The sequence below is a fragment of the Oryzias latipes genome, chromosome 9, assembly GCF_053564925.1.
Source record: "Oryzias latipes strain Hd-rR chromosome 9, Olatipes_Hd-rR_3.1".
NCBI lineage: Eukaryota > Metazoa > Chordata > Actinopteri > Beloniformes > Adrianichthyidae > Oryzias > Oryzias latipes.
In genome coordinates, this window is record NC_136245.1 from 17,899,714 (window position 1) to 18,026,547 (window position 126,834).

The window sequence follows — 126,834 nt, forward strand, 5'->3', positions numbered from 1 at the left end:
AGCTATCCAGCCGTAGAGCTTTGACCCAGATCCCAGCTCAGATGAGGAAAAAGGAAGATGTACATAGATCTACTTGTTTACAAGAGGATCCATCAGAATGAAGCAGAGCAGGGAACTTGTGGCTTGTAGCACCTACGTCACTGCTACAAGCTTTTTCCAACTGAATTTTTTTGTCTGCTCTTGATTCACAATGATTGAAATAAAGAAGTACTCCAATGCAATTTAAAGTTTAAATTCCATTTAAAAAGGATCTCCATCATGGGAAAATGCTACAAGATCATGTTAACATCACCAAAAACACTATATTCATTGGAGTGGGTCTTTAAATAGGGTTCAAATAAATAAAGTCATCTTTAATTTGGATTCCAGAAACTTGTTTTTTGTTTTAAACTATCAAGACTGTTTGCAGTTTGTCAGATCTGTTGGTTTTGAACTCTTCCTAAAAGGAATAGCATCTTATATTTAGGAAACAGCAACACTGAAGAAATAAATCTTTAATGGGGAAAAAGTTACTTTTAGGAATTACTCACTTCTTGCTGGTTATATAATGACTATTTAGCGTTGCTTGGTGAGTTCTAAGTAAGGACTGATATGTTTTTGTGTTTCAAAACTGCACTAAAGTTTTGCAATACCAGTCTTTAGAAGACTAAATGAAATAAGTAAGATAAACAAATAAAAAACAAAGGAAGGGGATTTTATTGCTGCCATTCATTGAAAAGATTTAAGTCCCAAATAATTCTGCTCTTGCTCACGATAAGCAATGAACTAAAAAGTGACACAAATCTTTTGTGCTTCTTCAGCATCAAATGTACCATGTGGATTGGATCACTTCTTGCCGCTTAGGCAACTGAATTTATTATACAAATTCCCTCTAATTAATGTAGGTTTGAATACATTAACTGTTAAATGCATTTCTTGTGTCATCAGGGGGATGTTGAGAAGCCGCTCTTTTTCTCTCAGAGAAACAAATATGATCTGCAGCACTAAACTACAGCTGTCAGTGTTTCTTAACTATAATAACTCTCCTGACATTTGGAGTAAAAATAAACACATCTGAGGAAGCTGAGTGGCAAAACCCAGCTGTTTTGGCAGGATATCTCCAAGATTTGAAGGGGGAAGAAAGTGCAGTGTTTTTGGGAGCACAGATTTTGGCATTTGATTCGAGTACTGATGGATTTAAGTAGGTGGTTTTGGAAGAGTGGTCTCCCACTTGGCATCCTGCTCAATGAATGTTGAATTATAACCCACTTGCCAGTTGTGAGAAACAGGATTTCCTAAGTCAAATAAGACGGACAAATCAAGGTCAAAGTAACACCGACAGACATAGACGTAATACCCGTTTGAAAAAGCTGTAGATTTTCAGAGTAACTTTATGCTGGTGTGAATCGCTTTGGCTGTTTTGTTTGTGGATTTGGATGCTTTGACTGCTAAGTAGAGGAGACAAACAAAGCAAACATAGGACGACTTGATCAATGACTTCCAACAGTTCACAGAGAGGCCACATAGAGGTTTACCAGGCCCGGCTTAACCACCAAAGGAAGAAGAGAAACTCCATTAACTACTCCTGCCTGGCCCGCTGATGAGACACCAAACTTGGGTCAATGAAACCACCAACAAAAGATTGATCATCAGAACATCAAAGGCATTCATGTAAATCCAGCCCATTTCAGACATCTGGGTATTGATACAAACCAATCCCAGTGGAGAGCTGCTGGTTAGAAACCAATATTCCTCAGGAGGGGTATGAGCCTGACCCACCTGCTACAAAGCAGCTGTAAAGTCAGAGAAGTATCTCTTCACGAAGGGGTTGAAAAGTTAGCGCACACACCATCCTCTGCAGATCTGCCAGGTGAGGCACTTCAGCGCCTCTCTGAGTTCAAAACGGGTTCACTGTCCTGAAGATACACAGCAGATATTTGTTCAGAAAAATCAAACCAGAACCTGAAAGCAGCTCATTGTTTCCAGTTGAAGTGAGAGTGGTCAACGGAAATATGATAAACAATTACACAACAAATTCCCTTCACTCACAGCATGACATGACCCCACAGCCCCACCCCCTGTCTTGTCACTCTTGAGTATTTTGGTTCCAATTCCACTGTAGCATCCGGCATGTTGCGGTCTCGGTTTCACCTCCCACTTCCTTTTTTGGCCCTGACGTGTTTCCTCCCCTGAATTAGAACCAACTCTTTCCACACCGAGCTGTGATATCAGGCCGTCTTCCTTCTCTTGTCGACAGTGTTCGGAAACTATTAAGAAATCCCCGCTGAAGTCGAAATCTATCTCCCAAATCCTTGGTTCCAGACCACGTGACAGAGATATGGGGCAACATCAAAACCAAAAAGTTAGTGCAACTCAAAGACAAAATATCTCTTAAACCTGGTGATAAGATAGAAGCACAGAAGGCCGATTTGTGCAGGCTTTGAAGATTTTTGCTGTTTATTGCAGAGAACAAAAAGGGAAAACAATAAAAGTAGAACAATCTTTTATTTTCAATTATTACACATAGATTTTTGTGTCTTTTTTTTCTATCCATTTGAAGAATCTCACTATCCTTCAGTCTTTGAAGTTTTGAGTGAGAAACTGCAGAGCGGCCACAGGCTCCCCCAGATTAAACCTTGTGATGAATGCCGGAAAATCCCATTTACCTGAGGGAGCGGGAAAGACACACCAGTTTTTAAAAACACAGAAGGAAGAAGAAACTCAAGTGTGTTACAAAACACCAAAATACTACACGAGTGTGAATGCACTCTGGAACACTGCGAGTGCATTTCTTCTGACCGCTTGCTCTGTGTTTAAGGGATCTGAGGCCTAACTGAGCAGCACATGGCTCTGCGATGTGAGTCACTGAGAACAGCACTGCTGAAAATAAAACATGTTGCTGTAATGATGGAGGTGGGAATGCAAGGACGTATTGGCAAGAAGATATGATTCAATGGCTTGGACTGTTTTTTTCTTCCCTCCCCTTTTAAACAAACACCAGACGGCCATCCGGCTGGCATGACAATATCACTTAGATTTTGACAACCGCTGATTCCCTGCAGCTTACCCTCCTTTTACAAAAGACATTTTCACAATTATCCTTCCAAGGGAGAAAAAAAAACTGCATGCTTTAAACTTGCAAACTTTAACAGATTCTAGAAGGAAAGTGTTTGTATGCATATTCATATGTTTATGCATGCAAGAAGAAGGCTCGGCTGCTATGAAATGTAATTTGGGGAATCAGTGACATTCTGGTATGTCCATGATGCAGAGTAATTGCTGTAACAGCTGCTCAAAGGGGAAAAAAACTTCAGAAAGGTAATCTTACAAGAAGAAAGCCAACAATTGAAAAGGTCCAACTCTTTGGAGAGAATAGCCTCACAGTTAGGGGTCAAACTCAACAAGGCCTGGATAGAAAATTACTGACTTTGACCTCTTGCTGCAGCTGCATTACAGGCTGATTCTTGGCCTGTTTTTGTCATCAGAGAGCTTTATGTTGTATCCAGAAGACGGAGACGTTGCCAGGTACACCCAAGTCCACGCAGAATCATTCAAGCAGAAAAATATTTGTTAAAGACTTTCATTTTTCAGGTTTCACGCATTTATAAATTCTACTTTAAAGTTTTGTGAAACAACAGCATGAGAAAACTATCAAAACATAACAGCATTTTTTTCTTTGGCAACTCAAGACAGTGTCACATCCTATTGTTTCGGATTTGCCACTAGCTCAGGTCATGCTTTGAGCTCAGCTGGGAAAGATGATGAATAAATAACTTGGAGATGAAGAGATGAGTACCTGAATCTCACAGGGTCACCCCTGTGAATGAGGATTGCCTGCAAAGAGGCCACCAATAATCAAGGCAGGGCAATGGAGTCAAGTGACCTATCTGAATGATGAGGGCATGGCCCCAGCGGCCCTTTTGGCCTGTGCTTCATTCGCAGATGATGCACTGCCTCTGCTCATCTCCTATCCCTGAGAGGTGATGCTTTAAAGAAAGCTGAAGGGTTACTCCACACTATGTTCTTGGACACAGCTGACAACTCATGTGGCAGATTTGACTCTTATGAGAATCACACATCAAGACTTGCACTTTTTTTCCCCTTTTATGTGGTGAGAACGTGCTTTACAGAGAAGCGTTAGGCAACACTTCCTCCAATAAGTATCAAACAGAGTCAAAATCAGGCAAGACTACACTTAATCCTAACTAAAACTGTGTAATTACTGGGCACAATCCAATATGAGACAAATTCATAATATCTATTGCTATCTCACTGGCTGGTACCCTAGCCTTACCAGTGACCTTAAAATAGGCTGCGCCTGTTTGTAGTGCGGAGACATGTTTCCGCTTCTCCAATCTGCATGCTCATGGAAAGGACAGATAATGTGAGACCTGAGGGCGATGTTAAACTCTTCCTGCCTCTCCTTTTGTTTCCACCTTGCTTCTCTGTCTGGGTATGGCAGGAAGATCAGGACTACTGTGAGGTGACACAGAACTGCTACATTTAGTGGTGTGGGTGGTGTCCCTGTTAAACCTCTTACAGTGTTTCAGAGATACTGAATCCCAGTAAACTTTCTTCTTGCAGGAGAGTCAGAGGTGTCATAAAAAATCAAGATCTTCATTGATCTTGATTGGATCAGTTAGGTGGTATCAGTAATGTAAAATATAAACAACATTTAAATAGGCAGAAACTTTTCAGGCCTCTTATGCTTTCCTGGACGTACATTTAGCCCACCGTGTTCACACCAGAAGAGCAGGGGGGGGGTCGTCATTTTCTTTATCCTTTTCTACGGTTTACTAGCGTTTGCCCTCCATCTATAGGTGGAAGAGGCTTTTTCTGTCACAGCTCCATTCCACTAAATGAAAGGCTTAGTGTCATATGATTCCAGTCGGGCACAAACCGCACTTATTAAGTTCTCCTGCATGATCAATTTTCAAACACTTGGCACCTCTGTGAGGACATGTCTCTATCATTACAGTTATGTATTGATTGTTTTCTCATGCAGTTATTTTACAAAACTTTAAAGCCCGACTCTGATCATCTTTTGATTTATTGTAAAAGCGTTCCCAGTGGTCTTTTAATTATGGTTATGATGTTTTTACCCAAACTAAAAAAAAAAACTGTGCCTTATTCTAGGACACAGATTCTTCACAGCAGCAGGAGTTCTTTAGGAATTTGCCTCTGAGTTGTTGTGGCAAGGAGAAAGCCTGACCTCATTCCCTATCATCCCCTTGTTTACACTCTCTCCTGCTAGCTTACAGCCTCTTACAAACCCACCCTAACATTGGCGGTGCAACAAAAATGGCGAGCAATATTAGAGCTGTCCAGCCAAACAGTTTTGAGCCAGATCCCAGCTCAGACGAGGAAACTGAAGATGTACATGAATCTATTTGTCTGCAAATGGATGCATCACAATTGAGCGGAGCAGGAAGTTGGTGGCCTTGTAGTTTGTACGTAACTACAATCTGCTCCTTATTCACCATAATTTGAATAATGAAACACTCAGAAACTGTTTTAACCTTAATTTTCTTTATATATGCCCTCTATCATGAGAAAAATGCTACAAGAACATGTTAAAAACACTATTTTCATTGGAGTGGATCTTTAAAGTAGAATTTATAAATGCATGCAGCCTGCATGCATGATTCTGAGTAGACTTAGGTGTAGCTGGCAAAGGTCAAAGCTAAACTGGCTTCCACCAGTCAAGCATTTTGTACATAGAGCCTGTAAACAGTTGCAGAAGCTTGAGTAGTTATGTGTGGATGTGATAATTTTTAACGTGGAAGCCCAAACATGCATGTATGCGCCTTTACATAGACTTTTCACTGGAAGTCGTTGCTTGAACACACGTTGGTGTGAACGTTGCTTTAGACGCAGGCTTCAGTCAACAACCAAGAGCTTCTGTAGTGAAAATTCGTCTCAGTCATGCCCAGTTGGGCAAGTACCAATTTTAATGGGATCAGATTGGTTTATATGATGGTTTATAGCTCATTGTGAACCAATGTTGGAGCAAATTCCATCAAAGCATCATGTGTCATGAGGGTCATACTGTTTAGAATAAAGTTTAATATTTAAAAAAAAAAAGTAGAACAAAAAACCATTAAATAAGACTTTTATAATATGACAGTCCGGGAAAAGTGAGGTACAATTAAAAAAAGGCCACAATGATTATTTTTTACAGGGAAAACATTTGCCAAGAGTGGGCTTTTCAATTTTGCCAAAGGATATGCTTGCATCACAATAAAAAGGTGTAAAAGAATAATAAAGCAAGACAAAAATTCTCAACAATGTTTAAAACATGTATGTATAACACAATAACATAGCAAAAGTAACTTAATTAAACTTAGTTAAACATTAACTGCATTTTAGAAATGTGGCTTTAGGCAAGGTGAAATTACAAACAACTCTAAACAGTCATTTGCAATGGTACGGAATTTCTGTCAAAAACATTTGTACATATAAATTAAGTATCATGTTTAACAAAAACTAAAAATCTTAGCTGATGTTTACATGGGGGGGGGCTAAAAAGGTGCTTTCAGGATATTTGTAAATTAAAACATAGTGAATATATTGCAAATTGTATGCATCATAGACAAATGGCAGATTGATGCAAAATAGATTTCATTAAAAATTCAACATGTTCTTTTAACACATTTACTGATGTTAAATTTGTTTGCACATGTTTTATAGGTGTTGAGTGACACAATTTCTGTCCTCCTGTCTGTTGATCTTTTAAATATTTAATCTTTTATTCGACTTTAAAGTTATATTTTGTTATGAATCACTCAGTAATTTTTTTTATATTTAAAAGGGAAATCCCCTTCACTGCTTGTCTTTATTAGTTAGTTTCTAATAAAAAAAAACTTTCTTTAATGGTGTTAGGTAATTTCCTTTTTATCGGCACTGCAAAATTGCACATACAGTGAAGAAGTTCCATGAAAAACTAAGAAACTTTTCCTCCAAACTGCTAAAGACCCAACAGAGTAAATAAATAAAAAAGACACAAGCAGCCAAAATTCAGAACATCAACATGTTCCTTTAAGGCAACTGACTACTGGCTGAAAGTCAGGCTTACTGCAGCAACCAAATCCTGTTCTCTTGACTCCACGCAGCTCTGATTAATGGTAGAGGCTGTGGGTGGGTGGTAGACATGGATCTGCCCATTACCACACTGCAACATCGCAAATGGCTTCAATTACTGTGGAGTGTGCTGAGCTGGCAGTAGGGGCTCTAAGAGGCAAGATGAGCAACGGGCGCGATCCAGCAGCTAACTCCACTGTGATCTATTCATTTGTACTATCTGGTCACCATGCACTTTGTCCTGCTTGTAGTTTTTTTCTTTTTCTTTTCATAAAATGGCCCAAAATGCTTATTTCTTTTTCAGTTTTGTTGTCACTTTCAGCTGACAAAATTTGCTTTTCTTGTGCTAATAAGCCTTTGCTTCCCAACAGTCTGTGGATGGTGTTGAGGTTTGGGTCAGGAGATGGAGAGTTGCATGTGAGAGGAGTGTATGTGCAAACTATTGCATAGACTGGAACAACACTAAACAGCCTCTCTCAAGACCTTGAGGCTTCCCTCCCGGCATTGTAGCACTGTTTTCCTTGACAAACTGACTTGTCGGCACCAAACAGTAGCAGGACATATTAAGGGCTTGCCAAGTGGCTGACAAGTATCATGAGGGCCTGAGCGCCCACGCCTGCACCCCCTCTCCACTCTGGCACAGGGGTAGCCTCCAGTCAGGGACAGCCTTCCTGAGCCAGTGCAATAGGGATTCCCTATGATAACGCCCCTGTGCCTAATGCCAAGAGCGCAGCTCCCCTGCAGCTCCTGGTGTAACAAACCAGCTGTCTCCATCGGTTCACTGACCCACATTCCCAACCTTAACCCAGGAGGCACAGCAGACACCAGCGGTTCCACAAGACAGCCCTGCTCCACCTCTAATTGTTCAGCCCTGGTACTACTTAAGCGACGGGCTGAGATGAAAAGAAAAAAAGACAATGAATTTGAGATGAAATTGAGTCAACAACTGCCCTACTGGAAGTGGAAAACGATCATTAGGAGTCTTCCACCCACGTCTGAATGCACTCCCTTCACAAATCTCATCAATTAATGTCATGGGCTATGAAAAATGCTCTCTGTGTCATACCACATGGAGGGAGGACAGACGCTAATAAGTGAACATACTTAACGGAGGAGGTGGGGAGGCATGGGATTCCCTTCATTCTCCTTGTCGGGGAGCGAATGCTGTGATCAACATCAAGGCCATGAGAATGCAGCAGGTGCCCGTCAGTCAAATATAAATGAATAAACAATTGAATAATTAATAATAAGAAGAGATTGTGAGAGAATCCACACCATTTCTTTCCATCATACGTCTTCACGAGGTTTTCTTTCCAGAATCCACTCATCAAGGGCAACATTTGATTATCCAAGATTGAAATTTTTAATTGAATTTTTCCCTTAAATAAAGAGAACAGTTGGCAGAGGAGAGGAAGTGCTACTGCAGGACTTGAACTCATCCAGGAGATTAAGGATGGACCTCTTTAATCAATTGCTTTATAATGTGGGGGCAAGTCGTGCTGTGGAGCAACAGACACAAAGATGCTTTCTTTTATTTTTCATGCTAAGTTAACATACGGTATGCCATTCCTTCTTCAGCTTAACCAGCTGTGACACCGTGGATCACCGACACTGTCATAAGTGTTCATCTCAATCTCCCTGAATGTGAGAAAAAACCGTAAAACACTCAAAAGCACACCTCTTTTGACACTTCTTTTTCTAAAAGTTGGAACATCAAACAGACTTCAGCCTAATGTGCCCGGATTGTTTGCTAACAAAGCTGTCAAAACTTCAAAAAGCAGAGATTGGCAGCTCTGGTTTTTCACGGCCGCTGAGCTTGAAGTCTCAAACCACCCTGATCTCCCCTCAAATCACTGGCTGTGACCTGAGTAGAACTGACAGACAGACACGCCTCCTGTGAGGTGCTGCGCTCTGCATCCAAGTGCTGTTTCCCACCTTCCCACAGACTTCAGAGGATGGATAAGTGGGGAAAAAACACAATTCAAACATAATAAGAACTCTGTAAGACAAACAAGGTTGACTTCTGAGAGAAATAAACAATGAAATGGTAATTATATCAAAAATGATCAAGGCTAAGACTAAATTGGATGTTCATGTGTTCTGACACGGCGGATTGGGGATTTCAGATTTGGCAGAGGTTAACAGCACATGGTCAAGCAGACTGGTGCAGGTGTGCGTGGGAGCAAGTAATACTTGTCGTGACCCTGAAGGCATTAACGCACAAACAGACTCACTCACTAACCTCATTAACATTTCTCTTGTTAAGTTCAAGCTCTCGGAGACGAAGCTCTACGTAAAGTAACTCCAAATTCTCATGGTATGAAGATACAAACAAACATCCTCAACCATCTCTGACTTCTGTATTCTGTCATCTTTAGACCTGTCAGAGAGAATGCGTTGGAAAAAAAAAAGTTCTGTTGGTCCTTTAAGCCACATGACTGTCAAAAGTTGTGAATACAATGTATTTATCTAAAAACAAAATATTTCATTTTCTCATAAACAACTTTTGGGGAATTATATTGTTGTTCCAAAATTGTGAGATTTTTGTTAAAAGAAATGTGAAAAGAGTGATAAAAGGTTGTGCGGCTAGTTTTAAATTAATCTAAATACATTTTTTCTTAAATAATAGCTGTTGGCCAAGTTACCTGCTGTGGGGTCAGGAATATATCAACTTAAGCTAAAGACAGTTTTCTTTTTGCCCCAGAAAAATGTGCAGGTTTAAATTTGTTTGTTTTAAGGCTTCAACAAGTCAATTTGTTTAATCAAAGTTTAAAACTTTGAGAAAACATGAACTAAAAGAAAAAAGAACCTACAAAAGTCTGTTTAGTGTGAGTGGAGAGATTACCGCGGGAAGACTTCTCCTCATCAGAGAGCGACACTGGGGTCTGTGGAAGCTGCTCAAACAACATGAACTGGTAGCGGTGGAAACCAGACTTCTGTGGTGGGGTGGGGGGCTGATACTCTAGAGAGGAAAACGACATATATTCATCTTATAACTGTCAAAGAGGAAACAGAAGTCATAAGCAGACTATCAAAGCTTTGGAAAAAATAATCAAAGTGCTTGATACATTTCTGCTTTTGAACAGACATATATAGCTCTAAACAAAAGCTTACATATTTTAGATGACTTTAAACATTTACCATGGAAAATAAAAACACAATGGCAAATCATCCATTAGATAAAGATATTTCAATGAAAATCTTTCTTACCAGTGAGAATTTTCCCTTTTATTTTGCCTTTTTTCAGTTCCCTTCCCTAGAAATTGAAACACAAAGTCACCCTGAGAAGTCATAATAAAGAGTCCGTTTAGTTTTCATCAATACAAAAAATGTCCATAAATACCCAAACAAGATTTCAAAGAAACTGCTGTAGGCAATTATGTTACTTCCTAAAGTGCTGTCCCGTTTCCGGCTCCCACGGACGGATCATCCTTCACACAACTCACTTCTCAAACCCCAAGAACTTGAAAACACAACCCACTTCTTGGTAAATTGTGCTTCAACCCTCTTCTGCTTTAAGGTAGTCTCTGTCACATAATCATCCTAAAATTTAAACAAATCAAAAAAGTTATGCAACATAACAACTCACACACACAGACTGACAGCTGTTGCCAGTTAGTTAAAGATCTTACTCTTAAAAAAATTAGCACAGGCTTGTGCTTCAGATATTCTGATTTTACAGCAAGTAAAAGTCAATAACTTTGTCAAAGGAAGGAAAATCCCAGGCATAATACAGTTCCCAAGCAAATAAAGGCACAAAGAAGATTTCCAATTTCCCATATTATTAATTGTATATTAAATTTCTGTTGCCTAGAAACAGAGATAATGTAACATATTGGAAAGCTCAGGTACTTATAAGCCGTTCCTTTGTATATTTATCAGGTTCAACTCCCTCTTCCTCAGGAAGCACACAGTCAGACACTTTACACTGCAAATTGCTTGCAGGCATATTTGTTTAATATACATGCTCGTTTGGAACAAAACTGCTGCATCCCTGAGTGGGAAGAAAAAGGACTAAATATGTCGTTTGAGAAATGACCCCAAACCCACTTGAGGTAAGGATGGAAGTCCCCCCATTACAGACAGGGAGAATGTGGTCTCAGCACCTTTCTGTGCGCATTGTTCTCCGTGCACAGGCTCCCCCTACAGGACGGCATAGGTACTACGTTCATAGACGAAAACACTGGGACAAAAGACATGCAGGATAAATGTTTGTTTTTTTATTTATTCCTGGTTTTCGATCTTTAAGTAAGAAATTGAGTTTGCCCATATGACACAGACACACACACATCTTAAGAGACACACACTCAACCAACTTAAAACATAATGCAAACAGCATACATGTTGTTTTTGGAAGAAAGTAGTCACCATTTGCACTTATTGTGGCAAGTGTTGAAGAGAGGCAGGGAGACAAAAATATATCTATGATTAAGGATCCTTTAGTTCAGCTTCTTATAAATGACCACATTTGCTGTTAACCAAACAAATTAACTGATTTATAATCAAATGTCTCATTGAAGACCATCAAAACAAGTCACAGGTTTAATAGTTGGAATTAAAAAAACAAATGATACAGAGGAAGAGTTCAAAGTATACCTACGAGAGGATGCCTAGATTGGCATCAATACATTTCAAGTGTTTTGGCAGAATTACAACCTGCCTCATTAATTGTAAACCTAAATATTTTTTAACCTGCAACTGTTTTGTAAGATGTTTTGCCACAAGTGTTGCCTGGTAGTTGCATAAAGTGGTGCTTGCACTGACTAATACAATTCAGAGGACTGTTTCAATTGTGCGTATCTTCATCCAAAGATCAGTGTGAAAAATAGCTTTATTTAGAAATATCAAGAGTCCTGCAGCCTGCAGGATCCAAACTCATTGCCATAGCAACAGGTAGTCAACATTTGTGCATGCAACATTTTTTCACATCTTAATGCTTGGTTCTCGCTCATTCTCCAAGGCGCCCCTTGCCCTTTTAATTTTAATATAATACACTGAGTTTCAACAGCAGTAATTTAATGCAATGCTGAAATGTAACCAAGTACGTAAAAAAAGAATGAATTATGAACTAACATATCACTTTATTAATATTTATAAGGAATCAAAATCACAGTAACTTCAGAGTGCGTCCAGTGTGTGATTAATGCGTATAGCTGATATCACAGCAGTTGTGAGGAGCAGACAGTGTTGACTTTTTTTTTTACTGTGAAGTGCTGAACTCACTCAAAGAATAAACTACCAGGAGATCTTCACACGGTGGGAAATCTTTCTCAGGGACTTTGTTATGGGGGTGTTACTAATATGGAGTTAATTCAGTCTCAATAATCAGAAATGCACACAACCTGTTTTACAAATGCACACGCTCCGATTCACAAATGTCATTTTATGCAAACGTGAAAAATAAATTCGGAAATACACACCCTGTGTTTCACAAACACACAGATTGTGTTTCACACATGCACACTAAATGTTTTACAAATGCACAATAAGTGTTTCTCACAAATGTGCACACTGTTTTTCACAAAAACATTTTAGAAATTCACAATAAATGTATCAGAAATGCACAGTAAGTGCTTCACAAACGTGATTTTTAGGTACACATGTGATGTGAACTCACAGATCATTCGAACTGCAGACTGTGCATTCAAAATCCCGTTCTCGTTTGTGAATCTCCCCGTGTGTGTGAGAGATTTTTCTACGGTGAATATTGAGACTCATCTGACGGAGCGGGTCAACTAATGTCACCATTGGCTAGTGAATCTGTCAATCAAACTCATCGGGAAAGCAGGCGGGTTCGCTTTTAGCCAATCGTATGGCCCCTTACACTTTCTCTACGCTTTCTGCGGGTGGCAAAAGCCCCGCCCATATTTGATTCTGTACCAGTCGGTCGTTAGCGTGTTAGCCTTAGCATGGCTTGTCGGTTTATTGCCTTCGGTTGTCAAAAATTACTGGCTTGTGCAACTTTTCAGTGGACCTGGAAGCAAGGCAACATTGGTTGAATGCAGTTGACATTGAATCCATCGAACTCTGTACTGGTCATGAGATTTAAAATGAACGTTTCACTCGGGATTGTTTGTACGTTATTCTCTTAGCTTTCATGCTAGCGTCATTTCAACACTCAGACACGGTTTTGATCATATGAAGGTGGAGGAGAAAAATCTTCAACTTCCACAGGTTTTGTGGAGAAACTGGCATCACTTTGCTCCGTACCACGCAGTGGGACTACATTACCTCAAGTTCATCTCACTGTCAATCACAGACGCCCAATATACACCTCCCCTGCTCAGCCCGAAGTCACTTTGCTTGACCTTAATTTTATTTTTTTAATAACTCAAATGTCAGTGATTTTATATTGTAACCATATACATATACACATCTTGGCCAGGTCACCCTTGCAAAAAAGATCCTCATCTCTCTGGGTTTTATAGCTGGTTAAATACTACACAACAAAAGATGGTCATAGAACAACAAAGTGCAAACATTCACCCTTTATTGCAGAGTAAAATTCAGTGAAAACATGGACAGATTAAAACATCAAAATTTAAGCAAATGTGGGATCTCTACTGATTTGAATTTTATTTAAACTGGAACTAATTTTCATAACATCCTTACATACAATGAAGTCCCTTGAACAATACAGCAGTATTGATTTGAACTCTGTCTTACTCCCCTCAGTCTCTCTTCTTCTGTATGTAATTATGTCACCTAAATTAAGTTCTAAACACACTGGACAGTAAAGATGTAGGTCAACTCCCAAACGGTCTGAATTCCACAATGGATTGATGTCGTCTTGCAGTTCCAACATTTGTGGACCCAAAAGGGGACTGTCCCATACCAGGACATTGATCCCAGGATGAGGTTCAGCCATGGATCCACTCTCCTCCCATTCAATCTCTGGAACCAGCATACCCTGACAAAAAAAAAAGATACTGTTTATGAACAGCACTGTTTTTTTTGTGTTTTAGATTATGTAGGAACAGTGACCGACTAATAATAACTTATATTGTTGCTTGCAGGCAGACCTCATATCTCCATAACTGTTTAGAATTTGCAAATAAGTGAACCTTAACAAAGTAGTGACATTAGTACATCTGATGGCTCATAAGGCCATGCATTGTGATGCATTTTGAACTTGCAGATGTGCTATTCTTCCTACAAACAAACAATTTAGGGAAATTGTTTGCACCACACAACAATAATCCTTTTCATTCATTTTCGATGAATATTCACTGTAGTCATTATGATTTCATGATACTCTTCTTGATACTTTCCACTTTAGTCAAACTGCACACAAATCAGTTGTCCAGTACAGTGAGATTAAATAAAGCATTTACCCGGGGATCAGAAACAGGGTTCTGGGTCAAGCCCAACTGCCACAGCTGATTTGGTGTCATGCTTTGCTCCGTCCTGATTGGATGGGTGTCCCACGCGTCACTAAAGACATCCAAACTGGCCTGAATGCGTGGTAGAAAAATGTAATGGCAGCAGAATACGTGATGTGACTGATATTGAGCAAGTCTCGGTCCTCAAGAGAGTGCAGGATGTTGTAATATAAACCAGTAACACTCACGAAGACATCACACCAGAGGAGCTCAATCCTGTATTTGGAAAAAAGCAAAAAGAAATATTATATTGTCAGATTTATTTTTAATACATCATTCACTTTTATGTATCAGGGCTCCAGACTAACTTTTTTCACTAGGAGCACAGTGGCCCCTAACTGAAAATTTTAGGGGCACAACCAGAAAATTTAGGGGCGCATACCGTAAATCAACATTCTAACCAAATCTACTAATTTCCACTGTATTACTAATAAATACTTTAATAATAGATGCAGAAATTACAATGTGCTGTTTCTAATTCAGTGTCATATTTTATTCTGCACTTTTGAAGATGCAACAAGAAGGTAAACTGACATCACCATCGCTGTCACGACAGTACAACTAAGTAAAAATAGTAAAAAAAATACCATACATTTAGAATAAAAAAAAGTTTTTAGTAACAAGTGATTACCGTAGTAACCTTTCGTAATTTCACAGTTTCAAACAATACTTAAATGTATGTAAATATTAGAGGATTGAAATTCATGTTGGTGACACCAAATAGGTTCAGCCAAGATGCACAATAAGCGTGTTTGAGATCACCCAGATGGACGCAACACTGCACAGATCACCTGGGGCCTGTTTCAGAAAGGAGGTTCAACCAACTCTGAGGTTGAACTTGAACTCTGAGTTGGTCAATCGGGAGATTAACAACTCTGAGTTTTCTGTTTCAGAGAAGCTGATCGGAGTTAGGTCAATCAACTCTGAGTGGACTGATTCGGAGTTTAGCGTGCGCACCGCGACTATAAGAAGCCATTATCAATGGAGCGCAGATATCACGAGTCACCATGGCAACCGTGAAAAAAAGAGGTCTGCCTATTTTTTGCCAGCTGAACTTGACGTGCTGCTGCAGAGTTACAGTGAATATGAGCACAAATTCCAGAAGAAAAGCAACACCGCTGCATCTGCAAAACAGAGACAGTTAGCGTGGGAAAACGTAGCTGCTCAAGTTAATGCGTAAGTTTGCATTTAAATCATTGTTATAAAATATTGGCTGTAATAACTTTTTAAATAGCGTAAGGTGTGAAATAAAAAATGGTGATATTTAGGTGTACTTTTGAAGTCTCATTCCTGGTGTAAATGCATGAAATGCTGCATAGTGTACAGAACCAATCTGGGGGAAAATGCATTTAACGTCGGTAATGTTTAGAGGACTTTTTTGTTAACCTTCCCCTCTTGCAAACGTTTGTCAGTTTAATATTAATACATGCAATTGTGTTTTTAAAAGTGAACTTTTGTCTACTGTTAAACCTTTCGCTGCGCGAAGACTTCTCCTTTCTTTTCTCTCGTCTTTCCGACCGTGGTCAGAAGCGCAGGGGAGATTTCCTCCAGGGCCGAAGGGAATTCTCCTTCGGGGTTCACTTCCCGTCGGAAACCCTCAACCTCCAGAGCGGATTAAGAATGACTCCAAAACAGTTATTCTGGGAATGACACCTTCTCTTTATTTAACTAAGTGCTCCATCCTCCGAACACACAATATATACCACGCACACACCTTCGCTCCGTGCTCACCCCCCCCCCCATCTGCACCTGCAATCGCACCCCGCTCAGCACACACACACTGCAACACTACCCTTGTATTGATCAAGTGGTATAGGTTTATATGGGATTAAGAAAGTAAGCAGTACTACTAGCAAATTGTGTTTCCAAAAAGTAATTGTTACATTAATTTAATTCAATGTCCCTGATTTCATTTTCATGTAGATGCAATCCTGCAGGAATTAAAAGAACATGGCAGCAGCTAAAAATGAAGTATAAAAACATAATTCAATCAGGTCAAATTTGAGTATGTCATGGATGTAAGCTTTGTTGACAATATTTGACATATGAAACATCTACATAGCAATACCTAATGTTGTTTTCATTGTATATATGTAATTGACTGCAACGAAAAACGGTAACGCTCAAACAAAAACGTATGGAGCAATGACAAAAAATTGAGTCTTCTCAAAATCCTCACACGACGTAAATGTAATTCTCTAGGAATTAATGCAACCTCCTCGTCTATTGGGTCCTCCAAAAAAGGACAAGCCATTCTTGTCACTTGTCTCTGTGTGACGGAAATTTGGGCAATGAAGGTTAAAGCAAAAAATACCGCTTCGTCTTTAAAAAGGGGAGGGGACCGGCAGAAACCTTGAGTTTAGAGGATAAAACCTGCTCCCGACCAGGTTAGGTTCACAGAGTAAGTAACCATGGACACTGACTCCGAGTATAAGTTACCTCTCTTTCAGAAACGGGTTTGAACAAACCTCCCATTCTGAAACGGAAAACCCAGGGTTTCCCTGATTCCAGGGTTAACGCACTGAGAGTTTACACTTAACCTCCTTTCTGAAACAGGCCCCTGGTGTGTGACGTATATTTTTGTTTTTGCTCCAACATCACCTGTCAATCAAAACAAAAATATCACGAGAAAGGGGTGAGAGCAAGACACCAATCAGAGCGAACGCAGCTGGAAATTTAGTATTGAACTGACTAAAAGCTGCCCTACAGACTACAAAACAATGCATTATGGGACATGCGTCCTGATGGGTTTTTTGTAGTTCACTGATCAATTAAAATAATTTAAAATACCAACTGATTAAAAAAAGGCTACATCCATTACAAAACATTAAAATAATTATAAAAGATGTAATATCACAGATCATACTTAGGGGGAGAGGCATATTAAAACGAAATTGAATGTTAAGGACAACTCCTAATTCCTGGTCTCTTTCAGTCTCGCTGCAGTTTCGATTTCATGCGAGTTTGAGACCCCTGCTGTACACTCTGTCACTGGTACACTAGCTGCAGGTCGGAAGAACGAATCAATAGTTCGCTTGCTCATAGCTCAGACGCACATATCAGGTTGTGATGATATTTGTCTCCGTTTCCTTCCCACAGATGTTTACGCGCGCTCGATTATCTCTAGGCCACGCCCCTCCACATATTTTAGCCACTTGCAGTGACTTTCCCTATTCTTCTCAGACGCATTGGCCGCCTCAGGCATCACTCAATGAAACGCGAGTGTGTGCTCGCGTGTGCTCCAGTCTCATGAGTATTCGCGCGAGTGTGTGTGTGTCTGCCTGCGTGCGTGTGCGCTCGCGTCTCATTGATGATTTCATCTCTCATTTCATCGATCATTGACGTGCTCCTTTCATGTTTAATGTATAAAAAATACGGAGGGTGGAGGAGGCAAATTTACTGGTAGCACATGTGCGACTGGGTGTAAAATTCAGTCGCACACTCTCAAATTTTGGTCGCAAAATGCGACCAAATGGACGCAGTCTGGAGCCCTGTGTATATATTAAAGCTTCTAAAACTAGGTTCAACTCACCGTTGATTGTGTGTACACTTTTCCTGCAATGAAGCTGTTTGTGTCAGTTCTACGTACTGTGAGCATTTACTCGGCTATGCCCACATTTTCTCATCCATGATCTCCTCTCACCCTGACAATAACATGAAAATCATGTCTCAAACACATAATTACAAATGCATCGCCAATACGGTACACATCAGTTTAAAATGTAATGTTCTTATGTACGTTGCCAATAAGTAGAATTTCTAGGTTAAAAAATTTGCAGGAGTGGGTTACATGTATCACTGGGGAAAAAATTGAGGCGAGAGACTGAGGGGGGGGGTAAAATGTTATTCATGAGGGGAAAGAGTTTTAGAGTTGCCTTTTTTTTCAGAGGAGTCTAAAAAAAGTTATTTTATTTTTGTACAAATAACCAAGTACTTATACTGCCTGATATGTGAATAAAAGATTTCTTTATGAATGACATGAATACCTCAGAGGAAAGCCATAAACGTTCACAGCGTCACTGAAGAAGGCCAAGTGGGTGTCTGCACAGTTGTTGTCTGCTATCTTCAGGTACAGGATACATGGAATACAAGTACAAATACTTTCAACTGTCAGATATTTACAGGGGCAAAAATGCTAAATTCCCAATTGACAGGTAAAACAGTAATACAATAGGATGATAAAATATGAAATAGAATAGAATAGAATAGAAGGGTATTTAATAATCCCTGAGGAAATTTTTTAAAAATGGCCATCTTAAAAAAAACACATAAACACACATGCATTACAAATAGAAATATCACAAAATAAAAAGATTGATAAAAAAGGTAAATAATTGGAAAATCAGTGGGTAAAATTAAAAGAAATTACTTGTAAGATGCCCTGCCAGAGAGTTGTATTGCCTGATGGCACGAGGAACAAAAGATTGTCACGCTGTCACATTCAGTAATTCTTAGAGAATAAATAAAAACACAACAAACATGGATTAGATCATTTAGCTGTCTGATCTTAAATTACATAATTTTCAAATATATGAAAGGGGAATTTTTTTAAAACACTCTTGCTATGATAACTTGAGCTTGTAGTAAAGAACACCTTTAAAAAAAAATCAGAGACAAGACACTGATCACAGGAAGCCTGTGAGTAATACTTACAGTAACTTCTACTCTAATCACTGTTGACAGCTGATTTCTCCCATCCGCCCTTTCTGTGACTACTTATCGACTACAAAACAGCCTAAAAACATAATGTTTGGGATTCTTGTCATTACGTCATTGGAAGTAAAGATACGGGGAATTTAGTGGCTGTCACTCTGACACAATCTCACAAGGCTGGTCATCACAATGAATACGGGTTCTAACGTTAGAAACTTAATGAGGCTTCTTTCATTCAACAGTGGATTCATGTATGTTATATTTAAAAAATGCCGTTTTCATGAATGTCATATGAATTAACTTTGTTGCACAGTCCACCCCGTCTTAAAGTCTGGGTTGTGAAAATGCTGTGTCTAACTTTAACCCGGATCGCGTTTACATAAAGGCAGCACACGGAACAACTAGCTAGTTAGCATAGCATAGCATCAGTGTTTAAACAAATCGCCGTCTCCAAATCAATACTTTTTATTAAACTTTCTTTGCTGCTGTAAATCCGGCATGCTTTTCCCCTTAGTTCTATCTGAATCATGTTAAGAACCTACAGATCATTGGCTATAGACGCTAGCTTGAACCGACACCGGCTTGAACTTCACTCACACTCAAAGGCAGACACAACTTGCACAGGCTAAGCAAAACAAAGCTGAGCTAATTTGCGGTGGGGGTACTCTGCAAACGACTCGGCTGCAGTGTTCATAAAGCATTCACACATGTCACTTGGCAAAGGAGAACGCTTCAACTTAGTATTCAATAACATTACAGGACGTACGACGAGGGAATGATCAAATGCATTACTTACGGGCTGAGACTGATCCCGTTCAGAAGACCTCTCCGCCATGTTTGCCGCCCGCGTCCTTTCAACTGCTGTGCTGAACAGCTCCCTCCCTCGTCACTTTGAAAGTGAGGAGTGTAAGGGGCCATTCGATTGGCTAAAAGCGAACCCGCCTGCTTTGCCGATGAGTTTGATTGACAGATTCACTAGCCAATGGTGACATTAGTTGACCCGCTCCGTCAGATGAGTCTCAATATTCACCGTAGAAAAATCTCTCACACACACGGGGAGATTCACAAACGAGAACGGGATTTTGAATGCACAGTCTGCAGTTCGAATGATCTGTGAGTTCACATCACATGTGTACCTAAAAATCATGTTTGTGAAGCACTTACTGTGCATTTCTGATACATTTATTGTGAATTTCTAAAATGTTTTTGTGAAAAACAGTGTGCACATTTGTGAGAAACACTTATTGTGCATTTGTAAAACATTTAGTGTGCATGTGTGAAACACAATCTGTGTGTTTGTGAAACACAGGGTGTGTATTTCCGAATTTATTTTTCACGTTTGCATAAAATGACATTTGTGAATCGGAGCGTGTGCATTTGTAAAACAGATTGTGTGCATTTCTGATTATTGAGACTGAATTAACTCCATATACCAAGGTTTTATCAAATATGAGAATCACAAGGATTTACAACATGGAGAACTACAGAAAGATGAACCCTAATGAGTTCCTGGCAGGCTAGAAACCAGTACAACAGTTAAGCTTCCCATGCAAAACCTGCGTTTGCAGTAAAATGTTACTGCAAGGCTAAATGAAGGCAGCACAACATTTATTAACATCAACAGGTGAACGTTGAAAAAGCCTGGAATTGGTTTCGAACTGTTTTTAAAGAAGGCATCTCAGTCTTCATGCAAATGTTTTCTCCTCTGGCAGTCATATTTCACATTATATAAATTCTATTTTATTCATGTATAGTTACTCCAACACACTAAACGTTCAATGAAACAAAGCTACCGTATTAAAAAAAAGCAGGACAATGGAAGTAAAACATCTTTAGGAAAAATACTAATTATAAAAAAATATTTGTAGAAAAGATTTATTAAAAACTTGTTTTATTTAGGTTTAAGAAAAAAACTTTACCTGCACATTTAATAACAAACTGATTATACATTCCATCACCTCACAACACCACACATAAATTCATTTTACTCAAAAAAATGCTGTTGGCATACTAATGTACATAAAACATTGATTTTCTGGAGAGAATTAAATCAATTGTAACTGAGGAGTTATCTAATCAGAGCAAATGTGACTCGGCCTTAAATACTCATACTTTAGGAATGCTGCTTCCACCAGCAATTACAGTAATGACACAGGGCAGCAAAGAAGAGGCTGACACTGACAGACAGATCAAAACAAAATGTGCCAGTGCAACTTTACTTTTGTAGCTCCACACTTGAAACCCTCCAGGTAAGGGCACACAAAATGAGCATCAATAAGGAAATTAAAACTACAAAAAATGAGGGAAGAAGGAAGTGTGACCTAGGGTACTCAGTAAGGTATTCACTCCACACACACACACACACCCCTCCCCCAAACTGTGCCCACAAAGTTGGAAGCAGGGAATTGTCCAAAATCTCTAGGTATGCTGAAGCATCCAGAGTTCCTTTTACTGAAACTATGGGGGCCAAGCTCCTGAAAAACAACTCAACATCAAAATAACCCCTCCACCAAACTTCACACTGGTACAGTACAGCCAAACAAATACTGTTTTTCCTGGCAATGCCAATCCCTCACTTGTTAATCAGATTGCCAGATGGAAATGTGTGATTTGTCGCTCCAGATATTGCTTCTTCGCTGCTCTGGAGTACAGTGTCAGCATGCTTTACCCCACTGCATTTGACACTCTACTCTTCATTTGGGTATGCATGGCACTGAAGCAGCTTTTTAACCATAGATACACATTTCATGAAGTTTTATGCAAACTGTCCTTAGGCTAATCAGAATATCACAAGAATTTTGGCAGACTGCAGTGATTGAAGCCAGGAAGTTGGTGGCATCTGCTCAGTAAGTGCATCATCTGATGACCCTACTCCGTCAGTTTCCATGACCCATCACTTAGTGGTGAAGTAACTGATATTCCATTATGTTTTAATTTTACAGACAGTGGAGCTTTCTCAAAGTGGAAATTTTACAACTGAGCTTTTCAGGGAGGTTCTTTTATTTCATAAATGTTTGTAGAAGTTGTCTACATGCCTGAAAGAGACACATGTGGCCATAGAAGTGACTGGAACTCCTGTTATTTAATTCTTTGGATGGACGAGCAAATACTTCTGGTGTTATAGTATGTGTTCATTGTCTTTTCTTTTTAAAGCTAACTGTTAATATGAATCTATTCAAAGGAAAACCTGAAAGAGCTTTTTTAGAGAATTTTGTGAGCCTATATAAAGAAAACACCTTAAAAGGTAAAAAAAGGAGCTTTAAAATTCCTAATATAACACATTTTCCTAAAACAATAGGGTCATATAGATAGTAGGTAAACCAAATTGATGGTATACTATAAAAGTTTAATAACCTACAAAAGTGCTATTTTGGAGCAGAAGTAAGATCCTAAGAAAGGGATGGCAACTCCATCAATTCTAATGTAAAACTGATGCAACATTCAGTTTTATAAAGTTTCCAAAATATCCTTTTCTCCTAAGATTTCTCCACTCTTTCCTCCCTGATGTTAAGTGTAGGTGCATGTTACGTCTTCATACCACATTGAGCTGACGTGTCTCCAGCTGTGCCCTTCTCTGCGTTCGATCCCACGTCTGTCGGTTGCTTATTGTAGCATTGGTTGCTGTTGTGTGTTACTGACTAGTTTACACTCTGACTCAAACAAAGGTGAAAGATCCTACACACTTTACACAGTTTGACCAATGAATAATACTTATGAAAGTAATGGAGGCTTTTTCTGTCCTTCTGAAGACATTTTTCTTACAGCACAAACCACAGTGTGACCCTGACCTGATTTTTGCTTGTTTTGATTTTCATTTGTTAGTTACTTTGGATAAATCTGCAATTTAACTAAATCTAAAAAAAACATGTAATGACACACACACACCCATCAAACAACATTAACTTTATAAACCTGGTTCTCAGCTTTGTAGATCAATTCCTTAACTGATCAGAAAACTCAAGATATATTTCTTAATTAAATTAATGAGAATTCGTACATAAAAGTATTAATACTATCAGAAAATGTTTAAAAAGGAATAATTGGGACATCAAAGTACTATCCACTGGTTGATCTGGAATTATTGATGACTTAAGACGTCATTTAAGATAAAATTGCTCATAGCTTAATATTACATGAACTGTAAACTCCTCTTCCTCTGAGGGCAGAGGATGAGCAGTGTCCCTGCCTGAAGTGCCTACATAACTCCTGTAAGGAATCCTCTGACAAGAGCCAATAGGAGCCCACAAAAGAGAAGTGGGTGGGTGCAGGGGTGCTATTTCAACAGGAATACCCACTTGCCCAACAACCCATCTCCATCTCTGTGTGGGTGAGTGCTTCCCTTTGTCAGCAAGAGTTACTCATGCACCTCCTTGTATGCCCCCCCCCCCCCCCCTGCACACCCTGTAAACCCACACCTACGACAATCAGCACCCACGTTCTTCTATTACTCTTCTGAGAGCATCATTCTCCCTTTTACTTGCAGTCAGGCTAACAGACGGGGAGAGAGAGCATGACAGATGGTGTTCACAGCTCTATTTCTGAGCTGTACTGCCACAGCCACCCCCCACCTCCCACCCCCTCCTTCGTTTATTCTACTCAAGCCAAGTACTTATGACTACCTCTTCATCTTCCCCACGATAATCGGCCCATTCATTTGCAGCGATATTGTGAATTAAAAGTCTGTATTGCGCAAGGAACCTCAGAGTTTACAGGTTAAACACACATGCAGCTACAGAGAGAGATTGTGTGACTTGGTTATCTTCATTAAGGAAAAAACACAGTTTCAGCAGCTTTAATAGCACAGCAGGTCATACTTTGCAAACAGAAGATTCATCAACTTGTGTACTCGGTAAGAACACTCGGTGACCTGTGATTCCATGTTATTTTCTCTCATTTCCTAACATGACAAATCCCTCTAAAGGCACGCAGCAGGCATTCCCTTCCAGGTGGCCCTTGGTTGAGCCAGGGCGTAATTTTGAGGTCTACACACCTATGTAATTTTGAAACTGCATCTAGCACAGTTGCGACCTTTTCCTGCTGGCAATTTTTGTTTACAAAGACAGACATGCATGGAAGCACAAACCACAAAAAAACGAACAGAAGTAGTTTTCTCCCTTTTGTCAGCACACATAGTATTAAAGCAAAATCAGTTGCTCACACTACAGACAGTAAATCAGTCAGAGGCCAATATCTTTTAGCATGTAGCTGATCTTAACAGTGTGAAATGCAGTATGATATTCCTGGCAGCTTTGCACAAGTTCATTATGGCACAAGTTTGATTTTGTGCAGTGTGTCAGTTGTTTTGAACTTGTGAGGCAGTGCCATCGTCTTTTCGTGTGTGTGTGTTTGTGTACTGTGAATGACATTACAACAACCACTACAAGTTAAACTTCATGAAGCCTTAAAAATCTATAGAAATGCTGGTCATGTAACTAGGATGATCTCATAAGATAATCTTTAAGGAGAGAGTCTTTTTGATTCTATAAACTAAGAACCTGTTGGTATTTAATTAAATAAAACCCTTATATTTAAATACATTTGTAACAGTTGCTTAGGGTCTATTCTAATTAAATATTTCTCAAGAAAACAACATAAAAACAACCCCGACTCATGAGCTCTGGGCATGTGACACTATGTACAAGGCCACAATGTTGAAGAATCTATAAAACAGCCATGATCCCATCAATAGAGGAAAGGGATACATAGCAGAAGTTAACAGAAAAAAATAAAAAATAAATAAAACATTAATTACTGCTGGGATTTATACAATGTTATAATTTTTTTATATCAAAGAAAATTGTCACAGAAACCCCAGTTTTATTTTGATTCTTTTCACAAACTAAAAGAGATAAAGTGATGTACCCTGTTGTGACACAGTTGCACTTGAGCATATGGTGGCTGAAATACCTGATTTGTTTATCTGCATTAAATGTGTCAAACGAGGCCAAATGTTGATCAAGAATTAAATACCAATAGTTATCGGTCAAAAACTTTCTCTATTCTTTTAATTCAGCCAGACTGTAATCGATTGGAACAAATGAATCCCAACCCAGCAAAACCCAGTGTAACAGTCTGAACGACACAGATCCGATCTTTTCAAATGTGACCCAGGCCACTTGGGTATGTGGTCCTGAATCCAATACGTATCCGATCTTTTGAAATGTATCCGACCCGTACGTCATTGATACGCTATAAACGCCATAATTCTGCGTTGAAGTAGGCGGAAATGAGAACATAAACATCAACCAAGGCGGACGATGCTGCTGAAACCAGTCAGTGGAAGGGAAGCGAGGTCACCGATTTGATTAATATTTGGGGTGACAGCTCTATTCAGGCCAAACTCAAGGGCTCTTATCGCAACCGGGAGGTTTTTGAAAAAAATTCCAGCGAAATGGCCGAGCGTGGTGTTGAACCTTTCCAGCGATTACTTTTTTCCCCTTTCCGACCGTGGTCAGAAGCTCGGGGGACCGAAGGCGGATCCTCCCTCGAGGTTCACTTCCCCGTTCGGACCCTCAGATTCTCCAGAGAAAGTTGATAAAGAGTCAATAGAAGTTCCTCTGGGGGAAGCCTTCTTTTATTATCGTTCTCCTTCTTCCTTAACACACAACATGAATGCGCGCCCCCACTGCCCCCCTCACTGCCCCTCAGAGAGGCGCTCTCTCCTCTCTCTTGCACACGCACGCGCGGCCCCAGCACATACACATCCCCATTCCACAACAGTGGGTACAGACGATCCCGGCTCCAATGCCTTCCTAAAATGAGAAGATTTTATTTGTGCTGCCTCCTTCGTGAAAATAAATTTAATACTGCAAAAGAGCTCCACTGTTGACAACACTGTTGTTGACATCCATATTAACGTTAGCTACTTCCGCAAACAACGAGTGACATTGTTCACCGTTGAGTACTCTTCTGCGCATGCAGGTCACTTCTGGGTCATTTCATGGTCACACAGGAGATCACAAAAGTTTGCATTTAATTGGAATTGTGAACGGCCTTGTAAAAAAATCTGATTTATTCAAAAAATCCAAATTGAGCCCTGCAGTGTGAACGTAGCCTCACATATTTATTCAGTCTAAAGATGAACAATTTGTCTGCATAACTTAAATAAATTATTCACAGAAAACTAATTGTAAATTCTAATTGTATGATAAAAAGACACTCAAAATCTCTCGCCAATTTTGTGTGAGACTTAAACTGAGTCTTCAGTTATTCTTTATTAATCTGTCATGGACCATTTCTTAATGCACTCACAGTGGGTCAAAAAGTGTTTGTCAGTCAAAGGTTCTGCAAGTTGTCCTACTTTAAAAGATAAGAGAGGTCTGCAATGTTCATCATTTGATGAACATTGCATCAAATGTGTGGTCTAACATTTCAAGTCTAACACTTGAAATGTTAGACCCACAGCATTAAAAAAGAATTCAGGAAATCACATTGTATGCTTTTAAAAGAATGTATGTGTATAATGGTCACTCAAAGACCTGTTGCATCTCGTCAAAGCTGCTTTTCTATTAATAGGACATGTTTGAACTAGTTATCTGTATCAAAGACTGCTACCTTTCCACCATGACCGACTAAGACCTGTCGAAGGACACCTCTGACAAGATTGTAGACCTGAACAAGACTGGGAAATACAACATCACTGACAATCTCCCTACACCAGGAGCTCCATGCAAGATCTGACCTGGAAGGATACAAATGATCTTGAGAATGGTGAGGAAACGGCTAAGAATCACCTGGAGGGAACTAGTCAATGACCTGAAGAGAGCTGAGACCACAGTAACAAAGATTACCATAAATAACACATACATAGTGAAAAAACAAGTAATTGGTCAATGACAAAAGTTCACTTTTATATATTTTATAGTGTAACCCTGGTAACTCAGGTGAGGTGATTGAGGTCAAAGGTTTCCCGTAGATATTTACCAAGTTTAAAATCATTGTATTTCCTATTTTGACTATTCTGCCAACAACTTTTTGGGGATGCTGCTAGGAAACACAAACTTTTAACTTCCTCCACAGATTCCCTGTTGGACTGAGGTCCATAGACTGGCGAAGCCACTCAGAACCATGGATTTAAAGACCCATTTCATCTTTTTTAAAGAGGGACAATTTGCAGCGTCACAATATTGTCTTCCAACAATCCTTTTAAAAAGTTCAGTTCCAGCTCAATTTTATCTTACATCCCAGGTAAATCAAACCCTATATTGACATTTAGTGGTTATTGAAGATTTTATTTTTAAAGCCAAGATTATGAATGTTAAGATTATAGTATTTTATCATGGAAATACTAAAACTTTTAAAAAACTTGTACTTACACCCCCCTTTCATTTTAGAATAACTTTTTTTTTAGTTGGCATAACTGGAAAATGTCAAAGAACAATCACTCACTTGGCAAAACCATTTCTATTAGTAAAAGCTAATAATAACCAGCAGTTCAAATGAATTGATTCTTGCACCGGAAAGCATATCATAGCTGAGTCCTCTCCATGTTTTCAAGTTCTGTTCCTAACCAGAAGGCACCAAATGTTGCATTTCCTCAAGTGACTGGAGGCAATGAGTTTCAGAAGGGAGTAATATCCCATTGTATACCATTTTAAAAAGTTCAACTATACAGCAGAAATACTTATGTATAGCTTAGTCTATTCTAACTATTAATCAGCTTTTTTTTAAATAATCATCCTGAATCAGCTTTTTTTATTTCATGAGATCATACTTTTGCATAATTCCTCCTCCTTGTCTTTCTGCCGCTTCCTCTAGGGGTTGCAACAGTGAATCATCGCCTCTATCTAACTCCTGTCTCCTCACTCACATCAACCACATTTATTAAATCTACAAACCTCATCTTTGATCTTTCTTTGTTGTTAGTTTGTCCTCAGCATTCTTTTACCAACATAATTACTGTCCCTACTTTCAACAAGTCTACACCATCTAAATCTGTTTCCCTGCATTTATCTAAAAAACATCTAACATGAGCTGTTCCTCTGTATTTATTTTTGATTCTGTCCATCCTTGTCAAGCCCTGAGAGAACCTCAACATCTTCATCTCTGCTGCCACCAGCTCTGCCTCTTGTCAGCCACACTGTCTCTCCAGGGGAGCCCAAATCCAGGCCTCTAGGGACGCTGTTCTACATGTTTTCCAACCAACCTGCCATTGAAGCTCCTTATTGGCTAACACCTGATCCAGGTGTTTTTAAATCATCGCTGATTTAAAAAAAAAAAGATTATGGCTAATAGCAAATTTTGCATAATTATTACTTTATGATTAGTCAGTTTGTGGAGCAATGAGTGGACCCAACCAAACCTAAAGTCTGCTGGCCTGTACGGTTGCCCATATTCAGAAAGACAGAGGTGGATGGAGTAGACTCAGGTCAGTATGGCTGCCCCCCTTCTGCACTAAGACAGACTATTGGGTAATGTTAATGTATGATTCACTAATGATATGCTTCACTGCATCAACATATAAACCCACTTAACACTAGCTTGCTGCACTAGTGGTTTCATAAAAGAAATTCATTTAGCTTTTGTAATGAGCTTGAGTTGGAAACATAAATAGTCCAATTATTAACTTTCCATCTAACTAGAGCAATCACCGACATCACCTGACTCATTAAACCCACACACCTTTGGCCAGACTCCTTATATAGGAAGTGATGTTAATACTCAAATCACTTACGTAGCCCCCCATACCCATCATCTAGTCTGTGTCTTCAGTTTAATTTGCATATATTACATATACACTTTAACAAAGGGGTCTTGCCAAAGCAGATTGGACCTAATTGACTAGTTAAAGGGTGTTTAAGATACTTTTGTTAACCTAGTTTGAGTTAACTTTTGTATTAGTCTCTTTTCCCTCCTTTGCAGACGCTGTGTGCATAGGATAGTCTGGGTGTTGATGAGTCTGTACTTTAGTAATGTTGAGGGAAGCCCAAGCTTGAGTTCCCAAGGTAACAGTCTGTTTGAGTGGGGGCTGGCTGACTCATTTGAAGGGAATCCTGGAGCCTGAACAAAGCTGCCCACTCGCCCAACCCCCCAGCTTCATCAGCACAACAAGCAAACAAGGCGCTGACATGTCCCCATATAGGGCTTCCCACTAACGGGGGTGGCACTGGAAAATCCCAGCCTGAGCTAGCCTATGAGTAGCAGCACAAGGCCCCTGTAGTTTCATTGCCACAACCAGTTGTACAATAGAACAAAATAATAATAATAATAATAAAAGTATTAAAAGGAAAGAGTAACAGGTGAGATATCACCTTTAGCACTAAATATTTTCAAAATAAAAAGTTTACACTTTTAAATTACTTCCCAGTATTCAATCATTTTAAACCAACAGTATTATAGCTTGACAGTCAACAAGAGTCAATGACTAAGAAAAAAACATGAACAGTTTACATTTGTCAGTCAATGAGACACTTGAGCTCGTTTGCCTTAGATAAATTGAGATTTTTCTTGGGTAGTGTAGTGACAGCTTTTCTACAATTTCAGGTTAAACAGTTTGGCACCAAAACCTATGAGTTTTCTAAATACTTTTTTTTTTCTTTCTTTTTCATTATCTTCATCATAGATGTATTTTATTCAGGAATCAAAAATAAAAAAATAAAAAGGGAATCAAACAATCTTCTACTCATACACTGTTATAAGTCATAGTTAGAAGTAATTTGTAAGACTGTAACATAGCTGGCTGTCATGTTATGTTGGGTCTGAATACCACAAGAACTTTTTCTTCACATGTTTCAGGCATGGTAAGTTCTGTGGGAAATCATGTAAAAATAGTTTCCTGAAGTGGTTCCAGGTCCTGCTTGGGCAGCTAATATCAATGGTAAAAAATTGTAGTTGTCCGTGGTGCTGAAATAATAGAGGGAATAACCTGCTTTATTAGTTTATTAGTGAAAACAATTACTAATTTTACGATCAACTAATTAGTGTGCCATTACTGGAATAGCAAAAGAAAAAACAAGCCAATAAGAATCTGTGCGCACCAGTGACTAAACTTCTAAATAAATGAATAAAATGCAAGCCATTAAAATGAAAACAATAAAGAAGTCCATTTAAATGGACAAACTATATACTAGTGAAGTTTTATTAGTCCAAATGTGGGAACAAACAGCCTAAAAGATCATTTGCTTGTCTGATGCTTTTGTATACCTTTGCAGGGTGCTTAAGCACTCCCATAGATACGCTTACCAGTGCTTAAAAATCACTATCATAGAATACATAAGGATTGTAAACAGATAATATTGGAGCAGTGTTTAACTAAAGAGTACAGAGAAACCTACTGGAGTTTGAAAGATTTGAAAAAAAGATGTGAGGGAGCAGCGGAGGACGTGCAAGCCTATTAAATGGTCAACAGAACAGAATTTAAAAACATGTATGGTTGGAACAGTGACAGAATAAATGAGTATCAATATCTCGTGAGCCTACACAAGGAGGAGGAGTGGAGCAGTGGAAGGAAAGATGAAGTAGGAGTGTGGGTAGGTGGACAAGAGAACGAACTCTTTTCAACACAATTAATCCAATTATTAGAAAATTAAAAAAGATTAACAGGCGTGTAATTGACCAGCTAATTAGTTCAAGGTGAGTTTGTTCTTTTGACTTTGGAAATCTTGTGGACCTTGCTGAAATAAAAGAAAAACTTTGATAAAATACCCAGCAAACTTTGAATTGATAACTGGCAGCAACACGCATTTTATTGTTAAATGTTATTTTCATTAATATTATTAACTTAATGTTACAGTCCATTCTTGAGAAATGTTACTAGAGAGCATTCTTAACAACAACAAGCAACAAAGTAAACCAAATTGCAGTTAAAGAAACAGAAAATTCTGGTGATTTAACAAAAAAAAAAAAAAAAACTGCTAACATTCAGACAGCAACCCTGCTGTGAAAAGTACCCATTTGATTTGCTCCGGTCCACAGTTACATCTGCTGATAACGCCACAGTTCATTCAGTGTCTTTAGTCATTAACAACCGAGAGCTGGTACAAAGGGATTTAAGAGGCAGCATTACTGTTTTGAATCACTGGATGTTTAATTCTTCTATTATAATTGAGGCAGCAGCGAGACAGAGGTTATAGTAACTGCTGAAAACCTGTCCCACTTCACAGAAAGGTTAATGAACCTTACAAGTCCTATGGGAGATGGAGTATGCTGTTAATTTGACAAACGTGGGAAATAAATGCTTTTATGCTTTTATTGACGGTGACCAAAAGCGGCCTTTGATGGAATGAAAGGTTTTAGTCTTTTAGGTGCTTTGCTATGAAGCAAAACAATAATGTGGAATGCATTTGTTGGAAGAAACTAAGTACATAATTGTTTGAATAGCAATTTCAGGCCAAAAAGCATCTTCATTATTAATTCCTACTTTTGTGGAACATATACAGTGTAGATACTCCCAGTTACTCGATTTATGCTATAAAAATGCTTTTATTCTGAATATATTTGTAGGAATGTGTTAAAAAAGAGCTGCATTTTAGGATCTACAAAACCCTTTTTTTTTTACACCGTAGGCCTGGATTTCATTTTACCAGGGCATTAAGGGCAGAATTTAGAGAGAGTTGGAGAAAAACATATGTACCAGTGCCAGCTTCAACCAGCATTAGTTCGATGGAATCGCTACAAAAGATAGCTTTTACATATTTAAAGAAGTCAAAGATTTAAGGCAATGGTCCAACAATACATACAATGCTTATGACTAAAGAGATTCTATGGATAATCTTTCTTTTATCCAAATACTTGTACGGAGGCAGCATTCTTGCTTCACAGTCTTTCACATTGGTTTAAACTCAAACCAATGCTGAGTGTTTAAACACAAAATCCAATTTTAACACCTGATTAAAAGGTTTTATTTTTAATATATCTGAATCAGAGGAATTGCCGAGGTTTTTGAACTGTTTATGGTCTCTTCCTTTTCTTTAATATTGCTTTTAAGAAAGCAGCAGCTGTAACAGCACAGCATTTCCGGGGAGCTTGGTTAACTCAAGATTGAACCATTTGCCCACTTTCTGTCTCCAAACTTGACTTTTTTTTTTTTTTTTGACTTCTCCTGTCCAACAGCTGAGCAAACAGATGAGAGCTGTAGGGGAAAAGTGTGAAGAAATTAGAGGTAGAAAGGGTAGGGTTAGACGAAAAAAAGAGGGGGAGAAAGTTAAGGAATACCAATAAAAATAACCAAATGCTGCAGTTCCTCAATAGACCACTAGCGGCTGGTATCGGAAGGGAGAATTTCCCATGGAATTCCAAGTTAAAGAGTCATAAAAATGACATAAAATTAAAAGAAAAAGACAGAGAGGAAAAAAAACTCACTGGTGTTTGTTGATTTGTTTTCTGTTTATAAAAACTGAGTGTATGTGGAGGTGTGGACATTTTTTTAAATCAGTTGTTTTGATTTCACAAAAAAATGTAATTTGCATATATCTAAAGTCATGATATTTTGAAACCATGACCCCTGTGGGATGTCCACTGCTTTAAACTTTATTCTGCTCTACCCAATTGCTATTCTCAAAATGTGGGGGGACAAAAGTGAGACAGTCAGCATTCATGTCTCACTTCAGGATTCATAAGTCCTGTGCAGAATCTACGGAAAATTGTGAAATTTTATGGCTAACCCTGCCAGTGAAACACTTCTGCTGTGACAGCACCCTAATTAAGTAGAAAATGATGTCTGCTTAATCAAATGCAATTAATCAAATACTTGATTAAGTCTGACAAATGTGAGAAATGTATAAAAATGAATAAAAAAAAATTAAATTGCTATTTTGGTTCATTTGGGTGGAAATGTCCAGAATCTCAAGCAGGACAAATACCAAAAACAGTCCTTACGAGAATTTAAAAGCATTTATGTAGCTTAGGTTTTGGTTGGCAGGTAAACCATTCCAACTATGGACTAACAAGAAGAAAATATTTAAGATCATTTTTCTTAGATTGGAGATCCCAGAACTAAATGAATATCTTGCATTTGCAAGATAATTTCAATATGATGACATTTTCTAATTCCAAGACTGCCATTAAATTAGAGATGCATAGTCCAGAGTGGTCGGTAGAGAAAATGTCCATCTGTCTTAGTTCGCTGCACCTTGAGTCATTATTGCTTCAGATTACTGAAGCATCATCAACAGAACTGACACCTGCAGTGACACAGGTGTAAGAAGGAAAAGAACATCAACTGTATGGAAAAGGAATGTAAAGCTGTATGGCTAATCCTACAACCACAGGTAAATTAGGTTAAATGTGATAATGTTACCAGATGCAGTTCAGTAGGGCTGGTGGAGTGAACCAAACTTTAATACCTGGATTTGTGACCACCCTTACTGTCCCTCCACGGGTGACCCGAATAAGAGTCAGGTGATGCTGGGTGAGGTAGAGCACATCGGAGAGCTGCTCTAACAACTTTTTTCATGACAGGCTTGTGAGGCTTTTTTTTGCCAGGAGTTGAGAGCATGTTATGATTTTCATCAAAACCAGAACTAAAAAGCTGCTTAAAGTAAAAGTACAGCTTTTCTACAGAAAAAAGTAGAGAGCAAAAACTTCTGACTCAGTTTATAATGCGTGCAAAAACAAATTGGATAGTCTCCAGACAATAACAGATGTGGCATCTAGGCACATGATGAGAGATCAACTTAACAGCCCAACAGTAAAGACATTATGTCAATAAATCAGCATGACAAACATTCACCCAGACTTTAAAAAAAGAGCTGAAGTACACAAACAAAATTTCTAATAAAAATTCAAATTAAAAATATATTTACATGCTGCCAGTGAGTAATACTTTTAAAAACACCTGCTCTGTGTATAGAAATGCATAAAAGAAAAGGGTATGATACACCTATACAATAATGTGTTTTAAATGAAGAAACGGTATGAGAAATTAAACTGAATATTTTACATATAGAAGACTTTCATAATGCATATTGTTTTATTTACTAATTAGAATCCTCAAAACATGTTTTTGATTAAATAATAAAAGTAAAATGAACTTCACCAACTGTTAAAAACAAAATCACAATTTGAATTTGTAAAAATCCTTCATTCTGAGTTTCAATGAGAACTTTAGAAGGTCAAACATCAGGAATTGCAGCCTCAGTTAGTGTGTTGCATAACAGAATAACTTCAAAAGTTGCATGAATATAGCTTGTTTGTGAGTAAAGTCTTGTGCCAAACCCATGAAACATGACCCTAACTTTGATGCAGCGTTATGCCTGGTGTAAAGCAAATGCAGCATATTATCATCAACACACCATACCAGGGGTTAGAAACAGTGATGCAGGACTCATGATATAATTTGGAATTGATTTGAACTTAGAGATGTGTGAACCATTATCCACTTTGACAAATTATTCAAAGAGGAAATATTTTGTCATGTTGCATTACAGTCATCTCAGACCCATCAGTACATCCACGACAGAGTGACTGAAAAAGAAAATGATAAAAAATTGGAAATAAGGTTGAAGAACAAAAGAAAATCCCACTTAAATAAGACAGCATGCAGAATGACAAATTTGGTTCTTAAGTCCAAACCCAGAGTTTGTGAGTTTGTTTCTGAAACAAATGGGTGAAACATGGATTCTAGTAACAAACACTTCTATCAAACACTGAGGTTCAGATCAGTGTCACTGCTTCTTGTACTTCCTGCTAACTGTGAACCGAAGCAAACCAACACTGATGTCTAAAGAAGCACAAATCATGAAAAACGCTTAAACATTTTCAGCAGTAAAACTTGGTGAAGTGAAAAGGTGCTGGGTGATTTTCTCATCAGAGGGTTGGTCCACTTCAGTCAACTCAACTCCACTTTATTTATGAGGAGCTCCATTAAAAACCTCAGAACCAGCCTTTGACATGCTTCTGAGAGCGCTGTTTGTAGAAGCAAATCCAAACAAATATAATCGTTCTGCAGTTATCTGCTTAATAAAACTGAGCCTGTGGGATTAGGAAAATGTGAAAGCAACCTAAGATTGAAGAGAAACAGAGAAATGGGCTGTGCGACTCAGAGTTCGTGGTCACCTCGTTGAAGAATATCGAAATTAAACAGTTTTGAAAAGTCTTTCTGCAAAATATTGCACATGTATACCTTTACTGCAGGCTTCTAAAAACAAAAAAAATGTAGATCAGCTCAGTTTTATTTTAATAAAAAATGTAGTTTTCATTTGTGCTTGAATTTTTTTTTTAATTTTATGACTAGAAGAAATATTGTTATCCTGAAATGTTACATCTTGAATTTGAAAAGAGAAATGAAACATTTTGACATGACTGGAGACAGTAGCCTGAGGCAGTTAGCACATTCAGGACTGTGACCTCCAAACTAAGAAGAATAGCTCCATAATATATGAAGAGATCTGTGCAGAAGATTGCTGTCCTTGAAACGTACCAGAAATGATAAGGAAACCCAGGGGCTACTAAGCTGTAGGTTGAAGACATGAGCACGTACATAGGAGGTGAGCAAGAAAGCTGTGACCCTCCTCTCTACAGATTTCTAGTTATAGTTACAGCAAGAAAGCAGTTAAATCAATTTGAACCCAAACTATGCAAAATTACTGACACAATTATTCACAAGTATCTGGAAGTGTCTACGGGTCAACTAGACCTTTTCTTCTAGAGATATAAAATTGAATTTCGCACCCAAGGAATTAGGAAGGAGCTTAATTATTTTTTTATTTCCAACTTTTTCCGTTTAGTTTTTTGTTTCAATTAGGGTGTCCATGAGTGTTTTCTATAACCACATAAGCTATTTCATAACACAACTTTTAGAGATGTGCAAAATTGTCAAATAGAAAAGCCATTTAACGAAGAGAAAATGGTTGCTCTGTTTTGCTAATAGTACTAATTTTGGCATTTTCACATTTCAATCTGATTAAAAGTGAGCATAACAAGAAGATCAGAAGACAAATCCTAATTGAACCAGTGGGGTAAAAATGGTGGTCACTGGCTAATAACTACGAAAGTCATTTCCAGGAATGAACAGTGAACATTTCAAAATGAGCTCAAGTGTCAACTGCTGCTGAGATTTTCCAACACTCTTGGCTTTTCAGCAGCTTCCATGGTAGCCAAATAAGCATTTTGTCCTTACAGTATAGAATGTTCTATCTTTAAGAAACCACTGCTTGTTCCGCTCTTTTCAATAACTCCTTTTCTTCTGTGCCAACTCTTTTTCCGTCTCACTTTTTCAAGCTAAAGTATGCTTTTTCCGTTGCCTGTGAACACTTTGCTCGCCACAGAAACACACAGGAATCCGCGATCCTCTATCCCTCTTAACCTCTGACCTTGGTTTATTGTTACCTGTAAGCAGCGCTGTGGCAAACATGTTGAACGAGTAGAGCGCAGCCCTGCAAGCTGTTTGTGTTCTGCAAGTACGGAGGGCACGGGAGGAGGGAAGGAAGAGAGGGAGCTATTTAATCCCCCCCAAAGGAACTCCCCTCTCAACCCATATCGTGAACTTGCAGGCAAATCATGTTGCTGGAAGGCACACCACACACACACTGCTGTCTTTTTAATTTCATCAGCTGAAAGAAATCTATACGGTGCTTTTATATCCAACTGTGATGCGGAGAGAAGTGAACTATACAGCACCCTAGAATGTAAACAGGTTTCTCACCAAGTGTAGCATAAAAATAACACAATCTAACAAACCTCTTGGCTATGATAATGGTCAATAGCACAGATCAGAGGTCTTCTCTTGGTTGTTAGTACAACAGTATATCAATAAACAGAAGTTGAACACATTCGGGCAACAATTCAGCGGAAATAATTACAGTCTACTTAAATTATTTCCATTTTATAGGCATAAAAATAATGACTTATGCTGGATATTGTGCGAAGATGTTTTTTTTAGCTTTATCTCCTGACAATATTAGGAATGTTGTCATTAAATCCCTTACAGTCAGCTGCTTGGCTGAGAACAGATATGGGCTCTAATCTGTAAAGAATGGTCTCCTCTTTTGTTTTACTGTATAGTAGCTGTTGAGCACTCGTAACATTCATAGAAACACAAACATTATTTAATATCAGCAAAACAGAGCAAGCATTTATTCAATAATTTCTATCAACATTAACAGCCTTCAAACCTTTAACACTAAGCCTGTTTGCTTGAATTGGTTATTTCTGTAGCCGATTAACAGAGAATTATTTTTAGTATTTTAGTCTTTATTCAATTTATTAGTATATCCAGAATATTAAAATCACTGCTTGACGCAACCTAGTGACACCTCAACAACCAATGCGACATCAATGGTAAACAAATGCTTGAATTGTGACTATTTTGATGGTTTTAATTGAAATATTCACTGTACTTTTACATTTCAAAAAGGTAGTAATCGTGACAACCCCATTCCATTGCATTGCAATGCATTGCATTAGACTGTACAAGTTTACTTCGTGAACACATATACATTTTAGATCTAAATTGCACAGCAAGTTTGTGCTTTTCCCACTTTTACTTTTAGAATCTGAACAACAATAATCAGAAGGCAAGTTAGACAGGCCACTATAATATCTGCCAACTTTGCATTCATAGCTGTCACACTTAATTATCATGCCAAAACACAAGGAAGTACATTGGCTACAGGAGGCCTTTTGTGAAGTCTTTGTTTTTGTGTACAATTAACTGGCAAGCAGGCTATATACTTAAATAGGGTCTATTTTAGGTTAGCATAATTGATGGTGAGTTGTTTTTATCAGCATGCCTCAATCCCCTTCAATGTGCCATATCAGGAATAAAAACCCCAAGAGGCAATGTTTTTTGAAGCCACAGCCCAGGCAACCCCCTGCTAAACCCTGACATTTCTTCATTACACCCGCCCTTCACTTCCCCTTTCCAGTTTTTGTTGTCGCGCTCCCCCTTGACTTCATGCCCATCAATAGTTGACCATTTTTTGGAGGGACAGGTAGACAGTTCCAGTCGTTTCCCCACCTTTACCCTCAAACACACAGATTTGCACATGGGGCTGACTGCCAAAGATCCTGCTTTAACTGACTGAAGTGGAGGGGAGGGGGTGGCGATACGGGTGGGGGGTGGGGGGTATGACAAAGACGACAGCTTGTGTGGGGGAACATTGTCTACGGCTGCGACTAGAAATCTTTTAAGGAAAAAACAGGATTTTATACACAATGGCTGTGGGTGTGAAGAAAGAGGGCACATATTAAAAGAAGCTCCTTTATGTGTGTTGAGCTACCGATTTCTAAACTGCATTTATGTGGATGAGGTCCAAGATGCTCTTTTCTCCAATACAAGGCTATAGTGTGACAGACTGGATCAAAAAAGCTTTCCAGGTTGTTCTTGTTTTGAAATATAATCATGATTCTGTGTATCCAAGAAAGCGCTCAGGCTGGAGGAAGACAAAAAAAAGACATAATATTACATAGTAGATGCACTTCTTTCAAAGAAATACATGTGTTGTTTCCAAAAACGAGGAACATTTTTATATGGCAAAATCAGGAATCTGACTTTTCTTGTAAACATCATCAGGCATTTGAGAAAAAAAATGAATGGATTATTTGTTTGAAAGCAAACTGCATTCAGGATCTTTGATAGAAAACAATTGAAACACATGTTTTTCAATTATTTCGCAGTGATGGACAAGAGGCCTGGTAGGCACGATGTGTGTAAATGTTTGTGTGCTTGTTGTATGAGAACGGGGGATGGAGCTGACAACTGAGCGGAGGATTCTTATGTAATTCTCCCTTTAGGTGGCAGGGAATAGTGAGAGCAGCAGCCCACACTGAAGAACAACTCGTTTGTTAATAAGATGCAAGTAAGATGAGATCGATAATGTTAGAGGGATTTTGCGCAAGACACAGGTGGTGCCTCGATGTAGGATGGCATGCAAAACAACAAGTAAGTGCAGGTCCAGGTCCAGACATAAAACTAGCATATTACCTGTTGAACAATTGATGTTCAGAAAAACCCATTAATGGATGGAGACAGAAATGTGACTATGTACAGCTGATGCCGCAGAGCAAAAAAAACTAACAAACAAAAAAAAAAAAAACAGGATGTAAGTACATATGAAAGTCTGCGATTTAAAGAAGATGAATAAGATTCACATGCTTTTTGCTGCCTCTGTTTTTTTGTCTGGTTGCAGTTGATGGGATAAACACATGTTCTAAACATTAAGCAGCTCCAGCTGTGCATCACTGTTAGGGCTATTGTTAGCCTGTACCTCAGGGAGAATTTAGGACTTGTGCACAATAGAAAAAAAAAGAATGACCTTCATATAAACTGTAAAGCCAGAGTTACATAAAAAAGTAAAATGTTGAAAATTCACAATAAACTTTCAATTGAATTGAAAGTTTTAGTGTTTGTTCTTGAAATTCAAATTTCAAAATGCTTAAAAATCCAATTATGGGTGCTACTCGGAGTGGTGTTTACAGGTGTTAAGCTTATTAACAGTTGCATCACTTTACTCGAGGTAAGGAGATATCTCTTTGAAAAACAAAGTTTATGAAACCATAAACCGCAAAACTGTTAAACCGGGCTGTGAGCATGTTTCGCATCCTGTAAAGGAAAGAGAAAAAAAAAATTCATATTCAAAAAGAAAAATTGTTCACTTCCCGTGCGCCCACCCCCTTGTCATAAGATATGGATGTCCCGTAAGGTTATTTGTGCGTGCTAGGGAATGAAGTGCTCAACTGGATTAAAAACATGCTGCATATGTTTGGAAATCTGTTTCCCTGGGCGTATGAGTAGACTGAGTGAGCGTGAAGCAGCAGCTTGCGTCTTCTCCAAGAGAGAGGGCAGACACTCTCATCATTAGCTGGGCTACAATGTGCTCCTCTACCTGCTCCAATCTGCGCAGCCAGGCTCCACTCTGACGCCAGACAGATGTTCCCAACAAGAGGTGTAAAGCATCGCGAGGGGAAATGAGAATGAACAGAAGAGAGGCAGAAGAATGGAAATATTTAGCAGAGTACACAATAAGAATTTAATTATAAATGAAAAACCAATACTTCTTTGTTTGCACAGCAGAGGTAGCTGTGGCTTGCTTGGCCTTTGGGAAGGAATTTTTGGCGTCCATATGGGGGCAGCTGTCCGTCAAATAAAAGAAGTGCTCAAAATTCAATGTGTTCCAGAAGAATAATTAAAGAACGGAAAACAAAGACCCCCCCCCATTTGAAATATTGGAATATTTAACTCAAAGAGGAAAAAGCAGTTGCAGTTGTTTGAATTTTACTCATAACCGGGTGCTACACAGAAAGTAAGAATATCTTATGAACAATTTTTCTGCAAAGATTCACTTAAATGCCAAGTTAAAGCAAAAAGCAAAAACGTAAGCATCTACAAACTTTTTTTCTGCAAACAGCAAACTTGACATACTATGCTGGTTGCACCTTTCAAGCTTTGGTTCTCTTTGTTAAGGACTTTTGTGCAAAATGTCCTGAACAACTAAAAATGTATGTATAATAAAGTAGACATATGAGATAATTACACTTGTGTAGCTGGTGAGTATAGATTGCACTTATTTAAACACTGCCTGCATGCACGCTAGAAAAGAGGTATTGTCTTCACACTTTGAAAACTATATACTTATTAAGAATTTATAAGACAGTCAGTAGTCACACTTTATTTTGTTACAGTGAACAACTAAAGAAACAACACTTTTCAACCTATTGTCTTGTGAGTTTTTGCCATTTTAGAGACTGGTTGATAAAAAAAAAGAGCCAAAACAACAAATGTGCAATTACTTTAGAGATGAACGCTGAATGTATTCCTGTAAGTCTATTGGTTGCAGTTAAAGGACATCTTGAGGTGTGGAGCAGATGATCTCTGCAGGCCACAGATTTCACAAAGATTAAGCCAGCTGGCCTGACACAGACACAATAGTCCACTGTTTGCATTTGTCTGAGCAGCAGTAGAACACACGCTCTGTTCCCCTTTGAGAGCCTCTACAACGGAGGATGATGTTAAAGCATCCGTGTGAGCTGCAACAATGAGCTGTTAAAACTAGACTCTGGTAAGTCAAGTAGAAGTAGTTCAAAGTACAATGCTATTCTTTAATCAAACAAAAGCAGATTTACATTTCAAGATTTGTGCTCATGAAACTATTTTTCAATTAAAAAATATCAAATTCATGTTTTTTCAATCTCTGGGCGCATATATATTTTTGTCTTGTTTCTAAAATGACAGTCTTTGTGTTTAGATTTTGAGCTGCTCAGAACACTTCAAAAGTAGAAATTGCATTTACAATTTGCTAGTTACTGATCTATTGAAGAAATTACATCGCATCTTTATTCTTAATCAGCTCAACCAAATAGCTTTAAGAGAAAAACAGGCCCCTATAGAGAGACATACTTGTTCAAATCAGAGCCATAATTAGGTTTTGACAGTTTTTAACGGCCAAGTAAACTAAATAATTGTAACAACTGGGTTAAATGGTTATCGAATATATTTTAATGTTAAAGATTGTACCCTGTATTTTAAGACTAACAAAATTATTTCTACTGCTGTTAGCCTTTAAATTTAATGAAACATTTTATGTCCCATAAACCATTATAGGTTTATTAAATATTTTATTGATTAAAATTTATAATAATAAGTCTATGATGGAGGAATTTGACAACCTTGTTTTCACAACTGCAAATTGCTAACTGTACATGCCTCTGCAGTGTTTGTATGAACTGTCATGCACACCGGTACTAATGATTTACTTACCAGAGTAATTATTGCTGCAAGTGCATGCGAGAACATCTGTATTGATTTAATCTCTGGGAGAGCAGAGCGAAGAAGGGAGAGGCTCACGATCTGGAATTCGACTTAGGGAGCGACACAACAATCTGCTCGGCTCTTTTTTTGTGTAATCGTCTGTAAACTATGTAAAAACATGGTATATTGCAAAAGATTTTAAATGACTGTTTGTGTAGCCTAGGAGGTCAATAAAAATGGGCAGTTGTAATTAACATGCATATATTGAATCTATTAATGGGATTCTAAAAGCAAGTGGACAGCTGGTGAGAGAAGACAAGACATCCTGCCACACACTTATGCCTAATTACTAGAATAAATTGTTTGTGGCAGTCAAAAGGAAGATGTGTTCACACAGTTAAATAAAAAGTTTGACACCTGTTATAAACACAAATTATGAAGTTTTAAAACTTCTACCTGGAGGATTATTTTGTATATTACTTTAATGTGGCTTTTCTCCTGGCATCGGTGACCTTAAACAACTGAGGCAGAGGCGAGTGACAGCTGCAGCGCAGGAGCCAAGTTTCAGCTTTAGCTGTAAATTGCTCTTCCTGTTTAACCTTATTTAGTTTAGCTAAACTTTAAAAAAATGTATTGATTATATAAGACAAACTCCAGCTGCTAAATGTCATGCTGAATAGAAACCACCAGTGTACTTTGTAAGAAAGAGTCATCTGGCTTTATGGAAACAACTCAGCACCTCAAGTTTGGTTAGTCAGTCTTATCTGTTGACTAACTTCAATTTCTATGTATGCATCTGTTACACTATTTATTGATTACCTATCAGTTAACAATTTTTTTCCACAATTTTTAATTGCCTTTTATAGTAATGAAGAAATCTTTGCAGCTCCAGTTCTGTGTGTAATAGTATGTGGTGGAAAATCTGAGGAAGGATCTGATAATTAGTTTGTGTACTCTGCACAAAATTTGTACTCACTGTCTAAAATCCCCCAGAAAAATGTATGATAGGGGCCAAAAATAGGCAAATCTGTAATTTCAAGATTGTAGACCAATTGATGAACCCATAGAGAGAAAATGTTCATGCGTATTCTTTCCATAGGCATGGTGCAGGCAGCAGGTCATAGTGAAGACTTAACACATAAAGCTACTTTTTGGGGTGAAGTAGGTGAAGCACAGGCACGTTGTACAGATTTTTACCCCCCCACCAAAACCTGCGCATTACAGCTCGCTAGTGCTGTTCAAGTGTTATGTGCATGCTCCTTGTGCTCTCTGTGCTTGCAGCCTGACTGTTAGAAATGAGTACATTAGACAATCTGAGTGTAGTTTGTGTGGACATCCTACAGGCCTTCCTTACCCTGTGCACACCCTATGTGTGCAGCAGGAGCCAGTGAGGGCACCACATTAATAACTAGAGTGTGGCGTAAGAGCACCGTACAACAGCATTACCATGAGCATCATTATGAGTGCATGTAGCTTACATCATTCTTACAAATACAATGGGGCAAAAAAGTATTTAGTCAGCCACCAGGTGTACAAATTGTCCCACTAAAAAGATGACAAGAGCCTGTAATTTTCATCATAGGTATACCTCAACTATAAGAGACAAACTGAGATTTTAAAAAATCCAGAAAATCACAGTCTGATTTTTAAAGAATGACTTGTAAATTATGGTGGACATATTTTTTTCTCACTTTGTCTCTCATAGTTGAGGTATACCTATAATGATGGCATCCCTTTGGCATCCCTTTGGTTGGCCACAAGGGCTGTAAGACAATTAAATATGCAGCCTCTCCTGTCTACGACCTTCCACTGGCCCGGGCAACCCAAAAACCTGCAGCACCTGTGCGGATATGTGACTAAGGCAATAGATACTGTAATCTGTTGGGTCAGTATTAATCTTTTGATCTGTTTGTTGTTGCAACCCCAGTTAGGATCCATATGACTTCACTGATAACTCAAAATATTATTTGTAAGCTAAACAGATCTTTGCTGTTCTCACTGTATGATAAAGAGAAAAAAGGAAATTTAAAAAGATATGAAATACAAAAATAGTATCAACAGGCTACATTATTGTACAAAGACAAACTTTTTTTCTAAATTTTCCAAAACTTTAACTCACCTAATAATCCAAAGATAACATACATTTTTGCTTTCATGCAATCTGGTGCTCAAATGTTGATAAAAAGCACCTTTCTAATTCTTAAGAGGTTTACGAAAGTGGCAAAAAAGAAACTATACAAGGGTGTTTTTCTCAAGGGTTTGTCTAACATTATATTAAACAGTAAAGACTGTTACATACTGTAAACCTATATGCAACAAAACCTGTCAATTAACCTAAATACTGGAAAAAAATGTCTCCCAAACTTGTAAAACATTTAAAATATAGTCTACATTATATGAAAAATTATGATTTTTTATTTATTTATTAAAATGCCAAGTCTTCCTCTCTTCTTGCTTTCAAATATGTGATGTACATTACCTATTGTTTACTATTTGCAGGTGATCATCTTAGAAATAGTTGTGCAATAAAAACAGGCGCAATCAGCAGTATTTAAATTATTTCAAAATGGTTTTATGCTATGGTTTCACCATGACACAATCTAATCAGTTTAGTTTAATTTGATCCATTTTTGACTCTGTTGCATTGGTGTTCTAACTTCAAACATATTTTTATTTCTAACTTCTAACATGTTTCAGGGAATGAATTTTACAAATTTAGACCCATATTAGTAAATCACACCCTAAGTGTACAATGTTCAAGAACCAACCCACTATAATAAAATAATTGGTGCTTATATCCCCTGTTAAAATAGCCAATATTAAAAATGGAGATATTTCTTTCATTAAGTGTAAGAGTAAAGTACGCATAGTACTCCAGTGTGTCCTTGTTGTGTACCTAATGAGACTTGTTGTGTATTTATCTTCAGTTATTATTGTTTGCTGGGCCCAACTTAAGTCTAAGGTTAGTTAAAGTGTTGATATATTCTTCTGAAGTGTGCATATGAACAAAGAATACACAGTAATTATGGAAACACTTGGAAAGGTTACATGACTCAGGATGGATAACTATAAATGAAAATAATATAACTACTGCAGTCTGTACTGACTGGCAAGTATAAATCAAAACATTGATTCATTTGACCTTTGAAAGTAAGCAGCTTTTAAATGCAGAGCATATGATACCAAAAGGCTCTCTAACATATCTATTATTTGTTTTACAGATGACTACTCCTAAATCATAGTTACCCAGCAGTTTAGCCTTAAAAAATTAAACTGACATTCATTCACAAATTGATGTATGTGTAGTCTAAACCTCTGCACAGAACACAATTCAAACACATTCAAAAACAACACTTGAAATAAAAATGAGGGTGTATGATGTCACCTTGCCATCCCGGTCAATTAAACACCTCCCACTACAGTTGGCATCACTCAAAGGGCTGATTAACCCCTCTGACCAACCACCAGTCTCAATCAGAAAAACATCCAGTTACATCGCCCAATCCCTACATGAGCAACGTGGGTCAACACCCACACAAGCGACAGGAAATTGAATTGTTAGAGAGAATGAGGTCTGCCAGAGCAATTGAAGAATATTTGTTTATTCACAGCTGATTGTGCAGCCAGACTGTCCTTACTGGCTCAAAAAATAAGAAGGCAAAGGTGAAGATGATTTCATAAAAAGGTGACATATCGTCATACCTTTGATGTATGCATTTAAATACCTGAAAACACTTGACATTATGCAAACATTTTATCGCACAGAATTACTTTTAAGGGAAAATTGGAACAGACTGAAACACACAATATCAGACAATTTCTACTGAGTTTTAGGTTATATCACCATTTCATCTGCTTTAGAGCTTTAAAATCAAAGTGGCTCTTATTTAGCCTACAACCACTACCCTTAGAATGTAACGAGTGCAGTAATTCATCTCTGAAGCGTCTCTGCGTTGCTTGTTGTTCAGAACACTCGACTTAATCTACTGGATTGATCTCCTGGATCTCTAGGGATTATAAAATGTCTGCAAACCTCAAAATATTTGAGGCAATCAACAACTCAACATGCATTTGGCGTAAAAATGCAAGAATGTGAAAGCACAAAAACGAGTGGATAAAAAGGAGTGAAATATGAAGAGAAATAAGGGGTCGGAGCTTTGCCCATTTCGGGGGTGTAAAATATGGAGAAGTGTGGATCATTGGGGGAGCTGCTGTGCCTCGGGGAACAGATGAAGGGAGGACACTCTGCCAAGATCTCTCCACTGAAGGGGGAGCTGAGGGACTGGAGCTCAATGGGAAAAAAAGTGTGTGCCTCGCATGCTGCTCTCCTCAATCTCAGTCTCACACGCTCGCATTGACACGTCCCGAGCTCTCTGCAGCAGAGGGAAATTGCTGCTGACAGGGCCTTGCAAACTTTCACAGCCATTTAGAAAGACTTACTCCCACACTTTTGTCACAGGCATTTATCGCGCAAGATACATGATATGAAAAATTAACATTTTCAAACTTGGCATAATTTTTTTAAACCAAGTTAGGCTTAAAAACCATTCATAATTTTGCAGCCTTACGTTCAGTTCTCGTGCAGATGTAAACACACCACATGCCAAGTGAGACCCTGAGATTATGAAAATGCAGAATTTTAACAGACGACCTTCTACATTTTATATATATATATATATATATATATATATATATATATATATATATATATATATATATATATATATATATATATATATATATATATATATATTTAAGAGATACAGTATGATTTGCTAATCCAATAAAAAAAACCTCAAAGTCTATCACTATCACCACATGAGGTTTACCTCTATATTCGCAACCAACCAGTGCCTCCAGTGAGTAGATGTTGGTTTAGTACGACTTGGAGCATCAGGATCAACCATCACCAGGACGTACACCTTTCCCTGGGAACAAAAAGACAGATTAAGTTTCGAATTTAACACAAATTAAGTATTTAAGATACCATAGGTAGCATTTTTGGTAATCACAGATAACAACAACACCCTACCCTCTTTAAAAAAAAGAGATTTTTAACTTGTAGAACATCTTACTTAAGACTTAAGAGTTCTTTTGGTCTTAGAAAATGACTAAAAAAAGCATGAAGAAAATCTCCAGCGAGAGAATATACTCTAACACCTTTATTTCTCAGAAGAGGTTTTGTCCCATCAAACTTCAAATCCTTACTGCAGCATCAACAAAATGACAGCGTTTTGGATCGGATACCGAATCGGCTTGTTAACATATTCACAGTAATTTTATGCCACTTACCAAGTATCTTTATACCCCTCAATCTGTCAATACATAAAGTGAGAGAAAAAGCATCTTAGCAAACACTTGATCACAGTTATTAGACGTTGGCTTGGCGGCTTAATTGCTGAAAAATTTCACTCTGTCTGTCCCTAAAAGTTAGAGAATTATGGGAGCAGATTGAATTATTGCGAGAGCACATTTGTCATCCTTGGTCTCGTGCCCAAAATCTGCCAGACCATATGATGGGCTTTTTTTTTTATTTTTTATTTTGTGCACTTCCTCTACAAACAGACACAATGTCCTCTTACTGTGCATTTGTACACTTTTGACTGTACTAAAAACTAGCAGTCGATCAGACGAAACAGATGTACAGCTTTTTATATTCTCCCACTGACTGCCAAGAAAACATTGTCAGAGGTGCGGCAAAAGACTTCTCATAGGATCAAATGCTTCCTTGTAAACATACACCTTCAATTTTTGTTTGTTATGTCCTATCAAGGCATTCTTACGGGCCTCTGAAAATTATCCTAAGCCGATGTATTTGAATGAGATAAAGAAGTAGTCATGTATTTTTCTGCAGATGCTCGTTTTCAGAAGGATTCTCTGCCTACCTGACAAGCAGTAATATGCGTAAACAACTAAGCCTAATAATAGGATAATACTGTAGTCTTAGTGATAGTGCCTCCAGGTAATATCCAGACACACCAGCAACAATAGAGCCTCCTCCACAGCCTGTCAAAAGTGACTCTATATCAGTGACCCCCCGGGCAGCTTACCAACCATGACCTGTTGCCTTCACCAGAGTTGTAATCCTCATTTGTGCATGTTTGCTACCAGGCAAATAAACTGTGATAATGTAGTTATACTAATATCTAAGTCAGACTCTGATGCATTCAGAAATAACATGGCTCTAACAACAGAGTGCACAAACACGTGCACTTTACTTACACACACACACACACATACTAAAAGGCAAATTAACCATTTAAAATTAAAAATAACCTCCGGTCACAATTTCTTTTGAAGGAAATTGAGCTCCATTGAATATTTTCACGAAAGCCAGCCTAGATTAAGATACACGGCATTGGACAGATTTAGATTTTCTAATTCTAAATTTAGAATTACATTACACACATTTCACATCAATTTTGAAGTGCAACAAGAAAAACGTGGTCTATTTGTGGCGGATATCGACTTTCTGCGATTTCTGCGCATATTTGCGGCTTGAATGTCTACCTGTAAGAGTCTGTCAAGTCCAGCTGGCAGAAGCAGCAAATAATACAAGAGCCTCTCATCAAGCTTGCACTTCACACATTGTGGCATGTTCCCGTCTCTCTTAAGAGAACATTTTTTTCTCCATCTGTCAAAATCCACATTAATTACACATAGATATGTGTGAAAGACTCCAGGGGAAAACAAATGCATACTCTGCCATCTGAAATATATCAAGGCTTTAACAAACTAAATGTACATCAAAACATGTTTTGAGAAGCCTAATTCTCATAGCTCCTTCTTGGGAGACGCAGTTGCCTCAATAATATATTATTTTAACTTTTAACTTGGTTTTAGTGTTAAAAATCAATGCTAATGAGCACACAACCTTATAAATAAACTTTTACATGTGACCAAACCAAGTAAAAAAAGGTGTCATCTTAGTTTTTAAAACAGAGTTTTTCCTCTTCTTTGTGGTTTTCTAATTCTTCCGGTGTCAGGTTATGGCACCGGCTTCATTTAAACCTCCATAAAATAGCAAAATGTCAAAAATGCAAAAGCCAAAGATCATAGTATTGCAAAAACTCGACACAAAAGTGAAATCTAGGGAGGTATCTTCCAATAACCACACTGCTGCATCACGCTGGAAGGGATGTGAGGCTCCTGGGTGCAGAGTTGAGATTGGAAAGATTGAGTTTGTTTTCTCCAGGGATGAACCTCCTACTGCCTGCTGAGACCACAGATAAACAGAGACCACACCTTAAGTGACACACGGCTGTAATCAACTCTGCTTTGAACTAACATGGCTACTGGTCAGTACCAGGGAGGAAAATAGACACTCTTTTCAAAAGGTACCTGTAGTTCTTGAAGGAGGTATTTCAAAAACTTAGAGGACATGCAAGCAGTGTTGAGCAAGTTACTTCAAAACAGTAATACATTACACCTCCCTGTTTAAAAGTATTCCCTTTCTTTTCTCAGAATTGTAAAGCTTGCATTATTTTGTGAAACCTGGAGATGATCATAACATAAAGTGACAAATCTACTTAAAGGGTGGTGATACTCTTTAAAAATTACTGTTAATAATATTAATTATTTTTGGTAGAGTAAAACCAACAGACGTAAAATTGGAGGAGAAACCCTCATGTTTATTTAGTTTAGTTCAGACAAATGAAAATATAGTCTCTACTCTGAAAAAAAAAAGAGAGGACAGAGTCCAGATGGACAAGCAGAGACACGTGCGCTAAAACAATGCAGGTTAAATTACCCCACCTACAACAACAGGACAGACAGCTAATGGCTCTGTGAAAAAAAAGGACTAAACACACTTGTTAAAAATACAAAAATTAAAATTGTCTTTGGGTCTAAAGCCTGACATCTGGTTCATTACATTAATTTGAAAGCATTTAATAAAGCTTAAAGTGATTTACAACAAGCAGAAAAAAGATTTTGTTTCTGGCCTTTTTTATTTGTTAATCCCTCACAGCCTCACTGCTTTGAACAGTTACATTATAGCACTTAGTATGTTGTAATATACAAGTTACTAAAGGTGTAATGAGTGAAATATTACTACTACGAATATATTATATAACTTAGTTATAGCAAAAAGTAAAGTATCACTGTAATAGGTTAATTTTGTAATGAGACAATCCTAACCTTCCAAATAGAATATAAAATTATTATGAAAGAATTCTTCACAGTTCAGTTCAGTTCAGTTCAGTTCAGTTCAGTTCAGTTCAGTTTCAGAAAACTCCACCAAAAGAGCTTCATGACAACAACATTTGCTCTTATTGTGTATTTTTATTTCTTCTGGTTCTAGTCAATACCACAACAATCTAATTTCCCTCTGGGATTAATAAAGCATCACTCGATTCTGTTCAATTCATTTGCGAGGAAAAGGAGCTGCCTTCGAGAAGGGAAAACTACCAAATTACCTTTGATTGAACTCAGCTGGGGATGAGAATCAGAGACATGGCTAATCACTGACCTCGTAGAGCTGCCTCGGCAGTTGAGCCGTTTTCTGCTAACTGATGACACCGCAACGAATGCGAGCCAGTTAGTAAGACAAAGGGAGGAAGGAGAAGCCCCTGTGCGAGTTTACAAGTTCATGCTTTATCCCTGACCCAATACAGAATGGTGTCATCTGCCTATTAAACATCCAGTTTTATCCCCCGAGCTGTACATTTCTTGGCATCTTCAGGCAGGACCTAAATGTTCGTTTTAATGGTCAGTGGTGTTCACTGCTCATCCAGGGCAAAGTGAGGCACCAATACCAAATCCATGTTTAAGCAGCAGATATGCTTGAACTTGTTTGGTAATTAAAGATTTCTGTGTTGCAATTAAGAGATGGTCATGGCTTAAAAACCATCAACTGTAGCTTTGAGTAATCTTAAAGGTCAATCTGTAAATACACAAAATAAGAACAATATAATAGGAAAAATACATTTTGTTTTGCCAAAAATGAGGGCATTTTTGAAGGTTCTTCAAAGATTCAAATAATCTATTAAAAAAAAACATATTAGAAGATTTGTCGAACATAAAATGACACTCAGTTCTGACAGAATTAGGTCAGGAAGAAGCAATTGGTGGAGAGGTTTGACAGAGGTAAGACTGTGAAGCTCAAACTATGAGGTTCTGGTGTAGGAGAGGTCAGGGGTCAACCTGGCAGCTGTAATTGAATGCTGAGCAGAGTAGGGGGGGCAGAAGACCCAAAGATGAGATGGAGAGTGCAAGGAGGCAGTGACTCTCAACAAAAGGTCAACAACCTTACAGGTGAGCAACCCTCCCATCCCAGCGAAAAAAACTATCCCCTACATCTCAGCCTGGAAACCTCTGTGTTTTTGACTCCAAATCCTACATAATAAAACCTATTTTAAGAGCAGTCATCAATGACAGTTAAATTAAGCGTCAACCCACCAACATTTCCCATTGCTGAGAGACTCGAAGAAATCAAACCTTAAAGTAAACCTTCAGAATTCATTTAAATGTTATCGAGTTGAACAATGAAGAGACTTTTACATTTTTCACACCAATTAGCAACCATATAATCAATAGAAGGAGATCTGTAAAGATGAGTGGCCTTTTGTTAAACTAAAGCAACACATCCGAATAGCAGTCCTATGAGATCCAAGTTTCAACACATAAGTACACACATAAGTAAACTTCTGTGACATGTAGAGATTACACATATAGCACAATGGCACATTTTTATCCCATTTTGTACCATTTCTTTGCTTTCTGACATTTTCTACTTTAAGTTGTTCAGTCCACAACTCTTAGAGGGCCGACTCTATAAAGAATTTGGAATTTGACAGCATTTTACAGTAGGCAACAACAAATATAGAAAACCCTTTTTCTTAATATTTAAAAAAAAATCATAATATAATTTAATATACATTACAAAATGTGTTAATATGTTTTAAAATATAACAATTAAATTAAATATCCAATTTAACTTATTGAAATTGTTTTTAAATAACTGTTTTATAAAATTCCAGCCTAAGCATCAACATATAACAGACCACAAAAGCATCCTGTGATGCTCCTCAGGTTTTTTTTTCTCACTGTCTTGCTCAGGATTTGAGTGTTTGACAGCAGACAACAAAAGCTAGAGGGTTGATGACTGAAACGATTGAAACTGCTCTATAAAATGCAATTATACCCCAAAAAAGGTATTAGAGAAAAAATTCTTATGTAGTGTCACATGCTAAATGTTGAAGTTTCTTCTAATGTCCTTGTCATATCTTTAATAACATTACAAAATAAATTCAGTTATGAAATTAATTTCAATTATTTATTGTTTTGATTCCTTTTAAGACTATTTTTTAAACATGTAAATGTAAAGTTTTTTTCTGATGTTCTCATTTCTAATGTTAATATCTTTCTTACAGTCAAAATATTTCCTAATCAGATTTAATATTGTTGCATTGTTTAAATTTGATCTATATTAGCTCGTCAGTAAATATTGAGCACTTTAGATCACAAGTATCCTAATAAAAAAAAGGTCTGATCCTATCAAAACACGACTACTTTTCTGTTACAAACTATTTTGGTAGAACTAGATGAAGTTTTCTTCCTGATCTAAACCCACTGTGAAAATTATTCAATTGAATAATTACATATTCAAAAACATTACAAATTGTAAAGGTGACTGTCTGGAATATAACCAATTTTAGGGAAATGATCCAATATTAAATAAGATGTATCAGTATACATTTATTTTTAAATAAAGAAGAGTTTCAAAAAATCTATTTGGAGGTATAGAAAATGATATATAGTTTTTGTATATTTTCCCTGTTGCAGTCTTTGCATGCTCAGCCTCTTTATCAGTGCCCATCTCTTTCTGAACACTTTTTTTTCCTGAAAGAAGAGCTGAAGGTGGTGAAAGACCCAAACAGCTTTGTGTTTATCATCATTTTAATGACATAGGGGTGTAAATAAAATGCAGTATCGGGTTGTTTAAAAAAAGTCTGAGCAGTTTCTACTTTTGCTATAATTTAGCTTCTTTAATGTTTCTAGGATATTAGACAATTTGATCTTTTTTGCTGAGGCAATAGCAATAGAGCCAAGAAATACCACAAGGTGATAAGTAAGACTGGTTCTTTCAAATTCGACAAAACTGGAAGCTCAAACATTTGTTTGCTCAAGAAAGATAGTTCTATAAAGGAAAACAACATAATGGAGGGGTTTCTTTAATCTGTTGCAATAAGGACTAAAACAGTCCTTATATGCCAAGTATATGCCAAATATATAAATATTAGTATATTTTCCATGTATCATTTACACTGTATATGATACAATTATATAGATAATAACCTAGAAATTATCTTTGTAAAGTAACATTTTTACTCTACTTTTTTAACCACTTCTTAATTTGAATTAGAACTTGGCTGCACAATGCAAAACAATTTAATGGAAGTGATTAAATGAAGGACAGTTGCACAATTGACATGTACTAACTCTGCTTTTCACACTCACCCAAACAGAAACATGAGGAATGAGGAAAAACACTCAAAGAAGAAAACATAATTTGTAAAAACATCCATTAGAAGTTGTCATAAAATCCATGGTATATATTTTAAGATTATTTAATGAGAAAGCATGGAACAAGCTGGGACAAACAGCAATCCACAGTGCTGTGGTCTCAAGTCTCAAACAAGCTGGTTTTGGACCGAAAATAAACAAATGATACAAATAATGCTGAAAGGTAGGATATTTTAAGAGTTTCTGCTTTGGTTTGCCTGCTTCTACTCAGAATTACCATTGTTAAGATGAATGTAAATATTAAATTAGCCCAAATTTATATCTTAGAGGAAAGCAGTGCTTTGGAATGAGAACTGTTAGATAATATAACTTTAAACACACAACCTGAGTGATCCACAATACTCATGGAGTTTGAGCAAAAGCTATCCGATTTAATCAAAGTGCACAATGGGGTCAATGTCATGAACCAATAAGCCAATAACCTTTAAACTGTTCAGTGACACAAACAAAATATGGTATTTTGGAGAGCAGGTCCCAGTGAGTTCTGTGAAGCTTCCGATAATGTGAGCTGCTCACTACCTCCAAACCTGCCTATTTTTAAATCAGTTTCCTCCCACACAGGGAGGCAGTGTGAAGTGGCTTATAAATCCACACTTTGAGGAGCCACATGGTCAAAGGAAAGTCACGTGTGGATACATATTCTGGGCTTAAACACAGCTAATAGATTCCAGCAATGAAGCCAAACTGGAGAAGCGGTTGTGTGCATTGAAGAGGACTCAAAGCATAGCATGAAGAGCAAGTTTACATAATTGCATGATGGCAGATTCTTTTAGAAGACAGAAATTAGCACGTTTGATGTGTTTTTTTAATCTAAATAAGACATGAAAAGAAGCTAGAAGAGACAATGCAACGTTTTCCTAAACCAATAGTCCTCCCCGATTCGCTGCAGGAGAATATTCTGCTCTTGTGCATAACTCAAAAAAAGCAGCTTTTGGGTAGACTTTGTAAATGCTGTAAATGCAATCTAGCCTGAACTTTGTTTGTGAAGCCTTTTACTCCTGATGTGCACTTTGCAACAGCAATGAAGTCACAGCTAACAGTAAGATGGTTCACAGTCTGATTGAAGCTTGAGGGGGGTGAAGGAATTAGTAGCAGCCTAAGGAATCGTTTCTGCATTTCTCTCAACACTGAAGAGTTCTTTCACTGCAACATGCTTGCGAACACAGCCATGCTCATGTTAAGCTTATTAGTCACCCTGGATGCGATCTTGCTAGCTGAGGCTTTCAACACTTTCTAGTGGTGGCTTTACGCACATACACCTACTCACTACCATAAAAGCCTTTCTGTAAATGAACATACTCAGACACAGAGACTACCACTAGCAGGTACGCTGAAGCAACATACGGCCAGGTGCTCGGATATGAGCCTCACACTGAGTCTGGGCTAAATGAGGCAAGAGGGAAATATTTTTATCGTGCAGTTTAGCTGCCGAGAACACAACAAAGTCAAACAGGGCAAATTACAGGCTTGGACTCATATCCATAATTAATCTGTCAAGTATGCTGCACACAGAGTTACAGGTTTGCTGTTTTTCTGCTATTTTACCACAAAGTTGCCTGAAAGTTACCGTACTTTGAAAGTTCAATCAAGTGATTTCCCCTGCATCTAGAAATCCAAACAATAGGAATAAGCACAATAAAATGTAAAGTAATACATATTTTTAGGTGACCAAGTTTACAATTTAAAACAATAGGATAAGATATACAACTTAAATTAACATCTGATAGAAGTGAAAGAAAACTGAACGTTATTTTTAAAATATCAGACTTAATTTCACAGCTAATCTGTGATTTTCCCCATTGAACGTAAGATATATAAAGAGCTGTAAGAGTTGCAATTCCATGAGATGCATCGTCTCAGCAGGAACAACTCTGAGGATGATGAGAAACATGCTGTCATAAAGAGAGCTCAGTTGTAAGCACTCTGACACCCATTGCTATTTGGCCATTGGAGCTGTTAAAGGTGTCAGGGCTGTTCGCAGGCACTGCGTGTTTCACCAGCCAAGATGGCTTCCACATTTTTTATATCATGATTAATTATGGTTTCTGGTGGTAGTACAGTGAGAAAGTGTAAATTATTCCCACATTTTCTTCTGCCCTTCGTTCAGTCACTTTTGTGTAGGAAGATGCTATTGACGCCATTCATGGATGGCGACCAAAAGGCATGTACTTGGGGTGGCAAACTCTAGCGCCTATTAAGGGGTGGAAGTGGTGGAGGGGGGTCCTTGTCGTGTGGGCTGAACCTAGTCCAGACTGCCAGTTGACAGGGCCGGATTTTCCAGTATTGAAGAGTCTTGTTCAGTGGGCGAAGCTGGGAAAGAGGACTGCCCAGGGCTTGGAAGCTTGTAAAAGAATATTTCAAACAGACAAGCACCGTCTGTGTTCCAGTGTCACCAGCCCACCCGTCTGACAATCGAGACCATGTCATCACAGGTTCTGAGTAATGCAGAGAGCACTCTTATCACTGCAGAAGAAGTGAAAATGTTCAGACATCAGAGTACCTAGAGGTCCCAACAGCAGAGAAAGCACCTGTAAAGATTCAGAAACAGGAAAGGAGGACACCAAGTACAGTATACCCAAACACCTACAGGCAAAACATTCAAAAAACCAGCAGCAGCACCCAGTGAAATGCAGTCAGAATGCTGCGCTTCCCTTTGAAGCTTAAACAAAATCCACAATATTTCCTGGAAAAGAAAAAAAACCACACTTCGCTCACCGCACAGAAAATCCTTAGTTGTGGAGAACACGATGGAATAAAATAATTCGTCTGACAGTTCATTTTGTGCATGTCGATATATTTAGTGCTGTCAGAGGGGACATCATACAGAATGGCACTTACATCACAATGCAAAAACTGTTATCAGAGGAGGTACAGGTTTATGGTTCAAGGGCTCGTCCATTCATAGAGAACAAGCTCAGCCTCTCTGCCTGACACACTGATAAAGAAAACACAAATAAAACAGCTTCAGAGCTCCATCTTTGCCTCTCCCCAAGGGAATAATATATCATCCATCTGAATGTGGCACATATTGAATCATTTCCAGCTCTGATGATTCATTTGAATAAATCAGCCTTTTTTTATGCCAACCTGAACTGATACTGAAATGAAAGCAAAATGGAAGTAACATTGTAGGAAGAGAGAAAGAACAGGTGTTACAGTGTTCTATCACACAGCTAATCCTAATCCTTGATCAAGTAACAATTAATGACTACAGCATTAATCCTAACATCTCCAGCAAGTTGCTGTGATTCCTTTTAACTGTCAACTAGCCAGCCAACCTCACACAGACCAAATCCAGGGAATACATTGCTGCAGGCAGATAGGATCTTATCCTGGCTTTGCATGGATAAATGCACGGCAATATTTCAAGGACTGTAATGGACACATGCGTTTTTTTAACTCTCCATCTGACCACATTGTACAGACTGAACCTGCCTTCAGAGTTTCAATGATTGCAGCTTGTCCACAAATATAAGTCCATATTAATTTTGAGCATAAAAAAATGTAAGAAAACAGATTTAAGAAAAAAAAAAAGAAGCGTACAGGATCAGCCTATCGGCAAATATGAAAAATCAGCAGCTTGTGCAATGAAAGGGTTATATCTGTATTCAAGCTAAGAGACATACTCTCACATACACAGACACAAATCCTGTTGAGCTGAGCTGAGCACAGATACCCTACCAGCCCTTCAAGGCACAATTAGGATTTCACGGGGGGAAGAAATCTACATTCCTGCACGCATGAAAAAAAAAAAAAGTCTTTTCTCCCTCCACACAACAATATCAACTTTTTACTTAAGGAAAAACCTGGAGCACCACTAGATAGGATTTGGACAAATATAAAAAAATATTTCTAAAAAAAAAAACAAAGAGAAAAAAAATCTACATTTAAGATACAGTTATTAAGGGAAAAAAATCATCTGTTTGAGGAAAGATTCAGTCTTAAGCCTCCCAGTTCCAATCAATTTCTTCTATTCTGTGTTTTATAAAAAGAAGCAACCACTCATAGTTTGTTTGAAGTGCTCGTTGGTGTGCAGCTCTGTGAGGTTCAGCAGTGTTTTGCACGGGCTCCTGCAGTGTGTGATTATCACACCTGTCAGACTTTCAGTCCGAGTACAAGGGGTCAAGTATCTGCCAGTTTGAATAAAAGAAGAGATGGAGCAAAACACACACACACATGCTATTTTTCCACACACTATCCTAACATCTACTAAAGCACTGCAGAGTTACACAATATGGTGCAGCACAGGCTGGGGAATGATGCTATCCGAATCTCTTCCCAATGCAAACTGCTGCTTCTGTTGTAGCCTTTGTACAAAAAGGACAACGCTTTTAATTTTTAAATTATCTTGAACAAGTCTATTTCTTTAAAAATGTTGAGAAGTGTAAGTCACTTTGTTTCTGTATTTAAATATTAAAAAATGCACCAAAAAAACTAAAGCAAATTTAAGAAAATAAGTCCAGAAACAATTTATATTTGACAGCTAACTTCATTTGCAGTCATGGACCAAGATTAATCGGGAATTGTTTGTGGACATTGCTGCAGCCAGTTTAAAACATCAGATATACTTTGCTGTATAGTACAAGTAGAAGTTACTCAAGACAAAACACGTTTCTCAGAGGAACAAATAAATGCTGGGAACAAAGATTACCATGGTGATCAAAAGAGCAGCAGTATTATTTTGGACCCATCTAAATGAGAAAGATTTCAACAACAGGCTTTGGCTTGGATAGTGAAAAGGAAATGCAAGTTCAGTGTTTGTTATATCACAATGTAAATGACAAAAGCCTTTTTAAAGGCTATTTTTGTGTGCAAATCCCTTCATTTTTGATAAAAATCTGTCTTCAAAACAATTGTTTTTTTTAATGAACTCTTTAAATTGTACGGAACCCCTAAAGGGGCATTGAAGAAAAAAGAATTGAAGTAAAAAAATAAAATAAAATCAAGGTAAAAAAAAAACAGGTGGGCACAAGATACTAACCAGTTTTTTTTCACTTAGATTTTTTTTAACATATTTTTTTCCTTTTACTTAGATTTTTTTCCCTTTAATGTCCCTTTAGAGGCTCCGTAAAATAGCAAATGAAGGTTATATGAGAGGCAGCTAGCAATAAACCCCTATACAAATTGATTCCTTATGTGACAACTACAATTAGATTTTCTATGTTTTCTTCAGTAATTAACAAAAAGTGACAGCTAAAGTCTCATTGTTCATCAAAGACCTAAGTCCAACTCGTTTTCTGCATTTGGTCCCAGCTGCTGTCGGAGACAATTTGGTGGTTCAACTCCTAATGCTGACTGTCAACAGAGAGGGACTGAGTACCACATTTTAGGGTCTTTGGTATGACTTATGATTTTTGTTTTCATACCAAGTCGTAGAGCGAACACGCTACCATTTGACCACTGAGCTTGAAAGATGTGTTAAAATAAGAAAAGATACAAGAATATGGATAGATTTGAAGACCCACTCTGACGTGTTTTTGGTGTTAACATATTTTTGTAGCATTTCTCTGATTATGGGGGACTATGTAAAGAATTTTCAGCCTAAAATTGCTATTCTGGGTATTTCTTTGTTGGAATCATTGTAAATCAGGAGTAAACAGAAAATGCAGTTGGATAAAGCTTGTCTCTGTGATGTAAAAAGTACAATTGGTAGGCCATAAGCTTCCTGCTCCGCTCCATTCTGATGCATCCACTTGTACACAAATAGATCCATGTACGTCTTTGTTTTTCTTGTCTGAGCTGGCATCTGGCACAAAACTGTACGGCTGGATAGTACCAAGACTGCTTGCCATTTTTGTTGCACCCATAATGTTAGGCTGGGGGTGTGAGGGGCTGTAAGCTTGAGAGAGTGTAAACAGAGAACTTAGAGGAAGTAGGTCTGGGGTTGCTCTGTGCCAACAGTCCTGCCCACAACTCAGAGGCAATTATTTCAGTAGAAACCCTGTCCTAGAAAACGGCACAGGTTTTAAATTTGGGCACAAAAAAACATGCATATATCATAATTAAAAGATCACTGGGAACACTTTTAAAAGACCAAAAGATTATCTGAATGGGTCTTTAAAGAAAAGAAGTTAAGGTTCTATTTTTGCTAGATGCTAATTATAGCTATACCCCATCATTAAAATTCATATTCATTTGTCATAGAACTGCTCAAACTCACATCTACACAAAAAAAGACTGCAGCAATGGCGTAATGATTTTGACCCCATCAAATCTAGTTCAAGTTTGACGGACATTAAATGAAACATCCCGTTTAGGATGAATGGTTAATGATTTCAGCTACAATAAATGTCTTCATGTGCAAAACCTACAGTTTTACTGATAAGATATGGCAAAGCAAATGCCTTTAGGCATACCCATAGAGCAGGATGCCAAATAGAGACACTAGCAGTACTTGAGTTTGACCAGGACCTTTTACTTGTCTGGCTTGTTAAGAAGAGAAACACACTGAAACTGTCACATCTGATTCCTAAATCAAAGGTCAAGCACAGCGTCTATCTGAAAATGCCCACATCTGAATGTCAGGCATAAAAGTGGCATCAAGACAAATCATGTGAGCATTGTGCTTCAGTTCGATCATCTTCCATACCTTTTATGACATTCACAGAAAGAAACAAAGCCTCATGCCAACACCTACTCTGTGAGAGAGCTCTTTCAGTTCAGCTCAAAAGCTGAGAGCTCCAAACCTCCACACCACAGTGTGGGCAGTGCTGGCAGCGCCATGTGCCTAAGAACCCTGACTGAGTGCAACAGTTGGACTAATAACACAAAGAAGAAAGTAAAATGGACACATAGTGGAGACAGCCGCAGCTTCACAGCCGAGAAGCAGGTTGACTCCTGCCCACCTTTTTCTTTTTCAAGAGTGGAAGGTGTCCACAATGCCTCTGAGGTCTTAGTGCCATGAGGGGCGGTGAGCTCTCAGCTTCAGCCACTTCAGGGTAGAGCAAATCACTTTAATATGCTAAGAAGATTAAGCTGGATAAATGTCTAGATACATTTTTTGAAAAGCCACATAAATCTCCAGTGTTTTTATTTGGGGAGGGGCGGTGCGTGAGTCAGTTGAGACGATCAACACAAACCCACCAAAAGGAAATGTGATTGGCTGGGAAAAATTGGGCTTATTTGAGATTTTGCGTTTTAAGCTTCTTGAATCTAAGACCATCCCACCTCTTTCTTATTATTTTTAACACCAACCTTTGGGACAACAGAACTACAGATGGAAAGAGAAAAAAAAAGACTGGTCACAGTTTCATCTGCTCTCTTAGCTTAGACTCAGCAGCCTTATCCTGCTTATGCTGATTTTCTTTGGTCTTAATTGTGCAGGTCAATGTTTTTCTCATGTGTTAATCTGCTTGTTACAGTTTATAAGAAAACAGAAAGTAGAAGAAAAGAGGTTAAAGTGCAAGGTGTCCAAAGTGAAGCACCTGAACATCTTACCAAATCCCTTTGTGAGTTTCTTTTTTTTTAACAAATCAGGTATTCCAAATAAATAAATTAATTTTAAAAAAGCATAATCCAAAAAGCAGAAGGGATGGCTCTTCTTAACTAATATCTGAAGAATTAGCAACATGAAGGTGTCCGCCTGTCAGCCTGCTGTGATAGAAATTGAGAGTGAAAATGCAAGAGGGAAAAAATGGGACAAATAATGTGAAGGGATTAACAAATCATTTGCATAACATTTACAACCCTTCCAAACTACAGGATCAGGAAGCTGACAGAGAAGGCAGGTTTATCATTCCTTTAAATCAATTAGCACATCAATGGAACAGATCATAGCAACTGTAAGACTCTGAGTGACAAAAAGAACGTGAATTTTGTTATCAAATCCCAAAGAAGCAATGAAAGCAGGCAAACAAGGTAGCAAAGAAACTAGAGAAATAGCTAAAGTCTATATTTGAAAAGATACTTTCCTTCCACTATGCCAAATGTGAATTAACCTGTTTTTCTTCACAGTCTGTCTCTCCATCCGGAGTTAAGACAATAAGACCACTGAGGAGATGAAGGGGATGGCATTAAAGAGAGTTAAGCATTATGAGAAGCCCTGAAGCTGTTCTTAGAGAAGGTGAATCAGAGGATTGGGACGAAACTGTAACTAAACCCTCTGCCGGACCACAAACGAGATGCACAAAACATTTTGGGCAAAATGCCACTAAGCTAAGCATCTGGATCTTAAGCAAACTTTACTTAATCACTGTTAACTTTGTAATTACTTAGTTCTTAGCAGAAGAAGCTGTCAAAAGAAACCACAAACAAACACAAGTGCCGCATAAGTTTTCACCAGTCTGCACTTCAACTTTTCAACTAAAAGAACAGGTAAAGGTCTATTTCTTTATTTCTCTATCACTCCATCTTATTTGCTGGACGGATCACATTTAGAAGATTCACTGGGTTTATACTGTACCTCAGTAGGACCAAGTCTTCACCAGTTCTTACAACGATTCTCTGGCAAATGTTAGATTCCTGCAGCTCATAAAAATAGAAATTTAATCTTGTATGTTTGTCAAAGTATCCACAGGAGCAGATGCACTTTCCATGCTGATTATGAATCTCTATTTGAACAGCTCTTACAGTCAATGTATATGAACTGACAAGTGAAGGTTTCTGCATGAACCCTGAATAATAATTATCAGGAGGCTCAGGTTTTAAAAAGACGTGATACCTCTCTAAGACTTCACTAAAGTAAATCTGAATCCAAATCAGAAAACGTATTACTGTCATCTATTTAATTTTGTTTTCTAAGATACAGATGCTTTTTTGCATTACATGGCAAGCAAATTATTACATAAGCATTATAGCTTATAATAAAATGTCTCAAAGTGTCTAAGCAAATAATTGTTAAGGCTATAAATCTTAATCAATCTCTATTCTCTGTGCTTTTGTCAAATTTAACTTTCTCATCTTAAAGCCTTCATAGCCTGCCTGCTCCAACCCTCCCATTGAGCATACAAACCTCGTCAGATTAGTTAAAAATGTCTTTTGCTTTTGCAACAACAAAGAAGTAGGAAAACAAACAAAACTCACTGTCACGGTTTAACATCATATCCAGGAATGTTGTGGAGGAAAAAGGAAAACAGGAAACAGAAGTGAAAGTAGTCATAAAATGTTTAAACGCTACATTTATGAATACCAATTAATCAGCCAAGCCAGAGATGGCAAATCATGGAACAGCTTGTGTGAGCACCTCTGGGTGTAACTCAAAGCCACACATGCTGCAAAACGTTCAAGAAATTGGTTAAAGTTTACTGCTTCTTGTTATGAACACATTCAATTAATCCAGGAGTCTAGATACCAGGAGGTAATCATTTCCTCTTTAGAAACCTGCATGAATCACTCGTGTTATTTTGTAATGGGCAATGATTGAAGAGAGCAGGATAGAGGTCAGCTTATAGGGGTGTTATCATGACAAACAGGAACATTTGCCAAGGAATAAGCTCTTGGTATCACAGAAAAGCGTGCCACTTTAATCCAGCACAGCCAAAAAAACACCCACCTGATGACATGGAATGAGAAATTACATGGGTTTTCCAATAACCGTTTCACTTTTTGACCCTCACTGTCAGAGAAAGGGCCTTGCGTTTTCTGCTAAACACATTCCTGTCTTCACTTAACAAAGATCACCTCCGACTGAAAATGAAATCCTTATCAGTGTGCTCTAATATCCCCAACAGAGACCGACTAGGATTCCTGCATGGGTGGACATGTAGGCTTTCCTAGGAATGACAGGGTCTGTTAGAGAGGAACCCCACCCTCGCTTTCGCCAACATGCCAGCACAGAGGAGAGTGGGCAGTGCTGAGACGGCAGCCTGCCGTGGGCACTGCCAGGCTTAAAGCTGCCCTGTCGTCAGAGGCTTGTAGAAAAGAACACTGAGATTCACAAAAAAAAAAGGAGGGGGGGGGGGATCATTGCATTTAAATCCTCTCTTAACGCCCCCACATGTTTTAGCAAAGCATAAAAATCATTCACGGAGAGAAAGCGAAAAAGAAAAAAGATAGAGGGAAATAGAGAGGAAACAGCTATTAGCAGCAGTAAGCAAGCTCAAGAGATCATAGTGAGGCAGCTCTAATCGCAGTTATGGTTTAAACCCTCATTCCATCCACCAGATGCAAGAAATGTGCACCCAAAAAACAAGGCTTTGAAATCCCTCATGTCTAAGAATGTGTCCTGTGGCTATAGACCTTACTAAAAACAAAAACCTTCAAAAACGGTCTTCAATTTTGGAGTCATAGTAGCTTGTGGTCTGCTTTTTAAAAAACATCAATTAAAACAGCCTTGTAAATAAATAAATGTGAATTATGACATAATATGTAAAATATTTAAATTATATTTTTAAAACATAACAATTATTGTAAATATATATATACTGTATATATATGGAAATTCTGATTTCATTGTATTTCCTGTGTCTTGCCGACAACAAAGTTTAATATTTAGCTGTTTCTTCTAAACCTTGTTTGCTAGTTCTCGTAGAACCTTAATCTACACGACTAATTCTCTCTTCTTTTTTTTATTTTAGGATTTTAGCATTCACATGAATATTAAGGTAAATTCAAACATTTTTGTCTAGACTTTAATTGTGCTAAAGACATTCTGCTTGACATTTAAAAACCTGTTTAAGCATCTCCATTATATATAATTTATACCTTTATGGAGTAATGTTTAATTTAGTAGAACTATTTAGCAGAGGTGACTGAATGCTGCCATAAGCTACATTTAGTAATGAGTAATGCCTGTCTGACTTTTTCTTTTGACCTGTCAGAGAAAATGTGTACTTTTGTAAACAGTAAGGAAATGTGTCATTAATGTGGGGCCTTTTCCCCTTATTTGACATTTTAAATAACATATTTTAAATATTTACAGAGAACACAGTGATGTGTAGGTAACTATGATCCTGTGGATTCTAAACACAGAAATGTATATTGGTCTCAAAGTACCTTAGAAGTGTTATCATTGGTGTGAAAGCTTTTTTTCCCAGTAGTTTTGTTTTTCTTGTGGTTTTCAGAGACAAAGGAAAAATCCATTAGATGAAAACACTACAAGCGTGTTTACAACACGTCCAACTGCTAGCTTTTAACAATGACTCCTGAACACATTTTCTGAAGTCCAGCACTCATTAGCACTTACCTTTACTTAACATTAACTGTAATGAAGCTGTGTTGTAAATAGTTTGCTCCCATTAGCCAACAGAGGCCTCTGAATGCATCTTAGATTTCTAAAAAAAATCCATTATCGCCAATGCCAGTTTTGGTAACAGACAAGCTGAAGGGGAGAATGGCACCTCTGAAGTTTCAAAACAATATTCTGCAGTTTTTGTGGTAGTTTGTCCTTTTTGTTTTTAGAAATCAACACGTATTTAGAAGCAGGTCTACTGCCTGTTGTGTTTCATTACAATTACTCAGCAGTCATGCATCGCGTCCCAGTAATGAAGTGGGTGTTACAGTGGGAGGACTTGAGCGGCCACTATTTGTATTCTTGCCATTGGCTACAAGGGCTAAGTGGCAGAGTGGCGCTGAGACAGAAAGCGTGGTGGACTGGCAGACCAACTAGAGAACCACAACCAACAATGTGAACCTGGAAAAGTGTATGTTTACAGACGTGTCAGGAAAAAAGAGAGAATCGCATTTCAAAGCTCAGATAATAAAGTTTGTATTGATTTAATCTAACATGTAATCTGTTTTGCTGTCTGACACCAATTCGGGCAATAAAAGAAAATCATGTAAGACAGCAATATAGATAATACGACCATAGATCAAATGGAGTTTGGGCAACTGAAGGGCTATAGATCATGTTCAAGCTAGACTGCTTAGCTTTGGAATACATGAAGTAGCTCCTAAATTGAGGTGGCTTTCAATTTAAGTTTTCAATTTACAGACATGAGGGTTTTATAGTGGGTTTCTGGAGTAAGAATACACTGCTCCAAATACAGCCACCCCAAAAGAGAATATGATTTACTAACATTACATTAAACTTCCTCATGAATGTCATCAACCTTCTGTCCCTTTATACACACACTAAAGTATATCTGTATAGATTTTCATTTTATGCTTGTTTACCTACACCAGGGGCAGCACTACTTTTAAATTTTATAATTACGCATTTTTTCAGGAAAGGTTGAAAATTGTATATATCATATTTAATTTTAGCATTAAACTGAAATCCATTTATGATGCAAATTTTGGTTTAAGTGACTGTCTTGAACTCTTAATTCTAGTCCTCCATTGTTCTTTACAAGGGTTACAATAAAATTAAGAGTAATTTAATACATGTAAAAAGTAAAATTTTTACATAATCAAACCTTTACTCTTAAAGGTTATTATAACAATTATTTTTTAAGTTACTAAAATGTAGCTCATTTAAAACTTTTTTAAAATAAAGTGCCACCTGAGTACAAAACGACCTTAAATGGGGTAAAAAGAATGAGGGTCTAGCACCACTTTCAGGTTATTGAAGAGAAACAGTTGTAATGAAATCTTGAGTGTAGGGATCACAAAGTAAAAATAATTAATGTTAGTATTAATACTCTTAATAATGTTTTTAAAAAGAATTAAAAAAAAATTAGTAATTTAATGTCGTCAGACAACTCAAGCAAGCCCTGGAGTTGTGTCATGAACCCACAGCGAAGCTTTTTTTAGTGCATTAATGCACTCTAGTGGTCAATAACAGCATGTCTACATTTTCTGGGAATTATTTTACATAAAGTCAACCAATTGGTGTTTGACAAATGAAAAAAAAATAGAGCCAAATGTATGCTTTGTATTTGTTTTCTTGTAGGGCTAATATAAATATTGTGAAATTTGTTAAGATCTTATAATATTTCTGGGTTGGTTAATTGTGAATCAGAAATATAACCCACAAATGTATTTAATCACAAGAATATGTAAGAAAACATCACAAACTGAAATATCTCACAACTCACCTTTGCATGGTTTAACGGGAGAGCAAGGTCTCATTGTAAAAACAGACTAAGATTTAGGGGAGTTGGTACATTTTACTCTAATCATTTCTATGCCAGTGAGTTGCAGACAGAACAAAAAGCAGGACAGTAGACCGACACTAACGTGGATGTGAGTAAACAAAGGTTTTCTGTTTTTTATATCAATAAAAATTCAGAAAAGATCCAATAGTAACTGTTTATTTATAAATGTCACATTTCATCCACACACTCACACACAGAAGCTACAGTATATATACACTATAGTACCAAAAGTAATCACTCACCTGCCTTGACTGACATTGGAATTCATGTGCCATCCCATTCCTAACCCACAGATTTCAATATTATGTCAGACCACCTTTTGCAGCTACTACAACTTCCAGTCTTCTGGGAAGGCTGTCCATGTTTGAGGACTGTGTTTATCCCCTGTGCTATCCTAGGCACTTTAACATTGGGAGTTGGGTCATCTAGACCCACAAAACAGTGTGCTGAACCTTTTTTCTTCAATGATTTGTGATCTTTACTGGTGTCCATGGATTACATGAAATCCTCTCCACCTTTATCCAACTTTGTAATGGTAGAGATAACACGTCAATGTAAGGGTGGGGTCATAGAATAGCACAAGGGTAAAAAGGAATCTTGACAATTCTTCCAAAAGCGCATTGGTTGATGTTGGTCAAGAAGACCTGGCTCTCATTCTCCGCTCTATTTCATCTCAAAGGTGTTCTATCAGGTTTAGGTCAGGACAAGTCAAGTTCATCCACTCCAGACTCTGTCATCCATGTCTTTATGGACCTTGCTTTGTGCACTGGTGCAGACATACTGGAAGAGGAAAGGGCCTGCTCCAAACTGTTCCCCCAAGGTTGGGAGCATGGAATTGTACAAAATGTTTTGGTATCCTGAAGCATCCAGAGTTCCTTTCACTGGAAATAAGGGGCAAAGCCCAAGTCCTAAAAAAGAACACACACCATAATTCTGGATAGATGACTTCAATTCCACCACTTTGAAAAATATATTAATTGCAAAATAATTAAAATCACTTTTCTAAGGGAATCTGAATGTAGCAAAGCCAAACATAGCAGACAGAAGAAGAAAAAGAAAACATAAAAACCTTTAAGTAATTTTACACCTTCTTTATTATCAAAGCCCTGATTTGAAAAACTACTGTGACTTACTGGCAGAAAGAAGGATCCAGTAAGTCTGGGGTGTCCTCAGATGTTTCCACATTGTGAAGCTCCACAAAACACAGAAGTGATAGCAAAAAAGGTGCACATATCTAAATGAAAGCAACAGTCATTGTTAATATTGCACTTCACTTGATCAGAAGCAGTCACATCATACTCATTTTGCGATGTATAATACATTTGAAGTGGCTAGTAGAAAATTAAGTTACTGAAATGGCTGTAAAATGCCAATTTTTCTGTTTTCTGAAACGTTTGTCAAACCAAGCATAAGCAGCTTTCAAGATGTCCTTTTTTTTTTTTTTTTAGCATCTCTAAATATTGTAAAGCAGGTGTCCAAACTTTTTGCAAAGAGGGCCAGATTTGGTGAGGCAAAAATGTGTTGGGGCCAACCAATTGGCCTGGATTTTTTTAACCTTTATAACATTAAATACAAATTAACTATTAAATGAAAACTACTAAATGAAAAACGGCTCATGACAGAACTCCAGTACTCCCGCTTGTGGGCCAAACCATGTTCTTTTAAATTGGCTGAAGAATTTTAACTGTCTACAGAAACATGTTGATTTTTGTCAGATGTTTACCTGTCAGTCATGATGGCAGGGACTACTATGACCTAGAGCAGTATGGTTAAACACAAATAGAAGATGATACCTGGATGAAAGCTTCCATTTACTATACATAAGGGTTTGATGATTCATAGATTCTAATAGATAGAATAGATTCTAATATGGCAAATAAGGGTCAATTTTTGTTATTCTGGGGTATCATAAATCCATAACGTATAAGAGTTTTGACGGTGTGGGATTTTTGATCACTGTGGTGATGAACCAGCAGGGGACGCGGTGTTGCGGTTAACCGCAATCCCCCCCCCAAACACACAATCCCCCGGCGGCCGCATCGCGTTGATTCTTCTGCAGCGGACCGCACTCGAGCTGCATGCGAGTCTTCACCTGTGCTCTCTGGTACAGACATCTTCTCTGAATATTATTGCCCCGTAATAAACGAGACTGCAGACACTTTATCACCTTTCCGGTAGCCATGAAGCCTGACACCCATGAAGAACCCGGGGCAGGAGGCTCCGCTTTTATTTATAGACACGTAACTTTGCACGGCACAAAATAGTTCCCAAACAAAACATGTAGTGATATTCATTGCACTCTAACAGTGCACGTTCTTGTTTGGTATTACAGAGTGAAGGAGAACAGTAATAAAAGGTTTCCCCCAGAATAACAGTGACTGATTCTTTATTAAACCGCTCTGGAGTAGAGCTGGGATGGTGTGGGATTTTTGGTCACTGCTGTGATGAAGCAGCAAGAGTCTCTGTGTTGGGACTTTTGCGACACCCTCCCCCCCAAACACAAAATCCTCCGGCGGGCGACCGCGTCGCATGTAATGGAAATGAATAATTAGAACGTAGTACATTTGTCGTATTTCCTCGCGAGACGGAAACTTCTGTTGTAGAATGTGGATGTGTATGTGCTGCTGAAGCCGTGCGCGCGTGTGTGTAAGAAGAGGGAGCGTGTGCAGCGTAGAGGGAGTGAGAGGTGCGGCGCAGGGAGTGAAGGAGAACAGTAATAAAAGGTTTCCCCCAGAAGCCCTTGAAGTCTGAACTCAGGACTAGCAGAAAAAGTAAATTATCAGCAAAGATGAATGTGTTCAATGTGCTTATTATAGTTCCAATCATGCACCATATGCAGAACTTTAAAAAAACAAAAAAACTTAAATTTTTAAAAAAAAGTGCAGTGATGCAGTGATGCGTCACACCTCTACGTATAAGCTTATGTTACAAATTCTAAACACAAATGTGATACCAATGGTTTGCCAAACTAGTAACAAATTATTTGTAATTTTCAATGAAACTATTGGCTTTTACGTAATTTTAGCTTCCAATAATATACACATGAATAGACAAAGATTGACAAGAAGCTCCTTATGGTCTACACTTCATAAAGATTGTTAAGTTTTCAACTAGGTTTGAATAAATATCATTAGTTGAACATATCTATCAGCCTCAAACTTGATCCAGTCCATAAACACATAGAAGATTTTAAATAGTAAAACAAGAGAATGTCAGTCATTCAGGTGTCCATTTGCACACAGCAGCTGTGCTGCATGATCAGACAACAAGCCAAAGTAACAAATAAGATCAAGGTTTTAAAGTTTGTCACCAGCTTTTTCTGAAGCTCAGATCTGCCTATATAGCCTTTTTGCTACCAAACTTTCCTTTCTCTGAGGTTGAAAGTAATAATGGCTGCACTTTTTGAAACAGTTTTAATTATCATGAAGCAGATAACACACAACAACTGTGTTGTGTGTGTCTGCAGTATTAAGAAGATATCTAGAGTGGAGACAGAAAAAGGACAAACCTGCACCTTGAATGCACAATAGCTTTCTTTATCAAGATGCTTGTTTTATAAACTGGTTACCCACACAAGTTACCATGCCCCAAAACATAGATATTAACCATTTGACTGACTTGATTCTATGACAACAAAGCTAAAGAACAGACAAAACAAAAGAAATCCTAACCACTCCAAATAACCTTTAACATGTCTTTACACTGTGGGAAAAAGAGGGAAGGCCTATTGAGAAAAAAAGAAAACAATAACCCATGTAAGCAAAAGATTCTACCCACTCATGTGGAAATTCACAGGTGAAGTCGGAATCCTTTTCATTGCAATTATTTGCTCTTCAGTAATTTGTAAATTAATTGTTGTGATAAAAAATGCCCTGAAATGTGGAATACTAAACTTTAGTTAGACTGGTTGGACTTTACTGAAGCACTTGTCTGTTTTTTTATCTTGTTACAGATTATGACATTGAGTTACTCTTATTGCTTCCTTATACTAAGATTTTCAACTTTTATTTAATTCTGTGCAGCACTTTTTGACAACTATGTTTCAAGTATTGTCCTCCTTTAGGCCAGACTACAGTGCAGATGATAAATAATCAATCTCTATGTAAAGAAAAATGAGAATATAAAGAAATTTGTGTTTGGTGGATTTTTTCTTCATTTTAACAATGCTTCCTGGGTAGTTTTTTTTAACCATTAGAAGGCCAGTTTATTTTCAACAGAGCCAGATTTGGAAGGGAACGTACATTTGTGGGAGGAGCAGCAGAGCTGAGTATTTGGCTTCCACCCTTGAATAACATTGCCACAGTGTCTCCACAGATCCCATGAGTGTTCAACGGGGTGGAGACCAAAACTGCTGGCAGGACATTCCATCCTCTACAGTCGCAGATTCTGGTGATAGTCTCCAATAAACCTCACTCTCTGGGAACATGCACTGTCATCTTGGATGATAGAGTTTGGTTAGTGGAGATACAAGACTGCCAATGGTTGAAGAATCTGGTCTAGATACCTCTTTGCATTGACGTTGGCTATGTGCAGTTCCTTCAGATTGTCCAGCCAAACAGCCATTGGCCATATCGTCCTGCAAATCTTAACTGCAAATCTGTGTAAGACAGCAGACAGTACCTAATATGTGCTGGCAGTGTGTGGAAAGCGTCTTTTTGGGGGCCTCATCTGTTTGAGATGCTGGTGTCTGGCATCACCCAATATATAACACACAACGGTCCAAGAAGCTCACAAAGGGGCTTGACACTGACAGAAAATATTTGACAAACTCATTCTTAGCTTTGCTAAACACAAATGCATTCCTTAAAAATGTAGTATTATTGAAAAGAGAAGTAAACCGTCTGTCTGTCTTTCAATCTATCTAAAAAAAAGTAGTACCGTGCGCATTGATTTTCCCTCAGTCATGTCTTCACGCGCAAGGACACATCAGACAGCTTCTATTTATAACTTTGCTTCTTTTTAGACTAGCTCATTTAATAATTACTTTATCGTTATTAAAACGTTTAATTTAAGCTATAATTTAACTTCTGGTAACATAACGTTTCCCACACAGTTCTCACTTTTTTTAATATTAATTTTAAGTATCGTATTTTTACACGTCACTAAGTTCGGAAGCTTCCAATTTTAACTTGGAAGTCCATGATGAAAGAGTGCGTCAAGTCCTCTAGCTTAATGTATAAAGTACAAACTTCCTTGGCATACAGAATTTCGGCAGCTGCGTCACTGTAAATTGGCGCGTTTACCATCTTTGACAGGCCCTTCTTTCGGAGGCAGGTTTCCTCCTCCGGGTCTTCGGCTGCCGCAGTGGAGTCCGCTGTCAGAACAGGCCGCTGACGTCATAAGCAGCAACAGGTGAGGGCAAGCTCCGCCAAAATAAAAATACATAAACAAAATCGAGAGCAAATAAAAAAAACTCAGAATTTATAGTTTGCGCTTTGTTTATTTAGTAAATATTATTTACACATTTTGAACAACACATGCTACAGAATTTTAGGTTTGCAGCTGCTAAATCATAAAAACAGCTTTTGAGGGGGGAAAAAACCTGGAGACTACTGAAAAACCAACCAGGTTTTAACCACTGAGAAAACATTCAAGTTTTTCTTTTTTTATTATTGTTATTTAAGTGTTATTGATGTAAGTTTTTATTCCAATAATTTTTATAAAAGGCCTCTTTAAACTAAGTAGTAGTGATTGTGCAGCATTTATTATTTTGTTCTTAGTGCTGCTAAAACTTGCTTTGGTTTGTGCTTCTCTGCAGCGGTGATAGCACCTAAACAGGAAAGGGCCCCACATACAGCGTCTCTGTACTTTATGATCTAATCCTTTTTGTCTTACCTGAATTTCACTTTAAATATTGTCTAACAATATCGCAGTACAACTTCATACAATTTGAAGAGAACATCGTGCTACAAAGCAGTGCAAGTTTGTTGTTTTCAAAGAAAAACATTTTATGCTTTGTACAAAACTGTCTGTTATATATGCAATAGATTGTGTAAGTTGCTACGCGAGCTTTGCAGAGGTCATCCAACCATATATTTACATATTTGATTCAGAATCTAAACTCATGATACCCATATTGTGTCAGTATTCTTTTGAAGCTGAAGCTTGTTGAAGAAATGTTAATGTTATGAATTTAAATTCCCTGCACTCATTCTATGGTTAATATTATCTGATGTTCTAGTCTATTAAGACCTCACTGATTTGTTGAATCAATTGATGTTGGCCATAAAATGCACATAAAGCCTAAACGCATGTGACACTAAAGCACACACACATCAAACTTCTCAAATGACATACCAACAGACTGCTTTAGATCCAAAACACAGATTGTGCACGGTTACAATACAGCCTGAAGAGCACCATGGCAGCTGAAGATGTGGCAAATTAACATGAGACCAAGGTTGCACTACTTTACATTCAATATCACATTATACCATACACTGTACATTAAGGCATGGGGTGTTGTCAATGCAAACACATAAACAGAAGGATCGCTGAGAAATGTATATGTTTGTGAACTTTACAGCTGAAGCCAACGTAACAACATAGATCAATTTATTGTCACAGTTTTACAATTAACTATGACCTGGATATTACTCACATAGAACATTCAGATTTACTACAAAACAAAACACAATGTTTTGTAGGATAAATCTTCCAAAGACTGAATTTATGTGACTAACTTTCTGACGGATTTGAATGTTTAAACATTAAAAATGTGTGTGGAAATACAATTAAACTAAACCTTGCTTCCAAGAGAAATAATCTACTGGTATTAAAATGTAAGTTATAGTTTTATTTTATACCTTACTGGTTATGTGATGATGCAATAGTTTTAGAATTTCTAAAAATGTTTTACTGGGTCAGAACTTCATATAGGTGTGAAAATCCACAGTACTTCTGAACTGATTTTTTCCAATTTTACACGAAGGTTGGACTCTGTTCAGTAAAGAGGATGGAAAAGAACAACCCATCCCTTATAGAAAAAAAGAAGTTTCCCATAATAAATGGGGTATAGAGGCAAGCACTGCAGTCAGGGTTCACAGTTATGCTAACAACAGCATATTTTATGGATGACGCACACATCTCTATAATATCATCATTATGTCTGCATATTTCTACTTTGGACTGTTAAGCTTTTCGCTAATTATCGCCTGTGAAAGGGAATTGCCTCGGTTTATGCATGAGAAACGTGGCCGGAGGTCAGCGCATGTGGAGTTTTCAGTCACTTTCTGTCATTTGCAGGTGTGCAGCAAAAAATCACAGGTCAAATAAGTATACAGTCAGCATTAATCAATACGAAAAAAATGAATCTGCTCACTGCCTGCAGTGCACAGTATTCTGTAACAGCACATTAGAATGATGCATTTCATCAGCTGATATTTAATACAATTTACAATACTGCATGTTCCCACTGCAAACGATGGCTGCTAATACAACATATTCTGAAAACTATTTCACAATCAAGTAAAATCATCAGCCAACATATACTTTGATGTATATAAAATATTAAAAAAAAATGCTTTGATATGAGTTGGTGTTCTTCATATGTCTCTGTTCCCCTTTTTTCACCCATCAGACAAGTTGCACAAAAGCAGCTTCATGAACTTTTTTGAATGACCCATGTGTACATTTGAAGTCAAACAAATGTTTCAAGTGTGTAGAATATTAAAAGAAACCTCAAATAAATGGGAAGAAGCTTCCACTTGTGTGAAAAACAAGCAGGGTAGTCTATTAGCTAGGGTAAATTTTGAAAACTAAAGGCCATGTCATACTACCTACATTTTGCTCATTTTCAATGTAGGTAATCTATCATAGGGGTGTGACGATAACCGCATCACGGCACTTGTTTTTTTGTTTTGTTTTTAAAGTTCTGCATATGGTGCATGATTGGAACTATAATAAACACATTAAACACATTCATCTTTGCTGATAATTTACTTTTTTCTGCTAGTCCTGTGTTCAGACTTCAAGAGTTTCTGGGGGAAAGCTTTTATTAATGTTCTCCCTCTTGCCGGCACGCGGCTCTCACTCCCTCTACGTTGCACGCGGCGCGCTCCCTCTACTCACACACACACGCAAGCGGTTTCAGAAACACATCCTCATTCTACAACAGAAGTTTCCGTCTCGTGAGGAAATACGACAAATTTACTGCGTTTTAATTATTTCTTTCCATTGTATTCATTTCCATTACATGCTGCGTGCGTTCTTGAGTGCGTGACGCGGCTGCCTGCCAGAGGATTTTGTGTTGGGGGGGTTATTACTGTTCTCCTTCACTCTGTAACACCAAACATGAACGTGCACTGTTAGATTTCGATGAATATCACTACATGTTTTGTTTGGGAACTATTTTGTGCAGCGCAACGTTACATGTCTGTATAAATAAAGGCGGAGCCTCCTGCCCCGCGTTCTTCATGGGTGTCAGGCTTCATGGCTACTGGAAAGGTGACAAACTGTCTGCAGTTTGTTTATTACTGGGCAATATATAATATTCTGAGAACCAGAGAGCACAAGTGAAGCATCGCGTGCAGCTAGAGCGGTCCGCTGCAGAAGAATCAACACGCATCCCCAACACACTTGTGCACACTCCTTCCTCCTACACACGCATAGGTAGTAGTTAGTTGTTACTGTTATTTGTTAAGAAAGAATACTGCGTTGTAGTTGTATTCATTTGCAACGCGGCCGCTGGGGGATTTTTCTGTTTGGGGGGGGCTGTGGTTAACCACGACACACGCCCCCTGCTGGTTCATCACCACGGTGATCAAAAATCCTACACCGTCACAGCTCTAGTCTATCGTGATAGATGCGTAATATACGTAATTCATAAGTGTCTTGCGCTTGTCATTTGTTGATGTGCACAGATCGGCTGATGGGTCTTTACGCGAGTTCAGTTTTTAGGTGTTCACAATTTTTGGACAGTTGAGAATTAACACGGTTTAAACATATTTTACATAGTTTATACATGATTATTATGTAAATCTTACGCAATTGTTTATGATTTTTGCATGGTTTATTCGTGCTTTCTCCATTAATTGAATGTGGTTAATTTGTGATGCATCTGTGACAATTTCACGTGAAGACCACAACTTTTCTCACTTTCCTCACATATATTTCACATATGAACAATTGTCATCCGTGCAAAATGTATGTAGTGGCTGTGTGACATGGCCTTAAGCAATCTCTGTGAGACAGATCAGGGAAACACATGAATAAAAATATTACTATAACTTCTTTAACTCAAAAAAAAAAAAAAAAGAATCGAATTTTGTGAAACCCGGATGTTATTTTTTACCATTTGAAACATAACAAAAACATTGTAAAATATGTACGATAGAAATTGTTTTGCGTGCATCCTACAGAAAACATTTTTTTCCTTTGATTTAGGATCTCTTGAAAAGAGCAAACTTAACACATTCATGTAAACTAAAGCCCTTTTATGACAAGAGGTCTTAAATCACAAGATCACATTGTACAAATGCTGTGCATCCAGACATATACCACTGTTAGTTTTGAAAGTTGTACACAATTGAAAAAACACATGTCAAAATAGAGTTGACAGAGAAAAAAAATTGCTATTGTTTCAATTATGATGAGTGACTAGAATAAGCTTCCGTTACAGTTTCTGAGCATGTTGTTACATCCTGTTTGAGAGGTCATATCGCCTGGAAGATTGTGCAAACACTTAAGGGCAAAGTGTTATATCTCTGAGACTTAGGTTCTGTGTGGAACTGCTGGTTGTTGCAGCTGATAAGCAGCACTTGGTTCTCAGTTGAGGTCAACTGACAATGAGGTGAAACTTCTGTCTTTCCATGATGCTCTGTCACGTTTGAAAACTTAATCTAAATATTTCTAAAGCTAAAACTCTACATTTACAAAAAAACACTACTTTTATCAGGACCTCACAACATTGGGAGCAGTGTTTTCAGCAGAAGCAGAGTGCCTGATCATTCAGGTGTACTGAGCAAGCAGAGGTTATCTTTTATGTTATTTTTAATGACTTGTACACAATAGCTTCCAGACTGCATCCACCCTTACCACTTGATCAGATGAAAGCTGATGAGCCTGAAGGGGAGTTTGAGTTTGGGGAAGAAGGAAGGTTCCAGAAGAGCCACCTGCGTTTACATTGCCTTCTCTGGTACATATAGTCCTCCTTGTCACGCTCTTTGCGAGCCCTTTGGTAGTGGTCATCTTCTTTCAAGTACCAAACGGGTGGCCAGCGATGTTTCTCAAAGTACTCCTGGTTGTCTGTGGGGGAAAAAATATATATTTTCGAAGTTTTGAAAATGCAGATTTCCAATAAAACCAAAATATCAAAGACATAAATCAGTAATTTTTTAGCCATCTTTTAGTGAGAAATTTGAATGTGGGCTGCACTTGGCCCACAGGAATAACTTTGGACATGCCTGGTCAACAAAAACTGTAGGTTAGCAGCAAGTTCAGCCTTAATGACAGGAAACGGTGTGTGACAGATCACAAATGCATTACCCGGAGACTTGGCTTTCATATCTCGGGGAAACTTGCGGCAGACACTGTTGTAGTTGGTGCAAATATGATGCAGACACCATCCTGCTAGCTGATGCGCACCATGGAACTGTCAAAACACAAACATGAAAGTGTCTTCTTTTTTTACATTGAAAACAACTGTACTCAGAAAACTGTTTTTACATCTTTATCAAATAAAGTGTTCAACATGTCTAATGTTTTAAAGATTGTACTAATAAATGAGGAGAATCCTTCTACCTGGGCCACATCCAGGTACACTAACACATCTCCATCAATGTCAGTCCCCATCATTGCTGCCTCTGTCAATACTGTTACAGTGTAGAGCTCTGAAAGACACAAAATATCACTAAGTTAAGCCCTAAGTTTTAGGTAGAACATATCCTGAGCTGGCTTGATCATAACTCATCCACATGCAGTACCTGTGAGTGCAACCAGGTGGGGGAGGCAAAGACGATTGGCTAGAACAATAAGTTCCATTGCATCTAGATCAGACCGTGAACAAAACCTCCCTGTGTAGAGATATTCCAGCACAGCTCTCATACAGCTGCGAGTCGTGTTGGGAAACAGCACCTTAGAGATCGAGGCACAACACATAGAAATGACTAAAGAACTCAGAGTTTTTCTTTATACATTTAAGAAGTAGACACACTTTCTGGGAAATGTGCCTTTCACTGAAAATATACATCTATGTAGAAATGTAGAGGCTCTGACAAAGAAAGGTATTCTCTCCACAGAAGGTTTTATTTATAAACAACCTAAAATCAGAGCTGAAAGTAAGCCTGTATGGCCCAGTACTGTGTACTGTGTACTGGCATAAGATTCTGTGATGATACACACTACCGGTGTAGGTACTGCAATAACCTTTCGGGGTCTTTTTGACTGAGGATAACATCACAATACAGTAGCCCTACTTGGACAAACTACGTAGCGTCGAGATCTGCACAGGCTCTACATATTTTTAGTTCACGTTTCCTTTTTGTAGCCTAAAGTTCTTCCCTCATAAGTTGTGTCTGACATTGTTCTTTGTAGTGTCTATAGAGAGATTTTGCCACAACCCGCTTTGTAAAAAGATCTGTGGCTGTTAGAATGAACCTGCTGCTCCACACGAACGAACAGTGTCTCAGAACAGAGCAGCTGGAGTGGCTTCGTGTTCACAGGCAGGGAAGGTGCTTTGTTATAGTGTGCGGTTCGGAGAAGGGTTCGGACCGCAGTCCGTTTGGCTGCAAATGCATTTAATAATAATCATAACAATAATAAAAGCATGTTTAGAAAATAATGTTGCTCTATGTCGGAGCTCTGTTTGTTTATAAAAGACTTCATAATATATCTTCTTCTATGGTAGTATCGTAATTTGTCTAGATCAATCACTAGATCTGATACGTTTTCGGACCAACGGACAGCCAATCACATAATGTGACGTCAGCACAACTCGAAGGACGGTTGTTGCGGCTGAATGGTTATGGTACCTACACCGGCAGAAAGGAGATCAGCTGTGTGGCCGGTCTTTTCTGCTTTAACACACATTCCAAACCAGCTGCAAGCAGATTCCACTGAAGTCAATAAAAAAAAGCTAGGATCTTTCTTGATAATGTCTCAACCATGCAATAACTTGAAAATGGTTTTGTCCGAAATCCCACCCAAACCCCTAACTACTAAAAAACTATATAGTGCGGCACTATGTAGTGCCCTGAATTTTAAAAGCAATTCAGACATCTTACTCGCTACTCTTATTTTTTTTTAACGGCGGATATGACATCATCGATTTCACGAATTTAAAATCTAATTAATATAAGCATTTTGCGACGATTACTTATGAGTCAACTGTCTTCTGAAGATAAAAACAAAATACTTTTTAAAAAAAACACGTAAATACATTTTTTGGCAAAAATTGTTCCGACAAAATGCATTGTGGTCTATATTCGCCGATCTAGTGAGCATCGATGCACACTGGTTTTTCGCAGAGTCTTCTGGGAAATCTTTAGGGCACTCGATTTTGGGATTGTAGATTCGGACAGCACTACGAAATGGCGAAATGGCGAACGCAAATAGTGCACTATACAGGGGTTAGGGTGGGAATTCGAACATAGTAAAAAATGTCTCTCCTGCCATGACCAGCCGCTGAGATCAGTCCGAAAAAGATGTTTGGCCTCGAAGGCCGTGTGATAAAAGTACCACCTCCTGTTCAATAGTTAAAAAGTAATTTTAATTGAGTGATGCAGAAAAACATCGTTCCCTTTCTCTGTGGTGGTTCGTTAGCCTTAGAAGGTAATTTGACTTTTGATCATTAACAATGAAAGTGTCTGAATCCCAGATTATCACTAGCGACATTGTAGTGTGTGTGTATTATTACAGTGAAACAAAATAAACTCTGTATGCTTCATCCTCTGGAAATCTAAATATTTCTTTGGACTTTATTTTGCTGTTTGACTTACCTCTTTGGTGCAGCTCTCCACAAAAGGCCCGCCAAACATAGCTGCCATCCAGTCACAACTAGAGATGAGTAGAGGCTTGTGGGCCATGATTGTCCCATCATCAAGCTTAAATACTACATCTGCAACATCCAGTTAAGGTAAGATCTCAAGCACATTCAAATTGTCTGTATCCAAAGCAAGACGAAAAAATAATCAGTAATTTTCACTCACCAGAAAATGTGCCTTTGGCCAAGCATTCTTTAACTCTGTTAGTTCGGCGCACATGGAAGGCTTTGGTGATTTCTTGATTCATGAAGGCTTCGTTGTTAAGTATGTTTGCCACCATCATCCGCAGATCAAAAACCTCCAGCAGCTCAGCAATGTGTGCAATTTGCATCAGCTCTTTTTCATTCTCATCCAGCTGACCAGAATACAGGTAGCGAAGTACTGCTCGAAATGGTCCCGGCTGCATGGACTGGTCCATGTGTACCACTGTCATGAGCCTGGGGCTGTATGTCACAGGATCATCCACCAGTTCCTCCTGAATGCTGACAAAGGCTCGACTCCAGGAGGAAAGTAGCCTTCCTCGTCTGCCTCCCTCTGAGTCTTTCAAGGTCCCATCACTGGTGCAGGCCCTAAGGTTGGCCCTGTCTCCATCATCGTTGATCTCGCAAACATCAAAGCTAGCAGCACGCATAAGCAGTTCTCTCCCAGAGGGAGGACCGCGGGGAGGCTTTTCAGTCTCCTCATTCTGTGTTTCCAATATAAAGAGGTCATAGAACTTTGAAGAAGATGTTGCCAAATATATCTTGTGTGCAAAGATTTTCTGTCGCTCTTGCAGCACCAGGATGACATCAGCACAGTGTGGGTCCTCCAGAAGACCTACTGGATGCTCCTCTGTAGTGGATGGGGGAGGAGGCACAGTGATTATAGGAGGGGGAGGTTTTGGAGGCAGGAAGGGCGCTTGAAGGAGAGGCCGCTGAACATTTCTGAGGTGAGATTTCCAAAACTGCAAATGTCGTCGTGAGATGAGGGCAGCTCGGATAGCATTATCAAAGACGTCCTTGACTCCAAACTGAGCTACAACACTAGTTTCATAATACGGGACCCCCAACTCTTTGGCCACCTCTCGGCCTCTCTCAGGAGGAAGGATCTCATTCGATTTTATGGGTCTGAAAAAAGTGTAAATGACTGAAGTCAATTTTTTTCTTTTTTAAATGGAAAATAAAAACGTAATTCGCTTAAAAAATAAAAAGACCACACTGATGTAAAACAAACAATTCTGAGTACCTTGCCAGAGGTCTCCTTGCCCTGTTCACTGCCTCCAAGTCTGCATAGCGCAGATCCAGCTGACAGCCGACCAAGATGACAGGTGCACGTGGGCAAAAGTGTTTGATCTCTGGGTACCACATGGTCTTCACGTGGTACAAGGAGTTGGGATTGGCGATTGAGAAGCATAGTACCACAACGTCAGACCTGTAGGAATCCAGAAGCTTAAAGTTTAACCCAGTCTGAAAAAAAGCACAGACTCATCCAGATCAATTACCTGCCGTATGCAAAACGCCGGTCCTTATGATGGTCCCCAAAAGTATCCCAGAGCCGGAGAGAAACACTAACATCGTCCACTACGTCTCTGGAGCGCTCTAATACCTAAATATAGAGAAAATGTTTAACTGATAATCAGCCACCAGTTTCTGTTCAGTAAACAACTGAACAAGTGCATGCAAGTAATCTTCTTAAAGGTTAAGGCTCTTGTTCTTACCTCTTGACATACTCTGTACTGGTCAATTGCCCAGACTGTGGGCACATGCGTAGCAAGTAGCTGGTACTGAGTCAGAGTTGCATTGCACGCCCTGGCACAGATAAGACGGGTCTTCCCGACTGCATTGTCTCCTACCACCACACATTTGATAGTTTCAACGTTTGGCCTCTCATAGTCCATATCAGAATCTGTCAACTGGGACCTGCAGAGATGATTAAGTTGCACAGAATGTTGCCATCAGATAGAAGTCTCAAAAATATTTAGGCCAACACACACACACAAGTTCTCATTTACTCTACGTCTTCTGCTACTGGAGCTTCAATGGACAGTCTTGTGACCTTTATGTGTTAATTCACAAGTTCATCATCCTGTTTCTTTAAAGTGACCCACAACCCAAAATAAATAAATGTGGATAAATAATTTAAAGAAACACTGAAGCACACCTTAAAAAATCTTCAAAAAAAGATCATTATATAAATAATAGGACAGTCAAGAAAATAACACTAAAAAGAAGGCGTCTACACGACTGTCTACTGTTGGTGACTGAATGCGGACACAATCCCAGCTATTTATGTCTGATAGCTTTTTCAGGCATGGATAAGCCTAAAATTCGCTTCGCCATGACTTTATTATAGTTAACATTATTGAGCTCAACATGCTGGCTGACCAATTTACTTCAGTGATATGAAGGGTGGGAATTAGTAATAAGACTAAATCTTGACTCCAGTAAAAAAAAAAAAAAAAAATCATGAGAAACATAAAAGCATCCAAACTCGTTTCCAAGGAAACCAATCAGCAATCTGTGTCAATGACACCACCTGAAATATGAAAGAAATTGTACATTTTAACAGTTGAACTCTGACTTATTGTGCACTAAAGCAGACTTTTAGTTAAGTTTTCTCGTGGTTGCTCACATGACACAAAGGTAGGTTTTTTTTTCATTCTTATTGTATTTTTTTGTGTACCTGAAAATCCCAACCCTTTGACAGCACAGTCCTATTAAAACAAAAACTATTTGTTCTCAAACAGATTAGAAAATACAAAAAAAAAAAAAAAAAACATCCTAAATCATTACTTTTGGTGACTCATTAATTAGAATAGACTAACTGCATACAGTGATGCTATGACTGACCTGTTATGGGTTAACAGCTGGTGTTTTTGAATGATGTCTTACGCTGCCATTCATAAAAATCTGCTGTTTTACTGACCACGCACGCGATCTACTGTCTTGTCTTCCATTTCTTGAGGCTTTAGCTGTTGTTGTGACCTTAATTGGACCTGCAGGACATTATTAACACCGCCTTAGTGTTGCTCATCTCTCGTGCCCTTTCTGACAAAGACTACTACTATACACTGCGCAACTCACGACTATATGACTTCTTAATCCGCACCCTCAGTTATCTTACAGTCCAAAAAATGGTTGCATCATCTGGCATCGGTCATGATGAGAAAGACAATAAAAGTGCATTTCCTACCGAAACAGCGATTAGCCCGTCCACCAACGAGACACTAGTCATGAGGCTTTGCTGCATTACACGTTATGTAACGCCCCGTCAGTGACTCCTGAGCCTGTGTATCCGGCTCCGAGCTACTCCATCGCCATACAAACCGCCAGGGATTAGAAAACGGATCGATAGTCATGAACGCCGCCAGCCATCCTTACCGCAACATAAGGAAGTGCTGCACCGGGCTGCTCAATAAAAGAGGTATAACGCAGCGCTCCATGGGAAGAGCTTTGCACCCGGTGGTCGTCCGTGTTTAGCTTCATCTTCGAGGCGAAATTGAATCAGGATTGCTGGAAATAGACGGCCGGGAGCAGATGCTGCGGGGAAAGTCCTTTAGATCAGAGCGATGGGCGAGACGGAAGAAGAGGGTGCTTTTTACGTGTGCGGCGGCTGTGCTGCAAAGAGAGCACGGCTCGTCATGGAGCCATCTCCTCTAACTGTAAGGCCTCAGCTAATAATAGGCGATGCAGGCGCACAGCCACAGAGAGAAGAAGGGAGGGTGGGAGGAAAACATTCATTACAAAACACTGATCCACTTTTAAAGCCCTCAAATCTCATTCCACAGCCCCGAAGGAGCCCAGATAGCCACCAAAGCAGCCCGAGCATGCTCTCATCACTGTGCTTTTTCCAGCTGGCACCATGAAAACTCACCATGACTCTTCTAACAACGTCTATACTGATTGTTAACTATGCTCTGACCAAATGAATAAAAAATCAGTTGTGCAGGAAATATAAAACTAGGGATGTAACGATTCATTTTAATGATTGTATTCATTTCATAATTTGTTGTTGACCATGTGATTGAAGAAGTCCATATTGGTTTGCTTGAACGATTCCATTCGATCCGATTCCCTGACCTAAAATCAATCCAGGACATCTTTAGCCAAAATTTCAATCAGTATTCCACATTCCTTGTATTTCTTGCAAGGCATTCAAGTGTAAATTAAATATGTGTACAAACAAACAAGTAAACAGAAAATTGTCATAAGAACAGGCAGACAGCTGGATCCATGGAGCAGGTTTATTATCTCAACTAAAAGTCCACAAAGTTAAGTCAGGGTCAGGCAGTCAGGGGTCAATCACGAGCATGACAGCATAAGAGAAGTAACAGGATCCAGGCGAGAGTCAGGGCAGGTGGCAGGCAAACAGGGTCAGGAACCAGATGATCAGGTCTAGCTATAACTCTTTGTAAGGAAGTCAGTGTGGCACAAACAGTCCTTCACACTAAGCTTCTCTCAGTGCAGAGCTTAAGTTTGCTATGGTTGAGTAATGAATGAGAGTCAGGTGTGCGGCATCCAGGAGGTGTGCGCTGGGGGTTGCTGGGGGAAGTATTAAGGCTAGAACTCTATTAACATTTATTAACAATTATATCACACTGTATGGCTCTATGTCTTTGCAAAATTCAAAGTGTTTCCACACATTGGACTGTAATAATAGCTTGATCATTTTTTGTTGCCATCACTTTTGTGTTTTGGCCCATGACCGTCAGAAATGGAAAGATTTCGTTGCTGACCTAAGTGTCTCAAGGCGTAAAAGGCAGTAAGAAGAAGAAGAACTTTTGTGTTGTCTGCTACTTGGTCGTTTTTACGTTCTAGTTAAATAAACCCACTGTACCTCAATCCAAATTACAGATTACAATCTGTATTTTCCAATATCAAGTGTAATCAAAATATTTCCATTTGAAACTATTTTTTAATGGTATAGGTTGATTCGATTAACAACTTGCCTCAGACAGATCAATTTGGTTGGGTTGTTGGAGTATAAATCAATTAATTGATTAACCCCTATACAAAATAAATACATATGTTACCCTTAAAAAGCGTGGACTTGTCTACCTAATTTCAACGCATAATTTATGACTATTCAAAAGTTGTGTTTTTGTTTTATGATGATGGCAGAAGATATAAAAAATCATCACATCTCATAAGAAGCTCCTTTAGTCACCGGATTTGTTGTTGCAGGAACCGTGACGACTGAACAAAACTGACTGACATTGTAAAGAGAAACGTTTTTTCAACTTGAAAGTGCTACAAAAATAGTAACTATTAGGAGATCATTAATTAATAAAATCCTTTTTAATATATATTAGTCTCTTTAATTTTTACCAAATGAAAACAGAACACACAAGAAAATACTAAATAATGATGAAAAAAATTCTTGAAGAACTCTTTTGAGAAAAGGAATTTACAGGTTATCACTGTCAAACTAAAAGTAAAAAAAAAACATTAAAATACAGTTCAGCATGCAATAGAAAATCACATACAGTATATTGTCAGGAACTGGTGGTATAGGACTGAATATGCAGGAAACCAAGCTGGATGGCAGAAACTTAAACATTTAATAACTAAACCTAAACACCCATGCAGAAACCTAAGAGTGACAAACTAGATGACCTGACAATGAAGAACTGAAAACCAGACACTTAAAAACACAGAGGGGGTATTTAGCTGAACGAAGACAGCTGTGGTTGATCACCACTAGTACTGCCAAGGTAAGCAGAACATGAGAAAAATCTAAAACATCACATACTTTAGATTAAAATTAAAAAAAAGTAGAAATAGGTTACTTACAGGTTACAAGTACTGACAGCCATTGGAAGACAATGATGAACAGCCAAGACTGTCAAGAAGAATTAGTTGCCCGCTCACTTTCCTGCATCAGTTCTGTGCACCAACTTACTCCAAGCAGGTCACAAAAGACTTTCCTCAGAACATTCTGGTGTATACACCTCTTATAGTTGCTCCAGTACCTGGGTAATCTGGGTACCATTGACCTTTGTACTGTAAGTTTTATTACTCTGCACTGCCAAAGCTGCTCTGAGCATGCAAGGAATGAAAAAGCTTAGTTTGTTAAGCTGATTTCCACAAGGATTGGTTTGTTAATGTTGAATTCTTAATAATATTTTAATGCATACTAAAAGTATTTTTTTAAATTTGATTTACTGACCTTTGTTACTCCAACAAGTACTGTAACCTCAAGGAAGCACAATCCAGTACTTTAGTACTTTTTCCCAAGTTCCCGAGGGTTGTGTCTGGACGGGTGTGATCATAAAGCCAAAAGCTCATTTATTCATGCAAATCCTGGAGACAAATGCAGGTGTAGCCTTGGGGCTGCAAGTAATGCGAATAATGAGCTGAAGTCTGATTAAAATGGTTTGGATACTCTGAAAGGAGGGACACAGTGATCATTTTGGTAAAAAAATGCAAGGTTTGGAGCTACCAGGAAAAAGGCCACAAAGGAGACCAAATAGGATGTTTCTGGTTGTAGTGAAGGAGGGTGGTTGGTGTGAGTGAGGGAGATGTGGAGAAGAGGGTTAGATGGAGGCAGATGATTCGTTGTAGCAATTCCTAAAGCAAGCAGACAAAGAAGTAGAACCATTTTATCAAGTCCATTCATTTTGGTGGTTCTGACAAAGAGAATAGCAGTGCTATGCTGTTATTTTACAGTAGGAGTGTTAAATAAATAAATAAATAAATAAATAAATAAACTGCAGTAAAAATATTTTCCACTAGATAGAGCTACTGAACTGCATTTCCCTTTCTGCATATCTAAGTTCGGAGAATTGATCATTGATTGGCATTTATACAGAAGGAAGGGAAAAACAAACTATACACAAAAAAGGGAACATCAGGTAAGAGGTTGCTGTTATACTTGTAAGGTTAACACAAAAACCTATTTTACAGGATTTAGTGTATTGATTTGACAGGGTAATATGAATATGAAACAATCTCCAAAAACTCTCAATAACAAGTCTTTTTATTTTTGATTTGAATCATTAATAAAAGACTAAGTCTTTAACTTGGATTTTTCACATTCCCTGCTATTAACTATAATAATACATACACAAACAGACAGAGAAATCAAATAATTATTTCTTTAAATGTTCTTTTTCCAATTTTGTGTTCTTTTTCATTCATTCCTTCATCAAAGATTACAATGATAGTTTTTTTCACTGACTGATTCACGAAGTGAAGCCAGGTATTGACTTGCTACACTTTACTTGAAATTGTGCAACAGCAGATGTAGGAATAAAATGTTGTGTAAGCTACAACCATGGATAACAGCAGCTAGTGTCAGAGTCCAGTCCAGTTCCAGATTGGGGTCTCTTGAGTCAGTCAGACACTCAAAGAAAGGATTGTTTCTGTTCCAGTGCTTGTGTTTTTTCCCATCTCTCTTTCTGACTTTTTTTCAATGGCTTCTGTGGAATCAAACCCCAAACCTTTCTCTCTAGGGCCCTACCAAGTTTCTGAAGACTGTGGCTTTCTCCTCAAGGAGCCTCTGGTAGGTGTAAAAGCTCTTGATAATTTTTGTAATCATTACCCAACAGTTACAATGAAATTCAGCTGTCTACTGTAGGAGTTTAAGTGAAAAAACAAAAACAAAAACAAAAAACAGGACTTTACATGTAAATGGGCAATTAAACAGAGTTACATAAATGGATGTTGAAATACAGGTAAACATATTTTGAAAAACTATGTAATATTTACAGTTTTTTTAATGGAGAAATAAAAGAGGTAAATCTGTCTGAAATTGTTTTGTTTGTTCTGTTACCTAAACTTTAGTACAACAAGCAGCAAAAGTTTTAATTTCACAACCCCTCCCCTTCCTTTTTGAATTTTTATTTACCAAGTTTAAGGTTAGTGTCCCCCTGATAAAAAAAAAAAAACGATAAACACAAGCTTTGCTAGCCCAAATCTATCAGCATTGTCGATTTTACATTAAACTTTCTCTAGTATGCCTTAACTTTAACTCAAATGTAGTTTGTTTTTTGTTTTTTGCTGAAACTGCATATTTTTGCAGCAAGAACTTCCACCTCATTACCAACCATGGATGGATATTGCCCGTCACATCCCAGAGCTTGTGCAAAGCCATGAGCTCCGCTCTGAGATCTACAAGGTAAAACAATTAGGACATGCAGAGTTTTTTTTTTTTAATGGAGAGATAATTCAGATTTGCTTTTCATCCTTAGATGCCGATGCTCAGCAGCGAATTTCTTCAGAATGAAAAAGAGTTACGGCTGGCACACCTGGTCCTTAGCATGATGACCATGGGTTATGTTTGGCAGGAAGGAGAGAAAGACACGGTTGAGGTAACTTTGCCCTGTTCTTTTTCTCTCATGCCTTTGATTTACTTAACTTAATATAGTTGTCAACAAGGTTGTTTTTGTTTTATATTTATTTTTTATTTAAGACACTGCCATGCAACCTGGCTGTTCCACTTTGGAATGTGTCACAAAGCTTAGGACTTCCCCCAATTCTCACTCATGCAGATGGGGTACTGGCAAACTGGATGAAGAAAGATCCAGAGGGGTATGGTGACTCTATTCTTTGTCATTGTACTGTTTAGATTGCACATGAAACCAAATCCCTTTTTTGTTGGTTTAACTCCCTCTTTGAATCATTTTTTCCAGGCCTTTCAGCATGGAGTAAGTACATTTTTAATTACCTGTACTTGATTTATTTTCAATTACCATGAATTTTTTTTTCTAAATAAACTTTATTATCGATTTTCTTTGGCACCACACAGGAACTTGGAGTTGCTGATCAACCTGCCAGGGGGAGACAGTGTCAGAGGTTTTTTCTTGGTCACTCTGCTGGTGGAAGTGGCAGCAGTTCCTGCAATCAAGGTGAAACGAAAAACACTACAAACAGCTCAGATCATGTCATGGGCACAAATTGTATAGAAAAATACCTGAGAAAGTCTTACATAAATGGTACTGTGTACCTTTATTATAGAACATTCCTGTTGTCATTAATGGTGTCAGGTGTGGTGACACCAATGCTGTGGTCCAAGCCTTGGAGAACATCAGCCAGTCTATACAGGATATGACTGATGCACTGAAACTGATGCATGGTATTGATTCAGACGTATAATAAAAGTCATTCAATCTTACCTCTATTAATGTATACATTATAATCTGTCTTTTAGTGTATGTTGATCCTTCAGTCTTCTATGGCATCATGAGGATTTTCCTGTCTGGGTAAAGAAAATTATTTTTCTATCAAATGTAATTGTTACAGTTAAAGGCAGCCTATCTGTATGCCAGCTATGTGTACTTTCAGGTGGAAAGACAATCCTTCCATGCCAAAGGGGTTAATATATGAAGGGGTTCAGAAAGAGCCAATGGAATATTCTGGAGGAAGTGCAGCACAAAGCAGTCTGCTGCACTGCTTTGATGAGCTTCTTGGCATCAAACATGAAGAAAGTAGCAGTAAGCCAGTTCATTGTTTTTCTAATAACAGCTACATAAAAATGTGATTCATTAGCTGCAATGACCTCATGTTTCTTTTTGTTTATTTGTTTGTTAGGTTCCTTTCTAAACCGTATGAGGGACTACATGCCGCCTGCACATAAGCAACTGATTCAGGACATCTCTTATCAACCTTCCTTGAAGAGTTTTGTCCAGCAGCAGAACTGTGGGCACCTAAAGCAGACCTATCACCTCTGTGTTTCAAAGCTGTTGGCTTTACGCAACTACCACATCACTGTTGTGAGCCGATTCATCACAGTACCTGCTGCCCGCACTCGGCAACTACGAAAGCAGAGCCAAGACCTGGAAGATGAAACGGTCACCAGAGCCCCCATCGCCCTGGAGGAGAGGGGAACCGGTGGCTCCGGCATCATGAACTTCCTAAAAACAGTGAGGGACCAAACTAAAGATGCCTTTATCCCCGAGACAAGTTGAGATTAAAACTGCAAAACAGAGAGGAACTGGAATCACAAAGAGCAATAAGTCATTTAAAAGTGGCAACAAATTAAATCTGATATCTTTTATTATTAACAACATGGAAAGTTACTTGTCCTCTTGGGAATTTAAACAAATATTTTGTCGTCATTCCTCCAAATCCAAGCCAAACCATCTCTATTGTCTTCCACTGGACTCAATTTCTTATTTAATGTAAAATAAAATAAACAAAAATGTGTCAGGCCTCTGATTGTCATGGTTTAATCACATGTGGGCCTCGGACGAGACAGAATTTTAAATGAAGTGTGAAAGTGCAAAAACAAAACAAAAACAACAATTAAAAATGTGGCAAACTAAAGTGCCGGAGATCACTGCCAGTTACATGCAAAGCAAAAATGAATTTTATAGGTTTTAGCTGTTGAAATTATTACAGTAAAAGAACAGTGCAATACCAAAGGAAGCCACAACGGGGCACAAAAAGGCAACTTAATCTGTGAGAGAGGAAGCACTTTTCAGATCTTTTAACAGAGAACATTGGTTAATGATGGAAAACAAAGCCTAGTCACTGATATATCCCTGTCAAACACAACTGACCTGCTAACAATACAGTCACATCTTCATAATCAAACACTGCCTTTTATGAATGCCCTGAAATCCACACTGCCCACATCGAAGCGCGAACAGGCCAGAACATAACCTGTCCATGGCTAAAATGAATCCTTCTTTGTAGAGTTTTAGCCCTGCAGAGTAGCTTTATGAGAAGGTTGATGTGTCTAAGCACAATGAACAATGGAGAAAAGAGATGCATCACCAGTCTGAATGGTTACCTCAGCTCTTCTGCCCTCTTCCTACAACCCACATCCAGCCCTCACATGCCCTACAGTACTTCCTGGACTGAGTGTGTGGAAAACCCAGTGCAATGAAGGGATGGATTGTGCCATGAATGGCTCATGCTGTGTAATCTTCACCTTCACTGGCTCATCCCCACTGGTTTTTCATTACAATAACAGCCTTACAAGATCTGATAAGACAAAAAAGGGCAATAAAACACAACAGTTTCCCTCAATGTGAGCAATCTGCAATATCTCATCCTGCTTTTTGCATGCTGGTCAGCATGGAAAATTACAGAAAGAAGGAGAAAACAGTCACGTATGTTGGACTGTCTTGCAAAAGTTAAGATTTTTGGATACTCTGTTAAGACATTACTCCTTTAATAATTTTTTTCCTTGTTAATGAAGAGACAGTAAGGTCTCCAGATAGGAGGCTAAAGGTCAACAGTAACTACACAGGGGTGTAGTGGAGAGATCAGTGGTGGGGAGAAAAAAAACAGCCTGTTCATATTATGGAGATCTGATTAGAGCGTTCTTCCACAGCCAAAGCAAATAATCCCTTTCCTTATTGCCATGTATGTGGAGGACTCCCTGACAACCCAATGGTAAACAGACACAATCTCTAAGGATATCTTCATTGTGTAGTTGGGGCTTGGCGTCCACCTCCACTGCAGTTTCATCTTGTATCGCATGGGTGGTTTCAGTGTAGGACATGACACGTTCACACACCTGCTTTGCAAATCAATTGCACTACATGAATACAATTGTGTGATGTATAAGGATTCCCACACAAAGGATTTTTTTCTTATTAAGACTAATGTTTTTACTATAATCCACCCAGATGACAGAGAGCAGACAGGATTAAAGTTGATGGTTGTCATGTGTAACTTAAAGCTTGGACGATTGAATATCCATACATGGCAGTTAACCGCAGGATATCCTGGATTCTGGTATTTCAAAACTGCATTAGGGATGCTGCCTCTTGTGTCAAGCCAAGGAAAGCTGTAAAAAATTGTTCTCGCCCTGGAAAGTGAATGGATTCAACGGCAGCAGGGAAATTCAGATTGTCTTTGACACACACACCACAGGTGTCACTGGTAATTATGCTCTGAATGAGCAGCACAGTAGGTTACTGGGTGGTTTCTTTTATTTTCCACTCATCTTAAGTTCCATGTTTTTGACAAAAACCGGAGAACACAACAAAGTGGAATTATTCATCATTCTCTAACAGGAAACACATATGATTGAATTGGGTTACAAATAAGCAATAATCATATTATCTTGACAAAGTATGGTGTAGATGTCCTAAGGCTACAGCTTCTTAATTTACATTGGCTTAGTTAGATAAACAAAATTAAAATATGTTTGAAAATATTACTTATTTCTCAATTAACTTTCTGTAGCACAACTATTTATCTGGGAGTGTTTTTGCCCTTGGCTGTTGTTTAATGACTGATTTACACATTACAAAGGTAATTTACAATATTCTAAAACTTTAAATCCTTGCCTTACAAAAGCGGACACTAAAACAAAAAAATGGAGCTAACTATCTCTCTGTTGTGTGTTTTCAAAAACATACTTCTAGCTACTGGTTATCATTTAACCCTTGTGCTATCCTAGGCACTTTAACATTGGGAGTTGGGTCATCTAGACCCACTAGACAGTGCGCTGAACCTTGTTTTTCAATGGTTTGTGATCTTCACTGGTGTCCATGAATTGCTTGAAATCCTCTTCACCTTTATCCACCTTTGTCATGGTACGAATAACACGTCAATGTAAGGGTGGGGTCATAAGATACAAGGGTTATTAGCAAGATAAACTCATGTCTCACATCCACAGTCTTTATTTCAGTTAGACAACTTGTGCAGTAAAGAAGATTTATTTCCATATTTCTTTTAGTTTGGCATAAAGCTCCGTTCAGATACATAAAACAAAGATCTCCATAGAAAACTTTGGGTATTGAACTACCCCTAACGGAGCTCACAGGTGGAAGCCGGGGAGGAGGGTGGGGTGATGAACGTAGAGCTCGTGGAAATGGAAGAAGGATTGGACCGCACACCTGGAACTTAAGTAGGACGCTAAACAGGTGAGTTAATTCGACTGAACCGCCCGCGGGAAGGAGTTACCAGGTAAACACACTGCTCGAGTTGCCTGCCTGAAATACTCCCAGGGTTGTTCATATCATTCCATCAAGCACAAATACCTTCTTGTACCTCGTTTGAGCATTTTGGGAGAACAGCTTAAAGCGCTTTGATGTAATCAGCACACAACAATTGTATCGCTACCTCACTCAGCCACACCAAAGTGGTATGCCCACATGAGCGCTGGAAAAAAAGAAGGTGTCATGGTTAAAGCCATCTTGAAAGGCAACTTTTCAGGTGTCGAATTACTGAGATGACAATCTGGAAGATTTTAGTCAGATGACTTGTCTAAATTGACAGGATATGAGAGCCTTGTGACGTTCTGTTGAGCAGGTCCAGCTTCATTACACAGATACTGTCAGATCTGTTGCTGGCAGATTTTCTCTGCCGTTACAAGATTAATGTACTCGTGGCTGTGTTTCTTTCTATCTGTGTAGATGACGCAGATTGCTGTCTTGAACTTTACCCTGAATTCCAGAGATTTTTGTTTTTATTTGAACGATATTAAAACTGAAGACGTAAAAATACATGTGCCACTGTTTTATTCACAACAAAATCATGTAATGTCACAGAAATGTCCCAGTTTATGACAAAAATAAACTTATTTTAACTGCTATGAGTTTACTTGTTGGGCAACAAATGAAAATAAAATGTCTGAGATTTTAAAAATATTTAACAGGGAAAATATTTAAGCACCAATTAAGTTCAAATACATTAGATTTGTAACATGTTTGTATGTGGAAGAAAGTCTCAGGAAAAGCGGAGTTGCTCGGAAATAGATGTGTGCAGAAGCTTTTCAAAAGTTAAAGAGATTCATTCCAGACTTCTTCAAATTGACATTTGTAAAATGTAAAAAGATTTCTGTGGTTTATGGTGTCTGATACGTCACACGTCCCCCTTCTCTTTGAGACTGATTTGAGGTTGAAAGTATGTGGAATGATGTCAGTTCACCAGGTAACCACTAGCTGGCTTCCGTCATAAAGCAAGAATTAAATTACTTCAATGTAAAATAACCCAATTTAAAAAAAAAAAGAAAAAAAGAAAGGAAGCTATAACATCTTTTTTCTTGTATTTTGCGTTGATGTCAAGGAGTTTATGTTTGGGGCTGCACAGGGGTAAGCACTTTCACCTTACAGCAAGAAGGCACTGGTTCAAATCCCAGCTGGGTCCTTTCTATGTCAAGTGTAAATATTCTCCCTGTGCATGTGTGGGTTTTGTCCAGGAACTCTGGTGTCCTACCACAGACAAAAACACGTTTTAGTATTGATTAAGGGTGATTCTAAATTGTCCCTAGGTGTGAATGTGAGTCTGTGGTCCTTCAACATACTTCCAATATGTTCATTGTGAACCCTGTCCCTAACCCAATAGTACTTGGTATAGGAGCAAGCCTGTTAGCCCAAGAGGGATCAAGTGGGTTTGGAAGATGGACAGATTGAGTTTAAGTGTTGAATTACCCTACAGCCTACATTCCTGACCTAAACTCCTTCATAAAATCTTCCACTCAGGGAAGACGTTCTCCACTTAATGGTCAAACCTCCCTGTTCTGGTTGAGAACCATGCCCTTTGGGTCCCACAAGCCAGTCAGACTTGACAGGACTCCTTCTTCAGCCTGAAGGCATATTTTATTTCTAGCAACCACTATCGGGCTTGTAGATTGCTGTCCCGACTAGCACCAGAGGCCTCAAACACTTGCATTGACAGTGAAAGTGGGAAAAAATTGTTCACTCACATCCTGTCAAGCTTCTTTCTTTACCTGTTTGAAGTTGTCCTGGATCTAGGAGTGGAAAAAACATGTGACAGTGGGCTCAGTCAGGTGTTCCCAACAGGCTTTCACAATACATTTAAGTCTGTTGGTCTTCCTTATCCGTCAGCAAATCCAACTCAACACCAGGTGAAGATTGATTAAAGGTTTTGCTCCTTTCTAAACCAAAGTGTGCAAGACAGACGTCCGGAGATCATATGACACAATTACCAACTCCAAAATTACCACAACTATACAAGATGACACAACTAAACTTGGATCACTTTCTTTTGCTTCTCCTGAAAACTTTAAGACAGCAGAGTACTGTGCACTCCTGCTTTGCCACAGTCCAGAGGCACATGAACACATCCCTCTCATTCACACGGGTGAACCTCAACACATGAGTTGGTGGACTTTGTGAACACCCACACCAGTTTGCTGCTTTTTATCAAGGGCAATTTTTGAGTGAAAGAGAATCAAACCCTTCTTGTGTAGTTGGGTTTCAGAGCCCAAACTATGCATGGAGGCAAGTCTGAATATGTCTAACTTTCACCATTCAGCCTCTCGTAGAAAGCGCGGCTCTTTCACGCTCAGTTAGGTGCTATTATCCTGACAGTGGAAAGTTCCTTTCCAATGACTGAGTTACCCGCTCACATGACACAGCCCCTTGTGGTCCATCCTGAGGGCGTGAGCCTACGAGAAGAAAATCCAACGAAGTTTTGTCGGAATGAGGCTGGCTGAGTCCATTATACTGTTATTAATGAAATATTGGCTTGTGCACTTTGAATGTCTCTTAGTTTTGGTTCTCTTCAAACTTATAAGACAAACATCCCAGTTTTCTGGAACTCAGGTTGGTTTCAGTCAATCTCAGTGGATGCAGAAACATTTCAATTGGTAAAAGTAAGGGTTTCATTCAGGGTTTCTTTTGGCTGTTGCCAGATCTTCTTCTGTGTTTTATGTTAGAGTATACATTTAGATTGTGTGGTTTTATGCATCACATGCGACTTGCTTTCCTTAGTTAGTATTACAAATTTATTGAGTATTCTACCAGCCTTCTGCTTGGTAATCCTGCAGTTGAATTGTCCCCCGCCACAGCACCATTCCTGACAGCATGCTGGCATGCATGTATGTAATTATTCATGGCGTCCATAGTCATCTCCTCTGTGTGATCTGCTGGAAGCAGATGTGACTAAACACTCTGAGCTGCACAGTCCATCAATAGAGGAGCTAAGCTCTGCTGTTCCAGCGATGTGCAAGGGTGGGACTTGTTTTCTATAGGGGTGATACTTTGGCTGTCATTCTCTGATACTTCACAAATGAGTGGACATCCCAGCAAAGAGCTGTCCTTTCACAAATCCATTCAGTTCATACAAACTAAGAAAAAAAAAAAGAAATAACCCCCCACTCCATTAAATGATAATTACATTCAAATTCAGCTCAAACATTTACAGTATTATTAATCCACAAGAGGGAAATTAGAAGCCGCAATTGATTTTTTTAAAATATTGTTTCTAGAGCTATTGTAGGTTGTCATAGCTGTGTGCAAGAATGATCTCCTGCAGTGTTGCAATGCATCTTTACTGCACAATCAACTATAGAGGTTCCAGGTCAGAACCCAAATCAGACCCAAATCTTTATAAGTATGCTTAACCTTTTTGATTGCTATGAGGTTGTCACCTCACCAGGAGACCTCACATGTGACAACTATTAGAAGGGCTAGGACTTTTTTTTAAACTACAATTTGCTTTGCCCCTGGTTCCATCTTTAGTCCAGTCTGTTATCCAGGTTAAGATCAAGATCTCTTTAGAGGAACATGAGATGATTGTTTCCACACCCTGTTGCAAAGTGCTCCACTAGTCCTTTGACTCTTATAATCATTTTTGACAATGCAAAAATTTCACAAAGTTCACATTTGTTCACATCATATTAATACACAATAGATTGATTGCTAATAACTAAATAGAAGTCAGTTAGGATTATTTTGTACATGTTTGTTGTTTTTGCTCCAGAAACAGTTGTAAAACTAAAAACTGACCTTAAAAGGGTTTATATTGTTCCCACAATTTATCAAAACAACTACGAGATGTTAAGACTTGAGAGTTCTCCATAGTGGAATCTTCCAATGTCATGTCATATGATGATGAAAGAATATTTTTATTTTAATAAAAATAGCATTTTCAGCAGCCATGTTATTTGTTTTAAAAGTCTGTTCTTCACTCTTTTACAAATCTGGGTTGACTCTTTAAAATCTGTTCTGCTTCTAAATACCGGTATGTTTATTTTTAAAGCTCACGGTTTAGATGCTGGGTGTTAACAGCTACAAAGTTATCCAATTTAAAACTAAAATCTCTCAATGTGGATGAAGGCTACAATGTGACAGCTTTCCATTTACATTTTCAGGCAATTTCTGCTTACCTGCATCCATAAATTTGCACAGTTAGACACCAATCTAGGCGTCTGAATCAGTTTTTATAGTCTGCTCACGTAGGATTTGGACTAGTTTAATTCAAGATGTAAGGAACATGCATGTTGTGCTGATGGTCATCTTCCTCCCCATTCTCACTCTTGTGTTTTTGCACTAATGTAATGGTGGTGTTGACTTTCTTCTTCAGATGCTCCCTACAGCTCGCTTCATTGCCTCCTGTCATTAAAGAGGCCCGATCTGAGTTTTCTTTCTGTCACTGTAACTGTTGTGGGTACATAAAATTGTATAAACTTTTTATTGTTATGTGCTCTAATTTGGTAGCTGGAGCTCCAAACTAATATTGTCAATATTTTAAATATGCAAACTAAACTGGATAAAATTGGTATGGATCTACGTAAATAACAGGCAGTTTGTGTGAAGGTTACCATGACTTTCCGGAAAGACTCACTGACTGAAATCTCTCACAGTTCAATTAGACCTGTTGAATAGTTGCCTATAGGAAAGCTCAGAGGCGTGCTTTAAGTCTGATTTGTGTGTCCATCCAGAGAACACACAGCATTCAGACAGTCCTCCTCACCACATCAGAAGAAGCTTGAGCGTGTCACGGCCTTTTGTTTCAAAGGTTGATGAAAGTTTGCGATATATGACAGGGGAATTTTTTACTGACTCACTCCTGGACCTGAGGGCGTTAATTAGACAACTGTGCGATCCCACACACAGACTCTCACAGCTGAGCTCAAGCAAATACAAATTCAAATTCACCTGGAATTGCAGATAAAAATCACTTCCAAATGTGCACAAATCCATGGAAGTATGGACACAATTTTAAACTCTTACTGAACTGCAGACAAAGATACAGTGTTCAGTGTTTATACTGCACTCTCGGCTTCTTTCTTTTACCTCAGTGTTGTCCTCCTCTCTCTTGCTCTGCTGATTAACTTCCTCTTCCCCTGAATTGTCGCTAATGTCACCTTCCTTACCGGCGCCCACACTCTGCTGTTATCAACAGCTTCTCATCCGGGTTATGAAAATACAGGAAGTTTCCTCGGGGGTTCCTGCATGGAAATGAAAATGTCCACTTCTCCCTGTCACACGCTCCAACGTATTCCATGAAAAATACGGATTCACAACACATTACGTGTGTCAGGGACAAGCTCAGGGGTAGATCATAGAGTAGGTGTTCACAGATAATTCCAACAAAGTCAGTAAATTGAGATTATATCTGTAATGAAATGTTCACACCTCTGCTTTTAGCAGCATTGAAGCCAAGCTTAGCTAAAAGCTGAGTGACAAGATTTGTTCAGCAATGAAACTGCACATGCATTGCACACAGAGAGCTTTCACTTCATAGTAATAATTTCAAAAAGGGAGACAGTGATTAGATAAATGGCAAACTTCAAAAATACATTTGTTTGAGTGATGAAAGAAATTTCGTTCAAAAAGCTTTGTGCACAATTCTTGTCAGTCTATTAAAGTCATGTTCTACTTGAGTTAAAAAAAAGAAACTCAGCTACTGAGAATGGAATGAAAATCCTTCAATAGCTGTCTAATCCCAAGCTTCCCACTTAAAACATTTCACTTCCTCCCAGGCAGGAGCCGGACTTGCTTGCATGCAGCTTAAACAGACAGAGGGTGGGCTGATTCAATAAGACCAGTGAGACATGCAGAGTCATGAAAATAAAAAAATGGTCAAGTGTAACATTCAGACTTAGAGAAAGCAACGGCTTGAAATCGTATCTTAAATTGGTCAGAAGTATAAATGATATTGCTAATTTTCAGGATCAAACAGGAAAAAAAAGAAACGACCCTTTTTTGCAGTTCTTTTTTTAGTAATTCCACTTAATTATCCCTTGTGCTATCCCAGGCACTTTGACATTGGGAGTGAGGTCATCTATTCTAGACCCCTTCAATGATTTGTGATCTTTACTGGTTTCCATGGATTACATGAAATCCTCTCCACCTTTATCCACCTTTGTTGTAGGGATAACACGTCAATGGTTATCTTACCCCGTAGGATAGCACAAGGGTTATACCAGCTTGAAAAAAAACAAAGTCTCATTTTTGCAACCTCTGATTCTGTAAAGTTGACAATTTTGTTTTCAGAATACATTAAAAACTAACAGAATTTAAATCCAGGTGAATCAATGTTCCCTGTACAAGAGATATGATGCAAAAACTAGTTTATTTCAAATTGATGTGTTTTTTTTTAAGTATTGGAATAGTTAAGACAAAAAAGAGTTTATGAGCTCTTTGTAAAAGAAATTGACAACATCTGAAGTCTGTGTTTCAATTTGGTTAATCTTGCTTGATTTGCTTTCCAGCTGCTCAAAGTCATGTACAAGTACGTTTCCTTTAAGGATGTGGCAAATATTCCCTAGAAGAAAGATCTGGACTAGAGGCAGGTCACTTCAGCTCCTGATCTCCTCTGTGACAAAGGTCATGCTGCCGTAAAAGCTGCAGTATGTAGTTTTGCATTGTCCTGCTGAAATACTCAAGATCTTATCTTGAACAGACGTCATCTAAGGGGGACCATATATTTAAAATATGTAAGCCGGCCCTACCCAGAGTAACATTATTAAAATTCCCAGATAAAGAAGTCATGGTATCAATTTTCTGCTGTGGATAAATGTGAAAGTGTTTGTATAAGTTTTAAAAGTTAAACTGTCTGTAGTTTTTCCAGAACTTGAGGCAAATGCTAAAATACAATGTTTTGGATCTCCAAATACATTTCATGGAAGGTCTATCTAACTACGTGAGAGTTAAGTACCCAAAAAACACGACAAGACCATTTAAATCCAAGGAACCACAGGACTAAAATAGTAGTATTGTAAAGAAATGACACAGGTATGAGGAATTTCTGCATATATGTTTTATTTGTTTATTTAATTTTTGCTTAAAATGAGACATGAAGTGTTTTTTTTTAACCGTTAACAAGGATAATCCAATAAATAGACTAGTTTAAGTTTGAGGGGATTGTTCTCTTTTTTTGGGGGGGGGGGGGGGGGGGGGGGGGCACAATGGTTCTTTGGAATTCTTTACATTCTTTAGGATGGAGCAAGGATTGAGTTTCTGTTGTTGGAAGTTGATTTACTGTGGCAACCGCTGAAGGGAAAAGTCAAAAGGAAAAGAAGAAGTTTTTAAGGTGCACTTGCTAGGGGTTGATCAACTTCAAGGTAATGAATGTTGCTGCTGTGGAGCAGTGAACACTCCGAAATAGCAGAATGGAGAGGTGGAGCTGATATGTTTGTTGCCGTAAGGTTTGGCTGCATTTACCTCGCTGATGTAGAAGTAGTATCAATAGTTTCATTAGTGCCTGTGCATTGGTTGTGCTCTTTTTTAGCACTGTCATTTTAAGTTGTAATGTCCATTTTTGTCAATTTTAGGGTTCACCAATACCAAGTGCAAATCTAAAACGATATGGTAGGAACCTTTCCAAGAGGGGACATGATTCATGAACATGGCCTGGCCCTTCCTCTGGTGCCGGGCCTGAATATTAACACATGTATATCGGTGCAAAACTAAAGAACTGTGAGGATGAGGCTAATTAATGTTTGGAAACCATAGGAGACATTTTCACAAGCTTTTTACATGCAGAGATTTTGGAAAAATTAAAAAAACTAAAAGTCAAACAAAAAATAGACCACACGCGAAATCTTTTCAGAGGTTAGAACATTTTCATTTAATCTCCAGGACCAGGACAAAAAGCCATTCTAAGAAAGTTTAAAACAGCAAATTGAACATTGGCTGTTCCTTTTTTTTTGGTGAATTCCTTCAAAGAAGCTTTGTAAAGTGTGGTGATTTAAAACTACATAGTACTTGATTTAGCAGCCAAGTTGGTGTGGTGCTTATGTTGTTAAATGTTGTAACTAATTTGCAATTTAACTTTGATGAATGATGATGAAATGTAAAAAGAGGGAGAGTGCCCAATCAGCCCCACACCAAGACCCCCCGCCGAAGGAGCAGTGGTAGCCAGGACCCCCAACACCTACACGGCATAGCAGATGGAGGAAAACTGCCCGCCGGGCAGTCACATCCGCCACCCAGGTCAGGGCCAGCAGGACCGCCACAGGGTCCCCCAATGCCAGAGAGCAGGGAGGCACAGAGGGAGAGAGAGTGCAAGCTCCAGCCCTACCTGAAGAATAGCCCCTCCGCCGTGCCCACCACTACCCAGGAGTTCTGAGCATGCTCCCATCCCAACCCCAGGCACAAGCCAGGAGTCCCCATGGGAAACCCGCCACTCGCTTCCACGCCCACTCCTGCTCAGGAGGAAGACAGCTAAGAGAAGTGGGGGTCCCCAAGGAGTGTTGTAAACATAGCCCAACCAGGCTCACACACTATTGGAATTTTGGAGGAGGCCGGCAGTCAAGGGCAAGGACCAGAACCCAAACCACAGGGACATGGACCCCCCCCAGGCTAAGATGTGACGTGATCCTCGGCTTGTGGTCTTCCCAGAAAACTTATCCCTCTTCCCTGGCAGGGATGGGGTAGGAGACAGAAGATCAGACGCCCCTCCTTCCTTGTGTAATGTTTGTGTTTTTGTTTGTGAGTGTGTGTGCGTGTGTAGGTGTGTGTTGGAGTGTATTTTTTTGTGGGGTAAAAGGTGGATGTACTAAAGGGTGCAGTTAAAATTGGCAGGTAGTGGAACTGGGAAGACATCTTCTGATTGCACACTACTATGACCAAGCACCCTCCCCTCCGTGGGGCCCTTAATGTCTAAGGTGCAGTTAAAATCGGCGGGTGGGGCATTGAGAGGACATCTTCTGCTTGCTAAGAGTGATGGGTCCTACATGTCTAAGGTGCAATGAAAACCAAGAGAGGAGGGGCCTGTTGCCATGCAGCAACCATGGGAGGGGACCACGGGAGGGGACTGCATTTTCATTCCTCTTTTTATTTAAAATTTTCTTTACGGTGCTTCCTCATTTGCGCCCTCTCCCTCTGGGTCGGCTGCTGTTCAGCCACTGCAGTTCTAGATGGGGACCTGCATGACTGCTTAGCTGTGGGAAGGCTGGTCCCCACCGGTGATGGTGCATTTCGCTGGCTATGCAGATATTTACAGAAAAAGAGGTCACAATTGTTAGCATTTCCAACAACAAACTTTTTTCATGCTCAGCCTATTTTCTATTGTCTATCTCCATCATTTAGAGGGTGAGAGGTGTGAAAGATGTGAGGGTTCTGTGTGGGTGCTAAGGAGGGGGCGCTATTTTAATTTTCGTGCTTGTTTTTATATTATTTTATTTTGTTTGTTTTGTTTTAGTGTAAAGGATTTTGTGTTATGTTTTATACTAAAACTGCTATATAAATAGATTGATTTTTGAAAAATTTTCCCTTAGGTGTAAATGTGAAGAGTGTTTGCTGTTATTTGTCTCTGTGACCCTGCAATGATCTGGTCTGGCTCTGGCAAACGGTCTGGAATGTACCCCACATTCGCTCTTCAGTGGATGGACAGGCTCCAGCATCCTTGTGACCTCAACTGGGAATGCAGTGGGTTTTGAAGAGATGGATGGAAAACAAAGTGAATACTGAAAAATACTATAAACCTATGAATCATGTATGTAATTTTTATTTTTTGAGCAGACCCACTACCTCCATCCAATTTTGTTTAATCACAAATTTTTATATCCGTATTTGAATTAAATTTCACCTTCAACAAACACAAATCAATTTGTGTTAAAACTTGTGGTGGTTTTATGACACTCAGTTCTTGATTGTCCTGTCTCTAGTTAACCACAAGTTGTAATGTAAGACAAGCAAGTCTTAGTTTTTGTTCTTGTTTTCCATACTTGTCCATCTGTCACAGAAGACATTTGAAACATATTTTAATTGTTGGATGCTGCCAATGTATATTTGTTTCTAAAATACATTTAAAACTCACAAAATAACATATTCAGTCTTTAGTATCCTTTCCATCTCGGGGTCAGACTTCTGCTTCCCTCAGTCATACTTCATCAGTCTCTGTGCCCAAAGCACCATGTCTTTAAAACTTGTTTTCATACAGCAAACTATTACAATTTGTTCTGCCAAAAGATTTTTGCTTCAGCCAGAAACAACCAAATTTAAAATTGGGAGCTTGTACTTTTTGCTACACACTGCAAAACTGGAAAAGCCTGTGTTGTTAGTGGGCTAAATATTGAGATATTAAACACTGAGCATATAAATAGAGCATATAAATAGATGGTTGGAGAAGGCACTTGTTCAGGAGTTTTATGTAGAGGATTTTGTTTAATGCAAAAATCATGGGGCCCCGAGCAATATTGTTCCAGTTCTAGGAAACTCTCTTATAATTTTGTCTGAATTGCTTCTGAGAAATAAAAATAGACGACAGTCTGATAAAACAGTATTTCTTTTTTTGGTCTAATTTTATAATTTACTGTGCTAATATATACTCAAATAACTCAGCTTCTTTTTAACATGACAAAAAACTAGTTTTCTTTGTCATTTTCTGACAACTTTGCAGCTATTTGCAACTTAGCAAAAAGAAAAAAAGACAACAAATCAAATGTAATAGTTTGAGAATGAAACTTGCAAAATTCTTTTTTCTGTCGCACAAACCATGTCATATAATGTCAATTTTGACCAAAAAAGCGGCGTTTCGCTAATTTCATTTATATTATTCCCCCATATTCGCAGGGGTTAAAGACCAGAGACACCCGCCAACACGCAGAATCCGCGGATACCAGAGAACCACTCCCACCCCCCACCCCTGCAGCCGAAGAATGTCTGTCACCGACCCTTCTGTAACATTTGTGATGCTTTGTGAAACAACTATTAAATAACGTTGCTCAACATAAGGAGTGTACCGTAGCGTACTTTATAACACGCATTAAGAGTGTCTTTCTGTCCCTTAAAACCAGAAGTCCATGCTTCCCCCTTCATCAGTTAAGTGCTAGTGGCCAGTCATGTCATCATTCATTCATTCGGATGACAATTATTCTCTGTGATTATCCTTATTTCAACTATAAGGATATTTTCCGGCCGCTACAGTCAGCTGATACTATTTCTCCATGCAGGGGCACAAACTTTGATTGTGGCAATTCAGGAACCGGTGGAAATAGCTGTGAAATATTCCTTAGCAGTCGGCAAGGAAGCCGACGGGCCGCCATGCTCTTCATCTCCGCCGTCCTACTCCCTTGCAGCACCTCCTTCGAATACAAAAGTGTCATACAAGCGTCTTGATGAACTGGAGGAGTCACATGACTGAAAAATAATCTGTGAATACATGAATTACATACAAAGTGGGGGAACATTGTGCACCATACCAATGTCTAGTAACTCAGTCACATGCATCCATATGGGGGGGGGGTTGACCCTTTGTGGGTGCTGTGGTTTTATGAGTTGTCTGGGCCCATGGAGGGTCGTATACAGGAGCAGTTGCATCTTAAACCTTAGTCTCAACTGCTCCTATGTGTGGATATGGGCTGTCTATGTGTATGGCGCACAAATGACATTTTAAAATCGTAGACCGCTTGGTGGACTCCTAAGGTGAACACTTTCATGCATGATATGTTGTAAGGGTGATACTGTCATACGGTGCCCTTTACCCACAATCATCTATTTAGCTGTAGAAGTGTTTTTTGTTATGAAGAAATGTAGTGTTGAGGCACACTTCTAATAGTTGGCAGTTGTGGGTTTGGAGCTTTGTCTTTTTCATGTAATCCAGAATCTTGAAGCAGTCTCTTCTTCACTGCTGTGACTGCCTATGTAATGGGGGTAGAGGGAAATAGGGATATTACATCATGAGACAATTGTTTCATTAGAATCCACCAGAAGATCCTTTACTTTGTTTGTAAAGACGTGAAAGCTCATGATGTGATGCTTTGTGTGGCTCACAGGAGGATTGTACCCAGGTGTTTAGCCAAGTTGTACATGATGGTCTGTGCTAATGACAAAATGTGTCACTTTTCTGAGAATATTTGAGGGAACCATCTACCCAGGGAATGGTTTCCTCTGGTTCTAGTCTTTGTTACAGTTGCTTGTCAGTGACTTGGTCTGTCATCTGCCTATTCAAATGGTCAGTGGCCTTATGGTGGAGTGTTCATTCTGAGACTGGATCGTTGCAAGTTCAAATCCACAGTTGAGTCATACTAAAGAATCTAAAAATGGGATCCAGTGCATCCCTGCTTAACACTTGGCATTAAGGGGTTGGATTGGGGTTGTTAAACCACCAAAAGGGTCCTGAGTGTGGCTGTGTTTCACACACCTAGGCGCGTGACAGCTACTGGGACTTACACTTTTAACTTAATAACTTTCTTCTTTAGGGATCTCCCCTCATTGTCTTCTCATAAATGGTGGTGCCATGTTATTTGTTTTGGCTTCATTGTCAACTGCATTCACTGTGCATCTTCCTACCACTATTTTGATGCAGTAGTCCTTTTCTCTTTAGTATAGTTAAGGTTTTCCTTGACTTTGAGAAAAGGTGAAATGGCCTTAATAACAAAGGTGAGCCAAGTCAATTTGACTGATTTTATTACCTACTAATTCAAATTTCTCTTATTTGCTTTTCTTTAAGTCTTCTATTCTAAAGCAAGTGTTTAATCGGTTATTAACACTTCCATAATTTGCTGTACACAGTGCATTTTTGTCCCCTTCTTCACTTCCAGATAAGCCCTTAAAGAACAAATTTTAATCACTCTCTGCTTTTTTTAGCTTATATCTTCCAGAAGAGCTTGGCTAACAATTAACTTTCTGACATTCAACAACAAGATAGTCATGAACCATGAAGTCCTACTTCATTTGTTAAAGAAGAAATCTAAAAACATTTTCGTTGGGCATGCAAAAAGCCTGAAAAGGAAGACTAAAATTTTAGAAAAAAGACAAAAAGCAAGAGTCAAATTAATCCACCTCTACTCCTCCAACTTGCAAAGAAACAACTGATAAGGGATACACTCTTTTATGACATTTCAGCATGCATGGTTTTGTTAATTTGAAATTAAACTGTTAAACTGATTTGAACAAATATAAACTTTATAGAAAGGTTTTTAAACATGCAAACCAAACCTGACAACAAAGCTTAATCATATTCATACAGTTAATTTCTTCTGCAAATTATGGACTGCTTTTAGATGAGGGAACCTTTTTGCACAAAAGGATGTTTATTTTTGTGCGTGACATTATTTGTCATGCACTAGATACATAAAACTCACAACAGAACATTGTGTTCCCAAGCAGGCTCATTACACAACATGGTGGGAGACAGATGTACGTTTATTGAGCTGATTATTCTTCAGTGCATTCTCCTGCTGTGATGGATGCTCGTGCCTCATTCATTCGAAGCTATTTGTGACTTTTTCCTGTCATATAGTGCATAATATAAATCTGCAGAAACTAAAAGTTTTTGATAAAAATATTGTAACAATAATTTCTCTCTCAAGGACCACTTGACATTATTTTTTTACTTCTCCAGAAGCACGACAAATACATTTTAAGATGAAACACATTAAAATAAAGATTTCAATGCCTTTGTGTGTAGCTCTGAGACAAAGCTTAATTATTTAAAGAAAATATGGAGCCATAGATTAAGGTCCCTGCTAGATAATGAGGTTTCTGGCTGTTTAGTCCACACCAGCTGATGTGGCACTTAGCAAACCCGGAGGAAATATTCACTTACCAGCTTTAATAAAAAGGTCTCATGCAGGCAAGCATGAGAGTTTTGCTCTACCAAACTCCTGTGGTGTCTGATGGTCCACGTGAAAATACAGAAAAGTAAAAGAATATGTGTGGAGCAGCATAGAGAGCGTTAATAGTCTTAAAAAACATGAATAATTTGTATTGTTTTATTTTATGCTTCTTCTGTATTTTTTCCCTATGATATCTTGGTTATCATTACAAATAAATGCCACTTTCATTTAAACTGTAAATATTTAGTTACATACATTCTACTCCTACAAAAGTTTACGTATGATTTAAAAAATGTGATCTCTGATTGGAGAAATATTGTATAGTACAAGATTAATCTTGGTAAACCTCTGAGTCAGTGGATGTCACACATTTTACAGTCCAAAGTTTATCAGAGAAATGATTTAGCACAATAGTTTGACCTTCTAAAACATAATCTGCTTAGTTTGATTTGGTTTGAGGCAAAAGTAAAAAAAGGCAAAGGAAGGACCTTCAATGAACAACAAGCAGCAGATTTCTTCCAATTATTGCTCTTTTTCTTCTTCTTATCTTTGTGAAAGTTCATAAGTTGGATAGAAAACTTTTAAATCTCTCAAGGGGAAAACAAAAAAGTCATAGCAAATCCAGCCTCTGCAGCACAGTTGGAGCCAAAATGGATAGAAAAATGAAGGAGGCTCTGTCCTACACTGTTGGTGGGAACGTTTGTCAGCAAGCCACAGCCGGGTCATATTAACAGCCATTTTTCCCACAATCTGGCCTTTATTAGAGTGTCTGATAGCAAGCCTAGAGTCAGGTAGCTCTGTTCCAGTGAGAGAACGATGAAGACCGTCTTATTTGAACATTGTAGTCTAAACCTTAATGACGCCAAGATAAATATTTGATTCCTAAGCTGTCAGAACGGATGTTATTGAGAAAACTGAATTTAGTCATCAGCAAATCTTTCGTTTTTGGATAATTTAATTAAAGCATTGGTTGTTTTCAATTCTTAGTTTTTAAAATTGTATTTCTCTATTAATCTAAAATGGAAAATGTCCTTCCTTTTATCATTAAAAACAATGTTTAAGACTGTAGGGTGGTCTGAGTTCACTTTGGTTTGAATGAACTCTGACTCAACAAGAAAAACACTAAACGTTTGCGCTTATAGCTCATAGGAAAGCACCCTTCTCTCCAACCTTTGTAGTGCCTCCACCTTCGTCATGTTGAGTCACAAAGCAACAACAGGAAATTATATTTCCAACTCTACGAAAAAAACTCATTCAGGTTTTCTTGGAAAGAAGACCGGACATTTCTGAAAAAGAACTGCTAACTTCCTCTTATCGTTTCCCTATTTTATTTTTTATGATGAGTCTTTTCATTATCAAGACAACAATGTAATGTTTAAATTGTAGTTTAACCATTCTGCATAAAGCATTAAGTGACCTTGTTACTCCTTTATCAGCGCAAAGGGGTTTGAATTTATCTTTAAAACACAAAAAAAGTTTACAAAGTTACACAAAGATCGGCTGAGCTTGATAAATTAGTTTGAGATTGCTGATCGGGGACAGTTTTACGTAGCCTACAGGAGAGCACACCCCATAATATGAATCTATGAGTGGAAATTAACATTGATTTAATATCAAATGGGTACACTTAAAACTTGCTTAAGAAGAAGCCCTTATTTACCACTCTCAGAATCAGCTGTGGATGATTTAAAAACACACAAATACATTTATGATTTAATTGGGCAGAATAAAAAAAAGGAAAAATAATAGCAACATTTATTGTAAAAAAAAAAAAAGATAAAAATGTAGGACACAAAAATTAAAAAAAATTAAAAAGAATCCTACAGAAAAGAAGAAACAATTTAGCCCATGTCAGAACCATCCTACAGTTCGAAGTTTTCTTTTTAGTATTATTCTTTTAACTAAAGTCTACAGCTAACAGTATATGATATATAATATGAGCAAAAAAAAAATAAAATATATTTTAGTTTTTTGGGAAAGAATAAAACCACCATGTCATCTCAACTCAGTTCAATACAAAGTCACTTTACTTTATACTAAAGTGACAATCCTTGTCACTTTAGTATACTCAACCCTGACACCTTTCTTTCCTCGCTCCTCCTATTTTACCCTGCTATAAATATTCTCTAACCGTTTTCTAGCCATGCATGCGTTATTCTTGAACTTGAGCAAATACGTCCTTTACACTGTCTGTGACTCCGAGCCCCCGGGGGAAGCTGACTGCTCCACATACAATAGTTTGGTTTTCAGCACCAAGTAAACAGGGGGTGCTGCTAATATTATCTGCACAAAGATAAACTTTCCAGCAAATGGAGCAGAGACAAGCAGCTGTGCATCCTGGGAAAAGCTGGATGAGACAGTACTCTGGGATGCTGATTAGTCTCACTATGAGCAAGTGAGGATTGAACTGCTGTCCAAACACATGGGAACCAACTTAAGTGTGAAAGTACATCTAGTGAATAGTGAAGGGCAAGTCTTTTGAAGTGTTTATGATGGAAAGCCTATATTTGGGACAGGAATCTCAGATGTTTGTATGAACATGTGTGAACAAAATGCGTAGAGGAAGAAACACCGGATAAACAATACAATAACAGCAACAGGAAGAAATGCAGTCAAGTGAACAGGAAGCTACTTGGCTTCCCGGTCAAGATGTAGATAATTGGTGTTAATGACTGTGAGTGCTGAGAGGGCAGTTGTTCACAGCTTCTTGCTATTCACACACGTTTATCAGTGATACTCACAAATATAACAATGTAATACTTTGTCATGAAACTGACATGAGAAAAGTCGCGCTGCCAGCTTTTACTCCCTCAACCAGAAACCTGGGGTACAGCTGCATCGTAAAAAACAGACTGTCTGAAAAGTTTACATACACTGGTGTGTTATTGTAATAAGTAATTGGCTTTAAATCTAAAAATGTCTTTACATGAAAACAACTTAAAAGAAATTTATAATACTAAGAAAGCGGAATAAAAGCCACTAACAAAATAATTCATAGTTGTACATCTACAGTGGTCCTACAAAACACAAGGAGAAACTGGATGATGTTAGTCCGTCATTTCAACCTCAACATGAAGGAATACGGAACACCATCATCCAACCAGTTATGTTCCATGGTACCGACCTTTTCTCATTTCTTATTGTGTTTCGTTTTTTAACATTTCATTTTGATTTCTGTAAATTACTTTTGCTTCTTTCTTACTGAAACCGGTGGAGTGTTATTTGCGCTTCAGGACCACAGTACACAACTTACACCACGCTAATCAACCAAAATGTGGTTGATCATGCAACAATTAAAATATTGCCTAACTAAAGCATGACCGGCAACTGGTAACGATGCAAAACAACATCAGAGACTTTGTCCATTTATAATTGGAAGTACATGTTTTCTACCTAAATCTAAATGTGCCTGGGTTGTTTGATGTTCGGTATGAAAGCCCTCGTGAGTGCAAGCTGTGTCGATGTCACCCAGAGATGAAAGCATTTCTCACAGTGACGTTAGCATCACTCACGGTGGGATGCGTCACTTTAAAGAGCCAAAGGCATGAAAGCTGTAAGCAGAGCATAAAAAAAACCTCGATCTGATTCAGCTCACCCAGGCTTGGCTTTATGACCGTTCACAGGTGGTCGTTCAATATTTACAAATACCCTCGATAAAGCTGCTGAGCAACTGCACTGACTCACTTTTGCCAGCACATGCACCATGCGCACCTGCATGCTCACGTGTAGGCCGCGCTTGCCCCACACACTCTCAGGCACGTAAACAAACATTCACGCATCCGGACATTGTGGTGACCTACAGATTTTGTACATTCTGATTCAAAGACATACTAATCCTTACAGCTTTAGTGACTTAGCCACAAATAAACCTAATCGGTTTAAAAAGCAAACACGCAAAAACCACATCCAAGAATTACTTTTTTTGAATTAAATTGACCCTTTACTCTAACCTTAACCTCAAAGGTAGTGCTAAACTTTTTCCTGAAGTTAATTACAACCTAGCTTTGAGCTTTAACCAAGTGTAAAACCTGAAATGTACTTCAAACTTTCAGACCTTTCTGTCACCATAACAGAGGCATATAAAAAGATTCTCTACATTGCAGCAAACATCTGCAGCATCTGTGCACCAGTGTCTTTTCATTCTCCAAAACCAGACAGCTTCAGAGAAAAAAAAAATGGAGAGAATTTCTTCTCTTGAGGCTGGTTGTCATCACAGATTTAACAATGCTTCCCAGGACCTTAGCTGTTTACAAGCTCATGAATTTCTCAATGGAAAATAGTTGCCCCCAACAAAGTCACCACCCGTGTTCTTGGATGCCTTGCTCGATCCTCAGCTCCCCTTTTCCACATAAAACTGAAGACTTGAAATGATGCAGTTTGCAGTTAGAGCTCCCTTAAATTTCCCTCTCTACTACTGAAATTAGGGTTTGTAAAAAAGAAAAAAGAAAAGAAAAAAAGGAGAAAAAATAGAACATAACACCCCAAAAGACCTTTTTCTGATTTATGAAAGCTTAAAAAATATTCAACTAAAACAAACCATTTGACCATAAAGCTCATATTATTGAAAATATTTGTTCTAATGTTTTTCTACTTTCTTTGCTTAAAAATTCTCAACATAAAACTAAAACAAATAATTGCCGTCAGCTGCAGTCATACTTTTTCATATTTGTATTTCTCTCCAGACTCCTCTGATAGATTCTATTAAAAAGGTATCAAAATATAATTTAATTTAGAGAGGGGTACTCGTTGATCCATATTCATTTGTGACACTGCTCCAACTGGATATCAAGTTATTGTGTGAAAAACAGTCAGCTAATGTCACCTTAATCTCATTTCTGTCATGGTGCCTCTGTCAGCTCTCCTCCCCCTCCCCTCTCTGCTCTGCTCCTGACGCGACAACCTGGTTCCACTCACCTCATCAGCATGCAGCCACTTAAGGAGATCCAGTGCCAGCATTCAACGCCAGTTTGTTGTTCCTCTACGGTGCATAGTCTGGTCGACTCATGTTCTTGTTCCATGCCTGCTTACCTCTTGCTAAATCTTATCTTTCGACTCACCTACAGGAAAGATCACCACGAGTGCTCCTCTGGTCGCTGTCGTCTGTCCATGCTCCTCGTCCAATCGTCGTATCCTGTTCAAGCCAAATCATCCGGTTACTGCTGCTGAACCCTCCAGCCTGCCTCGCCTCCTAGTCAAGCTTCCAGCCCTTCGTCGGACATCATAATCACTGACTGTGAATTAAAACATTTATACTTACCTGACGCATCTCTGAGTTTTCTTCCGGGTTCCAGCATTTGGGTCTGCCAAGTATCATGAGATCATGACAGATTGTTTGTCACAACTTGATGATTGCATTGGAGCGCAAATAATTAAAGGAGAATTATGTGTCGCTGGGGAAAAAACTAAAAGTTCCAACCATTGTGGGTTATTTGATTGTTTTGCTCTTTTATTCAATACATTTAAGTTTTTATGTATCAATATAATTTGGGACAACTTGTGCTAATGTCAGTAAAACTCATTTAACTAAAGACTAATGTCCCTGAATCAGTCACACCACCAACGCACAAGCCAAAAAATATAACTCCTCCTCATCTGTCATACCTTTTTGTGATATTATTTACATGAAATCACAAAGTATTTCTTCAACGGTTAATGTACTGTAATTGTTTTACTTAAATCAGCACAAATGTAATGAAACTTTTAAGTACAGAACTGCAAAAAGTGGGTTTTAGCGTGGTTGGAGACCTGTGGAACAATATCTTTCATACAATTTTTCAAACGTTTGACAAGCCAGTGGTGTAATTAAGAACAGTGTGTTAAATAGTGAAATTTAGAAGGGAAAAAATGCAGCAATCACAAACTCTGCTCTCTGACTTTTTCCTAGAAAATCAAACATCCTCACACTCTTTGCTGACAGTGCATTTTGTTTATCTAAATGGGAGGAAAAAAAAGCAGTGCTTTATTGTTACATATTTTAGATTAACCAACAAAACAAGCACATGTTATTGGCTGAAGATCTTGACTACTGACTTCTAAAGCTAAGAACCCTTTTCACACCTCCAGAGATTACATCTCATACACAGGTGAGTACTATTTGTACTATTTGAGGGAGTTTTGTGGAGTCAGCTTGATCCAATGAAAGAGGTAAGAGAAAATGAGCAGATTTGTTGATTGAGATCATTTCCTGTAAAATCAAATCTAACACCTGTAGTTATGACAAAGAATTACAAGTGGATTGCGCCCATTTAATTTTTTGTGAGGTTTAAGTCTTTTCTATTTCTATTTATGATAAAAATCGACTTACATTCTTTTCTAAAAAGATTGCTCACATTTGTGCCATCACCAATTTAGTTGAATAATTATCAATAAGATGTTTTAATTGTGATGTTATATTATGAGGCCTGTGCCAAAGAAATGTTAAGAATGATTAAGGCATAAAGGTTCAGGTCAGATGTCTCCACTAAAAACTTTGAAAAGTCTTATAAGGATTGTGCCCTTTGGTTGGATTTTAGTTTTGTTTTCTTGGTTTTTCTCACGTTTTTATGTCCTCTTGTCAGTCCCACCAGGTTCAACTCGTTAATTATCCACAGATGTCTGAATTGAAGTTAACCATCCTTGGGTTTTCAGGTCATCTGCTGTTGTAACTCTTTGTGTTCCTTGTTTCATAGTTGTCCCTGTTCACATTTAAGGAGGGTCTAAGGACAGGAATGCCCAGTTTAGTTTACTCTGTTTAGTTAGTTCAGTTTAGAATTTTTATTGAACTGTAGGTATTCATGATCCTTATGATCCTTATCCCTTGAGACGACTGTTGTTGTGATTTTGGGCTATATGAATACCATTGAATTGAATTGAACTTATAAATTTAAGGTTTTAAATTACTGCCATCAAAACACATCCCGTAATTGTATTTAGGGTTCTGTAAAACATATATGGAGTATACTTATATAGCACTTCTCTACCTGGATTAAGGCTCTAAGCGCTTCACCAACACATACGTTCACTCATTGTCGGTGGCTTCAATGCCGTGCAAGGCATCAACCTGTAACCTCCAGGAGCAATGTGGGGTTCACCATCTTGACACTTCGGATCATAGGCAGGCAAGGAGGGGAACCAAACATTCAACTAGCAGAGTTTTACCATCCTACTTCTGCACATTGCCACCCCGAATGTAAGCGCATGCATATTAAGAATTAACTGTGTTCAGCTGATCACTGTGCTGTGTTTGATCATCAAGATGCTGAAGCTGCAAGGACACAATCATTGGGAGTATCAGTTTAGTTTTCCACCATGGATGAAGCCTTATCATTAATTGCATTCAAACAGATGTGCCATTTTGCTTTTGTTAACTTTGGCAAAAAATATGGAGGTGTCTTTTCTGTATTGGTGCGTCTAATGTAGGGGTGCTCATTGTCAGGTGGGGAGGGCTGGGGAGCATGAAGGACCCAAAATGTAGTGACGGGAGCACACAGTTCCTGGCCAAGGGATTTATTAACTTAACAAAAAGCACTGCTAAGCAGGGAAACAAAAACCAAAACTCACTGTGGGCATAGCATGATAAACAGGGCAGAAGACGTACATGGAAGAGACATTAAGACATTAATGGACCAGCACAAGAGGAAGGCAGAGACAAGACTTAAATACAAACAGGAATGACAAGACACAGGTGAACATGATCAGGGCAGATTGGGACACAGGAAGTAAAACTCAAGAACATGACAAAACAGGAAACCTTTCAAAATAAAACAGGAAATAAAACTCAAACATGACAGTGACCAAAACGGAAAGCAAAAACCAATACAAAGAAACCCAAACCATGACACTCATTACGTCGATCACGATCGACCGTCGATCTTCAAGGACATGAGGGTAGAAAAGGGCCAGAAAAGATAAAAAACAAAACAAAAACTAATTCTTAAAAATCCACCAGCCAATCAAAATCCTCACCGAGAAGTACGGGACTTGATTGACATGCAGGATGGCCAATCGGACATCCTCTGACACATACGTCACTGCACATGCGTGATTAAATGCACTGAGCGCAAACTCTCTGTCATCAGAAAGTCGCTTTCTGCCCCGCGGCATGACAAGTTCCCGGCAGAAGACCACTCCGACCGGAGTGTTTATTGAAGCGCCCCGCGTGTGTCCTCCTGCTTTCAGCTCTGCAGTTCTCACCCGATAAATACGAGCTCATTAAGGAAGCTGTTAGTTTCTGTGGCACGCGCTTCGTACGGAGCTATCAGCGCTTTGAAAAGCCATGCTCCCCCATTGCACGGTTTACAACAGAGCATGACATGATTTGAGGGGCCGTAAAAGACATTATTTATTCTGAACCATTCACATTCATACATTCTTGCTCTCACAGTCATATATACTCTCTTTCGCATACATATATTCTCTTACCCATACATATATTCTCTCTTGCACATACATATATACTCTCTTTCGCATAGATATATTCTCTTACGCATACATATATTCTCACTTGCACATACATATATTCTCACTTGCACATACATGTATTCTCACTTGCGCATCCATATATTCTCTCTCTCGCATGCATGTATATTACCTTACACATATACATTCTCACTCTCATTGTCACTCTTAAAAAAGAATATATGTATGTGAAAGACAAGTATATATATATGAACGTGTGAGGAAAAGTATATATGTGTGTGTGAGAGAGGAGCATGCATGAAACGGAAGTGACTTTGCATGAAAAGGAAGGCACTTTGCATGAACCGGAAGGCAGATGATTTCTCGTGCTCTGATTGGACGAGAGGCCGCCACCTCCCATTTTGAACAGACGCTAACATGAACCAGCAAGAAGGAGCCACGGGGGTCCTGCAGCAGGCCATCGGAACCTTAAGAAATATTTTATCTTCACCTCAAGTGGTCACAAATCTGTCTGCATCTCTAGAGACACAGAGGAATGTCTCAAATACCAATAATGGTAATAGAAGCGCCACCGAAACAGAAAACCCGTATCCACCTTATTCCTAGCCCCCATGAGCCTTTGCTTGAATTATGGGCGACACTTCCTGTAGACGCCGGAACACGCATTTACATTAAAACAAATTCCTCTTGTTTTCGATCCATAACTACATATAAATGTGGGAAAACCAGCTGTCATGTCTTAAAAAAGGCAACGGTGAGGTGAAGATAAAATATTTCTTAAGGTTCCGATGGCCTGCTGCAGGACCCCCGTGGCTCCTCCTTGCTCAACTACCCCTAGCTGCAGCCTACAGAATTGCACAACAAAGTGGAATGCTGGAACGCTGAGGAATGTGAACACGCTGTGGAATGTTAACCCCGCCCATGCTGAGCCCCTACTTCTTCTTTGGTTTTACAAGTTTCCATGTGCAATATTGCCACCTACCGGTTTTTAAGGAGTTTTTCCTTACCGTGAAGGGGGGTTCTAAGGGCAGGAATATCAGTTTAGTTTAGTCTGTTTTGTTAAAGTTTAGTATTATCCTAATGCATTCTTTGTATTCATGATCCCTTTTTCATTGTATGTTTACCTTACAATTACCGGTATGAAGCCCATTGAGACGTCTGTAGTTCGAATTTGCGTTAAATAAAAAAAAATATTTAATTGAATTAGAGAATTTATACAGTGATTGCTGTCTTCTTATGCCTTTTACAAGTTTCCATGTACATGTATTAGGGAGTTTATAAATTTTGTCTGGCCTCACAGACTCAAAAAAATAACTCATTGGATGAACTCAACATTGTGGGCAGGATTTCCATCCAATAAATATGAGTAACCCCACCTCAAAGAAAATTCTTCCATGTAACGAAATATAATTGAGTTAGTCGAACTCAATTTTATCAAGAACGGCAAGGGAAAAAAAACATGCATCAGCAGTCTGAAGCCAGCCTCAAACTCAGAACCACTGTATGTGAAACCCACTAACTAGGCCCCTGAGCTAACACTTTGGTGCCATCTTAGAGCCGCCAGTATATAAAAATAGATTCATCATTTACCTAAATGAGGCTCGTCGTGTATCGTCTTATTTGGAGAAGCCGAGTTGAAACGATTTCATGCCACAGTTTGTTTTTTACGTGGAAAAAACGAACGAAAGTTTTCACTTTTGAAAAGTCGAAGGATTTGAAGGACCAAAAGTCATACCAGGCATAGACGAAGGAGTTGAACATTTTAATAGTTGAATGGTCAAAATAGGTGAAAAATTGTAGCCGTAAGACGGCAAAGAGAATAAATAAAGAGAAACAGGAAAACAGCATTCAACAGCATGCCCCTTACTTGAACTCAATTATTTTGGATTACTGGAGTTATAAGGGAAACTATTAATAGATTTTGTGTTAGGTCAATTAAATGTAGATACATTCTTTTAAAATAAATATTTTTAAATAAAACAAACAGAACTTTATTGTGTTACATGAAAGAGGGGCTTGAATCATTTTTTTGAGTGCATAAAAAAAACATTGCACCATTCAAATTTTCCTTCCCATCTGTTCTCTTTCTTCCTCATACAATTACCAATGACACAAAATGTGCTCCACTGATTCTTTCCCTTTCCTGCAATCACAACTGCACTGACAAAGGTGAATCAAATGCACGGGCTCAACGTGGGCAGGGTTAACATTCCACAGCGCAGTGTCGTGCAGTCAGGAGAGGCAGCTGAGGCTGTGCCTCACCTGTCATTATGGGAAGAAAAGAGAAAAAATAAATTCAATTATTATATTTAATCAGTAATTTGTGCTTTGCAGTCATTTTCCATTTAAATGTACCATTTTTGGGTGTTTTTTCTTTTCAAAATCGCTGAATTTCCGCATTTGCCGTTCAGATACTAAAAAGTGACGTGCGAAGAGGCACCAGCCCGCTGAGCCTCACCTTGGATTGCGCAATACCTATGCAGTCAGACGGTACTGCTGTCTCTCTGTGTGTCGGTTCAATCACTTGTACTATATGAGCTGAGTTTACATAATTTAGCAGATGTATATGATGTACAGTGTTTGTTTTTATAAATAACTGTATGTGGGGGACGTGTTTCTTGTGCTGAGCGCTAAACGCCGGCGAAAAAGCCGCTGGGTGAGGCCAGACATTCTCGTGCCTCATGTTAGGGGGCGCCGGTGAGCCCTGAGATTATGACGCTAAAAAACAGTAGAATAAGTGATAGCAAGCGGCAAGTCATTTTCTTCAGAAGGAGCGGCGTATGGACTTTATTTACAAGTAAAGGTAAGATGATAATAACGTTTGTGCTTTTTTCTATGCTGCAGTATGTATATGAAAAAAAACACGTTGAAATGATATTTTAAACAAAACACGTTAACTGTTGTCAATTAAATGGTGAATAAGTCCCTCAGTATGGTTCATATGTTTGTAAATCTGACTGATGACTTTAGTGCCTCACCAGCCATTAACCTCACCGCACGTCACTGCCACAGCGTGTTCACATTCCTCAGCGTTCCAGCCAGGGCTTACTCTTCTTGCTGGTTCATGTTAGCGTCTGTTCAAAATGGGAGGTGGCGGCCTCATATCCAATCAGAGCACGAGAAATCATCTGCCTTCCGGTTCATGCAAAGTGCCTTCCTTTTCATGCAAAGTCACTTCCGTTTCATGCATGCTCCTCTCTCACACGCACATATATACTTTTCCTCACACGCAAATGTATACTTGTATTTCACATACATATATTCTTTTTTAAGAGTGACAATGAGAGTGAGAATGTATGTATGTGTAAGGTAATATACATGCATGCGAGAGAGAGAATATATGGATGCGCAAGTGAGAATTTATGTATGTGCAAGTGAGAATACATGTATGTGCAAGTGAGAATATATGTATGAGCAAGTGAGAATATATGTATGTGCAAGTGAGAATACATGTATGTGCAAGTGAGAATACATGTATGTGCAAGTGAGAATATATGTATGCGTAAGAGAATATATGTATGGGAAAGAGAGTAAATATGTATGTGCAAGAGAGAATATATGTATGTGCAAGTGAGAATACATGTATGTGCAAGTGAGAATACATGTATGTGCAAGTGAGAATATATGTATGTGCAAGTGAGAATATATGTATGTGTAAGAGAATATATGTATGCGAAAGAGAGTATATATGACTGTGAGAGCAAGAATGTATGAATGTGAATGGTTCAGAATGAATAATGTCTTATACGGCCCCTCATAACATGCGATGGTTGCTGCTTTCCGTCTTAGTAATTAAACACCTTATCTGTTAATACAAAAGTATCTTTGTGTAATCTCACTGTGTAGTTTTTAATCATCAGTACATAAACAATTATGTTCAAATAAACGTGTAACTAATATACATAACTAACAAACATTTACTAATAGTATTTAATATATATATATATATATACACATACATATTTTATAGGTAGATCTTCAAGACATTGTTGATTCAAAAGTAGCTTACACGCCAAAAAATTGTGAGCACCCCTGGTCTAATGTATCTTTCTGGGTTAACCTGTTCGTTCATGGTTGTCAGTAAATCGTTTGAACTATTCTGGATTTGTTCGAGACCTTGCTTCTCCTGGTTTTACCTTGCTACTTGCTCATAAAAGGTTTCCCAATCAACAAGGTGTTCGAGAAAGCTCAAATTGGGCTGATCTCGTTCATTCTTACTCCAGGAAAACAATTAATGTAACGCAATGTTTGTATTCCACTGTTGCATCTGATGATCAAAGTGAATTAAAACTCTTCGAATCATTCCAGTGAAAATGTGTTCAGAATGTTATCCAAAATCCATTGAACAATGCTTCAACCACACTACTGAACATGTCACAAAGAGGCAAATGTTCTTAAAAAGAAAAAAAACATCCATCTGCCCAATAAATTGATCCCTTAAACCTTTGAAATGGGCTTAAGATGTCTGTCAATTTACCCAAAGTTAAAAATTAAACCAACAAGCCCGGGAGCCCATTTAATAAATTAAAATGCTCTTGCTGCATTGTTAAAACACAACATTGTTCTATACTAAAGGAGGCATGACATTAGGTTTGTATACCTGCAATAGCAGGTACAAACAAGTGAAAAGATTCACTGCCATTTTTTCAAGGTCAAGATTTTGATGAAATTTCTGGTAAACTTGTTAAAATATGGCAGTACCAACTGTTTTCTTAGATTGAATGTTTCCGTATAGTTTTCTGCAAATTAACTGTATAATATCAGCATTTAGGTAATCGCACAGAAAACTTAACCTGATCATATTTGACTAAAATATTTTGCCATTTACTAAAATGCTTTAACTGTCAAAGTTATACCTACAAATTTATAAGTGAACAATGAAATATGTAGTCAGTGTCGTGGTATAAACAGGAAAAAATTACCATCATGCATATTTAAAGCACCCAAGGGCCGAAGTAAAAATGAAGATGCCAAAAGTGAGGGCTTTAAACAACCAGAACTTGCAACTTTACCAGAGCTGTTTACAACTGTATATATATATATATATATATATATATATATATATATATATATATATATATATATATATATATATATATATATATATATATTCCATGTAGCTGCATATATCAACGACTATATATATCCATATATGTGCTCCTGAATCTAGCCCCTCACGTTGTGTCACCTTTCAATATATCTTTTTTACATCCTCATTGTGTGTTAATATCCGTACTGCTGCAAGCAGAGACAAAGAGGAAAAGCTTTGACCCAGCTTTGCCTTGTTTGCACTTCCATGGCTGCCACGGTTTGATGCAGGTTGTGATGGATCCGTGGAAAATGCATTGCCACTTCATCTATCTGAGGCTGTTGTGGGACCTGCTGGGTAACAATATTAGAGGCTTAAAGTGTTCAAATTAAAAGAGAACTCATTGTATACGAAACTTAGACATAGACAATTGTAATTTAAACTTTCAGTTTGCGGTAAAGCCATGAAAACTTTTTTCTGCCTAGACAACTTTACAGAAATAAAATATTATAGTGAAAAAATATTTTCAATGTTTATTGTTCTTTTATCTGGGAGTCAACACAGTCTCATAAATTATCCGTCATGATTACAAATTATACAGCAGGAGGAGTTTGTATTGTGGTTGGTGCCTTGTGGGTGTGGGAGAAAATGTCAATGTTTAACACTTTTCCTGCAATAAGTTCGTTTTCTGTATTTCTGACTAAAAAAATTATTCTAACCAAATTCTCACTTTATTGTTGCAGAAAAGTGTGTTAAGGTAGAATGCGTATCACATTTCCCTTTTTAATTCAGTATAATGAAATGATGATGCTGTTTGAAAATGCTACTCTAGCTGCATTTACATGTTTTGTGATCTATTCTAACTTGTGGTGTGTTTGTGGTTCCTGCTATACAGCAATGACTGTTAATTTTGCTCTGTTGAACTAAGCATCTAATGTATCCTTGGTGCTTTGTAGGCATGTAACTAGTTGCAGTTTTCTGGCAAATTCTGTCTATGGAGTGAGCCACAGAACTCCTGGATCTAGGCAAGCCTCCAGCCCCCATCATGCACACCAGCCCATCCTCCTTTCCCCGGGGCATTCTCATTTTATCGCCTAGACTTGCTTTTCACTGTGTCATGATGCTTTCATTAAACTAGTTTACTCCCTGTTTTACACTGCTGGCCATCTCTCCATATACAGCAATCAGGTAACCTCCTGAAGTTCTGGAGGACACAGCAGCAATATAGTTTGTCCGGATGCACAGCATTTTTTACTACAAATCTTGTGGCTTCTCCATTTTCTGTATCAGTGGCTGTGAGGGTACATAATAGCCACTATAAAAGTTACATCTTTCCCTGGCTCCTTGTCTTTTTTCTTCTGACCTTTTAGCATGACTTTGCAGTGGCGAGTCAGCTAAGTCATGGAGAACAAAGCCAGCTAACAGGGGTAGTGAGAAAAAAACTTGACATATTTTGCCAGTAAGTAACCAATGGTACTTTTGTTATTGCAAGCATTTGTTCCCAACAAATTTCTCTTCATGATCCTGTATATGTTACATAACTGGTCAATTTAGTGCTAGGACAGTGTAACCTGCATGTTTAGCTAAAACAACCAACACTTGTAAACGGAGCAATGAAAAAGAAGTGGTACTGACAAGGAAAAATGGAGTAGTGGCTGCACAGTAAACTGGAGTGTTTATTGTATAAATCTATTTCGTAAAAAACATTTTTTACAGTTTAAGAAGTAATTCAAAAGTTGGATTACTCACCGAACAGAACTATTTGAGAAACACATGTGAGTACTGATAACAAATCATTTCTGAATCTTATGGTTTCCTTGTAGAGTGTAGCAGTAACGTTTAAGTTTATGTGTCTATTTGTCGACAGTTTGATTTTAAAAAAATGTTAGAGGTTTGATGAAAACAGTGGCATGATGAAATAGCTTTTTTTTTAACAAACTGCAGATTTCAGCTCCTTAAACTAATGTGTTTTGGCTCATTGTCCTGATGGAAAGCCTATGACCTACCACTAAGATCAAGCTTTTTGACACGTACATGACATTTTGCTCCAGAACACCTCCATAGTTTTCAGATTTCATTGTTCTTGCACAGACTGATAACATCCTGTGCTAGATGCAGAAAAGCTACACAAAAACAAAACGTAGCCTCGTGCATATTACACAATGTAAGTCTTGTTTTAGAGACAGAGTTGTTGTGATTGGTCTAAAAACTCCAGTTTTGTCTCATCTGTCCATAGGACATGGCTTGTCTCCTGTGGCAATACTACTATGCTTTACTTTGAAAGCCACTTTGGCTTAAACAGGGATCAGTGCAGCACTAACATCATTTTACCTTAGAGATTCCTAGATTTGCCTCTAAAGTCTTAGGAGGTCTTTCTGGTTGGTTGATGACTCTTACTTTCTGTGGTCTAGGTTAAGTGCGGTACACACCATGTCACCAAACGGCTCAGTGACGACTTGTCGCCCTTTGAGAAGGCAGAGTGACTATATTTTAGTACTAATTAGAGCCGTGGTCCACAACCTTTTTCCGTCAACGGACCAGATTAATGAAGCACATCTTTTCACGGACTGTGTGAAGCCGAAGTGAGCGTCCACATTTGCTTCCAGTTTCCATTGACTTCTAGGGATGAGGTTTATCTTCATCCTCTGTTAAAATATCTGCAGCAAGGTTTGAACTTTATTTGTATAATAGTTTAGGAATCACTAAAATGTGATAGGCCTATAGCAGCCTTCAGCTCATCCAACCTTTAAGGTGCAATGAATGAATGTCAAAATAAAAAAACAACTAAGAAACAGTCACTAAAAGTGGTATTTTTAAAACAAAACATGGATTCGCCATTGGAGCAACTTATGACATTAGACGGCCCGTTGCTGAATATTATGATAAGTGGGAACAACTGTCACAATAAATCTATATTTAGAGTAAAGACTCTTGAATTTTGTCTGTTAATTGCAGATTTCTTTTTTTCTGTCAAAGGCTCTTCTTCTTTCACTAAGAAAGTGGCTGATGTGTTCTGGCAAGTGACCGAGTTTGACATGTGTTAAAAATGAGTCGCATGTGGTGGGGAAAGTCCAATAGTTTTCCAAATTAAAACTTCCTTCAGAATCACATTATAAATAAAATGAAAAAAAAATGTAGATCATGTTTTTTTCACTCTGCAGCCTGGTACCAACTGCCTGAGGGTTGGGGACCACTGAATTAGATGATACACCTTAACTAAGGATGCCATTAATTCAGGCCTTTTTCTTTCCTTTCTTTCATAATTCTGTTGGGTTACAACCCAAAAGCAATATCTGATTTTCATCATTTGATCTTTGGAACATTTTTGACTATAATTACTTTTGTCAGTTTTAAATTATCTCAATGACTTTTGTGGGTTTTTCTGTCATTAACAGAGAGGTTTTGACAATTCTGTCCGCATCTTTATGGTTTCTTTTCCAGCATGTGCTAAGCCCATAGTGCAGCAGTTACTCTTTTAAATGATACATATAATTTAAAACAAATATTTGAATACTGTTAATTACTTGATATCTTTTTGACTATAAAAAATCATCGGGCTGAGAAAATTTGAATGAAGTGGGGGAACGATGTTGTGTACACTTCTGCCCACAAACCAGCAGACATATAAACATTCTTCCATCTGGCACAAGTTCCCATCGTATGGTATGCTGGGGTTGAATTTCCAAGTCAACATTCTTAAAGCGGTGCAAAGGAGCTCTTGATGGACAGCTATGTACATAACTCTGATTATAAACCACACAAAGATATGAGGAATACCACAAAATCATTGAGAAATACTTCAACAACATAACTTTAAACAACCCTCCAGATGTCAAGACTTTTTTTCCCTCACTTTTGAAGATTACAACAAAAGCTACACACTAAACACCTTCAGAATATAGGGAAAACCATGGCTTTTATTGGCTTTAACATAAACTTGGTAAAATAACAACAACATACACATGTACATATATGCACATATATATGACGTAGCTCAGTTTGTATATATATATATATATATATATATATATATATATATATATATATATATATGTATATGTATAAAAATACAAACTGCAGCCATAAATCTTTTGCATGTGCAGGCAAGGCTTAAAATCAACCGCGTTATCAACCCTGTGTTCATCTGATTGTAGACCAAACCATCCTTCACATGTACAAACTTGAAATCTAAAGTTTTAACTGTAAATTGAAGTTCTAAAACAATGGTCAAACATCTTTAAAGAGAAGGGGAATTTTAAGTGACATGATGCTCGTGCTATCCTACAGAAAAGCATCCGCTTTAAATCAAAGAAACTTACATTCACAAAACAAAGAGTTTGTTTATTCTTCGCCTCCTGTGAGGAAGCCAAAGCTCAGAATAAATGCAGACTTTTTAACTAGCCAGAAGTAAACTAAACAGTCTTTTAAGTGTAGAAAATGAAACAGCCACATGTAGACAATCTTCTGTCGCTTAAAATATCAGCCGGTGTTGTCTCCCAAACATCCCCGACTCCATAGATTTCCTCAAAAAGGACTATGCCTCTGGGGCTGGGACCACCATTTGTACTCATAGTGTAATTCAGAGTCGGATAATAATGCTAAGTTCACTTTAAAGTCCCACTCCGATCATCTTTTGATCTATTTTAAAAGTGTTCCCAGTGGTCTTTTTAATAATGATTATGCGTTTTTAACTCCTGATTCACAAGTATGTTAATATAGAAATACCCTTAAATGAAATTTAAAGGTTTATTTTCTTTATATGTGTCCTCCATCATGAGAAAATGTTACAAGAACATGTTAAAAAGACCAAAAACACAATTTTCCTCAGAGTGGGTCTTTGGGTAGACATACAAATGACCATTATCCTTTTGTTGATAACAATCCTGCAAACAATACTAACCTAAAAATGCAGTGTACTAGCAAAGGATAAAAAAATGCCAAGGGGCAGTAAGTTTGTCTGCCTTACATTGCATGTACATATTAAACAAATCAGGGGACATGCAAACAAGCATACGTTCTGCAGAAACTAATTTGTGTAGTTTCTTCCATTCCAAAAAATGGGAATACTTTATTATTTTATCAGAAAAGTAGCACATTTTGCTTTATTTTTTTTATTTATTTCTTATCACTTTATTTGTTTCAATCATTTTTATATGATAATAGTACAATTTACATGAAAAAACAAATAAATAATAATTACAATAACAACTATAACAATAATAATACAATATTAACAATGCAAAAAAAGGAGCAGGCAGAAACTTAGCTCATTAAAGCCTGACACTCCAAATTACATATAATTTTATCAAAATGTCAATGACACCCAAATAATATAATGATTATAATTATAATTTAACTATCCCAATCATGTTCATGATAATGACAATAACATTTGTATATGTATAAGACTACCCATCTTTACTATTACAGTATTTGGCTGAAATTATTTATGTCTACATGCTTTATATATAGTGTTTGTCATATATGATTGTATTGTGCTCAAACTGTGTGCCTGTAATTATTATAAAGTTAATAATATTTTGGAATTTTTGTTTTGTTCAAATACCAAAATATTCCATATTTTTGTTGCGCACACCAACACACAAAATCCCCTATGGTTGGCTTGTGGCATTGGTGTTTGAAAATTTCCTGTTCTTCTTAGGTTATGAGAATTTTCTCCTGCTATAAATGATTTCTGGATGTTATTTGCCAATTCTATATGATATTACTATTGTTTGACATTTTACAAGTAAATATTCAAATAAACATTTGGATTTGCTACATCAATATTTTGTTATTTACAATTTGTTGTATAAATTTTGCTCAGTGTTGGAAATGAAATAAATATTTCATGGGATGCTGAAGGAGCTCACAACATTTGAATATAGTTCAGTAGGTACTGTGAGATGTGAATGATAGGACTCTGGGGAGCTGAAATGAGGTCCATTGCTGTACAGTTCATGATAGATTAGATCACCAGTGGTATTAGCATGCAAATGGAAAAGGTGGCAGTATTTCCTTTGGATTAACGGCCCCCGCTTGGGACAATGTACAAATGCTGCTCCGCGTGTATTATCGCTGCCTTTATGAAAAGCTGGGGCTTTCTGCCGACATAGCCAACTGCATCCTGAGGAAGTGTGTGGTGCTCCTAGAAACCCTTCAAAAGTGCTGTAAGAATTCAGGATTCAGATGCTGTTCTCCTTCATGTTCACACAGTAAAAATGTCCAGACTGCACTGATCTAGTCCATGGGTTTGCAACGTTTAACACCAAAAGAGCTATTTAGTCCAGTTTCTTACCGACCAAAACCCAGCAAGAGCTGTCAAATGTCATTTAACCTTTTGGAAAAACTAAACTTTATTTATGGTTTTGTAGCCATTAAACAATTATTTTATAAAATGTAGCTTTTAAATATTTACAATAAATGAGTTATAAAAGTGTTGATTTTTAATATAAATAACAAGTTTAACTTCTTGACTTTTGACACTTTCATAATAAAGTACATACTATGTAAATAAAGATCCTCCTACTGCAGTAGATATACTTGAATTTACAATGCAAGAACATCAAGTCCAACTGGACACTTTCTGACAACTAGATGCTATTGATTAGATTACGGTAGATTATTGTGCTTCACTTAGCTAATTTAATATTTTCTCAAATTGTAAGTATTTTTCTTAAACGCCAAAGATCCGCAATGGAGGAAGAAAAGAGTCACCTGTGGCCTAAGGTTCCAGACCCCTGATCTATTTCCAGACAAATAAATAAATATTTTATGGTCTTTGGCCTTCATATTTGTCTGAAATGATTTTAAAGCATGAGGCCTCGCGGACCCTGAAGTCTTCTGATACAGGCCTTTTCGTTATCCCAAAAGTTAGAGCTAAAACATTCAGTTATTACTGACCTCGCCCGTGGAACAGCCTCCCAGAGAGCCTCAGGGCCGCAGAGACTGTTCATGTTTCTAAAGAAAGGCTTAAGAACGACTTTTTTAATCTAGCTTTTAGTTGAAATTTAGGAACTCATTTGGTATTTTAATTATTTAATTTCCCTTTTTACCAGTCTGATATATGTATATACATTTATTTATTTTTTGCTCGTTTTTTTATTCACATTTACCATTTTATATCTGTCTATTAAGGCTTATTTATTTACTTATTTGGTTATTTATCTATTTTAATTTTAATTTTATTCCTTTTCCATTTTAGTTGTAACATTTCCCCAAAATATCGTTTCCCCACTTCAGTACAAAGCCAGGTTTCTACATTGCATCATTTTATCACTCTTTTTTATCATGTTGTGTGTTTGTGGTGGTGGTGGTGGTGGGGGGGTGCATGGTGCAAGTTTCTAACAAAACCTTAGTCTTGTCCTTTTGTTTTTAAATTTAATCATTTTTTTATGCAAAGCACTTTGAGTGACCTGAGTAGTAAAAGTGCTATATAAATAAAGTTTGATTTGATTCGATTTGAAATGAAAAGATTATTGTCCTTAAGGATTTCTGTTACTTACAAAGATACAAGTATTGTCAAACAAACACATTTGTTCAATGTGAAAAGCAAAAGGAGCAGCGTGGGATT

General features: G+C 38.1%; 3 protein-coding genes across 12 annotated transcripts; 1 reads left to right on the top strand and 2 right to left on the bottom strand.

Moving 5' to 3' along the window:
* Positions 1–2,407: 2,407 nt before the first annotated feature.
* Positions 2,408–71,596, bottom strand: pebp4 (phosphatidylethanolamine binding protein 4). Of its 6 annotated transcripts, XR_013658154.1 has the most exons (8): positions 19,891–20,011; positions 19,095–19,176; positions 18,811–18,891; positions 18,428–18,504; positions 17,974–18,085; positions 14,630–14,657; positions 14,394–14,513; positions 13,829–13,969 (listed from the first exon to the last, which is right to left on the bottom strand). XR_013658154.1 is itself a non-coding variant. In XM_023958552.2 (5 exons), the coding sequence occupies exons 1-5, from the start codon at positions 71,462–71,464 to the stop codon at positions 2,554–2,556; spliced, it is 357 nt and encodes a 118-aa protein (XP_023814320.1). In that variant the 5' UTR covers positions 71,465–71,596; the 3' UTR covers positions 2,408–2,553. The 6 variants fall into 6 exon arrangements, 3 of the variants coding, with proteins under 3 accessions (XP_023814320.1, XP_078808957.1, XP_078808958.1); XR_013658153.1 differs by lacking the exon at positions 19,095–19,176 and having other exon boundaries at positions 19,891–20,024; XR_013658152.1 differs by lacking the exons at positions 13,829–13,969; positions 14,394–14,513; positions 14,630–14,657; ... (3 more) ...; positions 19,095–19,176; positions 19,891–20,011 and adding exons at positions 2,408–2,645; positions 9,905–10,021; positions 10,270–10,315; positions 46,548–46,646; positions 47,011–47,123.
* Positions 71,597–72,756: 1,160 nt separating this feature from the next.
* Positions 72,757–85,097, bottom strand: rhobtb2a (Rho related BTB domain containing 2a). 5 transcript variants are annotated; one of them, XM_020706037.3, is made up of 11 exons: positions 82,558–82,696; positions 82,027–82,172; positions 80,895–81,096; positions 80,679–80,782; positions 80,423–80,608; positions 79,364–80,304; positions 79,154–79,272; positions 77,141–77,291; positions 76,959–77,047; positions 76,704–76,809; positions 72,757–76,463 (listed from the first exon to the last, which is right to left on the bottom strand). In XM_020706037.3, exons 3-11 carry the CDS (start codon positions 81,072–81,074, stop codon positions 76,261–76,263), a joined length of 2,079 nt encoding a protein of 692 aa, XP_020561696.1. In that variant the 5' UTR covers positions 81,075–81,096; positions 82,027–82,172; positions 82,558–82,696; the 3' UTR covers positions 72,757–76,260. The 5 variants fall into 5 exon arrangements, with proteins under 5 accessions (XP_020561696.1, XP_078808952.1, XP_011477616.1 ...); XM_078952826.1 differs by lacking the exons at positions 82,027–82,172; positions 82,558–82,696 and adding an exon at positions 84,970–85,097; XM_011479314.4 differs by lacking the exon at positions 82,027–82,172 and having other exon boundaries at positions 82,558–82,840.
* Positions 85,098–86,454: 1,357 nt separating this feature from the next.
* Positions 86,455–89,322, top strand: ido1 (indoleamine 2,3-dioxygenase 1). Its single transcript, XM_004072476.5, has 10 exons — positions 86,455–86,680; positions 87,200–87,295; positions 87,369–87,488; positions 87,590–87,708; positions 87,810–87,824; positions 87,926–88,025; positions 88,135–88,252; positions 88,328–88,379; positions 88,462–88,610; positions 88,708–89,322. The coding sequence occupies exons 1-10, from the start codon at positions 86,591–86,593 to the stop codon at positions 89,082–89,084; spliced, it is 1,236 nt and encodes a 411-aa protein (XP_004072524.1). The 5' UTR covers positions 86,455–86,590; the 3' UTR covers positions 89,085–89,322.
* The last annotated feature ends 37,512 nt before the right edge of the window (positions 89,323–126,834 follow it).

Coding starts and splice junctions, on each gene's coding strand:
- pebp4 (XM_078952831.1), bottom strand. Junction 10,316..46,547: donor GGTTGGTTGCGAATATAGAG/GTAAACCTCATG, acceptor TTCAATTTCTAG/GGAAGGGAACTGAAAAAAGG. Junction 2,646..9,872: donor CTCACACTAAACAGACTTTT/GTAGGTTCTTTT, acceptor CCGCTCCCTCAG/GTAAATGGGATTTTCCGGCA.
- ido1 (XM_004072476.5), top strand. CDS start 86,591: ATGGCTTCTGTGGAATCAAACCCCAAACCTTTCTCTCTAGGGCCCTAC. Junction 88,026..88,134: donor CAGCAGTTCCTGCAATCAAG/GTGAAACGAAAA, acceptor CCTTTATTATAG/AACATTCCTGTTGTCATTAA. Junction 88,380..88,461: donor ATGAGGATTTTCCTGTCTGG/GTAAAGAAAATT, acceptor GTGTACTTTCAG/GTGGAAAGACAATCCTTCCA.
- rhobtb2a (XM_011479314.4), bottom strand. CDS start 82,619: ATGGAGCGCTGCGTTATACCTCTTTTATTGAGCAGCCCGGTGCAGCAC. Junction 76,810..76,958: donor TGTACCTGGATGTGGCCCAG/GTAGAAGGATTC, acceptor GTGTTTTGACAG/TTCCATGGTGCGCATCAGCT. Junction 76,464..76,703: donor TATGAAAGCCAAGTCTCCGG/GTAATGCATTTG, acceptor TTTCCCCCACAG/ACAACCAGGAGTACTTTGAG.